This window comes from Rhinopithecus bieti, unplaced genomic scaffold (assembly GCF_001698545.2).
Source record: "Rhinopithecus bieti isolate Rb0 unplaced genomic scaffold, ASM169854v2 scaffold_13400, whole genome shotgun sequence".
Classification (NCBI taxonomy): Eukaryota; Metazoa; Chordata; class Mammalia; order Primates; family Cercopithecidae; genus Rhinopithecus; species Rhinopithecus bieti.
Window position 1 is genome coordinate 2,289,496 of NW_016807991.1, and position 110,572 is coordinate 2,400,067.

A 110,572-nucleotide genomic window follows, 5' to 3' on the forward strand; every position below is an offset into this window, starting at 1 on the left:
AGGAGTGCTGCTGTCCAGGGGAAGTGGCTTGGCAGTGTGGAGCAATCCACCTTCCCATCCCATCTTCTGGTCCTGCCTTTTTCCCTACCTGGCTATAAGAGGGGCAAATCCCCTAGCCTTTTTCTTTAACCAGTCTTATATAATTCACATACCATACAATTTGCCATTTAAAGTGTGCAATTCAGGCCAGGCGCAGTGGCTCATGCCTGTAATCCCAGCACTTTGGGAGGCCGAGGTGGGCAGATCACTTGAGGTCAGGAGTTCACGACCAGTTGGCCAACATGGCGAAACCCCATCTCTACTAAAAAATATACAAAAATTATCCGGGTGTGGAGGTGGGCACCTGTAATCCCAGATATTCCGGAGTCTGAGGCAGGAGAATCGCTTGAACCCAGGAGGCAAAGGTTGCAGTGAGCAGAGATTGCACCACTGTACTCCAGCCTGGGCAACAGAGTGAGACTCCATTTCAAAAACAAATAAATAAAAGTAAACTTTGCAATTCAAGGGCTTTTAGTTTATTTACCAAGTTGTACACACATCACCATGATCAATTTTTGAACATTTTCATTACCCCAAATAAATACCCTGCACCCCTTGGCCATCATCCCTGTACTAGTTTCCTGGGGCAGCTATAACAAATTAATCATAAACCTGGTGCCTGAAAATAACAGAAATTGGTTCTCTGTCTGTTGTGGACGCCAGAGTCTGAAATCAAGGTGTGGGCAGGGCCACGGTCCCTCCAAAGGCTCCAGGGGAGAGTCCTTCCTTGCCTCTTCCAGCTCCTGGTGGCTCCAGGCGCTGCTTCGCTTGGGGCTACATGGTTCCATTCTGTGCCTCTGTCTTCGCATGGCCTTCTCCCCTGTGCCTTTGAGGGCCAAATCTGTCTCAGCCTTTTTCTTATAAGGACACATGTCATTGGGCCCATCTTAAACCTAGCATGACCTCATCTTTAGGGTCCACCCTAAATCTTACATGTCCTCATCTTTAGAGTCCACCATAAATCTAGCATGACCTCATCTTTAGGGTCCACCCTAAGTCTAGGATGACCTCATCTTCAGGGTCTACCCCAAATCTAGGATGAACTCATTTTTAGGATCTCCCTTAAATCTAGGATGACCTCATCTTAAGACCTTTAACTTAATTATATCTGCTATGACTCTTAAAAAAATGAGTCCACCTTCACAGGTTCTACAGGTTAGAATACGGACATATGTTTTGGGGAACACAATTCCACCCACTATACTGTCCTTTTGCCCCTGTCTTCCCCAGCCCCTGGCAACCACTAATCTACATAGATTTGTCTATTCTGGACATCTTATATGAATGGAACCATATAATATGCTGTCCTTTGTGATTGGCTTTTTTCACTTAGCACAATGTTCTCAAGGTTCATCCATGTTCCAGTATTTGTCAGTATTTCATATCTTTCAATTATTGAATAATATGGATATACAACATCATATTTATCCATTCATCAGTTGATAGACATATGGGTTCTCTCTCTCTCTCTCTCTATATATATATATATATTTTTTTTTTTTTGCTATTCTGAATAATGTTGCTGTGAAAATTCATGTACAACCCCTAACCACTTTTACCATTAGCAAAATAGTGAGAATTTCATACTTGTCTTCCCCAAATCCCAGGATTAGGATGAGTATGGCAGGCAGCTTCCAGAATAGCTCTGAGTGGTCTCCCATCTCCTGGTAGTCACGCTCTTGTGTAACCCTCTTGCCTTGAGCATGGGATGGACCTACAGACTTATTTCTAATAAACAGAATATGGCAAAAATGATGGGATGTCACTACCAAGATTAGGCTGTAAAACACTGTGACTTCTGGCTTGCTCTCAACTCTCTCGCTTGCTCACTTACTTTCTGTATTGAATCAATCTGCTATGTTGTAATCTTTTCTATGGGGAAGGCCATGTAGCAAAGAACTAAGGACAGCCTCTGGCTAACAGCCAGAGGGACTAGGTCTTGCCAGCAACCACATGAGTGAGCATGAAGGTGAATCCTTCCCCAGCCAAGACTTCAGATTAGACTGAATCCCTAGCTGACATCTTGATTACAGCCTGGAGAGATGCCCTGAGCCAGAGGACCCAGCAAAGATCACCAGGATTCTTGACCTTTAGACTGTGAGAGGATATTGTATGTGTGTTGGTTTAAGCTACACTGTTTTAGGGTAATTTTTATGCAGCCTTAGATAAAGTGAAGATAGAAGAAAAGATACTCTTGGGAGACCTTAAGCTGCCAGGATGGTGGATCAGGGATGAGCTTATTGGGAACTGACACTTAGCCCAGATTAGCTGATGTTGAAAAGTCTTGGCTGCAGACATCCCAACACGAAAGTCTATTAAATGATTTGATTTTCTTCTTTGGGATGGAGGAGAAGTGCTGAGATAACCAGAGTGGAAAAATCAGATGTGATATGCCATCTTCCTCCCTCTGAAGCTACAGAGCCCTGAAGGCATGGAAGTGAAGGAAGGAGCAGTGGTTAGCTCCAAATTTGATCAAAAGCACTACAAAGACTACAATTAGGTCAAGGAACTAGAAATCTGGGCTTCCAGGAACTGCTCTTTCTAGTGTACTACATTTCCTAAAGGGCAAAGAAAGCACATTACCTGATCCAGAAGAGACTGCTTAGGTGGCTGAGAGGGTGAATACCTGAGGACAAGAAAATATTAAGGCTTAATGAAACTATCAAAGTGTTAAAACTTTATTCCAAAAATGGCTATGACCATATCACTCAGCCTGCATGGTCTTCTCACAATGTAACTTTGCCGCTTCCCCTATCAAAAAGTAAAGACAATATCTTCCCTGGAACCTAATCAGACCTTAGTGACTCCTTCAGCAAAGTATGGCAGGAATGATGCTATGTGACTTCCAAAGCTAGGTCATAACAGGTGACACAGTTTCCAGTTGCCTGTCTCTTGGGATGCTTACTCTTGGAACCCAGCTGCCATGTTGTAAGGAAGCCCAGGCCACATGGAGAAGCCATGTGTAGGTGTCCTGTCAGACAGCTCCAGCCAAGGTCCTAGCCCATAGCTGGCATTAACTACCAGACATGAAAGTGAGGAAGTCTTTCAGATGACTCCTGCCACCATAGGAATAAAACCACATGAGAGAACCCAAGTGAGAACTGACTGGCTAAGACCAGTTAACCTCAAAAATCATGAGGAATAGTAATAATTAATTATAGCTGTATTAGTCTGTTCTTGCCCTGCCACAAAGAACTACTTGAGACTGCATAATATAAAAAGAAAAGAGGTTTAATTGGCTCATGGTTCTGCAGGCTGTGCAGGAAGCATGACTGGGGAGGCCTCAGAAAACTTACAGCCATGGTGGAAGATGAAGAGGAAGAAGGCATATTTTACATGGCTGGAGCAGGAGGAAGAGAGAGAAGAAGGAGGTGCTACACATGTTTAAACAACGAGAACTCCTGAGAGCTCACTCACTATCACAAGAACAGCAAAGGGTAAGTTTGCCCCCATGATCCAGTCACCTCCCCCCAGGCCCCTCCTCCAACCCTGGGGATTACAATTCAACATGAGATTTGGGCAGGGACAAAACTCCAAAGCATATCAACAGCTGTTTCATACCACTACATTTGAGTTGGTTTGTTACATACCTACAGGCAACCCAAACCAAGTAAAAATGCTATAATCATGAAGATGATGTATACATAGACAGGTAGGTAGGTAGGTAGGTAGGTAGGTAGGTAGATAGATAGATAGATAGATAGATAGATAGATAGATAGATAGATAAACTGATAGATGGATTGATGGATCAACGGGTGCATGGATGGATAGATAGATGGATGAATGGATGCATAGATGGATGAGGAGATGTATAGGGTAACAGAGACATCAAATGAGCACTTACTATGTGCTAGACACTAGACCAAGGGATTTATTGATATTATCTCTTTTTTAATTCTCACAACAATCTTATGAAGCTGATATTCTTATTCCCACTTATAGAAACAGTGACTTAGATTTAGAGAGTTTCAACAATGTTCCTGAGGTTACAAAGCTAGCATGGAATAGGTTCTCCTGACCCCAAAGTCCATGATCTTGACATGTCTGGTGTGGAGCACAGGTAAGGGTGTGAAACTGAGGATGAAAGTAATAGAAATTCTAGGCCTAATTAACTCAGGCAGACCTTAACTACTCATGATACCAGCCTGACCTTTTCTGGATGCCTCACTTCAGGATTTTGTCTGGAGTACATGTTGCCCTTTATTCTCCTGCTGAGGACTACAGAAAAAACTATTTTTTGACATAAGAACAAGGAATCTAAGAGAGGAGTCTCCCTCCTGTGCTGTCTTTTGTCCTGAAAAGACAATGACCAAAATGGGAAGAGCTATTTTGCTGGTATTGTTGTTGTCATGATGGTGATGGTGATGATGGAGGTGGTCATGATGATGGTGAATGGTAGTGAGTGGTGGTGGAAGTAGTCGTAGTGATAATAATGATGGTGATAATGGTGATGGTGGTGATCATAGTGATGGTGGTGGTGGTGATGGTAGTGGTGATAGCTATGATGGTGATGATGGTGGTGTAGTAGTGGTGGTGGTAGTGGTGACAGTGGTGATAGTAGTGGTGGCAGTGGTGGACATGGAAGTGATGATGATGGTAATGATTTTGGTCATGATGGTGGTGATGGTAATGATGGTGGTAGTGGTGATGGTGATAGTGGTGATAGTAGTGATGGTGGTTTGTGGATGGTGACGGGTTGGTGGTGATGGTAGTGATGCATGTTGGTGGCAGTAATAATGATGGTGGTGGGTAATGATTTTGGCATGTTGATGGTGATGGTGATGGGTAATTGGTGGGTGGGTGATGGTGGTGATACTAGTAATGGTGGTAGTGCTAGTGGTGATAGTAGTGATGGAGGTGGTGGTGGTGATGATAGTGCTGGTGGTGATGATGATGGTAGTTGTGGTAATAATGGTGGTGGCGATGATGGTGATAGTAGTAATGGAGGTGGTGATGGTGGTAGTGGTGTTAGTAGAGATGATGGATGTAACAGTGGTGATGATGGTAGATGTGGTCATGGTGATGGTGGTAGTGGTAGTGGTGTTAGCAGTGATAGTGATAGTGGTGATGATGGTGATGATAATAGCAGTGCTGGAAGTGGTGGTAATGATGATGGTGGTGGTGGAAATGATTGTGGCGTTGGTGGTAGGCATGGTAGTATTGATAATGGTGTTAGTGACGATGGTGGTGGTATTAGTCAAAATCCATGGACTCTCTCTGCAGAAAAGGGAGGCCTCTGACCAGGATCATGCCAAACTCTCTCCTCTAAAGTCCAACAAAAGAAGATGGGCATGGTACATGACATCCATAGAATAGAGCTAGCTATATAAGGCCCTTCCCAACTCTTCCAACAGCCAAGAACCTCAGAGCTATTGACACTTGCCTTCTTTCCTATGTTTGTTCTAAATCTGGTTCACTGTGGCTCAAGAGCTATTACTGATCCTAATTTAAAAACCCAATGCAAATGGAGGGTCCTTGTGAGTTTAACACATCACTCCCAAACTCAGCACAGTGTCTGGCCTATAATAAGCCCTTGATACACATTTATGAATAAACAAACCCTTCAGCAAGATATATTCTACTGAGGACCAGAAATATCCATAGTTGGATTCAAAAATATTTCCTGAAGCTCTCAGGGAGGGTTATCCTAATCTAGGAGTTGGGAAGCCTGGACATACTTTAAGACAAAGATGGCTTCAGAGTCCTTCTAACCATAGAAATTTTGCCCTAATCACATTATTCAAGGATGCATAAATTGGCTGCTGACTAAACCTTTTGTGTGGCCTGGAAGAAAACAGACTTTGTGAGAACTTACTACAGTAAAAAGTAATAGCTAATGTTTCTGATGGCTTGTGATGTGTCATTTAAAAACTTTACACAAATTTACTTATTTGAACCCACAGCAACCCTATCATGCATGTGCTATCACTATCATCATCAATCATCATCATCATCATCATTTTATGGAGGAAGAACTGTAGACCAGACACAGGAAGAACAAGCAAGCTGCCCACAGTGTCACAGCTAGCTAAGCCAGAGCTGGACAAATCCCAGGCAGTCTAGGCTGCTAACCACTGTGCCACCTGGTCCCTTGCCTTCCATTGTTTCCTATGAGCCTGGCCCTGCACTCTGCACCTTTCTATGAGTTGTTGCATTCCATGATGGCTTCAGTTCTATGCAATAGGTGTGCTATCGGGGTCTTGGGAGGAAGCAGTTGGCCTACTTAGAGGTGTGATGGAAGAGAGTCTGATATGGTTTGGCTGTGTCCCCACCCAAATCTCATCTTGAATTGTAGCTCCCATAATTTCCATGTGTTGTGAGAGGGACCCAGTGAGAGATAATTGATTCATGGGGCAGTCTCCCCATACTGCTCTCGTAGTAGTGAAAAAGTCTCATGAGGTCTGATGGTTTTATAAGGGGTTTCCACTTTCACATGGCTCTCATTCTCCCTTGTCTGCCACCATGTAAGATGTGCCTTTCACCTTCCACCATGATTGTGAGGCCTCCCCAGTCATGTGGAACTGTGAGTCCATTACACCTCTTTCCTTTATAAATTACCCAGTCTTGGGTATGTCTTTATCAGCAGCATGAAAATGGACTAATACAGAGTCCCAGTGAAAGAATCATTGACAATGCTGAAACAGGCTAAGGGGATCCAAGGAATGGGGGGTCGCACCCAGGGCCCAGCCAGAGATGGAAGCCAGTATGCCCCTAGGACTGAGTGGGTAAAGGAAGAGCTTGGAGATAAAGGGGACTATAGGAGAAGGCCTTGACAGCTACTGCCAAGCCACTGCCTGGCCTGGAAGGAGCCAGGACCCAGTGTCGTCACTTCTCTCATCTTAACCTCTGAGCTCTGTTACTGCCATATCTGTGCAAGCCAGAGCTAAGGTCCTCAGAGGCCAGGATCCCAGTCAGAGCAGGTGGAGAAGGAGGGAGGGTGGTCTGCAAAGTAGATGGACACCTTCCAGCATGGCCGAGGCTAAGAAGTTGAGACTAAGAGTTTATGCAACTTGCCCAAGGACACAAACTTGGAGGTGAGAACGCCAGGTGGACTTCAGAATTCTTCCCACGGCTGCCTCTGTGGCCCGAGTCACAGCGAGGAAGGCTTTCATGTATGTACATTGGTGTAAATTATCATCAGCCAGGCTGCCAGCAGCCTCCGCAGTGTTCTTATAATGGGATTTTAATTCGCTCCCCCCATCGTCCTGCTGAGCTGAGAAGCGTTCCTGTTTGTCTACTTCTTGATAGGCTGCTGCTTCAAAGCAGAAACAGGAGGCAGTCCCTCTGGTCCACCTGCCATTCACACTCTTTGGGCCAAACCCCTTCCTCATGTCCCCCAGCAGTTTCCACAAATGCTGCCATCCCACCTGTGGCCAGAGAGGAGAAGATATACAGAGTCCACCTTTGGAAAGAGGAGAGGAGCTGGCCACAGCCCCGGGACACTGACCAGCAGCCTGGCAAGAATAGAAAGTGGCTGTTTACCCTGAGCCAGGCTTTGGAGTCTAACAGAACCTGGTTCCCAGTCTTCCCCATATTGGGTAGCACCATCAGAGTCACCCAGCTGTTCAGGAAAGAAGCTCATATGCTCACTCTTGATTCCTGTTTTTCTCACCCCTACATCCAAACATCAGCAAGTCCTTTCCAGAGAGGCAATCCCACCAGTCTGTGTCCATTCTTCTGACAGGCTGGGGTTGACTTCCGCTTCTTTGGACACTCTATTATAAGTGGAATTCCCTTTATAATGGGTGTGCTCCTGCAAATTTGGGCTTAAACTGAATTTTTGTAAATTGAACCCCAGCACGCCATTGGCTTACCCAAGCTGTCACTGAGGTTGGCTCCCCAGGGAATCCTAACACTTTAACCCTATTTCTACCACTGGAAGACTCTAGAATTTTCCAAAAGGCATTTAGTACGGACCCACTCATGTTCCTGATCACAGGTTGTTCCATGGGTTTTAACTACTGTACCACTTATTGAGCTCCTAGCAGCAGTTCCCAGGGCTGCCCTATAGGCAGCTTCTGCTGGTGTTGATGGGGATGACTGTGCTGGCCGAACTCCGTTTGACTCCCCCATCGTCCCCTGCCCCCATCGCCCTGCCAAAGCCATGCTCTCTTCTCCCCTCTGCTCTGTGCCTTGGAAGGGTGGCTTCTCCAGGCTGTGTCAGCTGGGCCCTTTTGTCTCCTGCCTTCTAATTGGGTTTGGCCTATGAGAGGCACTGGCAGGAGACCAAGAGCAGGAGGAAGGAGCGATGGGGGTACTGATTCCACCCTCTCCCTCTCTCCCTGCTGCTGTTCTGAGAGCAGCTGTTTCTACCAGGGCCATGGTTCCTGTTGGGTGGCTCCCTCTCCACGGCTCCAGGCTCTGATAGCTCCACTTATTTTCCTTGTGCCTTTGGACCTAGAGGTGGCAAAGGCTCCCCACTCTTGCTGGCCCCTGGATCCTACACCAGGGGAGCTGGTTTCCTTAACTCTTCTCACAAGTCTACAAATGCCCTCTTCATTAAACTGCCTTTGCTGGATACCCTCAAGGATACCATCTGCTTCCCTTTGGGACCCTGCCTGGCACAATGACAGTCATGACGATGATGTTGCCATGCTCTGAAGCTCAAAACCCTGACTCCCACAGCCCACCCAGGGCCCTGGGTAACTCACTTCTGGCCCCAGGGTAAGTTGGGAGGAAGACTAGATGCCTCCGAGGAGTCCAAAGATGCCGAGGTGGGGCAGGTACCCCGAGGGCAGGGCTTCTCAGCCTCAGCACGACTGGTATTCCAGGCTGGATCATTCTTTGTTGTTGGGGTGGCTGTCCTGTACATTGTAGGATATTTACCAGCATCGGTGGCCTATACCCACTTGATACCAGGAACAACCCTTCCCAGCCACGATCATCTCCAGACATTGCCAAGCATCTCCTGGCGGGGAGAATACCCCCTGGCTGAAAACCCTGACCTCCAAAATGGTGGGGCATGAGCTGAGGGCTGGCTGGGCTGGTTTGCTTCTTAGGAGACAAAGCACAGAGCAGGCAGCCCAGAAACCCAAGAATGGGGTCCTCGGCGAGGCAGAGATTCCATCGCGGCTCCTCCGTGTGCCTTTCCAGTCTCAGCAACTGAGCAGGGCCAAGGCTTGGCGAAACTCACTGGTCACCCTCAGCTCGATGCCCTGCTTGGCCCTGCTGCCTGAGCACAGGGGTCCAAAAGGCACCACTTGGCTGTCTCCTGGCCCTCCCACCACTCACCCACACTCTCCTCATCTCCCCTTACCCGCCTCAAAATGATTTTGGGAGGCAGCTGGCAGCAGGGGAGTACAGCTGCCGCTAAGTTATCCAAACGATTTATCTTAAGATTCATGCAGAATTCATTGTGTGGGGACCAGGGTGGGTTGCGCTTTAATATTCATGCAGATTTGGAAGAAATGTTAATCACGGGTTTGGGTAATTTGCACTTTTGCTTAATTCTCCTCCTCCTAGGCTCAGTTGGCTGCCCCGCTAGCCCCCTCGCTCCTCTGCTCCTGGCTCCTGCGCCCTGGAGTTCTTCCAGCCCACGGTGCAGCTGGGGTGGACTCCGAGGTTGGAGGGAGGGTGCTGACCTGCTGTCCCCGTGGTCGGGCTGGCCCCACAGCACCTCGGGGTGGGGAGGGGGAGACGGGGTGGGCAGCGACGGGAAGAGCTGCAGGAGCCTCTGGGACATCTTGACGGGAAATAGATAACCTGCTATAGCAACCAGATATGTGCAAATTAGCATTGATTATTCTCAAATTAACAGCTTGGGCATTTCAAACCCAAAACAAGGCCTCAGCTCTGCTCTGATCTTGCCCTCCCTCCCAGCTCCCAGCCCAGACTGTTTCCCCCTCTCCACAGTGACAACCATCTGGGCCTCATCAGGGTGAGAGGCAGGCTTCCTGGGGGAGGGGACCTGGGGGGTTCCACCAGACCTCATCACCTTCTTGCCCCTCACTTGGGCCTGGGGCCTGAGCACAGGGGCCTAAAACAACTGCCACCTTCTGGCTGCTCCCTCCCAGCCCTTGCACCCCTCACCCGTGCTCCCCTCCTCTGCCGTTACCACCTCCAAATGATTTTGGGAGGCAGCTGGAGGCAGGAGAGGAAGAGATTCTTCTGTAAATTTTCCCTGGTTCTGACTGCCCAGTATAGCCAACTCTACCTCCTCAGTCCTAATTTGGGGGTCCAATCCCCTGGAAATCAGGGGTTTTGAACCACGGGAGCTTTGCCCCCCAGAAATGTTTGGCAATGTCTGAAGATGATTGTGACAGGGAAGGGTAGCTCTGGCATCACGTGGGTAGAGGCCACGGAAGCTGCTAAGTATCCTACAATACAGAGGACAGCCCCGGCCACCCCAGCAACAAAGAATGATCCAGCCCAAAATACCGAAAGTGCTGCGGCTGAGAAGCCCTGCCCTCGGGGTGCCCGCCCCACCTTGGCACCCTTGCTTTTCCTCAGAGGCATCTAGTCTTCTTCCCAACTCACCTGGGGGCTAGAAGTGTTACCCAGGACCCTGGGTATGAACCCCACGTACATGGAGAAGGGAGCTTAGGACTCAAAGCCACACCCCATGAGCATGTGTCTCACGCTCTTCCAAGTAGCTGCAGAGGGCCCAGGAGCCACAGCAGAAGAACACTGGAAAAGCCCTGAGTGCCCCAGGCAGAGGATCCAGCGCTCAGAAGGGGCTGCTCTCTACACTCCCCTCTCCATTTCAAGATAAGAAAAGTAGAGTCCAGAGAGGCAAAGCCACTAGTCCAGGGGTACACAGCTCATTAGTGGCAGAGGGAGCTGAGTTCAAGTTTGCCTGAGGCCCAATCAGATGGCTGCAGCATCAGGGTCCAAGCAGTAACCAGGCACCACTCTGAGTGTCTAAAAGGGGGAAATGTATGCAGGAACTTGATTGCACAGGTGAAGGAAGAACTGAGAAGGGGATAGGGAGACATTTTGGGAACAGTGGGAAGCTGCTACCACCCCAGGCTGACAAACGGAGGAGAAGGCATCAGTGAACCCCACAGCCAGGTCCATCCTGGAAGCTGGTGGATCTATCTAAAGAGAGCAGAAGCCATGATGAAATCCAGCAATGCTGGAAAGGAGGAGGAAAAATACTCTAGCTTCTCCCTCCTGCTTGCTCCCATCTCCTGCCGGGACTCAATGCCACGGGCAGCCCCTCAAGGTGCTAAGCAGGGCAGGAGGAGCATGGAAAATGGGTCTGAGAACCAGTAGGCAACTGACCAGCACAAGAACTTCCAACCCAAATGTTGTTCCTCTCCCTCCCTCAGGCCTTGCCGGGGACTTGGGAAGAGGAGGGTGAGGAAGAAGGCCCAGGAGGAGAGGCACCACAGGACTGTCCCATGCACCGGAGTCAGTGGAGACAGCGCAGCTGAGTTGAATAGAAAGGGAGCTAGGGGCTGGGGGTGTTGAGAGTTGGCTCTCTCTCCTCCAGGCCCATCCTCCCACCCCTGCTGCGATCTGGTCAGCTTCCAACCCCAGCAGCCGGTGTTACCTGCCACTGCCTGTCAGCTTTCCCCCCACCACGCAGCTGCTTCTATCTTGGCCCAGAATAATAATCAGGGAGCCACAGACACAGAGAAAGTGTGGCAGTAGTCCAGATGGCCGCCCCTTCCCCTACCACTCCCTTGCTGTAAAGACTGGGTGTCCAAATCCCTGACGCCCACCCCCACTAGACACACATATAGGCATGTGCGGGCACAACATACCAAGGTGTCCCAGAATTAGAGTTCCCTGGGAAGGCTCTCAGACCAGACCATGTCAAAACGCAACAGAATATCTGTTAAAGCAGGGAGTGAATGAGATGCTTATTGAAGGGCGGCACTTAGAAATAGTCTCAGCCCCTTCCTCATCTAGTGGAGGAGAACTCACATAGCAGCATAGCAGACCTTTTCCAACAGGCAACCCCTGGAAAGCTGCAGGTGTACGGCAAGGAGGCCACCACCTGTTGCAGGTAAAGGGTATAAACTGTGACATGCCCTGAGAGCCCTGGGATTCAGAGGTCACTTGGATCAGATGGTCCAAAGGTCGCCCAGGATGGCTGGCCCAAGGCAGTGCCTTAACACCATACCTGGCACACAGCCGGCATTGAGGAAAACGCTTTTGTCTGCTTAAATTACTAGCCCTTCTTTGGGCTCTTTTGGGAAGACCCCTCATGTACTACATGGGCTTCAAACACAGTGGCCTGAGTGGCCCCTCCTGGTTACAGAGTGATCACGTGACATCATACATGTGACCGTGTGATGGAACTCTCACGGTGCTGCATTCCCCAGATCAGAGTGATGGGTTCAGAGATGGGCATGGAGTTCAAGCCAGCCAAGTAGTCTTGCCTGGGGCAAATCTACTGACTGTTGGAAAAAGGATGCTTTGGCAGGTTCACAGATGGCAACAAATGTACCACTAGGTGCCTGCATAGATAGGAGGGGAGGCTCTGAGTATGAGGGGGCAGGAGGTATACGAGAACCCGTATTTTCCACTCAATTGTGCTGTGAACCTAAAACTCTCTAAGAAATAAAGTCTATTAAAAGCAAAAAGGGGCCGGGTGCGGTGGCTCAAGCCTGTAATCCCAGCACTTTGGGAGGCCAAGACGGGCAGATCAAGACGTCAGGAGATTGAGACCATCCTGGCTAACACGGTGAAACCCCGTCTCTACTAAAAAAAAAATACAAAAAACTAGCCAGGCGACGTGGCGGACGCCTGTAGTCCCAGCTACTCGGGAGGCTGAGGCAGGAGAATGGCGTAAACCCGGGAGGCGGAGCTTGCAGTGAGCTGAGACCCGGCCACTGCACTCCAGCCTGGGCGGCAGAGCGAGACTCCGTTTCAAAAAAAAAAAAAAAAAAAAGCAAAAAGGTTAAGGTCTTTAAAGCAAGGGAAATAAAAAACAGAAAGATGCCAATATAGAAAAGAAAGACAGACAGGCTGTGCATGGTGGCTCACACCTGTAATCCCAGAATTTTGGGAGGCCAAAGGGAGTGGATAACTTGAGGTCAGGAGTTCGAGACCAGCCCGGCCAACATGGCTAAACCTCATCCCTATTAAAAATACAAAATTAGCTGGGCATGGTGACACATGCCTATAGTCTCAGCTACTCATGAGTCTGAGGCAAGAGAACCACATGAAACCCAGGAGGTGAAGGTTGCAGTGAGTGGAGATCACACCACTGCACTCCAGCCTGAGTGACAGAGTGAGACTCTGCCTCAAAAAAAAAAAAAAAAAGGGAAGAAATAATATAATTTAATGTTAAAATATTTCTGTGTGTGAGGTAGAGGGGCTGGGAATTGTGCTTTGCAAACTAAGAGCTATTTCCATGAAATTGTGTATTTTAGGGGGGCATTCACATACAGGAATTATTTAAATAGCTTAGCTTCTATTGAACTTCTTTTGTGTATGGGGTATGAGATGGTATGAAAGGCCATTTGTAACTATCTTTTAAGAAGTCATTTTTATTGAGTCTGAATATTATAATAATATTTTGCACTGCAGTTGCTAGTGCTGGGAGAATGAGAGCCTGCAGAGCCAGTGGTTATCCTGCCTATGCTGTGCAGGACCCTGTCATGAGAATGAATCCAAATTGAAGTTCTAGGAGAAGAGAAACAGAAAGTCCTGATGACATTGTTTGGACCCCTGGAAACACTCATGCGTAAAGTCAGCACAACTCTTGGACATTTCAGATACATGGGCCAATGAATTCCCTAATTCAAGCTGTGTTTCTGTTACTTGCAACAAAAAAGTCCCAATGAAATAAATAAATGGATAAATGAGCATATAACCCAAGACTTGAAAGACAAGAAAACAAACTTCAACTCCTGTTCCTGAGATTCAAAGTTAAAGAGGTTTACGTGAATAAAGCAAGGTAGACCAGCATGGCCATGCACAAAGCTTAATGGCTGAGAAAAACAATGAGAACTCTTTGCTTTATAAAACTACCACGTGAAAGGAAGAGTCCAGGCTGGTGACCCAGCTCAATGCAATGGCTTAAAGGTTTGTGCAGAAGAGTAGATTTTATTAGAAGGTAAGGCTCGGCCGGGCGCGGTGGCTCAAGCTTGTAATCCCAGCACTTTGGGAGGCCGAGATGGGTGGATCATGAGGTCAGGAGATCGTCCTGGCTAGACCATCCTGGCTAACACGGTGAAACCCCGTCTCCACTAAAAAAATACAAAAAACCTAGCCGGGCGATGTGGCAGGCGCCTGTAGTCCCAGCTACTCGGGAGGCTGAGGCAGGAGAATGGCGTAAACCCGGGAGGCGGAGCTTGCAGTGAGCTGAGATCCGGCCACTGCACTCCAGCCTGGGCGACAGAGCGAGACTCCATCTCAAAAAAAAAAAAAAAAAGAAGATAAGGCTCATGTCAGAAGCTCCCCAGATCAAATCATCCTATCACTTGGTTGCACATTGAAAGTTGTTGGCCAAGCATGGAAACCTGAACTATAGGGGGCTGTGACCTCGATGCTCTTGGATAGCACTGCTGTACCCTGAGTTGGGATTGAGACCATGAAGAACCTGCCATTAATTAGTCAGTGTCATTCACTGAGCTCTGTAGGCCCAGTCTCCAACAGCGACATCAGGTGGTAGTGTGAAGTAATGGCAGTGATTGACCGATGAGTCTCTGATGGAATAGGGCTGTACCCCTTAGTGCAGAGTAAGTCCCTGAGATTCTTAGACAAACCCAGTGTGAGGGAGGCCACAGGAGGAGATCCTGGACATTATGAATATTCTAGCAGACAACTGGAAAAAAGTAAGAGCTGTAATATGTTTCCCTCCCAAACTGGAAGATCAAGTCATATGTTTTCCAAAAGATGTTTAAGGCTAGAAGGTCAAGAGCTTAGAAGTCTGATTCCAGTCTGTCATTATTCCAGTGTGTGACCCTGGGTGTGTCATGTTCACTTTTATTTCTTTATTAACATCCCCTCCCCCCACACTGGAGAAAGAGAATGAGAAGAGCCAGGACTCCCCTTCCAGCGTAGCCACAGATGACGCGGACAAAGCTCTCTGAAGGTGTCACCTGCATCAGGTGGCAGTGGCTCCAGGCAAGTATCTCTCATACTACACAACAGCCTCGATGCCCTGTGGCTATAGGAAGCTTCCAGGACAGCAGAGCTAGAAGAAAGCATCCTCCTGGGGTGAGGAACGATGCACAATGTGGGATTTATATCAGGGGTGACCCTAGCATTGAGTTTAGGACAACCTCCTGCCAAGCAACTCTCACCATCCCAACCCCAGTCCCCCAGAGGCCAAAACACAGACCTGACACCCACTTCAGGGCCCCCTGCTCCGCTCCTGTGACACCTACCTCTCCCTGTGGAAAATGCAAGTAGGGGCCAGGCGCAGTGGCTCACACCTGTAATCCCAGCACTTTGGGAGGCCGAGGCGGGTGGATCACGAGGTCAAGAGATAGAGACCATCCTGGCCAACATAGTGAAACCCTGTCTCTACCAAAAATACAAAAATTAGCTGGGTGCAGTGGTGCATACCTGTAGTCCCAGCTACTCAGGAGGCTGAGGCAAGAGAATCGCCTCAGGTAGACATTGCAGTGAGCTGAGATTGTGCCACTGCACTCCAGCCTGGGTGACAGAACAAGATTCCATCTCAAAAAAAAAAAAGAAAAGAAAAGAAAAGAAAAGAAAAGAAAAGGCAAGTAGGGTAGGAACACCTGGGGGCCCCAGGATGCTGGACCACAGTGTGCAGGCAGGAGGAGAATCCTCACTGTCAGAGTCAGAGAGTCCGGGCTAGAGGGAATCTCAGCAATGTTCTCTAAGTATTTCAGGTCACAGACAAGAAAACTGAGGCCCAGCAGGGGGAGTGAGTCTAGAAAGCCTCCCAAGGGGATCATCGGCTGGGCTGGCCAAGGCTGGGGCCCAGCTCACCTGTCTCCTAACCCCACACTCCCTTCCAGCATCCCCCTCTTCCCAGTGCCATATCGTCTCACACAGGGGCTCTAGGTCTCTCAGCACAGCATGGCAAGCTCATGGCCACAGACGAGGATAGTGTGGGGCAGACAGTGGGCCTCTAAGCCCATCCCACCCCTGCCCTTGTGCCCGGGGCAGGGAGCTTCTGAGCCCACAGTAATCCCCTGAGCTTCCAAAGGCTGTGGAAGCTGCAGAAGCTCTGTCCGGAAGAGTGCAGACTTAAGGGGGATTTGGGTTGAGCAGGAAGAAAGGGAGTGGAGGGGGCTGAGGCCCAGAGATGTGCTCTGAGGAGATTGGCTGTGGATGCCAGGAGCACCGTGTGTCAAAGCTAGATCCAAGCTCAGACATAAGCCCCCTTCCCCTCCTTAGAGGGGAAATACACAGGCTGCTTTCAATGAAGGCTTTAAACGGAACGTGTCCAGGCGTTTCAATGTTCTCTTCCCAGAATAGGCCCCTCAATTCCATCTTCTCTGAGCTGGCAACTAAGGAAGGACGTCTCTAACTCTGCCTGAAAATTAGAAGTCTGCCCCTTGCAATTTGCTCTGTGAGAGACAGTCCAGTGCGGTGGATGGGCTGAAGACACCAGCTTAGATTTGGGGGTGAGGCTGCCTCAGACTGCAGCTCTGCCACTTACTGACTGGGTGAGCTTGGGAAACTACTTTATGTCTGTCTCTGAGCTCCAATTTCTTCACCTATAAAGTAGCAGGGTAGCATTGCCTACTATATTTGTTTTTCATTGCTGCTGTAACATGTTGTCGCAAATTTAATGGCTTGAAACAACACAAATTTATGATCTTACAATTCCATAGGTTAGAAGTCTGCCATGGGTCCCACAGGGCTAAAAGCAAGGCTTCAGCAGGACTGCATTCCTTCTGGAGGCTTTGGGGAAAATTCTTTCCCCTGCTTTTTCCAGCTTCTAGAGGCTGCTCACATTCCTTGGCGCATGGTCCCTTACGTCCGTCTGCCAAGCCAGCAGCATAATATCTCTCTGACCATCCTGTCGTCGTATCTCTTTCTCTGAACCCCCTCTTCCACTTTAAAGGCACACCCAAGTTATAATAATAATAATAAACTCCCCAGCCCCAAATCCTTAACTTAATTACATCTTCAAAGTCCCTTTTGCCATGTAGGGTTCCAGGGATTAGGATGTGCCTATCTTTTGGGGGAAGGGAGTATAATTCTGCCTACCACGTCTATCTTTTAGTGTTGCTGAGCGGGTTTAAGTCAAGGATTTAGCACAATGCCTGGTACACAGAAGCCGCTTGATAAAGGGCAGCTGTATTCATGGACATGGCCTCATTTTGTGATGTCTTCAAAGGGCAGCTCCACCTGCCTGTGACACACTGTGCCCCATCCCCCACACACACATCACACCCAGGCCAGCAGGCATGTAGCACCCAGGGCATGTATGACAGGCTCACTTCCCGCTGTCCCTCTGCACACAGCCTGCCTCTGGCACAGGTTTCAGATGTGGCTGTGCATTTTGCTTATGCTCAGGCATTTGCATCCTCTTGCAGTGCCACAGATGTTTGCACAGATGTTCATATGCTGACAGACACATGTGCACATACATGATCTGCCACTCAGGATCAGCAAAGTGCACACAGACATGCACACACACGTCCCATATATGCAGGTCCATATCTCCCCAGACCCCACTGACAGAGGCCCCTGCTCGGAGAGGGTACTGCCACTTTTTCTGGCCCTGAGCAGATTGAGCTGCCTCCCTGTCCCCTGCAGCCTGCACTCAGCAGCCCCTTCCATGTCTTGTCCTGGGTGTCACCACCTCCCACTCCTGCTCCCAGAGCCCCAGCTCCATTGATTGGCCTTGCAGCTCAGCAGCCGGAGATGTGCCCCAGCTGGAGGAAAACACTTGTAATTTATGGAGTGTCTGATTTTTAATCAGTTTTTTGTTCCTGTGCTGTAATTGTCCTAATTAGATATACATATTTTGATGAAGGTTTTTCCAAAATAAAAATTGTAATCGAATCTTGCTTGACATTCTTTACACCCACTCGTTCGGATCCAAACTTCCACAGCAGCAGGCTCTGGAAATCGTGCATGCAGCTCGGGCATCTCCACACGCCTCCCCCAGACCACTGCAGGAGCTGTCCTGTGGCCCTCACAGGCTGGAAGGCAGGCGCCCACTAGGCAGGGCAGTTTCCTTTTCCCTGGGCCTCCAAGCGCCCCCATCAGAATGGGGCAGCCTTTTCCTGTGGATCTGGCCCCTCCAGGGCTTCTGGGCCAAGGCTTACCCCGGGGGGAGGGCTCAGGACTGTCTAGCACTGAGGTGCCCTCTCTCTGCCCATCCTTCTGCTTCCTAGGGCTCCTCCACCAACCATGGAGAATTGATGCCATCCCACAGGCCTCAAGGGCAAAGGCTGGCTTCTGTCATCCCCCACTCTTATAAATAATAACAATTCGTGCCACTTACGGAGTATCTACCATGTGCCAGGCACAGCATTTTATATACATTAGCCCTAATCTGCATGACAACCCTCTGAGGGGATTTTTCAGAGGAAGAAGTCAAGACTTGGAGAGGGTAATTCATTTGCTCAAGGTCACATGGCAATAAACGAAAGGACTGCAGTCCTCTTTGCCGGAACACTGAGAGGCAATGGCTGCCTTCCTGGGAAGATCCAAGAGGAGCTAGTTCTCCAGCTGCTCCTCTTAGGGTGAGGATCCACAAGGCTGATCTTACCCCTGCACCCCAGCATCAATCTGCAGCTGACCCTGAATAGCCAATGATGCAAAATTCCTCCTTCTGAGCCTACAGTACAGACCACACATGAGAAGTCTGGTGTCTGTCTACATGAGTCTCTCTGGGACCTGGAACCAGAATACCTGGTTCAGGTATCAGAGTATAACCAAGAAGTCAGCCTTGAGACTGGCTGGGAGGCTGTGGACAAGAGCTGGTTCCTAGGATCTTAGATTCCAAGAAGGGCCCTCTCAGCAAACCTATCAGGAGATCCAAGCTAAGAACTTTCTGTGCTGGTTCTTAAACTGTTGACTCTTACTCCAAACCCTCCCAGTCATACTCCACAAACCATGGTTGTGCTTTGCCTGATGCGCCCAGTTAGCTCCTGCCAGTAGGCAGCACTCGGGAGACAGAAAGGCAAGAAGAGGGAGAAGGACTTGTTCCTTTCCCTTTGCTTCCTGTCCCTCTCAGCGTTGCCATGGCGATGGGTCTTCAATCTGGTGGTGGAGCTGCTTCCATTGTCAGTAGTTGGTCCTGGTTTGCAATGTGCTTGTCCTACACTTCAGAAGGTGCCTTATTGTGCCCTCTCAGAGATCCCAGCAGCAACTGGCACCTGCCCAGTCCCTGAAGAGCTCTGAGTTCCAGCTCCTAGTGGCTTCTCCACCAAGCTTCTAAATTTCAGTAATCCCAACCTCTTCCCTTGTTCCCTCAGCCCTAGGGATGGTGGCTGCTTCTTGCAGTTGCTACCTTTATGATTGCTTCGTAAGTATCACAGAACTTTTGCAGTTCTCCAATACTCCAAGTCCTTCTATTAAATTATCTTGGTTAAAATAACTGGTGTGGTTTCTGATGTTTTACTGTACTATACCCTGCATGGTGTCCAACTATAAACTGGAAAAGGTGTGTTGAGTATGTGCGAATAAGAGCAAGAGAGAAAGGAACCTAACCTAGCCATTTTATCAGGAACCAAACCTAACCTAGCCATTTTATCAGGAACTCACTCCCACAATAATACTATTAACCCATTCACAAGAGCAGTGCCCTCATGACCTAGTCACCTCATAAAGGTCCTACCTCTCAACACTATTGTATTGGGGATTGTGCTTCCAATACATGAATTTTGGGGATGTGTTCAAATTATAACATTCCACTCCTGGCCCCAAATGTATATCTTCACCCTGCAAAATACATCCATCCCATTCTAATAGTCTCCAAAGTCTTAATTCCTACTAGCATCAACTCAAACATCCAAAATCCGAAGTCTCACCTAAATTAGATGTGGGTGAGATGGAAGGCATGATTCATCCTAAAGCAAGCTGAGAGGTGCCACAGCCACACCTGTGTTGGGGAGTGTGGCCCACTGGCCCACAGAGCTGGGCAAAAAATCCAGCAGAGAACTATGCCACCTCTAGTATTCAACTGGCACACTAGGCTGAACTAATAAAGGAATAAGTGAATGAATGGGCAAAAGAATTAATAAATACAATAAAAATGATCAACCATAGAGCAGTCTGTTCCAGACCTAGACATGGCACCCCCCTTCTTACAGAGCCCAGCAGAGACTAAAATCACCAAGACAATCTGATTTGGTAATGGTTAAGATGAGAAGTTCAATTGTTCTCTGGGGTAATTTGACACAGAAAGGGGGAGTCGGAGCAACACTGAACACCAGCTGAGCCTACTGAGTGTAGTAATTAGGGTAATTCATGCTAGCAACTGGCCCCAAAATCTTGATGGTTTCATAAAACTGCTCAGTGGTTTATTTCTAACTCACATCAAGTTGAATGTAGATGTTGTTGATCAATCCATTCTTCCAGGAGACTCTCCTCCAAGTGGCGACTCAGGGATCCAGGATCCTCCCTGGATCTTGAGGCTCTGCTGTCCCTAGGATATCCTGGAAGTCCTCTGTTAGGGATTCTCTATATTGAGCTGAAAGATGAGAAAAGAAAGAAAACATGGAGAATCTCCCACCCAATGCTCAACCACCTTGGCCTGGAAGTAATATGCATCATTTCCATTCAAATTCCATTGGTGAGAACTAATCATATGGACCTACCTAGATGCAAGAGGGGCTGGAAAATATAATCCATGACTGAACAGCTATTTTCCAGAAATGGTGATACACCATGGATGTGGAACACATTTTTGTTGGTCAGCTAACTATTTCTCTTACCCTCAGGTACAGTATTAACTTGAAGCTATGACATCAAAAATATGTTAGACCTTGTCTTAGTCTGTTTTGTGTGGCTATAACAGAATATCACAGACTGGGTAATTTAGAAACAACATAAATTTATTTGACTTATGGTTCTGGAGGTTGGGAAGTCCAAGAGCATAGTGCTATCATCTGATAAGGGCTTTCTTGCCATGTCATCCCATGGCAGAAGGGGAAGGGCAAGAGAGTATGTGCGAATAAGAGCAAGAGAGAAAGGAACCTAACCTAGCCATTTTATCAGGAACCAAACCTAACCTAGCCATTTTATCAGGAACTCACTCCCACAATAATACCATTAACCCATTCACAAGAGCAGTACCCTCATGACCTAGTCACCTCATAAAGGTCCTACCTCTCAACACTATTGTATTGGGGATTGTGCTTCCAATACATGAATTTTGGGGATGTGTTCAAATTATAACATTCCACTCCTGGCCCCAAATGTATATCTTCACCCTGCAAAATACATCCATCCCATTCTAATAGTCTCCAAAGTCTTAATTCCTACTAGCATCAACTCAAACATCCAAAATCCGAAGTCTCACCTAAATTAGATGTGGGTGAGATGGAAGGCATGATTCATCCTAAAGCAAATTTCCTCCAGCTATGAGGTGTGAAATCAATACAAGTTATCTACTTCCAAAATACGGTGGTGGGACAGGCATAGGATAGACACTCTCATTCCAAAAGGGAGAAATAGGCAAGATGAAAAGAGTAATAGGCTCCAAGTAAGTCCAAAACCCAATGGGGAAAACAACATTAAGTCTTAAGTCTTCTGAATAACCTTTCTTGACTCCATGCCTTGCCTTCTGGAAACACTAGGACAAAGATTGGGCCCCACAACCATGATTTTACTGGGCTCAGTTCACTCAGCAGCTCTCATGGGTTGGAGTCTCAGACCAGCAGCATTTATTTTTTTTGAGATGGAGTCTCACTCTGTTGCCCAGGCTCGAGTGCAGTGGCGCAATTTCAGCTTACTGCAACCTCTGCCTCCAGGGTTCAAGTGATTCTCCTGCCTCAACCTCCCGAGTGGCTGGAACTACAAGTGCACACCACCACACCCAGATAATTTTTGCATTTTAGAGAGGGGTTTCACCATATTGGTCAGGCTGGTCTTGAACTCCTGACCTCGTGATCTGCCCACCTCAGCTTCCCAAAGTGCTGGGACCACACGCATGAGCCACCACGCCCAGCCACCAGCAGCTCTCTTAGTCTGATGCTGCAAGCTCAAGCTAGTAGCTCAATAGTTCTGGGGCCTCGGGAGTGGCCCCACTCTCATGGCTCCAATAGGCATTGCCCTAGGGGGGACTCTGTCATAGCTCTGACTTCACATTTCCACTTGGCATTGCCCTAGTAGGGGCTTTCTATGGTGGCTCTGCCTCTGGTGACAAGTCTGTGGCTGGAGCCCTGGACGTCCACAACATCCTTTAAAATCTAGGTAGAGAAGGTCATGCCCCCATAGCTCTTGTATTCTGTGCATGTGCAAAATTAGCACCGTGTGAATGTTGTCAAAATTCACAGCCTGTATATTCAGGAGTAGTGAGTCAGGCCACATCTGGGCCTACTTGAGCCATGCCTCGGGTGGCTGAGGAGCTCTGCGCCTGAATGTGTGGAACAGAAGCCCAGTGTGGCTCTGGGCCGTAAGCCCATGAAGGGTACCCCAGGCCCATCCCTCAAAATCATTCTGCCCTGCTAGAGTTCTCAGTCTGTGATGGGAGGAGTAGCCTCAAATATCTCTGAAATGCCTTTGGAGTCTATTTTAGTATATTTTCTGCTACTATAACAGAACACGACAGACTATGTAAATTATAAACAAAAGAAGTTTATTTGGTTCTGGAGGCTGGGAAGTCCAAAACCACGGTGCTGGCATCAGGGAATGATTATCCTGTGGTATACGGGTGGAACATAGAAGTCTGCACACAAGACAGAAAGAAATGGGCAAAACTTATACCTTTATCAGGAACCCACTCTGACAATAACTAAACCACTCCTTCAATAATAGCATTAATCTATTCATGAGGAAAAAGCCCTCTTCATTACCTAAATACCTCTTAAAGTTCCTGCCACCCAATACTGTTACATTGACAATTAAATTTCAATGTGACTTTTGGAGGAGACGTTCAAACCACAGTAGGTTCACTCTCCCATTGTCTTGGTGATTCCTTCTGTCAGTACTGATCTTCTTAGCAAATGGTCACTTAGCCACATCCTTAGTTTGCTCTCCTAAACAAGTTTTTTCATTCTTCACATGATCAGGCTGACAATTTTTAAGATCTTTTCATTCTTCTTTTCTTTTCTGCTAATTATAAATTCCATCTTCAAATCATTTATCTCCTCTTACTATAGGTGGTTAAAAGTAGACAGCTTCTTCACTATTTCGCTTAAAAATTTCTTCTGCCACATATCCCAGTTCACCATTCTTAATTTTTGCCTTCCATAAGGCCTTCAGGCATGGACATAATTCAGCCAAGTTCTTTGCAACTTTATAACAAGGATAGCTTTTACTCCAGTTCCCAATACCTTCTTTCTCATTTCCATCTCAGACTTCATCAGAATGGCCTCTACCATCCATATTTCTACCAACATTCTGATCACAACCACTTAAGTAATTTCTAAGAAGTTTCAGACTTTACCCACATTTCTTCTCTTCTTCTGAGCCCTCTGCAGAATCACTGTTACTGCTCCATTCATGGCAATCTAGAGTTTTTCCAACCAGCTTCTCTAGATGCTTCCAGCCTCTACTCATTACCCAGTTCCAAAACTCCTTACATATTTTCAAGTATTTGTTATAAAAAATAGTACCACTTCTCACTACCAATTTTCTGTCTTAGTCCATTTTGTGTTGCTATAACAGAAAACAACAGACTGGGAAATTTATAAACAATAGCAGTTTATTTGACTCATGATTCTGGAGGCCAAAAAGTTCAAGAGCATGATGCTGGCATCTCGTGAGGACCTTCTTGCTGTATCATTCCATGGTAGTTGGTGGGAGGGCAAGAGAGTGCACGTGAGCATAAGCAAGAGAGAAATGGAGACAAACATCCTTTTTATCAGGAGCCCACTCTTGTGATAATGCCATTAATTCATTTATGAGAGCAGAGCCTTCATGACCTAATTACCTCTTAAAGGTCCTATTTCTCAACAATGTCACACTGGGGATTATGTTTCCAACACATGAATTTTGAGACACACACTCAAACCATAGCAGACCTAGGCCTTTCATGGGAGAGAACACAAACTAGAGAATGTAGGCAGACATAAAGCTGTGTCCATTGAAGAGGTGAAATATATTATTTGCATTCTATTTACTGGGTAACCAGCAACATACTGGACAGAGTATAAGAAGAAGCATAAAAATTGTGTATCTTGTAATTCCAGGCTTTGAGCTGTTTTCAGTCTGACTGATGAGACAAGGTTTGTGCCAGTGAAAGTAGAGATTAATTCAAGACAGATGTGATCACCAGTCTCTGCAGGCATAAATCAAGTTTCATAACTGACTGAACTAGTATTTGAACCAACATTTCTTCCTATTTTCATCCCAGTAGCATCATCCTAATCTGGTGACCTTAAGGTCTTTAAAACATCTGGTTATTACTAGAAGAATGTTGCCTCCATCTAAAAATTGCAAAGCCAGCCCTTTGTGTAGGTTGACTATAGTGGGCATGTGCCCAGCATCATTTTCCTGATGGTTCATTCTCCCTCACCCAATGCTGAACCTTCTCCAATCTAAGGAAGTGGTAAGTCCATGATTCGATAAAAATATTGCATCTACATGACACAGTGATCGGTTAAAAGAAGACTCAAGTTGGTCCAATAAAAATCCTTCCCTAGAATTAACTTAAAGATACTAAAAGACAAAATTTATTTTCCAATTGAGGTTGATAAGCTTGGAAAATATGAATTTGGGCTACTTGTGGCCATGTTTCTCACCACAGGAGAGATCATTTTCCAGAGTGAAGCCAAACAAAAGATGGTAGGCAGAGAAGCAAGAGCTTTGGGGACTCAGTCTCGTCCCTGAAGGCAAGTTCCTACTGCTGTCCCAGAATCAATCAGCGCTCCTGGACCAATACATTCCCCATTTGCTTAAGCTGATTAAGTTGATTTCCATCACTTGCAAATAAGTGAGTTCTGACTAATATGTTGGCTTCACAGTGCCATGTCCAACGCATCTTATCTGCACATCTCTATTTTCCTGCAGAAAAACAACCATTGGACAGAATGGGCTATGAAGCTGTTCTTAAAAGCACACATTCCTGGGCTTAGCCCCAGACTTACTGATCCAGAATCTCTGGGGATGGGACCCAGGTATTTGTGTAATGCTACCAGTGATTTTGTTGCACACGCAGTGCCAAGTTTGCGGCGTGGGATCACCACATCCCATTGGCTGATTCCTGGAGTCAAACTCCCCTGGAAAATTTTGCTCTAGCCAGGTATCACATGATGAATACTAAAGGGTGCTACGGTTTTAATGTGTCCCCCAAAGTTTATGTGTTTGAAACTTAGTCCCTAATGCAACAGGGTTGGGAGGTGGGACATTTAAGAGCGGATTAGGTCATAAGGGCTCTGTCCTCATGAATGGATTAATGTTATTATCCCAGAAAAAGGTTAGTTATTGTGAGAGTGGACTTGTTATAAAAGCGAATTCATCCCCCGCTTGCTCTCTTGCTTCCTCACACTCTCTTGCCTTTTCACCTTCTGCCATGGGATGATGCAGCATAGAGGCTCTCACTAGACGCAGGCCCCATGACCTTGGACTCCCCAGCCTCCAGAACTGTAAGAAATAAATTTCTTTTCTTTCTAAATTACCCATCTGTGGTATTCTGTGATAGCAACACAAAATGGACTAAGACAGAGAGCATGACCAGGAGAAAACCAGGTCAGTGAGGGCACTCACGCTGTTCTTCCTCTGATGTGTCTTTTCAGAAATCAGGGTGTTTAACCAGGGAAACAGCAAATCCACGAGGGATGTTCCGTCTTCAACAGTGTGAAAACTGTCATGTGGAAGAATAACAGATTGACTTTGTGGTGTTCCAGAGGACAGGCCTTCAACCAAGGGCATCCTGGTGCCAGATTTCAGCTAAATAAGGGAAGAACTTTCCAGCAATTAGAGCTGCCCCATGGTAGAAGGGCTGCCACAGAAAGTAGTGAGCTGCCCAGCTCGGCCGCGTGCAGACATCAGCGGCTCACCATCTGTCAGTTGCTCTGGCTGGGGCTGTTCCACTGGACAGAAGGCTGGACGAGCTGCCTTTTTCTTGCCAGGATTCTACAATTCTAGAACATGGTCTGGGGACAGAAGAGGCCAGGCTTACCAGAGGGGCCAAGTGGCCAGAAGGGGAGAGACGTACACAAGTTTGCTGGGAAGGACTCAAGTGAGAAACCAAACTCAAGATAGACCTTGAAGAGCACACAGGTAGCATTAATTATAGCACAGGCCAGCACTGAAGTCAGGAAATTTTCTACTTTTCGTAACTTGATTTTATTTTACTATTATTATCATGACTGTGAATTACTGTTATAAAGAGGGGGGAAATCCCAGATATTTCCATTTTGGAAAAATAAAATAAAATCAATAAACTGACTGAAGCCTAATAACGAATATTCATGTCATTGAATATAAACAAGGAGAGTGAAGGAAGGGATATTGTGAATGAAGCAGCTTCCATGTCAAGAAAAGTAGAGCACTGGGGCCGGGCGCAATGGCTGTAACCCCAGCATTTTGGGAGGCCGAGGAGGGAGGACTGCTTGAGTGGGAATTCAAGACCAGCCTGGACAACACAGTAAGACCCCATCTCCACAAAAACAAATGAAAACAGAACAGCATGGTGCAGGATGCCTGCTCCCTCGGTCCTCAAGGTCAGAGTACCCAGCAGAACCTGAGTTGTGTCTTCACTCAGGGTTTCTCAACCTTTTTCACGCCCAGGCATTTGGAAACTTCTCTAAGTACGCTACTATATTTCTGCAGCAGGGAGAAGATTGGAGACCAAGTAGGGGAAGGGAGAGGGCAGAGACGCTTGAAAGGGGACATCAGACTCTCATTTTGCAGGGGAAGGAGAGGAGAAGAGCCCATGCACATAATGCCGCCCCTACAGTAGAGAGATAAGGTTGCACAGTGGGACGGGGCACAACCCCGTGGAGGCTGATAAATCACTCAGAACTCTGGAATTTGCAAGTGACAGAAACTGAACTCAACTAGCTTAAGCAAAGGGGGGATTTATTGGCTCTTGTAGCTAAGAGGATTCTGGGACAGCTCACATAATTAAAGACTGTGGGGACCAGGACTTTGGGACCAATTCTCTCTCTGTCTACAACTCCATCCATGACTCCATCCATCTGTCTCCTCTCCCACACACCCCTACCCAGTTTTCATCTGCGCTTGTCTCTGGTCGCAGACAGGCTCTCTTCCGCACTGATGAAGACGGCCACCAGACACCTCACATTCACACCTTCCCACTCCCGCATCCCCCGAGAAAAGTTCCTGCTGGCAGGATCCATGGCCCAATCTCAAAGGAAGGACTCTGATTGGCCCTGCTCTCATGCCCCGCACCCTCCTCGGACTGATCACTTTCGTATGGGGGATGGGCCCTGTGATTGGTCAGGTGTGGGTTCCATGCCTGTCCCTAGGGGCTCGGGAAGAGTGAGGGGCCTTAATAGCAACCTCTACTGGGGTCTGGGGTCAGCCCTGGGATGCATCAGGGGAGTGGGAAGGCGGTGAAGGAGGATCTTGGAGCAAAGAGGAGGGGCCGCTCACCTCCACCGGGAAAGTCCTCGTGGGCTGATGGTCACTGTAGGACTCCCTCCCTCCCACCTGCTGACCCGTGAGTCGGGCGGCTCTGCCTTCAGTGTGTGGAGGGATCTAGGCAGGACTGGCTGAGGGCAGCTCGTCCTGGCCCTCAGAGGATAATGCTTGGTGAGGTTCAGCCTCCGTATACACACACACACACACACGTATACTCACACGCATCCACACAGATGCACACTCACATACCCTCATACCCACCAGACACACCCTGACACACACAGAAATGCATACACATTCACACACAGACACACTCATACCATCACAAATGCACACTCACACACACTTGCATTTAGACACATTTGCACACACACACACATTGACATACACTGCATACACTGACACTCATACACACACAGATGCACACACACACTCTCATGCTCAGCCATAACTGACACACTCGTAGAACATCTTAGCACATTCACACAGGATACACACACCACTGACACAGCGGACACAAACAGATGCAGCCACTCACACTGACACACAACACACCCTCACAATTTTATGCAGATACATTCGTGCAGATGCAGCAATCACACATGCGACACTCACCTTCACAATTCCCACACTAACTAACACTCAGACACATTCACTCATGCTCAGCACGGCACTCACACACTGTCACAACTCACAAGTCAACACACTATAGACCACTCATACACACACCTTTCACATTCACACACACTTTCACACATTAACTCTCCACATTCACCAGCACACATGGCACACACATTCTCATACACATTCACACACACTAACACAGCACAATTCAGACACACCGCTGTCACATATGCTCACACTCACCCCTCTCACAGCAATCACACTAAGCACATACTCTAATATATGCTCAGCACAGTCTCACACATCCCCAGCACACTTGCTGAATTACACTCTCACATTTTGGCACACTACACGGCACTCTTATATATGGTCCCATTCACACACATGCACTCGCACACACACTCATGCTCACACACATTTGCACACACACACATGCTCACATTCTCACACACGCTCACACACTCTCACACTCACACACACACACTCCTCCATCCCGTAGTCCCTTTGAAGGTCAAGATGGTACCCCCCACTGCCTCCACACAGGCCTTACCGAGAGCACATGGGGGGTTTGCTCCCCTGGCTCCACAGAGGACACAGGGCCACCTGGCTGCATCTCCCCCCTGGCTGGGAAGGTCTCACACTGTCCCCTCCACTCCCCTCCAGGCAGGATCACCTTAGCCTGAGCATCCCAGTGGGAAAGATTCTGTCTTGTTTCTAAGGCCTCCAGAGGAAATGTTCGTTCCCAGGGAAGGCAAGAAGAGAGAGAAGACAATGCCTCTAAACTGCCTGGCAGCCAAGAGCACGTCCTCAATGAAGGCGTCCAAGAGCACATCCTCAACGAAGGCATCCAAGAGCACATCCTCAACAAAGGCGTCCAAGAGCACGACCTCAATGAAGGCGTCCCTGTCCCACCGCCCTGCCTGAGAATACCCAGACTGCGGTTGCAACTGTGCACCCCCAGACCACCTCTGCACCCTCTCTGAGTCCATTTCCCCACCTGCTTGGTGGAGGTCAACATGCCTGCCTCGAGGGCCACCCAGAGGACATCAGGAGAGATCAAGTGGCACCCAGCACAGAGCTGCCCACTCAGGGACGGGTCGACAAGGTCGGCTCCCTTTCCCTCCTGCAGAGGTCACAGCTGGGAGACGGTGGACTCCCACGTGAAATCAGAGGAGAGTAATCCCTGGGCAGGGTCTGCCTTGTCAGCTGCATAATCTGTCCTGGCTGAGGCAGAGAACCTCAGATCTTCAGCATCCTCAAAGCTCACTTCCCAAAGAGTCCAAAAAGGAAAGCCACTCTAACTCCCCTGAATGATTTGGAAACCCAGACATCAAAGCCTCTCACTGCCTGTGGGCATTTTCTACCCCCTCCCTATGCTCTCTTCATCCACCCTTCCCTCCCCCTACAGGCCCCTGGCCCTCCTCAGCCGACCCCTATGTCCTTCCTCTCCTCCGCTCAATCAACAAGACCTTTCCAACAGTCGTCTCTGCCATGAAGCCCCTGCAAGCCACAGCCTCTAAACCCTGGTTCCTAACCAGCTCCTCCGCATACCCCTGCCTGTCCCATTGCCTCCTAGCTGGATTTTGACTTAGGATCTAGCTCCAGGAGACCCAGGTCCTGGAGGGCACAGGTCTTGCGTAGTGGACACACTGCTACAGCCAGGCCTGGCTCAGTGGCAGGGCACATCCAGGGCCCCTTTGGGTGGCACTAAAGAGGCCACGTGAATGGTTCCCTCATTCCCCCGGGAATTTGTCTGCTCTTGGTCTCCCTCCAAAACATCCACTTCTCCTTTCAGAGGCTACCCCTTTTCTGTTAGTTGATATTTATGGGTAATAAGCCAAGCACATCAAAGCGGAGGTGAAATGCCTCTTGAAATAAATACTCTCCCCAGCAAACAGGTCAATCCATCCAGGTAGGATGGGCTTTGCTGGCAGCCAGGGAAGGGCAGGCAGGAGCCCTGGGAGCAGGAGGGAGAAGGGGCTTCCGTGAACTCTGAAGGATGAGATGAGATGGGTTGGGGGAGGGGTAGGCACGTCACCACATTTGACGCTGTCATCAAAAGTGGAAATGGAAGGCACAGCTTCTCAACCCCTCAGACTCCCATCACAGCAGAGATGAAGCAGGTCATTTTAAAGGCTGGCTCTGGAGTGGCAAAGACAGACCGTGCAGTACAGAAGCCTCTCTATCTAAGTGGGGAGGGTGAGGAGTCAAGGTCACTGAAAGTCAGCAAAGCCTCTGTCCGTGAGTGCTGGGGCTCAGAAGGTCCTAGAACATGAGGGGAGCCTGGGCCAGGCTGCAGAGGTCCAGGACATGGATGGGGCTGTGCATGTGAGCTGGGGCTCATCGGAGGTCATTAAGCCCCCTGCCTCACCTCTTAGCAGGAGCACCTCACTAAACCCATCCTCAGTTTACGGTAGCCTCTCCTGGTGTCAGTTTCTTCTCAGGGAAAGGGTCATTCAGTGGGGCATGGCAGGGCACCACTGAGCTCCATACCTAAGGGATGGAAAAATAACTCCAGCTTCTAAATCTGTCCCCTCCCATGAGGACTGTAGCCTATTTCTACTTCCAGAGGTGACCTCTCCTCTGTTACAGATCCATAAGACCTGGTCCATGCAGACAGCTTCACCCCAACACACATTCCCAGGCACAGCAGATAAAGATATTCCAGAACACACACACATACACACATGCACAGGCCTGTATGCGCACTTACACTTGTGCATATATACACATGCACACACATGCATGCACATATATACGAACACACACATGCATGCACACATGCACACACTGTCAAACTGCTCATACAGATCCAAACTCCACTTGCACAGCCACACAAAGAAACAAAACAATCCCACACTTAGTTTCTACTCTTAACTGCCAGAAAAGCTGGGGGTGCCTTTCACATGCTAGGGACAAAACCAGGAAGACAGGCGAGGCTCTTCTTCACCCATCTAAATTCCTTCTGACCATTTCTCAAAGACCCACAGCCCAGCCTTTTCATGATACTGTCCTTCACTCTTGCAGGGGACACTCATGGAGCCTGAGATTGCCAACCTCGTACCCAAAGCCCGTGAATAGAATATGGAAGGAAGGAAGGCTCTTAGACAAAGAGGTCAGGGTCAGCTTCTCCGTTTGATCTCCCCAGCTGCAAAGGGGCAGTTCAGAGCTCGCTAGGCCTGCCTGGCAGGGGAGAGGAGTGGAAAAGTGGAGAGAAGGGGTGAAAAGTGAAGCAGGCAGCAGGCGGTGGCCAGCATCCTCTGTGGCATGAACATCAGGTCATGAAATGCAATTAGGGCTGCTTGTGCCTAACCTCCCTTCCTCTGCAGCTCCCCGTGACTTGGCAGATGATTTGGAGGACGCTCCAAGCTCCATTAGTTTAGCATCATTTGACCTTGAGGGTCTGCTACTGAGCACACATCCAACTGGCTGCCTTCCATCTGCACTGGGGCAAGTGGGGACCAGGCTTCGTCACTTTGCTGAAGACGAAGCTCTTGGCTGAACCAGTCTGAGTGTCTCCATCACCATCCCAGGATACAAGTGCCTCTTGTGTGTCGAGCTGGTAAGCCCTCCTCTGCCCCCAAGCTCTATGGCACCAAGATGGCCTGCAAGCCACTCCACTCCTCCCCTACAGAGTGGACTCCTCCATAAGGGAAAGGGCTAAGCAGCTTCCAGCCTTTTGGGGAGTGGGTGTTTGATGAGAAGTATTGCATTTGTGGATGAATGAATAAATGCACAGCCCTGGAGAAGAAGCCTCTTCATGCTCATCTCCTTTATTTTCTTCTTTCCTTCTCCTCCTGAAAGTCATATCCTCTCCTGCCTGCGGGCTCAGGTGCTGTGTTCTACCTGCCTGCCACACTCCCCTCTACTGAGCAGGCTCCCGCTGCTCTGGAGGACGCACTCTAGCATTTGTTCTTTGCTTTCTTCTCATGTCGTTCCCTTTTCCTCAGGTCCACTCTGGGGAAGTGCTGAGATCAGGATTGGTGGAGGGGCCCTGCTGGTCCTTCCTCCCCACACACTCCTCACCTCACCCGCAGATGGATAGAACAGAGCCTCAGGCTGGCCTTGCAGTGTCCCGCTGTCATCCATGAGAGCCCCCAGGGCTGCTTCTTGCCCAGGATGCCAGGCTTTGCATGGGAATCTCTACCCCACCAACCCCCCTGCTTGCTTTCTGCACACCCATACCATCCTGGCTGAGTCTAACAACTGGTTGCAATGAAATGTATGATAGAAGAGGAAAGAGCCTTCCCCAAATTGTCAGACTGAGCCCTAGCCCCAGGTACAGAGAAGGGGGTAAGAGAATTTTACTCGTGGGTCTTCTCAGTCAAAACCTTCTAGCACTTGAGGCAAGAGGAGGGGAAGACAAAGAGGAAGGGATCCTCTTCTTTTCTCCCAAAACCGCGTGCTGACTTGGGCTTCCCCAGCCCCGCCTCCCAGGATAGCATCTCACCTTTCAGACCTCTCTCCCTGCTACCACCTTCCTGCCCACTTAGAAATAGGTTAACCCTGGAAAGGAGCAGATAAGTAATTCGTACTAGAGTGTGTATTACTAGAGTATGAATCACTCAACAAGAACTTGATACTCTCACCCCAGTGTGTCTTCCTGTGAGAGGGGCTGATGTTTTCGACCTGGGAAGGCAAGTGGCTTCCATCTCCCATGCCCAGTCTAGCTGGCCCCGGCTGCCTAGAGCACCCCAGGAAGACTAGGAAAAAGTCTTCTGAAGCCACCTCTGGGCTCAATGAGAAAGAGTGCTCTGATCAATTGGTGATGTCTGCCATGGACACAGGATGAGGAGAGTCCTAGTAGATTCACTCAGTATTTGACATTCCAGATTTAATTCCAAAGGACTTACGCAGTGAAATTTCAGAACTGTATGATGTGAGCCCTGCTCTAATTAGGACAATGAAGTGAGCAAAGGCTGGCTTGGCCAATCCTAGCTGTTTCTCCCACTCCCCACCCGCCGCAGTTGGCTAAACTGAAATCAGAGAGAAGGATGCACTGCTGCAGCCACTGGGCTCCCAAAACCAGTGCAAGGCACGCTGGAAAGATGGGCAACCATGGTCAGGCAAGGCTGAACTCTCTCTGGGCCAGAAAAGTGGGTATGGATGAGTGGTCATGGAAGAACCACTCTTCTCTTCTCTGTTCAAGGTCAGGGGTGGGTGAGATATGTTTCTGATTTGATTCCTCCAGCTAGAACAGTGGTTCTCCGATGTTGCTGCACATGGAATCACTTAGGAAGCTTTTTAAAAACGCAGATGCCTGGACTTCAGTCCCAGAAATGCTGGCTTAATTGGTCTTGGGTGCAGCCTGGGCTTAGAGAAATGTTAAAATCTCCCCCACGTGATTCTAATTTTTCATCCAAGGTCGAGGCCACTGGGCTGTAAGGAGTTTTGAGAAATCATTTAGGCCAGTGTTTCTGAAACTGTAATATTCATTCAAATCATCTGGGATTATGTTAAAATGAAAATTTCGATTAGACTGGGGTGAGGGCCCAAGAGTCTTCATCTGTGCCAAGCTCCCCAGTGATGCTGATACTCCTGGTTCTAGGACCACACTTTCAGCAGGAAGAATTTAGGCCACTGGTTCTCAGAGTACAGTCCCCTGACCTGGCAGCCTCAATATCACCTAGGAGCTCCTTAGAAATGCACCTTCTTGCGTTGTATCTCAACCGACTGAATTGGGAACTTGGGGGCACACTAAGCGTGGGAACCAATGGTCACTGAGAGGGGTCAGTCTCCTGTTCCCCAGGTCTGCAGGATTCCTTCAGAAGAGCCCTCTTGAATACAGATCCCTTCCTGGTCCAGCCAGATGCGTGTTTTGGGGGGTGGTGAGAACAAGTGTGAAGGAATTAATGAGTCCATATGTCAATTTCTGGCAAGGAATAAATGCACACAGTAAATGCACAAATGTCTAGTTTTCCAACCCTGAGGGAGAAGGAAAAAAAAACACCTGAAAAACACCAGCAATGGAGAGACGAAATTCAATTCCAAACTAAAAATACACATAATTTATCATTATCTAGAAGGAGATTGGGTGAAGGCCATTAGCGGGTATTTTCTGGTTGGTGCTGTTCTCAATAGCATGAGTGGCGAGCCAGAAGGGTTACTGCCCTACATTTCCCTTTGTTGCAGTTAGCAGCAGCAACTCCAGTGCACAGAAGGCCCCATGCTGCTTCCTCCCACCAGAAATGATTTCCCATTATCTAGTGGCTGGTGGGTAGAGGGCATCAGGGCTCCAAAGGTACCAGCCTCCTGAGGGGCAAAGCCACCTCTATTTCTCAGAAAAAGAACTTAAACCCAGCAGGGCTACTGCAGATAGACTACCCTGGGGGCAGGGGCCCAGGAGTGGTAGTGGGGATGGAGTACTTTTCCACAGCGGCCTGGCAGCTTGGGCTTGGTAGAGAGGAGGCAGGAGCCTCCAGGATGACTGTGGCTGTCCCCACCTGTTCACTTCCTGGGATGCAAGGAGGCTTTGCAGAAGAATGTGGGTGCATTGCACGGAAACCCATGTGGCCGGGCAGATCTGAATCGGAACTAACCTCAGAATACAGGGGAAGAGCCCAGGAGAGGAGGTGGTTGGCCAGTATTATATACACCAACATCCTTGAGCACCTGCAGCATGCCAGGCACTGGGGACACAGTAAGGAATGGGACAGAGTTCCTGCCCTCGTGTTGCACACAACCCTACAGCCACCTGGTCAAGCTGCCACAGATGTGTTCACTCATCAGTAAGGACCAGGATGCACCCTAGCTGTTGAGTGGTAAGGACACCTGTCTCCCGGAGCTGCCATGATCAAAAATGACCTTCATCCCAGTCTCCAGGATGCTGGCTGCATTTCTCTTCCTGTTCTTTCCTGCCAGTCTGGCTGCTCCCAGATCCCCATGAGGTTTCTGTCTTCATACTGCCTTGTCTGTCCATAAACCCCATTACATGAAATAGCCTGTGCGAGCCTCCGGGCCCAACAACCTAAAGAACCTCTTATCAGCTGTAGGTCAATCCCTTAAAATGCTGTTATGAAGACAAAATGAAAACCAGTGAACAAAAACAGAAGAGTTGAAGGCAGCAAGTAAATTCAGCAAATGGACCCTTTGGAGGACTGGCCATGAGGTGAATTGGATTTCAGGAAAATGACCTTTGGGAAACTGGGCTACCTCATCTCAGGCTCCATTGAGCCCCAGGTTGCTCTTGGCCTGGGGCAGGCTGCAGGGGATGCCTTGGGCAAAGTCTCTTCTGGGAAGCCAGGCAGGTGCTCTCTTCCTCACTCAGCCCCACACTCTGTGGCTTCCCAGAAAAGTCCTCATTCCAGCTGTAGATTATACCCAGGCTTGACTCACTGAAGTTCAGAAAAGACTTTGGAACCTTGAAGAATGGAAAGGGGAAGGAAGAGATGCCTGAAAGGGCAGCCTGTGAATACTGTCCCCCAGCAGCTATTTAAGATAAGCGGTGGCACCTCCTTCCCACAGCAGTAGCCCCTGGAGAAAGCTCCAGCTATCCCTAGCCCTTCTTTTCCTGCCTGATCACGCAGAACTGTCAGAGAGCTGGTTGGAGATGAGGGACACAAGCCAGGGTGTGCTCCCAGCCCACTAACAAGTCATCCCTCTCTGTGCAATAACAACCCTTGTCCTATGAATTATGTTGTTTTTTTAAAATAGCTTTTGACAAATGGGGTATGTACACACCATGGAATACTATACAGTCATAAAAAGGAATGAGATCATGTCCTTTGCAGGGACATGGTGGAAGCTGGAAACGGTTATCCTCAGCAAACGAACGCAGGAACAGAAAACCAAATACTGCATATTCTCACTTAAAAATGGGAGCTGAACAATGAGAACACATGGACACGGGATGGGGGGGTCCTGTTGGGAGTTGGGATGGGAAAAGGGAGAGCATTAGGAAAAATAGTTTAAATTAAAAAGTAGCTAATGCATGCTGGGCTTAATATCTAGGTGGTGGGTTGACAGGTGCAGCGAACCACCATGGCACACGTTTACCTATGTAACAAACCTGCACATCCTGCACAGGTACCCCACAACTAAAAATTAAAATTAATAAAGAAACAAATAAATAAATGGCTTTTGACAACTGGTACTGCTCTTCACAATTAGTCCTGAGAGTCCCCAAACTCCAGCCAGCAGTGTCCCTAATTATTGGTGAATTATTGAACACCAGTAATTCACTCTGCTTTCCTGAGCTCAGTCTTTGAGGGCAGGAGATGGCAAAGGTCTAGGAAATGACTTAAGAATCCAGAAGAAGACCCCATCTGACCCCCTGCCAAGCTCCCCAAGTCTATTGTGATCAAGTTCCTGCTCTCACCTCCTCCCTGGGACTGCTTAGTCGAGGGTCGTGGCGGCTGCCTGCTGCTGAGTAGAACAGAACCTTCCAGCCCTTTGACCCCACTCACCTGCTTTAAAAGGGAGCGGACTCAGTGTTCTCTCTCCCTCCCTGCTTCTTGCGAGGTCACGTGCTCCCATTTCCACCCCCCTGGCTGCTCCCTCTTCGTTGTCTTTTCTTTAAAAGGAAAACAAAAAAAAGGCAACCTTAATGAGGTATAACTTAAACATCATAATATTCACCACTTTAAGTGAACAATTCAACAAATTTTAATGAATGTGTCATCAAAATCGCTCCAATTTGATGGTCCTCTTCCTCTGCCTCTGGATAAGTGCTGGTCTTCATGCCACGCCTTCTGTGCCCGCGACGATACAGGTGTCCAGACCTTGCTGCTCAGTTCCAGGGACCTCAAATGTGGTATGTCACAAATTCCACTCATCAAACTGACTCCTCCTCTGCACTCCCTACCATAATGGATGGCACCGTCACCCACCCAGTGCCCAAGCAGACACCACCCAGCCACGGCCCACCATCCTTAACAGGCCTAGAGCCCATGCTCTGCTCTCGGGCCACGCTTGCCAAGGCCACCACCGTCACTCTGAGCTGGGTTCCCACAGCGCCGTCACCTGGTCTTCCCTCCTGCAGTCCTAGCCACCCATCCCCATCTCCAGGTGGCCAGCAAAGGCATCTAAGACACATATACCATCAGGCTGTGCCCTGCTTAACATCTTTTTTTTTTTTTTTTTTTTGAGACAGGGTCTCACTGTTGCCGAGGCCAGAGTGCAGTGGTGCAATCACAGCTCACTGCAGCCTCGACCTTATGGGCTCCAGTAATCCTCCTGCCTCAGCCTCCCAGGTAGCTAGGACCACAGACATGCACCACCACCACCCCTGGTTAATTTTTGTATTTTTTGTAGAGACAGGGTTAGCCATGTTGCCCAGGCTGGTCTTGAACTCCTGGGATCAAGTGATCCTCCCACCTCAGCCTCCCTAGTAGCTGAGACTACAGCTGTGTGCCACCAGGCCCAGCTAATTTTTTTTTCTTTTTTTTTTTTCTGTAGAGACAGGGTTTTCCTATGTTGCCTAGTCTGGTCTCAAACTCCTGGTCTCAAGTTATCCGCCTGTCTCAGCTTCCCAAAGGGCCGAGATTACAGGTGTGAGCCACTGCGCCCAGCCTTCCATCATTCAGTAGCTCCAATGCCTGGGGTAAGGTCCAGTCCCCATGCTGAGGCTCCGTGAGGCTCTGCTGCCAGGTGTTTGGCTGAGGTCCCCTTGTCGCCTTTGGAAATGCAACAGTTGTGGGCGGCCCCAGTCTCTGTCCCAAGAACATCAGCCCAGACCCTTGGTCAAAAAAGACTCGGAATGGATTGAGAGGAGCCGCCAGTTCTCCTCTCTGCCTCCCAGTATCCCACTGGGTCTGCCAAGTCTAATTCCGAATTGGATGAACCGACCATTGGTTTGCACATCAACTAATCCAAGCTTCAGAGACAAACAGCACAGGTTTCTGGGGCCGTCACCGCGCTGTGGCTCCCTTACCTCATCCACGCGCCGGGACAAATCGACAGCTTAGCCTCCGCCTCTTACCAGTTGCATTAAGACAGAGAGAGAGCAGCTGGCTTTGCATCTCCAATGGGTTAAAAAGGAGAAGGCAATTCCATCTATTTACAAAATAGGATTACAGTTTTGCAGAATCCTGCTGGGGCCTGGGGGGAAACTGAAAACACGTTCATTTTGTTTCATCCTTATCAGAGCCACCTGGTCTCCCTTCCCCCACACCAGCCATCTTGATTACTCAGAGACCAAGGCATGAGCAGGAGCTCCTGGTACCCCAGCCTGCAAAGGTGTCGCTGGGCCTCCTTGGTGCTCCTCAGCCATGTGGACTCCTGGCTGGGAGGCTCACGTCCTTGGTCAAAAAAGTGCCCCTCTGGAGAGACAGAGGCACCAGCAGCTTTCCCACCAGAGCAGGCCTGCCGAGACCTTGGCCCCTCCCCGAGACCTCGGCCCCTCCCCGAGACCTCGGCCCCTCCCCGAGACCTCCACAGAGCCCTGAACCTACAAGGGAGGAGGAATTGATCTTCCTCCGAGACTCTGTCTATAGGAAAAAAGAAACAGGCCAAAGAAAAGCAAGGGCAAGGGAATCAAGTTGTGAACAGTGTTCAGGCTCCTGAAATAACAAACACGTTGGTTAAATTGCAGTCTCACTGTGGAAGGACTCATCTTGATGCAAAGCCTTTCTTCCCTGCACCAGAGGGGGGAAAAAACATAGTAAACAGGAGGTGAGGGAAATCAATTCCTCATGCACGTTGCTCATTGAATGAGGGAATCTCAACCAGACTCTGTCCTTTCCTGTCTTTTATTGACTTAGCCAATTTCCCACCTCCTGAGTTGCTGGCTTTGCATGATGAGGTGGGTCAAGGTTTGGGGAGGTGAGCCGGAGGAAGTTGATGGCCCCTTGGGCTGGGCCATGGCCTTTTAACTCTATTACGTTTCTGATAGGGGGCTTTGTCTTCAGATTGGCTGCAAGAAATCACAGAAAATGAGGGACCTTAGAGAGCATCTATTTCAACCACCTTATTTTACAGATTAGGAAAATAAATCTGGGAGAGTTTAAGGTCTCACTCAAGGTTGTTTAGCCATGAGTGGCAGAGGCAGCCCATAAAGGAGCTAAATGAATGGAGAGTCCAGTGGGCAGGTACTGCCCCGGAACAGAGGGAAGCGCTTCTACAGCTCCTTGGATTTTGTTGCCTGAGGTCAAATGAAGAACTCTTAAAGGGATAATGGCTCAGTAACTCAGGCACTAAAGTAATGGAAGCGAGAGGGAAGATCGCCTCCTGACTCTAAATCTCTGGGGGACAGGGGGCGGTGGGAAGGGGAGAGAATTGATGGGGGCCTCCTCCTGTGTCCCTGAACAAACACAGAGCACTTGCTAGAAAAGTGCTTAGGAACTAATCACACCTACGAGTGGGAGGGTTGCCCTTCAGATGGTAAATCTCCCCATTACCAAGGACGCTTCCTTTACTGTGGATGCACAGGCTTCTCAGAGCATCCAAGACGCTTGGCGTCTCCCTTGCTCCTGGTGAGACCGGAAGGCAGGCTGATCCCCAGCTCTGCAGAGTGGAGCTGAGAGGAGCTGCAGCTGCCCCAGCCCTGGGAAGTCACCAGCACTTAGGGTTGCTAGGTTTAGCAGATGAAAATTAAGCATCGGCCAGGTGTGGCTCACACCTGTAATCCCAGCACTTTGGGAGGCCAAGGCAGGTAGATCACCTGACTTCAGGAGTTCGAGACCAGCCTGGCCAATATGGTGAAACCCTGCCTCTACTAAAAATACAAAATTAGCTGGGCGTGGTGGTAGGTGTTTGTAATCCCAGCTACTCTGGAGGCTGAGGCAGGAGAATCACTTGAACCCGGGAGGCAGAAGTTGCTGTGAGCCAGGATTGCACCACTGCACTCCAGCATGGGTGACAGAACAAGACTCCGTCTCAAAAAACAAAAAAATAAAATAAAATAAGAAAAGGAAGGACAGGACGGCCAGGTAAATCTGAAAAACAGCTCTAACTGCGTAACTTTTGTAACGTTTTGGTGAGAGAAAGCTAAATAAGAACATTTAGGGTGTTCCGACAGGGTCGATAAGGGTCAAAGGACAACATCAGTTAGCTCAGAAGAAATCTGTCAGCACAGAGCATATCATGTGTTGGCCGGGCGCGGTGGCTCATCCCAACACTTTGAGAGGTCAAGGTGGGAGAATCACTTGAGCCCAGTTCAAATTCAGCCTGGACAACGTAGGGATATCCCCACCTTTACAAAAATAAAAAAATGAGCCATGCCTGATGGCACTACCTGTGGTCCCAGCTACTCGAAAGGCTGAGGTGAGAGGATTGCTTGTTGAAATCAAGGGTGCAGTGAGCCGTGATCACGCCACCCCATTCCAGCCTGGGAGACAGAGCAAGACCCCGTCTCAAAAAACAAACAACAACAACAAAAAATGTGCATACACAGGGCCCCTGGCCACTCTCCCCACTCCAAACCCCAAGCAAGTGTGTGGGAAGTGCCCCGCCCCACACACAGTAATCTGTCTGCTCCTCCTGGAGTGAACTCCATATAAATGCCAGCCTGGCAGTCTGTGTGTGCTTCCCCACTGGGGTAGGGGCCCAGAAAAGAAGGGCTCTCAAAAGTGGGCTGATAACCTTCTAGACTTGTCGGTCTTTTCATCCTAGGGGGCCTTCCTGGTGGAAGCAGGCTTCAAAGAAAGGAGATTTACATACACCACAGAGCTCCAGCATCTCCTACATTTAAAAGTCCGGGACACTCTCAAAGGACCAAATAAGTTGCACTGGAATAAAAGTGTCAAACGGGAAGGCGGGGTGGGTAGGGGGCGGGTAGAGCCATGGGGCTTGGGCACTGTGGCTGGCAGGTCACTTCACCTTTCTGAAACTGGCTATGTTATTTTATAGTTACAGGATCTCGTTATGTTACCCAGGCTGGTCTCAAACGCCTGGGCTCAAGCGACCCCCTGCTTTGGCCTCCCAAAGCGCGGGGATTCCAGTGGCCGGCTTGAAACTCTCTTTCTTGTTTGTGGGATGAAGACTGCCCAGCCCACAGGTTGTTTTGAGGATCATGTGGGGTGATGGAAATAAAAATGCTTTTAAATAGCAAGCTGCCGCGGGGCACAGTGGCTCACACCCAGCACTTTGGGAGGCCGAGGCAGGTGGATCATGAGGTCAGTAGATGGAGACCATCCTGGCTAACACAGTGAAACCCCATCTCTACTGAACAAAAATAGAAAAAAATTAGCGGGGCGAGGTGGCGGGCGCCTGTAGTCCCAGCTACTCGGAGGCTGAGGCAGGAGAATGGCGTGAACGTGGGAGGCGGAGCTTGCAGTGAGCGGAGATCACGCCACTGAACTCCAACCTGGGTGACAGAGCGAGACTCTGTCTCAAAAATAAATAAATAAAAAATAGCAAGCTGCTACGGACTGGAATATAAGCTCCTAATAAAATTGGACATGACCTGACACCGAGCACCACGCTAAACATTTCACGTGCTTTGTCTCAGAGCCGCTCAGTTAATCTCATCATCACATGCCTATGGGGCAAATCCATGACTTCACTTTGCATCTGTGGAGCGCAGAGATCTCATACTGCCTGGCCTCACAGTCGGTAAATGAAAGACAGACCCTGGCCGGGCGCGGTGGCTCACGCCTGTAATCCCAGCACTCTGGGAGGCCGAGGCGGGCATATCACGAGGTCAGGAACCATCCTGGCTAACACAGTGAAACCCATCTCTACTAAAAATACAAAAAAATTAGCTGGGCATGGTGGCAGGTGCCTCGGGAGGCTGAGGCAGGAGAATGGCATGAACCCGGGAGGCGGAGCTTGCAGGGAGCCGAGACTGCGCCACTGCACCCCAGCTTGGGCAACAGAGTGAGACTCCGTCTCAAAAAAAAAAAAAAAAAAGACAGACCCTGATTCCAAATCTGGTGTTCATTCATTCCTTTTCAACAACGATTCAGCAAGTGTTTGCTGCTGTCAGCAGAGTTCAGGGTATCAGAGAGAACGCAGAGGATGGGAGATACCCACTCTTGCGCTCATAGAACTCACAGTCTATTGGAACCATAACCACAGGAGAAAGGATCCTTTTCCAAGCATTTACAAGGCACCAGGGACTGTGCCAGGTGCTTTCCATGATGTAGGAACTAATGTTATTCCCATTTTATCAATAAAGAAACCCGAAATTGAAAGAGAAGAAATGATAAGCCCGGGGTCACATGGCTACGGTGGAGCTTGGATTTGAACCCAGGTCCTGGACCCCAGAGGACTTGTTCTCCCTCACTGCTGTGCTAGATAAACAAAAAACTTTTATTATGATGATTTAAATCTCAACCTTTACTCTCAGGATAGCGTCCCCATATCTTACCATGTCAGGTTTTCAGAGTCTAAGTTTGTGAAATTTAGAAAGAAGAGGAGAATCGCTGGGTACAGAGGTGAAACAATGCTTTGTAGGAAGGATCTAACATTTTCTTTCAGGATGAGGGCAGGAGTGTATCTGAGGCTTTGGCTCAAAGACAAAGAGGTTCACTTCATGATCTACAACATTTCCACGTTGTACCACTGCGTCCCGGCTCCACAATCCCCTTGGAAGAACTTGTTCTCTCGGTCAGAGTGAACTCGCATGCTTATCTGTCAGAGGGACCTGCCATGCTCAGGGCTCAGCACCCCCAAGTTAAGGAGACAAGAGCAGCCATCTCCTGGCCCCCAAGCACCCAGAGTCACACCCGCCTCTGCTGCGACTTCACTGAGGAAGGAAAAATGGTTCGCAAGGCCTGTACATTAAGAAGCGTATAATTATGCATAATAAAAAGACACCGGCCCTTGTGTATATAAACACAGCTTTGACTGAGTGCCTTCTCCCAAACAGCCCTTCCGGCTCTCAACAGCAGCCGTGGAACATCTTAAACATATGGTGGCCATCCAGGCCGGGAGCCGGTTTTTTGGGGAAGGGGGTTACATGGAGAGCTGGTGAGCCAGGAGTCAGGACATTTACAATCAGGGCATAATCTGTGACCTGCTACCCCAAGTTGAGCTGTCCTTCTCTCTGTCCCTCCTCTGCCCCAGGCTCAATTTGCCCCCAAAGACAATAATAGGGAATTCTGCCACGTGTCTCCAGGGAGGGGGAAGAAGGAGAGCTGCTGAATGGCAGGAATATTTCCTGGTTTTGATTTGGGGGTCCTCCCATTTCTATCTGCACTGATTTCGGCACGTGTCACCTGCAAGGTGCTGAGTAGGCTAATCCTCCAGTGGATAAACCACTTCCGACAGTGTAGCAGTTCAACAGGTGATCAAAGGCACGCCCAATTTCAGTCAAGCTCCCAGCCTTGGGTTCTCCAGCCTCAAGCTTTGCCTGGCCTGCCCATCAGGGTGTGCTCTTGCTGCCAGCTGCTCCTGACCAGGGCGGTGAGTCTTCAGGCTGGTGCCAACCCGGAATTTGTGCAGTGGCCCCCAGGCTCCTGGAGACCCCATGCTGCACCATGAAAAGGCCTGTTCGCCACAGTAGCGGGCCCTGTTCCTAGCCTGCCCCACCATCGCCGCCACCTCCCCACACAATCCACCACTTCTCTGCAAAGCTGGACAGCGGAGCAAAGCTGGCTCCAAACTGGGAAGCTGGGGAGCCGGGAGAGCTGGTCTCCTGCACGTCCTCCTTGGGCCGTCACTAGCAGGCCTGTCTCAGGCAGGCATGTCCCCCAGCTACGCTGTCGCTCTATTTGGGGTGGGGGGCAGTGAGGAGGAAATGAATGCTGGAGGGGACAGTGCTTGGCCTCCTCAACCTGCATCATATGTAGTATCCTCTCCACACGCCAGACAAACGAGATGCTGGTCCCAGTTAGGTTCCACTGAAAGCAGAGTGTTGGGGTCCGCGTGTTTCCTAAACAAAGGAATGAACACACAAGACAACACAGGACAAGACATACATGGCGGCCGCACCGAACGGCACACTCTGCTTTATTTTATACGGCCGTTTGTGGAATGTTACCAAGTCACGCGGCATGTGTTGCTTCTCTGACCTTTCCTTGACTCCCAAGATCAGTAATCATTGACCAGTTCCCAGAGCCCACTGTTTACAACTGGCTCCTTTGCCCTTCCTGTTTGCAGAGAAGGACCGTCCTGCTTTGTCTGCAAGAGCAGGGCTTATCGGGAACGTCTCGTTTGCGAGCACACAGTCCTCTACAGCAGAGCCTGAAGCGAAGACTTGGATGCAAGTGGTTTATTTGGAAGATGGCCCCAGGAAGCAGGAGTGAGGGGCAGGGAGAGTGAGACTCGGAAGGGAGAAAAGCAAGGAGGGGTGCGTTCTTGGGCTTGTCACTACTGCGGACAATGGGACTCAACCCCACTGGGGCCCCTCTGCAAAGCCAGGCATGGGGTGCCCTGTAATGGTTCCTCTGGAAGACCGCAGACTAAGGCATTTTCCCGCTGCCCATCGGCTGAGGTTTGATTCTCCTGCTTTTCCACTTGCACCTGCAGTGACACTCCTTCCTGCTTTGGGGACAGCCCCAGGCAGAGACTCAGGGTACACTTGAGGTTGGGAGGTGGTTTCAGCATACATGGACTGCCCACCACAGCTATGGACAAATCAGAAGGGCCGAGGCATACAGACTCAGAGCACGGATGGGTGAGCGAATGAAACAGTGAAAGAGTAACTTTAAGACAGTTTCAGGGAGTGGAGCTTGGAGTGCAAAAGCGGCCTCTTCTCTGCCTGAGGATCACCTCTGTGTGAACCTCAGCTTGGTCTCTGAGAAGGGGATGATGCAAAGCCACAGGCGGAGCATCACAGCCACACAGCCAGGACAGCAGGGATGTGCTAAGAGGGCATGAGGCTCTGGGAGCAGGAGAAATGGCTCAGGCAGGAGCTGCAACTCTCTGGCACCATGCTAAGGAGTTAGGACTGTATTTTCTTCCCATCACAGGCACGTGGGGACATCCTCCTATGAGCAAAGCCAGGAGATTTACAGTCTGTGGCTTGGATGAGGCAGGCTACAGGTCAGGGGCAACCCCTGCCAAGGAGAGGTAATGCCCACATCCCCTCCACTCCCTCCACCCACACCTGCCCCTTGCTGTGCAGACACACCCTCATGCTGGCCATGACAATGAGACTGAGAAGTGAGTCCCTGGGAGTCAGCAAAGGTTTCTAAGGAAAATATGAAAATGATCTGATTTTAGAAAAATCAGAGAGCTAACAAGAGAGTGTCTGGGAGAAGGGAAGGGAGTCAGTGTTTCTCAGCTAGGATGGCACCAAACTCCCAGGCACTTGAAAGGTGTTGGGCATTTTTCCTTTTTGCTATGACCGGGGAGGGCACTCCTGAATCAAATGGCCATGAGAAAGGCATCCTGCGATGCACACGACAGTCCCCCCGCAGCAAACAGCGGCCCACTCAGTCCAGGGGCATCTCCCCTGGCCCCACAGTTGGTAAATGAAAGACAGACCGTGATTCCAAACACTGGTGTTCATTCATTCCTTTTTCAACAACGATTCAGCAAGTGTTTGTTGCCGTCCGTAGAGTTCAGGGTACCAGAGAGGAAGCAGGGGATGGGAGGCACCCACTCTTGCTCTCACAGAATTCACAGCCTATTGCAACCATAACCACAAGAGAAAGGATCATTTTCCAAGCATTTACAAGGTACCAGGCACCTGGCACCTGGAAAAGTCACCAGTCTTCCGGGGGCCCCTGTTACTCTCCTCATGACCCAAATGTCACAGCTCCCCCATTGAACACCCCTGAAAGAACACTTAGAAACAGCCCAGGAGAATGATACAGGGGGGTTGCTGGACTTCCCATTCAGCCAGGAAGAGGAGTGGGAGGCAGGTTAACTGAGAAAGGAAGGCAAAGCTTCTAAGCTGCGTGCCCAGCCGGCTGAGTGTTTAGGGATATGATAGAGGACAGCAGCTGAGAGGTACCTGAAATGGGGTTAGAGGGAGACAGTCTTGATGCGCAGTTGTCACAGGAAACCGTGAAGGAGCTGGTGTGAGCACTGCTGAGCTGGGCCAGGTCTCTACAGAGGCAGAAATGAGAGGTGAACAAACAGAACCGACCACTCCTTTTTGGGCCCCTCTGCAACGTGGTCACTGCAGCTCGGGCGGCACTGGACGGGTGGGCACCACAGAGCAAGGGGCTGGCAGAGAAGGGTGGGACTCCCTTGCAATTCTGACATCTCCCTTCAGCAATCCATCCAGAGAGACGTTTTTATGTAAGCAGTAGCCAGAGAGGGATTGGAGATGCTAATTCCATTTCATTAGATCCCAGCAGCTTTCGATTACAGCAGGCCGGAGGGAGGAAACAGAGCTGATGTGTTTTAAAAGCCGCAGTTTTGCGCTGTTTTAATTTAATGCTGCTGGTAAAAAGATGCTGCCTTGGAGTCGCTAATGATTCGCGTGAATTATTTTGGTTGATTTACACACCCCTTCGACTTTAAATAACAAGGGAGGAAGGAGAGCTGGGTCCCCCCGGAGCTGTGAGACTGCAGCTGGAAGAGGATGCTGCCTACTTGAGGGTTTCTTTTTTCCTCTTTTTTTCCTTCAATTGTTTCCTCCATGTGGGGCTGGGCCCTGGGCATTTATAAACAGGGCACAAACTTGGGACACCAGACACCGTCGCCCTTGGACCACTGCCTTCCAAGCCATGTCTTGCCTACCAACCTTTGCCAAAAAAAGCCAGTGGTTAGTGTATTAGAGTCAGTAAGATGTGTCAGACTTAGGACGAAGCTCTTTTTTTTTTTTTTTTTTTTTTGAGACGGAGTCTCACTCTGTCACCCAGGCTGGAGTGCAGTGGCCGGATCTCAGCTCACTGCAAGCTCCACCTCCCGGGTTCACGCCATTCTCCTATCTCAGCCTCCCGAGTAGCTGGGACTACAGGCGCCTGCCACCTCACCCGGCTAGTTTTTTGTATTTTTTTAGTAGAGACGGAGTTTCACTGTGTTAGCTAGAATGGTCTCGATCTCCTGACCTCGTGAGCCATCCGTCTCGGCCTCCCAAAGTGCTGAGATTACAGGCTTGAGCCACCACACCCGGCCCAGGACGAAGCTCTTATATGCACAAACTCTGATGCTCACATGTATGCTGAGAATTAGTGTGACTTTCCCTGTGTCCCTGAGGAAGAAAACAAAGCTCTGAGAGGTTAAGGAGCTTGCTCAAGGTTGCCTCGCTAGGAAGTGGCAGAGACAGCATCCAGACTCATGCACAGCAGGGCCCTTCGAGTTTGGTTCAGTATTGCACCTGCAGGCCTGCAGGAAATGAAAGAGCAAGGGACCCAGATTTGTCTGAATCCAGAGTCAGAACCCTTCCCATTTTTCCAGAGGTCCAGTGGTCTCCAAAGGGACTGGGCTGACCAGAAGGGCCAAGACCAAAGGCTGAAGGGAGTGGAACCCTCCCTTCCAGACCCCCCGCATCCGATAGGCATCTGAGCAGCAGTTTCACCCAGGGCCCCCAAGCAGGGGTTTGATGACGTGCCTGTCTGCCAGGAAAACAGTTTGAGGGTTGGAACAAGTGTCCAAAAGGAGCCTTCATTTATCTTGATTCCCAGCTCATCTCCATCAGGGGAAACCTCTCCTGTCTGCTGGTGCCCCTCTCCTTCTTCTTCCCTTCAAAATAAAATTAGGGGCAGCCGGTAAGAGCATTAAGTCCTTTCCAAATTTCCCTTTCTCATCCGTCATGTCCAGGCCCGAGCTTTGAGGCTGCACTGGAGAGTGAGGGTCTCTCTGCTGGAAGCAGCAAAAGGCAGACAGGGGGCTGGCAGGGAGGGAGGAACCCAGCTCAGGCAACTAGGGAGAGGCCTGGCCTCTCCATCACCAGGCGGTCAGAGCAGCTGCATCTGTGATTCAGGCCAGCGGGAGGCTTTGAGGCCGGCTGGGCCAAGGCAATCAGGAAAACCACCAGAATCAGGAGGAGAGAAATAGAGGCCCCCGGAAGCCTTGTGACTTTCCCATCAGGGAGGAGCAATCAGTGTATATGCAAAGTGCTGCAGATTGACATTACAGGCATTTCATCCAGGGTCTCAAGCCGGGAGAAACAGGTTACAAAGGTGGAAGTCCCAGGTTCAAATCCCAGCTCTGCTACTTACTAGTTCTGTGGTCTCAGGCAAGTTATTGGGCTCCCTTCAACCTCCATTTGCTGATGAAAAATGAACCCAGCAGGAAGCAGATGGCACCCACCAACAGGCTGAGCAGAAGGCCTTAGCCAAGGGACCACGAGCAGCTACATAACCTGCAGATCTGGAGCAAAGTGAAAATACAGGCCCCATGGTTAAAAAGTGTTAAGAATTTCCAGATGATGACAGCAGAGCATCAGACCAGGCACGGGCCCTTCTAAGCGCTGGGCCCAAGATGATGTCATGGGTCACAGGTCCACAAAGCTGGCCCTGGAAGGGGCTTTTTACCAAGATGTGGGCAGGGTTTAGGAAAACCACTCCTTGTGTGACAAGTGAGTGACCTGGAGAAAGCATATCTGTCCCTTCGCTGTAGAAGGCCTCAGAATGGGAACAGAGCTTTGACAGGGGTCGGAGGACTGGGGAAATTCCCACTCTCTCTGTGACCTGAATCGAGAGGCTAGTGATGCAGTCCACGGAGCTCTGCCTCCCAGCGCGGAGCAGCGGGGAAAGGGCTGAGGATGGCTATGGGGATGAGCAGCTCTCTGCCTCGCTGGGAGGACCTCATGAATGTTTGTGCATGAAGGCGTCTAGCACAAGGAGGCCCTTATGAGAGCTATTTGGCTTCTTCCTGGTACACTGATGACTTCCCCCACTCTGTTCTTGTTCCTCTGTTCTATCTTGCTTCCTCTCTTGAGGGTGGACCCACTGGGAGATGTCTTTACACTCCCTGTGGCATCTCCCAGCTGAGAACACAGCCAGTGCCTAGGTAATGGAAGTCATTGAATGAATCTGGTTGTGAGTGGGAGCCACCAGCTCAAACTCTTTCACAGTGAATCTGGTGCTGCCCTGGAATCTGCATTCCCTGGTAAAGAAGGACAAGGAGGGAGACACCGAGCAGACCAGTGCCCACCAAGCTCCAGGTCTCATCTGTCAGGTGGAAACCGAGCCCCGCAGGACACAGCAGCCACACCCCGAGAGGTAAAGAAAGGGACTAGGATCGAAGTGGGAGAACGAAAGGCAGAGCTGAAGGGGCTCCAGGTGGAGGGTGAGGCTGGTAAAAATTGGGGTGTTCCGGAAGCCAGATGTGGTCTGACTCCCTCCTGCAACCCCTCAGTGGGAGCCCCTGTGAGGGGCACAAACACTCAGCTCTGGAAAGCATGCGGTCACACTGCCAACATGTTAGCAGAGTGCCATCTGCCTGGGAACAGCCTCCTCTGTGCAGAAAGCTTGCCATGCCTCCTGGTGATGCCAGCTACAGGCTATGTGCTGGGGCAGCTGGCACCACCCTTGGACCTGCTCTCCCCTTCCAAGGAAGACAGAGACCCTGCTAAGGTGAAAGTATGAAACCAAGCACAGGGCTCCCAGATCAGAGATGTGGCTCAGTAACGTTCTAAAATTGGGTCCAACTTTGGAAGACCCAGCGTCCTCTCTGCTGGTCAGGCAAGGTCACACCGCCAGGGGCTCAGCTCCCCAGATGCCCTCGTGCAGTGCTGAGCCCTGAGCTGGGGGGGCACTTTACTTCTCCACATATCCAAGCTCTGCCTCTCCATAATCATGGTTTGGGTCCTTAAGAAGCAGTTCCTGAGTGGATTTGAGCACCAATCGTTTATTTGAGAGGTACTGGCTATGGGGGGAGCCCCAGCAGGAGAGCAGGCAAATGACCCAGAGAAGGGAAAGCAGCCAGGGAAGGGCTGTTCTAAGCCCACTGCCAAAGTAAGTACTAGGGCTGCATCCTGTGGGGAAACTGAGAAACAACACAAAACGCAGGATCTGGAACCATCCACTTCCAAACCTACATAAGGGGTAAGCTGAGATGTTTATATGTCAACTCATGATGATCTTCAGCTGAGGGCTGCTTCTGGGGGATGTTCATTCTAGGCTTTTCTGGGGTCTCCCAATGCAGGGGTTGGGGGTCCCGAGGCTCTGAGAGGCCAAAGCTGGCAGTTGAAAGTTAGCCCAACCATGCAAAAAGGGATATAGTCATAACACTTAAACAGTGTCCGCTTTACCCTCTGAGCTCCAACATGTGTTCATAGCACCCCAAAAGCATTTATTAAACCCTTCTAGTTTGTACCAAGTTTAGAAGAAGATACAAAGAAGACTCGGTTATCTCTGAGCCTAATGGTCAGATAGGCACAAGGCAAAGCCATTGCCGTGCAACCTCACAGCAAAGGCAAGCCAACGTCAGAGCACAGATGAGGGAGTGGGGAAGTGGAGAAAGCTTCCATGAAAAGAGAAACCTTTGCTCCTGATGCCTTTTAATATCACCTATATGTTAATAACTGTCAAATTTACATATCAGCCTGAACTGCTTCCCTGAATTTCAGACTTGTAGACCTGACTGCCTACTTCCTTGTGCTTGTATGTTTCATGCAGATCTATATTTGTTATCTCTTGCTAGCTAACAAATGATTCCAAAACTTAACAGCTTAAAACAACTGTCATTTATGATCTCACGTGGTTTCTGAGGGTCAAGATTCCAGGAGAGGCTCAGCAGGATGGTTCTGTTCTGGAGTCTCTCATGTGGCTGCAGTTGAGATGTTGACCAGGGCTGCAGTCATCTGAAGGCTGGACTGGGGCTGGAGGATCTGCTTCCAAGATGATGCATTCACATGGCTGCTGGCTGGAGACTTCAGGTTCTTCCCACACACCCTCTCCATAGGGCTGCTCATCATATGACAGCTGGCTTTCCTCAGAGCAAATAACCCAAGAAAGAAAGGGAGACAGAGAATGAGACAGGCAGGGGGTACAGTCTTTTACAACCTAATCTAAACACTGGCATAACATCACTTCTGTCACATTTTATTGCTCACACTGACCAACCCTGGTACAGTGTGGGAGGGGATACCAAGAGGTGTGAATACCAAGAGGTGGGGCCTAGCCAGTTGCAGTGGCTCACGCCTATAATCCCAACACTTTGGGAAGCAGAGATGGACAGATCACTTGAGCCCAGGAGTTTGAGACCAGCCTGGGCAACATGGTGAGACTGCATCTCTACAAAAAATATTTTTAAAAATTTATCTGGATATGACGGTGCATGCCTATAGTCCCAGCTACTCAGGAGGCTAAAGAGGAGGATTACTTAAGCCCAACATGTTAAGGTTGCAGTGAGCCATGATCACACCACTGCACCGCAGCCTGAGTGATGGAGTGAGACTCTGTCTCAAAAAAAAAAGGGTTATGGTCATTGGGGTCATCTTGAAGACTGGTGACCACAGGATCTTAAACTTAACATGCCCAAGATGGAACTCCTGAAGTTTCTTCCTTCGTGCACAAAGCCAGCTTCACTGTCTTCCTCATCTCAGTGAGAAATGGCAAATCCATCTTTTAGTTGCTCAAGCCAAACCCTTGGAGACATCCTTAACTCCTCTGCTTCCATCCACATACATCCACTCCTTCAGCAAATCCTGGTAACTCTCCCCTTAAAATATGTTGGAATTCTGACCATTTTCCACCACCCCCATTGCTACCAGCCTGATTTAAGGCACCGGGTTTATCATCTCTTACCTGGATTATTGCAATGGCCTCCCAAGCGGTCTCCCTGCTTCCATCTTTGAGCCCCATGCAGTCATAGCGATCCTGTTAAAATGCATTACTCCTCTGCTTAAAACCTTGCCATGAGGGCAAAAAGTCCTCACAGGGCCCTTCACCATCTGACCGCACCACCACCATCCTAATCTCACATCCTATGACTGCCCATCCTAATCTCACATCTTATGACATCCTAATCTCACCCTCCATCTGGCCACCCTGGATATTCCTGGCACACTCCAAGCACACCCCTGCCTCTGGGCCTTTGCACTTGCTGTTCCCTCTGTCCAGAAAGCAGTTCCCCCAGGCATCCACTTGGCTGGCTCCTCATTGCCTTCAAGTCTTTATGCAGTGCCTCCTGCTTGGAAGGCCTTCCCCGACCACCTATTTATAAACTTCCTATTCCCTTCCCTGCCTTTGTTTTTCTTCTTAGCATTTTTCACCACCTCCAAATCATCTATTTTATTTATCTTTCTTACTTGTCTGTCTCCCCCACAGAACGTAAGCTCCGTGAGAATCCCTGTTTTTTCACTCCTCTATTCATAGCATCTAGAATTGTGGCTGACTCATTCAGGATGCTAAAAAACATTTGTTGAATCACCAGAAGGAGGGAACATGAAGAAAGGTATTTCAGTTATCTACCACTTCAGACCTATCCACCTTAACTGGGATGCTCAAAACAACGATCATGTATTTGGCTCCTGAATCTGCAATTTGGGCAGAACCTGGGAAGACAGCTCATCTTGGCTCACATGACATGGACTGGGGCAGCTCAAAGTCAGAGGTGACCCAACCGTGGGGGCTGGAGTCATCTCAAAGCCATCATTGCTCTCTGGTGGTTGTTACTGGCTGTCCCCTGTGACCTCAGCTGGGGTCATCAGCCAGAACCCTACCCTGGCCTCTTCACGTGCTGTTGGCTTCCTCACAATATGGTGACTTCTAAGAGCACTGCCCCAAGAGGCAAGTAGGGCAAGCTTCCCATTTCTGAAGGCCTTATCCCAGAAACAAATGCAGTGTCATTTCCAACATTTTCTACCGGTGAAGTGGTCACGGAGCCTGGATTCCAGGGGAAGAGACATAGACTCCACCTTCCAATGAAGAAGCAGCAAATAACGATAGGGCCATGTTTTTAAGACCGCCACATAAAGTAAGAGAAAGAAAACCTTTCCCAGGCCCCTCCCTTGTGCCGAGCTCAGCATAGGATGTTTGCAATCATCAACACACAGGGAACAACTTGCCCGCGTGCTGTATCATAGAAAGAGGCAAGCATCTGGTGTGCTTCTGTCCTGGCCCATGAACCCAGCGCTCACTAGGAACTCTAACTTCTTTCCTCTAAATCACACTGCCTTTCAGAGATCATCTAGCTTTCTCGTTGTAATATTCCAGGAGGATAACACACTATTCCCCAGAGAAGGTATTTAGTATCAGGCCAGAGTGTGCTGAGACATTCCCAGAGGGATAAGTTATAGACTAACCCAAATGACTTTTTTTGAAGGCAGTGCCGTATCTCCAGCCCAAAGAAAAAGCTAGATCAGGATTTCTTTTATTTTTTTTTTCCTCTTTTTTTTTTTTTAGACAGAGTCTCACTCTGTCACCTAGGCTGGAGTGCAGTGGCACGATCTCAGCTCACTGCAACCTCCGCCTCCTGGGTTCAAGCAATCCTCCAACCTCAGCCTCCCAAGTAGCTGGGATTACAGGCACCCACCACCATGTCGGGCTAACTTTTGTATTTTTAGTAGAGACGGGGCTTCATCATATTGGTCAGGCTGGTCTCAAACTCCTGACCTCAGGTGATCCACCCACCTCGGCCTCCCAAAGTGCTGGGATTACAGGCGTGAGCCACCATGCCCGGCAGGTCAGGGTTTCTTCACTGGGGTTCTGTCGACATTCTGAGTCAAATCATTCTGTGTTTAGGGGCTATCCTGTGTACATTATAGGATGCTTAGTGGCACCCCCAGCCTCCGCTCTCTAGATGCCAGTAGCAAGCCCCTCAATCTTTCTGCAGCTATGACAGCTAAAATGTCTCCAGACATCAGTAACCTTCACCTTGGGGGCAAAACAACCCCCAGATGAAAACTACTGGGTTAGAATGATGCTTAAAGTATTATTTGCAGTATTTTCTCAGTTCTGGATCTGTTTGAAGTTTTCTCCCCTGGCTCACTTGTACCTCCTGATCCCTTTCATCTTCTAGACACCGTAAACCATGTACTTGACCATGTGGCCCACTTCACTGTGATTATTGGAAAACTTAGAATCAAAGTTGTTTCCGGGTATATTCCACAGGGACATGCATCTTTAGTCTTATGTCGGCTCCATTTTACATCATTTCTTCTTTGACCAAACTCTTCATTTATGCCAGTCTTCTTATATTTTATGCATTCTTTTTATCTGTCCTAAATCTTTTCTAGAAGAAAGGAGAGTACAAAGAGCTAAATAAATAACTGCAGTCAGGGTAAATATTCATGGAGATGACGTCACAGAGAGGCAGACACCTGCCTGGAGGGAAATAGGACAAACGGAGCATGAGGGCTTGGCGAGAAGGCAAAACCAGGCAGGTGGGAGCCAGATGATGTGTCTGGGCAGTGTGGGTCACCCAGAGGGGTCACCCTCCAGCGGGGAAGATTAGAGAGAAGATAGACAGAGGCTGGGGTGTCAAAACCCTTCCCCCAGGAAAGGATATTGTTTTGTTGTATTTTCTGTTCACAGGAAAGTCGGGGGAAGGGGTTGTTTGTTCACTTGTAATTTTTGTTTTAGAGACAGAGTCTTGCTCTGTCTCCCAGGTTGGAGTTCAATGGCACGATCATGGCTTACTGCAGCCTCAACATCCCAGACTCAAGCAATCCTCCCACCTCAGCCTCCCGAGCACAGCTGGGACTACAGGCATTTGCCACCACATCTGGCATTTTTTTTTTTTTTTTTTTTTTTGGTAGAGACAGGGTCTCACCATCTTCCTGCCTCAACCTCCCAAAGTGCTGGGATTACAAAGGTGTTTGCCACCATGCTGGGCCAGGAAGGTGTTTTAATCAATAGCGCTTGCCAACAATCAGACCCCACCTGCCACGTGAACAAGTCACCTTGGAAATGAATCTTCCAGCCCCAGTCCAGCTTCCTAAAGTGACGCTGCGTGGAGCAGAAATGGGCTGTCCCCACCACACCTACCCAAACTGCAGATTCTTGAGCAAAATAAATGCTTATTGTTTTCAGACACAACGTTTTAAATTGGCTTGTTGCACAGCAATAGATAACTGGAACATCTTTAAATAACTGTCAATCAACCCCTCCCAGACTCAGTTTCCTTATCTGAATTGTGAGCCTTCAAGGGTCCATGGAGTGCCTGGCATGGGGAAGGGCCTCCTCTGCCATCAGGTATTCGATATGACTGCAAAGGCAGGCAGGTACTAAGCCAAAACACAGCCATGCCTTCAGTACAGCTGACGGACAACACAGATGTGAAACTGAAAGACAGTGGAATAAGCATGCGTTCACTCAGAAATGAGGGCTGGAGCTCCTATCGTGTGCCCAGGGAAGGAGTAGAAGGAAGTACAGAACTGTGGGAAGCAGACAGCAGGGAAATCCCACACTGCTCAGTCCTGGCCCCTTTCCTCCCTCTCTTCTCTCTCCCTGGGGTTCTCCTCTCTGCCAGCCACATCTTAATTTTTGTGTATGTCCCAAGATAGTCTTTCCTATGAGTCCTCCACCTGTATATCCAACATCACCTCCTGGGTGCATCAAAGACCCTCACCCTCAACAGGTCCAGATCCAACCTTGTGCCTACCCCCACCTCCCAACATCAAGTTGATCTTCTTCTGCTCTCCCCAGGTCAGACAGTAGCTTTGTCCAGGGCCACAAGTTATCAGCTGACCACCCTGCCTCCTCCTCCTCGCCCTCCTCCCCGTATCCTAAATGTCACCGAGTCCTGATGGTTTTGCTTCCTAAATACCATTCAAACTGGTCCACTGCTCTCCATCTCACTGCCGTCCCCCACCACCATCTCCTGCATAGCCATCGCAATGGCGTCCTTAATAGCCTCCCCCACCCCCATTGCCTCTCCCCTCTCACCTGCCCACACAGCAAGAGCAAGCTTTGTAAAATACCAAATCATCTCTCTGCTTAAAACTTTCCACTGATTTCCTGGTGCACTTAGGTTAAAGGCCCATGTCCTATTACTATCTACAGTGGGTCCTGCAAGACCCAGCCCCTATGGAACCCACCCACTCCACCTCCTCTGTAACCACCTCCCACTCCCTGCACTGCTGTGTTTCAGCCGCACGGAGCACAGAACTCGCCAAACTCTCTGTGCTCCGTCCTGCCACAGGGCCTTTGCACATGCTGTTCCCTCAGCCTAATATGTACTTGACTTACCCCCTTCCAACATACACCTTTCTTTTTTTTGAGACAGAGTCTTGTTCTGTTGCCCAGGCTGGAGTGCAGTGGCACAATCTGGGTTCACTGCAACCTCAACTTCCTGGGCTCAAGCAATCCTGCCTCCCAAGTAACTAGGACCACAGGCTCACACCACCACATCCAGCTAACCAACACATACTTTTTTTTTCTTTTTTTTTTTTTTTTTTTTTTGAGATGGAGTCTTGTTCTGTCACCCAGGCTGGAGTTCAATGGCACAATCTTGGCTCACTGCAACCTCCACTTCCCAGGTTCAAGCAATTCTCGTGTCTCAGGCTCCCAAGTAGCTGGGATTACAGGTGTCTCCCAAAACGCCTGGCTAATTTTTGCATTTTTAGTAGAGATGGGGTTTCACCATGTCGACCAGGCTGGTTTCGAACTCCTGACCTCAAGTGATCCATCTGTCTCGGCCTCCAACACTTTGAAGAGGCCTTTCCTGCTCTCTCTGACCAGACCAACCCCACCGGTACCAAATGATAACCCTCTTTCCTGTCATTAATCTCCATTTAATTTTACATTCCTTTGTGTGGTTCTTTGATGAATGTCTTCCTTTTATGCTAAATTTAAGCTCTTGAAGATTATGACTGTTTTTTGGTACTGTTATAACCCAAAAAGCTAGTTCAGTGCCCTGGCTAATAGTAAGCACTCAATAAATATTTGTAGGCTGAGGACCATGGCTCACTCCTATAATCCCAACACTTTGGGAGGCTGAGGCAGGAGGATCACTTGAGTCCAGGGGTTAGAGGCCAGCCTGGGCAACATAGCAAGACCCTGTCTCTACCAGAAACATTTTTTTAATTAACTGGGTGTGGTGGTGCATGCCTGTAGTCCCAGCTACTCAGGAGGCTAAGGCAGGAGGATTGCTTGAGCACAGGAGTTTGAGGCCGCAGTGAGCTATGATTGTGCCACTGTACTCCAGCCTGAGCAACAAGGTGAGACACTGTCTCAAAATATATAAATAAATAAATATTTTAAAATAAATTTAAAAAATAAAATTAAAATTAAATGTTTTAGAAAGGGCAAAAAAAATTGTAGGGGAGATGCTGAGAGGTGAGATGGTTAGTACTCACTAGAAAACCTGGGCAGCACTTTATGAGGCAGGTGGGACTTGAGGTGACCTTAGAGGAGGAGGAGATTTTTGTGATGATGGAGGCATTTGGAAGGACATTCTAGGTGGGTGGGCCAGAATAAACCAAGAGGTGGGTATTGTGTGTGTTATCCTGTTGGATAACAGGAGGATATGGGCCAGGCTAGCAGAGAAGCAGGTTGGGAAAAGGTGGGACACCAGGTAAGCTAGCAGGGGTAGATGACCAAGGGTCTTGAAGGTGGGTGGAGGAGTTGGCATGTGAAAAGCATGGGAGATTTCAGAGCAGAGTGGTAATCCCAGGCAGGCACTCAGCAGGGCAGCGAGTAGCAAAGCCTTGCGGCAGAGCAGGTGGGGCCCAGGACTGTGGATGGCTGGAGGCAGAGAGGAGGCTGGTCAGCATCCAGGCATGCACCACCAAGGACCTGGAGGGAGGGCAGAGAGGACAGAGAGGGCAGGGTGGATAAGGAGGCATTCAGGAGAACGCCATCCCACAGCTGGGTGGTTGCTGTCTGCAAAGGACCATACAGGAAGGTCCCCCTCCACACTGGAGTGTCAAGAGCTGGTCTGTCAGACAGAAGGCAAAAGATGCCAGTGCCATTTCCCCAGCTCCGACACTGCCTGGCTCCATGCTCTGCTCTGTGCCCCCTTCCAGCTGAGTGGATCAATACCAGCCATCAGGGCTGAGCCAAGAGACGGAGGACAAGGTTAGCTGTCTGTAGGGAACGCATGGAACACCCAGAGCAGGCCTGCCTCGGTGACTTATTGCTTATTAATAATATAAATATGTAAATGTTACGAGGGCCATATTGATCCCAACATATGAGCCATCCATCATGAGAGTGCAGAACAGGGTGTTATAAATATCAAATAATAAGTCTGCAGCCCAAGACTTATCAATATAGGTGGGCTAAGGCTGGGACAGTCCCCAAGGCAATTTTATAATGACAGCAACTCCAGCAACCTCCCGCCGCCACCCCCGCCACAGTGTGTGTGGTCTGTGAAGGCGAGGAAGAGACAGAGGACCCCTCAAATGGAAAGGAAATATTCATATGCAGGGATTCTAGAGAGAAAGCCTCCCCTTTTCTCCTTTACCATGGCAGGAAAAGCTATCATCAGAGCTTCCAATATCTCCAACCTGGTGCAGAGAGGGTTCTCATCCCCATGTATCCTGAGGCAAAATAGCCTAAGGTTTAGCATGTGGGTGTGAAGTCAGGGAGACCTGGGCATGGAATCCTGCCCTGCCCACTGTTCACCAGCTTCGTAAACTTCACAAGTTTAACTGCTTGGAGCATTGGTTTACTCATCTGTAAAATGGGAATGTTGACAGCAATCGGCAAGGTTGTAAATATTAAATGGGACAATGTCTGTAACCACCAGTGTCCGTGGTAGGTATGACTACTATGGCAGAGTGGCCGGGGGCTCCTGTGCCATGAGACCAGGGACTATATTAGCCCGTTCTCACACTGCTATGAAGAAATACCCAAGACTGGGTGATTTATAAGAGGTTTAATTGATTCACAGTTCTGCATGACTGGGGAGGCCTCAGGAAACTTATAATCATGGCAGAAGGCACCTCTTCACAGGGTGGCCGGAGAGAAAACAAGTGCCAGCAGGGGAAACGCCAGACATTTATAAAACCATCAGATCTCGTGAGAACTCGCTCACTCTCATGAGAACAACATGCGGGAAACTGCCAGCATGATTCAATTACCTCTGCCTCGTCCCACCCTTGACACATAAGGATTATTACAATTCAAGGTGAGATTTGGGTGGGGACACAGAGCCAAACTGTATCAGAGGCATGACACTGAACAGCTCCAATCCAGAGTATCCCATCACTACCTCCAGAAGATGTGCCCAGTAAAGTGACATCACACTGGAGGAAGGAGCAGCCTAACCCCAGCCATACCCCAGCCAAGCCCCAGTTTGGTTTTCCCGGTGAATTTCAGATTGAATGCCCACAAAGCTCGTGAAGGCACAGGGAATGGGGCTTGGAAATCAGCCGGTCCTTACACGGTCTCTGCCTTCAGGAATTTCAAGCTACAGTGGGGGAAGGGACACGTAAAGCCTGAGGCTGAGCAAGTGCTGTTAGAGGGGTGCTCAGTGCCCCAGGGGCCTAAAGAGCAAGGTCATGTTCAGCTGAGGGGAGTTGAGAGGGGCTTCCTGGAGATGAGCCTCGAGTGGGCAACAAGAGGAGGGAGTGGATCCAAGCTCACCCACCAGCCTGGGCCCTGTGCAGAGCAGGAGCTGGGTGGGATGTTCCCGTTCTTAGCAAACCTGGGGGGAGCTCAGGCCTGTGGCTGTGAGCCTCATGCCCAAGCCTGTGGGCTACTTCATTCATCATGAATTTTTTTGCATTAATGTTGGATTTTGATTATTTTTTATATTGCGTTAAAATATTGTTTATCTTGATGACTGCATTTTTGGTGCCCCCTTAAATTTTGAGGTATCCAGCATGATGCCTCACCCTACCCCCAGCTCTGCAAGTGACTGCATTTTCTGGGCTTATTCCCTCTGCTCACCAGCTCTCGGCTTCCAGTTATCCAACCTACTTTCAGCTGGCTCCAACTCGGCCTTCCTAGTCTTCCAGACTCTGACCCCGTCTCCCCATTCTCCACCCCAGCCCCCATGGTCTCACAACCCACCGCAGTGATGATCAACCTTTGCATCTGGTGGCGGATACAGTGCAGGGAGGAGAGCTCCTGCCATCAATGCCTCCTCCCTAGGGAGCACCCGCATCAGCCCCAAGCTGCATGCTTTCTGGCACTATCTGGTTGTCTGCCCCCATCCCAGCTCCTGAGAGGTGGACACCGTCAGCCTCCTTTGTCAGGTGGGGAACCTGAGACCCAGAGAGACTGTGGGACTCGCCAAATTCACACAGCTGGTTGAGCAGTGGTGGATCTGGGATGTGGTTCTAGCAAAATGCTCTTTTCACCAGAACCCAACATTTCCCAAATTGTGATCCTTGGAACCCATATTGCATGGGCTGTATATTTGTGAGACCTGAAAGGATCGGCTTGATGGTCAGAGAAGCTTGACCTGCAGATGTGCGTGGAGGGCCATCATGAGGAAGACGCCAAAGACTCTAGGCAGTTCTGCAGTTTAAAAAAAAAAAAGAAATTGATTTTAACTCAGCATTTTCCAAACTCATTGAGCTCAAAACTCTTCTTTCGTGGAACATCTCCCTGGGCCAGTTGTGCATCTTATACAGTCATAAAACACTGACCTGTTTTTAGCGTGAGAGTTTTCCAGCAGGTCCAAATGGGTCCTGCCAGGACCCATACTTGAACCTTGACCTTGTAGGGGAGGGAAGCTTTCTTTTCTCACTCCTAGATTCATGGCTGAGACACCTGTAACAAAAGACAGCTTAATAAGAGAAGAGCATACAAATGTATTTCATGTAAGTGTTATGTGGCACAGGAGCCTTCGGAAATGAAGACCCAAAGAAACAGACAAACCTTTGTATTCCTGTACTTAGGTTTGTTGAAGAGTGGACAGTTGCACAGAAGTGAATGGGACACAGAGGGCCTGATGTTAACGGTCATAAACTAGGGGGGCTTAGCAAGGCCCGTTTGTTCAGATTCTTCTCTGTGTCCCTGGGTCTTCAGGTCTAAGGATGCTCCTTTTCTCTGGATACAGGAATCGTGCCTCTCACATTAGGGTCTTATGACCTGCTTCAGAGGAAGGGCAGAGAATTCCTTTATGGCCTGTTTCAGGGGAGAAGGGCAGGAGAACGCCAGACACACCTTCCCTCTTTTACTGTTCCTCAAGTGCCAGGTGCCATATTTCAGGGTAGTGGCTCCTAAACCCCACCAACCTCTATGCTGTACTCCATTTTCCAACTTAGCTTGTCTTGGTGGAAGAGGAAGGAAGAGGAGAGAGGGGCTCTAGAAGAAGCCCAGAATGGACTTTCAGATTTTACATTAACTATTTCTATATTGTTTGATTGTCTCACACAACACATGAATTACTTTGTGAGGAGGGAGGGAAAGAGGGGAGGAAGAAGAGAGGGGAAGGTGGGGAGTGCTGTGCCGACCCCTATCAACTCCAATGGGAATGGCACCAAGTTCAAGAGGCTGAAGAAGAGACCCGGAGCCAGCAAATGAGACATGGGGTTTTACTGGGGCTTATACAGAGGGGAGAGAGTGCAGTGGCAGCAGGCTGGGCAGAAGAATCGCAACTGTTTGCAAAAGGCATGCAGTTTCTATCGCACTTTCACTTAGCACCCTCTCGGCTCAGATGTTCCTCACAGATAAGGAATGAATCTCTGGGTTGACCACTCCGGATTCCTTAGCTCAGAACTCCAAACCTCATTCAGGTGTGTCTGCCATACAGGGTCATTCTCAGGGTGTGCTTAACATATTGCTATCAGGTGCATTGACCAAACAGGGAAGGAGAGAAGAAAAAAGGAAATAGGAGAGGAAAGAAAGGAGGGAGGGAAGAGAGGAGGAAAGAAAAGGAACAGAAGAGAAGGAGGAGGAAGGGAGAGAAGAGAAAGATACAGAGAGAAGAGAGAAGGGGGGAGAGTGAACTTGATCCTGGGGTTTGCAGCTCCAACAGGACATCCTCAAGTGAGAGGAAATCTCAGGAATGAGAGCAGGCTCAGCAGGCACAGGCATCCCCCTCCCAGGTGCCCCCTTCATCTTCCTCACTCAGTTCCCACCTCCACCCCCTCCCAACCAAACACCACCAATCACACATGAATTAAAAGCCATTTCCAGGTGAGCCCAGTGGCTCACGCCTGTAATCCCAGCACTCTGGGAGGCTAAGGCTAGTGAATCACTTGAGGCCAGGAGTTCAAGACCAGCCTGGCCAACATGGCAAAACCCCATCTCTACAAAAAATTAGCTGGGCATGGTGGTGCGTGCCAGTAGTCCCAGCTACTCAGGAGGCTGAGGCATGAGAATCGTTTGAGCCTGGGAGGCAGAGGTTGCAGTGAGCTGAGATCGTGCCACTGCACTCCAGCCTGGGTGACAGAGGGAGACTCTGCCTCAGAAGAAAGAAAAAAAAAAAAAGCCATTTCCATGACAGAGGCTTTGCATCTGCCCTGGGCCTCAGCCACACAGGCTTTCACAGTTTGCAGTCTTTTTGTTCAACTCCCCTCTCTCCCCAGCCATTCTAGGTAGGGTGGAGGGGGCAGGTCAGGGTCTTCTCCCTGCCCTCCAGGCCTGGGCGCCATTAGTATTCAGCATCTTCTCGGTAATGGTCCCTCTTCATGCTGGTTTGATTTTATTATTATGCCAACACACTTGCTTAATTCTCTGCTGTCTTTCTTCTGCACTGTTGATTTACACTGTTAGTGTTTTAATTATACAATTCAGCACTCCTTAAAACATGAAAAACTGCTCAACTTTTCAAGCAATTAAAAGGCAGCAGAGTATATCAGCAGATCCGAGACGAGATAAGTAAATCAAGCAATTAAAAAACTCGTTTGGTGAAAATGTAGCAACCCACCCAAAATGAGCAAGGCCGGTGGGCCCTTCGGACCAGAACTTCGCAGAGCAGCGCCTCCTCCATCTCACCTTCCTACCCGGGAACATGGCGCCTTCTGCCTTACTCTCCCTCTTACTCTCCCTGGGTTGAACGTGAGGCCTCGCTGACCTCAGCCCAGCCTGGCTGAGAGGGCCTGCGTGGGATGACCTCAGGACTTGGGCGACCACAGACTCAGGTTTTAACCTGGTCGCCGAGCAGCTCACGAACTTGGCCGCATTCCTCCTTTCTCTCGGCCTGTTTCCCATCAGCAAATGGGACTGCACCGTGACGTTTTGTGTGGGGGTGAGTAAAATATACATAACAAAACTTACCATCGTAAGGGAGAAAAAAATATCTTTTCCTCACCATCCTAGGTTCACAGCCGAAGCCCCAGTAACAAGACAGATTAACAAGAGGAAAGCGTAGAAAGCATACACGTTGATTTAATGTTTTACATGACACAGGAGACTTCATAAGGAAATGAAGATCCAAAAAAACAAATAAACCTATGTATTTTTTATGCTAGGTTTGATAAAGAAGTGAATAGTTGTGGAGAAGTATGATCAGATGAAAAAGTGCGATCTAGACCAGGCACGGTGGCTCACACCTATAATCCTAGCACTTTGGGAGGCCAAGATGGGCAGATTTCCTGAGTTCAGGAGCTCGAGACCAGCCTGGCCAACACGGCGAAATCCCGTTTCTACTAAAAATACAAAAATTAGCCGGGTGTGGTGGCGGGTGCCTGCAATCCCAGCTACTCGGGAGGCTGAGGCACGAGAATTGCTTGAACCTGGGAGGCGGAGGTTGCAGTGAGCCGAAATTGCACTACTGTACTCCAGCCTGGGCGACAGCGAGACTCTGTCTCCAAAAATATATATGATCTAAAGGTCATACACTGGGGGCACCTAGCAAAGCCTGCTTGTTCAGATTCTTCTCTGCATCCCTGGGTCTTTGGAGATAAGGACGTTCCTTTCCTCTGGGTACATCTCACATGAGGGTCTTATGACCCACTTCAGGGTAAGGTCTCGGAGAAGGTGAGAGAGACCTTCCCGTTTCTGCTGTTTCCTCAAATGCCAAGGTGCATATCTGGGTGTAGTGTGCCTGAACGCCTTATCATCTTTCCCATTTTTAAGTGTACAGGGCAGTGGTATTACATTCATATGGTTCATTCACATTTGTATGGTAGAGTCATACCATTGCCTAATTGCCATCACCATCCATCTCCAGAACGCTTTTCATCTTGCAGAACTGAAACTCTACACCCATTGAACACTCCTCATTCCCCTTCTCCTGTATCCCTGGTTTCTAAGCTGGTTTCCATGGAGCCCCGGGGTTTCATCTCAGGCCCCTAGAGGGCTGCTAAGAGCAGAAGCAGGTAGCAGGGAGATGAGTAAGCAAAGCTCCATTTTAATCTGTTTAAGCTATTAGCCTTCTGGATTTGATTGCATTTGAGTATAAGGCTCTGAAGATTATTTTTTGAAGTCAGAAAATGACTTTATGAGACCATCCGAAAGACCTGGATTGGGAAGGACTGACTGAGAGGCTTGAGTTTTTTCTGAAGGAAAGTTCTGCCCACGAGCAAGGAGGATGCGATCTGCTGCTCCGGGTCTAGGGCAGGACAAAATACACTCCCCCTAAATGAGCTGGGCTCACCCCAGGAATCCAGGCTCCTCCCAGGCCTTAACCAGTTCCCTCCCTCACGAACTCTTGGCATCGTGACTTCAGGCTCCAGGGGACCCAGAGAACCAGGGACTCTCCGTTGCACTGAAAGTGAGGGTGAGGAGGGTGGGGACAGGGTGGGAGCAGGGACAGGAGGTGTACAGCCCACTTGTCCATCACACAGAGAGCTGGAAAGACCAGTGGTGCTACCCAGTGCCCACTCGCTGGCCAGGCTGTCTGGGAGGAGGGTATTGACCCAGGCAAGAAGGGAGGCAAGGTGGCAGGTGCTCTGGAGTGGGCACTGAAGAAGATGGAGGGGCCGAGAAACAGCTTCAACCTGCAGCATATGGCTCAGGGCAGAACCTCCCTGAGTGAACACACTTCCCCATCCTTCATCAGCCGCTGTCAGGAGGATTATAAATGCGGAGAGTTGGTATCCAGAATCTTAACCATGTTGGTCACAGCAGGAAGAGGCAAGGCCAGTGCCCCTGAGCTCTTGGCTCTGGGACCCGGGTTCAGGTTTCCTACAAGAGAACAAGCACACCCTGGAGTGTGCCTGGATCCAGCCCTCCTAGAAACTCTCCCCGTTCAGGGGAAGAGGTACAGGACACCTTATCAAGGAAGCAGAGGCCTTCTCTGACATTTCCTTTTCAACCTGGTACCTTCTCTTTAATGACACCGAAGGGACCAGGCAATCAGAATCTGGAAACGGTATCCTTTTAAGACGTGGCTATTTGCTGGTGGTGTCTCTCTCCACCGGGTCTTATTCAGCAGACAGGGCCTCCTAGCCACCAACGACAGCAGGAAGTAGTCATGGGTCACTATCCAAATGAGGTGGGGGACAGGGGCATAGACAGGTCCTGTCTTTATGATCTCTTCCATTCCCCAGCTCCAACCCTGTCCACACACTGAGCCAGATCTTCCTGGGTCACCTGCCGGGCCACAGCTCACCCTGGTTCCAGTCACATGTCTGCCCTTGGACACTCAAGCCAGCCCCTCCCCTGGGTTCTGTTCACAAACCCTCCCAACCGGTCCTGCAGTCTCTTCAAGGTTACTCCCCCTGAGCAATTTCTGTTCCAAACACTTTCTACCGGCTGTTCTTTGTAATTCCAGAACCTCCATTAATCATTCTTAAGCTCCTTGAATACAATATTTTCTCTAAGAACTGAAATTTCTTCACAACTCTGTACCTTCCTGCCATCTCCAATTAACCACACTCATCAGTCATTAACATAAAGCCTTACCATATCTATAACTTCTGTATACCTTGATTAATCTGGCTTGGATTTTTCTCCCAATTGCACCTAATAGGCTGAGGAATGACCAGGATGTAAGGGAGTGTGCACCTCACCCAGCCTCAGCATTAAAATGTTAGAGCAGAAATAAAGTCCCAATGTTGTTAAATCCAACTCTTTCTTTTTGCACATAAAGAAACTGGGCCTTGGAGAGGCGAGGTAGTATCCCTCCTCCTCCCACCAGCCACCGCAGGTAGCGTCGCCCCTAGCGTGCCTCCTGCATACTAGTTCCCAGAAATGCTCTGCAAAAAGTAAAGGGAAGGGGTGGTATATAGAGACCAGGGTACCTGCAGTCAAGTAAATTCAAGAAGGTGTGAATACTATGTCATTCCCTTGTACATTCATGTTAAAGGCTTTTGAGAAGTCTTACAGTAAAGAAGCCTGTTATCTTTATTTAACCCAAAATTTGTTTAAGCATTAGCTCTTTTTTTCCTCTATGCCACCTATATTATTTATATATTGCTATATTTAAAAATTACCCCCGGCTGGGTGCGGTGGCTCACATCTGTAATCCTAGCACTTTTGGAGGCCAAAGCAGGTGGACTACTTGAGGTCAGGAGCTCAAAACCAGCCTGGCCAACATGGTAAAACCACGTCTCTACTAAAAATACCAAAAAACGGCCGGGCGTGGTGGCTCAAGCCTGTAATCCCAGCACTTTGGGAGGCCGAGACGGGCGGATCACGAGGTCAGGAGATCGAGACCATCCTGGCTAACACGGTGAAACTCCATCTCTACTAAAAAAAAAAATACAAAAAAAACTAGCTGGGCGCGGTGGCGGGCGCCTGTAGTCCCAGCTACTCGGAAGGCTGAGGCAGGAGAATGGCGTAAACCCGGGAGGAGGAGCTTGCAGTGAGCTGAGATCTGGCCACTGCACCCCAGCCTGGGCGACAGAGCGAGACTCCGTCTCAAAAAAAAAAAAATACCAAAAAACAAAAATTAGCCAGGGGTGGTGGTGTACGCCTGTAATCCCAGCTACTCAGGAGGCTGAGGCAGGACAATAGCTAGGACCCGGGAGGCAGAGGTTGCAGTAAGCCAAGATCATACCACTGTACTCCAGCCTGGGTAACAGAGCAAGATTCCATCTCAAAAATATAACAAAAAATAAATAAAATAAATAAATAAATAAAAATTATCCCCAAAGCTAAGTAGCTTAAAAGAACAGACATTGCTATCTCACATAGTTTCTGAGGATCAGGAATCTATAAGTGATTTAGCTGGGTGGTTCTGGCTTGGGGTATCTCATGAGGCTGCGGTCAAAATGTTGGCAGGGGCCGCAGTAAGCCAAAGGCTTGACTAGGACCGGAGGGTCTGCTTCCAAAGCCAAAGGCTTGACTAGGGCTGGAGGGTCTGCTTCCACGAGGACTCAGTCACTCACATGGAACTGATTGTTCACAGAAAGCCTCAGTGCCTTGCCATGTGGGCTCTCCATAGGACTGTATAAGTAAACTCACGGCATCTCAGCTGGCATCTCCCAGATGGAGCCAGAAGAGAGAGAGAAGCTTTAGTGTCTTTTATGACATCATTGGAAGTCACACACCATCATTTCCACAATGTCCTATTGGTTACACAGGTCAGTCGTACTTGGTGTGGGAGAGACGACAAGAGGGTGTGAATACCAGGAGGTGAGAATCATTGGCCGCCCTCTTGGAGGCCAACTACCACACCAGCTATTAACTCTACACATCTAGAGAACCCCTAACCCAGAACCTACTTTATGGGGATTAAAATACAACCAAAAAAGGTATGAATGTCCCAGATCCTTGACCTGATATGACAAAGATCAAATGCTACTGGTGTCTCACCTGGCTCCACTTTCTAAGGACCAACAATTGCCTTCATTGCTTGGCTTTCTCTGGTTCCACCCTTCCATGAGGCTCTGCTCTTCCTCCCTGCTGGTCCAGGCAGACACCAGGGCCTGGTGCCTCTACTGAGCAATGGTCTCTGGGCTCCAAGGCAAGGCCCAGATGCCAACCTTCTCTCCACCTCAAGTCAGCTCCCAGCCTCGGATAAGGCAAGACTGGCTCCCCTTTTTGATGTGGGAAGCCCCTACTGAATTGAGTTCCTGATTCCAGTGTGAAAGCAGCTATAATAAGAACAAGAATTGCTGACACTTATTAAGTGCTTATGGTATGCCAGGCACTGTTATGGCCACTAGTATGTGCTATATTATTTAATCCTCACAATATATACCCATTTGATAGATAACAAAATCCAGGCTCTGGCCAGCCAACAAATATGGCCAACAGCACATAGCTGAAAGTGGCATGACTGAGATTAAACTGGGACTGTCTGATTCCAGATCCGAGGTTGCTGACTATTCAGCTATGTTACCTCCAGCTACCAGGTTACCCATAAAGCAGAGGTGACTCAAATATTTGAGGCTGTGTCATGGGAGACTCTCTTCTTACTCAGGTAACCTTCTCCTCCCACTGCACCAGGAGTTTCAGTGACCCCACACACACCTGCCCATCTCCTCTAGGAGAATGCTTTTAAAGACCAAAATGCCATATTCAAATAATATTTACAGACAGTCCTCCAACAACAACAACAGAAAGGTTGTTTCCTCATGTGCTCCCTTAAAAAGAATTTTGAGAGATATATTTCTTAAAAGATAGGTAATTGTTTAAAGTAAAAATATTAGCATTGTAAGTTGGGGCATATTATATGCGTAGTTGTAAAATACCTAATAACAGTAGCACAAAGGAGTAAATAGAATTTTCCTGTACTAAGATTTTTATATTTCATGTTTAGTGTTACAATATTAATTCTAAGTATACTGTGATAGGTTAAGGATGCACAGAACAACCACCAAAAATAGACAAAGAAATGTAGATAAAAAGCCAATTGAGTTCTTAAAATTAAATTTTTTTTTTAATCAAGAAGGCAGGAAAACAACAAAACACAGGTGAGACAAGACAACCAGAAAACAAAATAGTAGGTGTGGCTAATAGACTTTAAGATGGTCCCCAAAAATCCCCACCTTCTGGAATTTACACCCTTGTGTAAGATACTCCCTGGAATGTAGGCAAGACTTATGACTTGCTTCTAACCAATAGAATACAGAAAGATGACAGGATGCCCCTTCCATGACATCCATTGTATTACCAGGTTCTCTCCTTTGTTGACTTTGCTGATACAAACTTCTATGTTGTGAGCATTCCTCACAGGGCAGGGAACTGAGGGTAGTCTCTGGCTAACAACCAACAAGAAACTGAAACTCTCATTACTAACAGCCAGAGATTAACCAAATCCTACCAGCAACCTCATGACCTTGGAAATAAACCCTTCCCAGTCAAGCCTTCAGATCAGACTCTAGCCCTTAACAAGACCTTGATTGTGGCCTTGTGAGACATCCTGAAGCAGCTAAGCTATGCCCAGATTCCTGACTCACAAAGACTGTGAGATAATAAATATGTGCTATTTAAGCAAGTACATTTATGGTACTCTGTTATAAAGCAATAGATAACTATCACAACAGAACAGTAGACCTACATCAGATCATACCAATAATTACATTAAGTATAAATGGACTAAAAACTCAAAATAAGAGGGAAGAGTATCAGATTGGGTTACTTACTATTTAAAATAAAAGGGGTGTATTTTAAATTACACACTTAGGTTAAAAGTGAAAGTATGAAAAAAGATATATCGTGCAAACAATAAACATCAGAACGGTGATGTCTCTATAATACTATGAGATAAAGCAAACTTCAAGATGAAGAAGATTACCAGAGACAGAATGGAACATTCCATAATGATAAAAGGATAAGTCCATCAAAAAGACATAGCAGTCCCAAAATGTATGTATCTACTAACAGAGTTTCAAAATATATGGAAGGAAACTAACAAAACTATATAAAGAAATTGACAAATTTGCAATCATAATTGGAAATTTTAACATTTCTCTCTTAATACTTGATAGGACAACTAGGAAAAAATCAAAGGACATAGAAGATGTGAATAGCACTATCAATCAACTTGGCCAAATCAATGTTGATAGAACATTATATCCAACAATTGCAGAGCATACATTCTTTCCAAATTATCACAGAATATTCACCAAGATGACCCTATTCTGCAACATTAGTCTTGATAAACTTGAAACATTCAAATATTACAGCATACTTCTCTATAGAAGGAAAATAAGAAAACATGTTGAATTGAATGATAATGAAAATATATGAAAATCTATGAGAAAAACTCTCTTTCCACTCATGGAGATGTAACTGCTACAAGAATTGCCCTCTTATTGTAATCAACCAGAAAACTGGAGAAAATATAAAAAACAGCTGTTTTCAGATACTGGACTATGGACAGAACATAACAGTGATCCCTTAAATAAAAGAACAAGGTAAGGCCCAGCTTACAGCTAAGAGGATTTCCAAGCCTCAGCAAAGCAAAGAGAACTCAAACAGAGCAAAGGGTCTGGCTAAGATAAGAAAAGAAATATTGGAGTTTGTGGAATCTGAGGGGCCGAAATTGGGGGCATAACACTGGGCAGAAAGGAGACACAAAAAGAGAGAGCATGCAGAAGATGTCCAAAAGAGTCACTGCAAATCTTTAGCTAAGCATTGATCTGCATGTATGGGGAGTAAAATTCCATGAGTCAGGGGAAGGAACCACTTGAAAGCAGTGGATTCAACCATTCCTAAAGCTCACACAGGTCTGGGAATGTTTACCAAGCTTGTTTTCCCACGAACCAGAGTGGCAGGACTTCATAACACACAGGATCTCGTAGAGTCCTCAGAAGGGTATTGATTTAGTAGTGGGGATAAATTAGCTCTAGACTAAGTGATGTTCTGTAAAAGCCTGAACAAAGACTAAGAGCAAGCCTCAAAGGGATCAAACTGATTCCCAAGTTAATTTAATTGTATGCCAGAACAAAATCCAAAACATTTTAAAGAAATACATAAAATCCAGTACAAATTCACAATGTTCAACATTTAATCAAAAATAGCAAGTCACGAAAAGATGTAGAAAAATGTAACCTATGATGAAGAGAAAACAGAGCAAGAAATTACAGAAATAATGGCATTAAGACATTTAAAAATGATGACAAATACTTTAATAGGCTAGAGTGGCAGTCCCCAACCTTTTTGGTACTAGAGACTGGTTTTATGGAAGACAGTTTTTCCATGGACAGTGTAGGGGATGATTTCAGGATGATTCCAGTGCATTACATTTATTGTACACTTTATTTCTATTATATTACATTATAATATTTAAGGAAATAATTATACAACTCATCATGATGTAGAATCAGTGGGATCCCTGAGCTTGTTTTCCTGCAACTAGATGGTTCCATCTTGGTGTGATGGGAGACAGTGATAGATCATCAGGCATTAGATTCTCATAGGGAGTGTGCAACCTAGATCCCTCCCATGCACAGTTCACAATAGGGTTCATGCTCCTATGAGAACCTAATGCTGCCACTGAGGAGGTGGAGTTCGGGTGGTAACGTGAGCAATGGTAAGCAGCTGTAAATACAGATAAAGCTTCACTAGCTGGCCCACTGCTTACCTCCTGCTGTGCAGCCCCATTCCTAACAGTCCACAGACCAGTACCAGTCTGTGCCTCAGGGGTTGGGGACCCCTGGGCTAGAGACTATAAAAGAAAACAAGAACATGATGAATAGAGAAATAAAATATTTGTAAAATCCCCAAAATATCTTTTAGACACACAAAAAAATGCAATATCCAAAAGAAAAAGTAAAAATGTATTTGAGGGGACTAACAGCAGATTAGATACTGCAGAAGATCACTGATCTTGAAAGTGGAGCAATAGATCCTATCTAAAATTGAGCACAGATAGAAAAAGAATAGAAAAAAAGAGAACAACCAGAAAATAAGTGACCTGCAGGACAGCATTAATGTTCTAACCTATGTGTAATTAAAACTCTAAAAAATATATATTTGCAGATGTAATAATTGGCCAGGTGTCGTGGCTCATGCCTGTAATCCCAACACTTTGGGAGGTTGAGGTGGGTGGGTCACTTGAGGTCAGGAGTTCAAGACCAGCCTGGCCAACATGGTGAAACTCTGTCTCTACTGAAAATGTAAAAAATTATCCGAGCACAGTGGTGCATGCCTGTAATCCCAGGTACTCAGGAGGCTGAGGTGGGAGAATTGCTCGAACCCAGGAGGCCTCTGTGAGCTAAGATCACACCACTGCACTCTAGCCTGGGTGACAGAGAGAAACGCCATCTCAAAAAAAAAAAAAAAAAAAAAAGAGAGAGAGCAAGAGAGAGAGAATAATGAAATTGTTTACAAATTGGATGAAAATGATAAACCCACAGATCCAGAAGCTCACTAAACCCCAAACAAAATAAACATTAAAACACACACATACACACACACACACACACACATACCAAGGCACATAATCAAATTGCTTAAAAGTTGTGCTAACAAGCCGCAGGGGAAAAGACACATTTTGAAGAGGATTAAAGATAAGAATGACAGCAGACTCTTCAACAATTGTGCAAACCAGAAGACAGTGGAATGACATCTTTAAAGTAGGGAAAGAAAATAACTGTCAAACTCGTAATCTTTAGTTAGTGAAAATATCTTTCAAAAGTAAAAGTAAAACAAAGACTTTTTCAGACATACAGAAGTTGAGAGAATTCCTCACCAGCAGTTCTGAACTTTAAGAAATGTAACAGGAAGATATTCAGGGAGAAGGAAAAGGATATCAGATGGAAATCTGAATCTACACAAAGGAAGAATGTCAGAAATGGTTAATATGTGTGTATTTATAATATCCATTTTTCAATCTCTTCAAAAGATAACTTGCTGCTTAAATCCACATAATAGTTCCACTTCTGGCCAAGATAGAGTAACAGAAAATGGATTTACTCTAAAATGCTAAATGGTATGACTGCTTTGGAAAGTTAAGAGGCCAGCCGGGCACGGTGGCTAATGGATGTAATCCCAGCACTTTGGGAGGCCAAGATGGGCAGATCACCTGAGGTCAGGAGTTCGAGACTAGCCTGACCAGCACAGTGAAACCCCGTCTCTACTAAAAACACAAAATTAGCCAGGCATGATGGTGCATGCCTGTAATCTCAGCTACTCAGGAGGCTGAGGCAGGAGAATTGCTGTAACCCAGGAGGCAGAGGTTGCAGTGAGCCAAGCTTGTGCCATTGCACTTCAGCCTGGGCAACAAGAACAAAACTCTGTCTCAAAAAAAAGAGAGAGAGGTCAAACACATGCTTACCATATGACCCAGTGATTCTAATATCTTTTTCTACCAGATATAAAAGCATATGTCCACACAAAGACTTATACATGAATATCTGTAAGAGGTTTATTTATAATAGCCTCAAATTAGAAACAACCAAAATGCCCATCAACAAGAGAATGGATAAACCATTTGTGGTGCAAAATGAGATTCTACACAGCAATAAAACGAACAAAATACTGATATATACAATAACATGGGTAAATCCAAAAGCCTTATTTGTAGTGAAAGAAGCCAGATACAGAAGACTACAAGCTGCATAATTTGTTTATATGAAATTCTAGAAAAGGCAAAACTGTAGTGACAGAAAAACCAGTGGTTGGCATAGCAGTTGGAGTGGATTGACTAAAACAGCCACAAGGGAACTTTTTGGGGCGATGAGAATATTTTACACTTTGGATGTTGTGGTGGACCCATGAGTAACAACATTAGTCAAAACCCAGTGAATCATAGACTGAAAATGGGTGAATTTTGTTGTATATAATTTATACTTCAATAAAGTCATTTTTCAAAAACTGTGGGATGTCACTAAAACAGTGATTGTTGAGAGATTTGTACTTTTAAATGCCTTTATTAGAAAAGAAGAAAGCTTTAAAAATCAAATATCTAGGTTTCTACTTTCAGAAGCTAGAAAAAGAAGAGAAAATTGAAACCAAGTAAGCAAAAGAAAGTAAATAAGAGAGACTGGCCATGGTGGCTCATGCCTGTAATCTTAGCACTTTGAGAAGCTGAGGTGGATGGATCACCTGAGGTCAAGAGTTTGCCTGACCAACATGGTGAAACCCAGTCTGTACTAAAAATGCAAAATTAGTTGGGCCTGGTGGTGCATGCCTGTAATCCCAACTCCTTGGGAGACTGAGGCACAAGAATCACTTTGCATGAGAATCAAAGGTTGCAGTGAGCCATTGCGTTCCAGCCTGGGCAACACAGCAAGACTCCATCTCAAAAAAAAGAAAAAGATAAGAACAGTGATAAATGAAACAGAAAACAGACAAACCATAAAGAAATTTAACAAAGCTCAAAACATTCTTCCTTTAAAAGACTGATATAATTAATAAATTCCTTTTAATAAAAGAAAATAAGAGAAAGTTTAATTTACCAGTGAGTGAAAGAAGGGACAAATCCTACAAAAACTCAGAGGATAATAAAACAATAGTATAAACAACATTATGCCAAAATATTTATCAACTTATGTGAAAAGAACAAGTTCTTTGGAAAACACAAATTGCCAAAGCTGACTCAAGAAAAAAATAGAAAATGCAGATAGCTATATACCTATCTAAGTAATTAAAATCCTAATTGAAAAAAAAAACTTCCAGCAAAGAAAATGCTAGGCCCAGATAGCTTGACTGGTAATAGTATTAAACACTTAAAAAAGAAATAATACATAAAACTTACATAAAGCTTTTTTAGAAAACAGAGGGTAAGGGAGTACTCCCAATTCATTTTGTGGTACTCTGTACCAGAAACCTGGAAAATAATATTACAGACTAATATCCCTTATGAGCATAGCTTTAAAAAAGAAACTCTTAACAAAATTAGCAAATCAAATCCAGCAATATATAAAATGTATAGCACATTTCATGCATATGAATGTATAAACTCAACCAAGTAGAGTTTATCTCAGGAATGCAAGGCTGGCTCAACGCTGCAATTTCCCAGGAATGTAATTCAGTATATTAATGAATTAAAGGAGAATAAGCACAAGATTGCAAAAGATTCAGAAAAAACAAACTAAGAATTGAAGGATAAATTATTCAAGCAAGTAAAGGGCATGTATGACAAAGCTATAGTTAATATCATACTTAATGGTGAAAGACTGAATGCTTTTCTCATAAGACTGGGAAAAATGCAAAGATTTCTGCTCTTATCACTTCTACTTAAAATTAAACTGGAGCTCTAACCAGAGCAATAAGATAAGGAAAAGAAATTAAAAGTATACTTATTGGGAGAGAAGTGAACTCTCTTTTCACACGACATGATTGATTACATTAAAAAAAAACTAATCTACTAAAGAAAAGATCTACTAGAACTAAAACATTAATTTAACAAAACTGAAGGACAAAGGCCAAAATTAATTTTTTATATACGTTATCAGCAAACAATTAAAATAAAATAGCAATAAATCCTATTAACAATGACATCCAAAAATGTAAAATATTTAGTAATAAATCTAGCAAAACATTTGCAAGGCATCTACATTAGTAATTACAAATGCAAATGAAAAAAATCTAAAAAGACCTAAATAAATGAAGCAATATATCATGTTCATAGATTGGAAGGCTCTGTATTTTAAGATGTAATTCCTTCTCAAATTGATCCATAGATTCAACATCCCTATCACAATCCCAGCAGGCATTTTGTAGGAAATAATGTGATTCTAAAATTTATCAGTTGGCTTTTAATGAGTCTTAACTCAGACTAAAATGTAAAGTCTCTATATCAGCACAGTGTATGCTCTTTCGGCCCTTCTTCCCCTCCCATTTTTTTTTTTATTTTAATCAAGTTATGGTTTAAATGAGGAATAATCAATATATCTAATTATTTTCTCTTTGCATAAAGTAAACTTGTGAACTAGAGCTCAGGAGCACTTCACTAGGAGGGTGGAAAGCCTCATTAACTGCACCAAGGAGGAAGATGGCTGCATGGACTGATAGGAAACCTCACAGCAGCCATTGGGCAAGCCCTGGACAGAGCTGCTTTTAAGGCACATTATTCCCTTGTTGGTGCTGAGAATAAACAGGGAATGGTGCTACATACAGTTTTTTCAAAATAAAAGGAAATCTATATGAAATACAAAGGACTTAGAATGGCCAAAACAATTTTGAAAAAAGGGAGGAAGTTGGAGGACTCATACTACCTGATATTAAAACTTGCTATAAAGCTACAAGACAGTATGTTATTGGTGTAAGGATAGACAAATAAATCAATGCAGTAGAATAGTGAGTCCAGAAATAGACTCACACATGTCAATTGATTTTTTAGAGGCACCAAGGCAATTTAAGGGAAAAATATCTTCAACAGTGCTAGAATGACTGGGTATTCATATAGAAAAAAATAAAATGTGACTTCCAACCTTATACCACAAATAAAATTAGTTTGAGAAGAATCGTAGACCTTAACATAAAATAGAAAAGTATTAATGTGGTTTGTCTGTGTCCTCACCCAAATCTCATCTTGAATATAGTTCCCATAACCCTCATGTGTTGTGGGAGGGACCCAGTGGAAGGTAATTGAATCATGGAGGCAGTTACCTCCATGCTGTTTTCATGATAATGAGTAAATTCTCACAAGATCTGATGGTTTATAAGGGGTTTTCCCCACTTCACTCTGCACTACTCCTTGCTGCTGCCATGTGAAGAAGGACATGTTTGCTTCCCCTTTTGTCATGATTGTAAGTTTCCTGAGGCCTCCCTGGCCCTGAATAACTGTGAGTCAATTAAACCTCCTTCTTTTATAAATTATCCAGTCTCGGGTGTGTCCTTATAGCAATGTGAGAACCAACCGATACAACCATAAAGCAAAATCGGAAGGACTAACAAGTGTTGACAAGACCAAAATGGACCAGATGGAACTCCATCCGTTGCTGGTGGAGAGTGAAGTGGTATAACCACTTTGGAAAACTATTAAACTTTTACCTATCCTATGGCCCAGCAATTGCACTTCCAGATATTGTCTTAGTCCATTCAAGTGGCTCTAACAAAATACCATAAACTGGGTAGCTTATAAACAGAAATTTATTTCTCACAATTCTGGAGACTGGGATTCCCAGATCAAGGCACTGGCAGATTGTATCACTGGCTTCTTGGCCACAGACAGCACCTTGTTGCTGTCTCCTCACATGGGTCTCTCTCGGGCCTCTTTTGTAAGGGGATGGGTATCATGAGGGCACCCTAATGATCTAGTCATCCCCCAAAGGCTCTATCTCCAAATACTAGGAGGTACTCCTAACACTAGGCCCTAACTCCTAATACCTTAGGAATTAGGATTTCAACATGTGAATTTGGAGGGTATGCAAACATTTAAACCACAGCTGTATTTACTCAAGAGAAAGGAAAATAAATGTCCATAAGAAATACCTGCACAAGAAAATTCACAGCAACATCATTTACAAAAGCCACAAACCAAAAACGATCCAAATATCTATCAACAGAAGAAGAGATCATATATTAGTATATATTAATATAGAGAGAAAATACATATACTAACATGTACTAAGTAAACATATATGTGTATTATATGTACGTACGTATGTATGTATGTATGTACTTTTTTTTTGAGATGGAGTCTTGCTCTGTCACCCAGACTGGAGTGCGATAGCACAACTCAGCTCACTGCAACCTCCACCTCCCAGGTTCGAATGATTCTTCTGCCACAGCCTCCCGAGTAGATGGGACTACAGGCACCCGCCATCATGCCCAGCTAATTTTTGTATTTTTGTAGAGATGGGGTTTCACCATGTTGACCAGGCTGGTCTCGAACTCCTGACCTCAGGTCATCTGCCCACTTTGGCCTCCCAAAGTGCTGGGATTACAGGTGTGAGCCACTGTGCTCCGGCCTGTACTTCATTAATTTTATGTGTATTGATACAATAGAATACTACTTAGGAATTAAAAGTATCAAACTACTGATAGGTACAAACTTGCATGAGTCTCACAGATACTGTGTTGAGCAAAAGAAGAAAGACATAAGATAGTACTTGCTGCACTCTTCCATTTATATGAGGTTCCAGAACAGGCAAGCCTCATCAACAGTAATAGAAATCAGAGCTGTGATTGCCTCTGGAAAGAGTGGGACTGACGGGGAAAAGGCATAGGGAATTTTTATACTTTGATTGGAGAGGGGTTCGGTTGCATGGGTATTTCCATTGTCAGAATTCATCAAACTGTACACTTAAGATCTGTGCATTTCCATTTTTTGTTAATTTTACCTTTAAAAATGCAACGAAAGCACAAGTTTAGAAAGAACCAGGCCAGGTGCCATAGCTTACGACTGTAATCCCAGCACTTTGGGAGGCCAAGGCAGGCAGATCGCTTGAGCCCAGGAGTTGGAGACCAGAATGGGCCATATGGTGAAACCCCATCTCTACAAAAAAGTACAAAAATTAACCAGGCATGACGGTAACATGTGCCTGTAGTTCCAGCTACTCAGGAGGCTGAGGTGGGAGAATCACCTAAGCCCAGAAGCAGAGGCTGCAGTGAGCCGAGACTGCACCATTGCACTCCAACCCAGGCGACAGAGTAAGACCCTGTCACCAAAAAAAAAAAAAACAGAACACCCACAATGGGAAACCTAATGGTTTTGCCTGGCTTGCCTGCCTTGTAAGATCTGGCCCTACCTAGACACGACCCTATATCTGGCAGAGCTCACTCCTTTACTCACCTTGCTCTTGCCTCCCCAGCTTTTCTTTCAGTTCCACAAGCACATCAAGCTCATACCCCTGGGAACCTTTGTGTTCCCCGGCACCCACCCCCCACACCACCATTTCCAGAGTTCTTTCCCAGATTCTTGCAGGATTGTGTTCTTAAGAGAGGCTCCATGGATCAAGTTTCACTGCAGAAAAGGGACGGCAGGCGAAACAGTGAAAATGGAGGTGAGTTCAGAAAGAGACCATTTCCAAAGCTGAGGCCAGAGTGTAGGGAGCCCACTAGACGGAATGCAGTGCCTGGTGCTCGTGTCCCTGGGCCTGAAAGGGGCGGGGGAGGAGAAGGGGAAGTCCTTTCCAGAAAGGGTTGATCTGTCAGGATGAGAGCCAGGAAATAAAACCCAGCTTCACTCTCCTTCCTCCTTCCTGTCCCTGACAGTGCTCCCCATGGGCAAACTGAATCGGAACTCAGAGGGCAAGGGAGCCCTCTGCTTTAGGCCAGCCCCTGGACACAGAGTGGAGAAGGATGGAGAAGAAATTTAGGGGCCAAACATAATGTTCAATGTAGACACTGCCCCTGGCTTCCCATCTACACAGCCATCTGCCCCGTTCCCTTCTTAATTTCTTCATGGTACTTACCGCTACCTGAACTCATCTGACTTTCTTATTTGGTGGCTTGCTGGTTACCAAACACCCCTCCTCTAGAATATAAACCCCAAGAATCTGGGGACTTTCCTATCTATTAAGGTATCCCTAGTGCCTAGAACAGTGCCTTGTACTTAAAACAGATGCACAGTGTGCCATAAATCCTTTGAGAAAATGAACAGATGGGTACATTACTGCCTCCCCAGCAGGCTGCCAGACACAAACTAGCACATTCTCTCCAGCCTTTTTTTTTTTTTTTTTTTGTAATTAACACACTTTTTTTACAGCAGTTTTAAGTTTGTTTAAAAAAAAAAAAATGATTGGAAAGTACAAATTTTCCCAATCTCCTTCCTGCCCCCACCATTTCCCCTGCTATTTATACCTTGTATTAGCATGGAATACTTGTTACAATTGATGGACCGATATTGATACACTATGATTAACTAATGGCCATATTTTACATGAGGGTTTGCTCTGTGTTACACTGGTTTGACAAATGTAGAATGACATGTGTCCATCATTGCCATAACATACAGAATAGTTCCACTCCCCTAAAAAAAACTCTGTCCTCCACCTATCTATCCCTCTGCCCTCCCCATGAGCCCCTGGCAACCACTGATCTTGTAACTATCTTCATTGTTTTATCTTGTCCAGAATGGCATATAGTGAGAACCACACAGTCTCTCCATCATTTTGACCCCTATGGCACTACAGATCTTCCACAAACATTTACCAAATACATAAATGAGTGGATGAAAGGACTCAGAGATGCCCACATTCTGTGGGGTTTGGAGCATCCCATGGAGCAGTGAGCCCTGGCCCCTTCTCCTATTTGGGGTCGAAACCTTCATTCCATTCCCTTGTTTGCCCTCCCCTTCCCCAGCCTCACTCGACGTCTTCATCCCCTTTAAATTATACAAAGATTTCCGTGTATGAAAGCTAATTTAGGCACCATAACAGAGACTGTATTTAACGTAAATGGAAGAAGCGGAGGCAGAAGGATTTATGGAAATAATAACCTGCCTGTAATAACATGGAGTGGGTCACCTGCTTAAGAAACAGTGGATTAAGGAGAAAGAAATTTACCTCCCAAAAGAACGAATGTCACTGGAAAACTGCCACAGCGCCAAGTCTTGGATGATCTTATTAAATCCCATAGATCTTATTATGTTTCCTACCAGGAGAGGCTACTTCTTTCCCTGGCTCATAAGAAGGGCCAAAGTGAGGCCTAAAGTAGAAAAGGGGAAGGGGAGGGAAAAGGGCCATTCCCAGAAAGGCCCGGAGTCAGCGCCTACCGGGCCAAGGGCCCTGTGTGCAGAGCCCAGCACGGGCCACATGCTCTGGGCATGACGTAGAGCCCTGGGGTTGGGCGGAGTCTCGCTCTGTCGCCCGGATTGGAGTGCAGTGGCCGGATCTCAGCTCACTGCAAGCTCCGCCCCCCGGGTTTACGCCATTCTCCTGCCTCAGCCTCCCGAGGAGCTGGGACTACAGGCGCCCGCCACCTCACCCGGCTAGTTTTTTTTTTTATTTTATTTTAGTAGAGACGGGGTTTCACCGTGTTAGCCAGGATGGTCTCGATCTCCTGACCTCGTGATCCGCCTGTCTCGGCCTCCCAAAGTGCTGGGATTACAGGCTTGAGCCACCGCGCCCGGCCGGGCAGGGGATTCTTGATGCAGGAGGATGGGGGGTAGAGAAGGATCTAGGAAGCAGGAAGCTGCCCATGCATGACAGATGGCTCTGACATCACAGATCCCACCCTGTGCAGGCGTGGGTAACAGGGAGGTCCCTAGCCATATTTCAGACAGCTGGGGTGCAACAGATGCCACCCCCGAGATGGTGGTTGGAAGTAACAGGAGGCTTTGGTTACATGGGGAAGCTCCTCATTTAGAGAAATCTGGGTTCAAATCCGAGCCCCATTCCTCACTGTCTGTGTGATCTTGAGTAAATCGTAAAATTAGCATCACCTATCCCAGCACTGAGTCGATTCTCGCTCTGTCCATTCTCCTTGGGAAATTAGCCCTGGGACCAGGATGGCCCTGCCCAGGAGGAAAGAAGCCTCCTGGTGGCTGGCCAGATTCAGACTTAGATGCCTTCCAGTAAGATTAGGAGCCGTGTAACTGCCCCCTAACCTCATCAAGAACCCTTGTTCGCAGGAGAAACATCAGCCCCCCAGGGCTTGCCATCATCCCCAGCATGGAGCAGCAGTGGGGACACACAACCCTGTGGCCTGTGAGTTTAACCTCTGCAGCCGGTGCCCCAGCCTGAGCCTCTCCCCGCTCCTGCCCTCCCCACCTCCTTTCTGCATAAAGGTTTGTTAGGAAGTGGCTGAGCTGTAGAGGGCCATTAAGGCCACAGACAGAGATTACACACGAAAGGATTACGGCTGCTTCCATAGTGCACTGCAGCTATTTGAATGCATTTGCATGAACTTATAAGTCTCAATGCACTTATTGTGGGGTGTCCTCATATTGGTGAGGGGGAGTTGGGGGAAATGGAGGGGAGGGAGACCATGCCAGGGAATGAAGGCAAAGCCACCTGGGCCAGGAAGAGGGGGTGGCTTCCAAAAATCCCAAGAAGCCATTGTAGAACTCCTTAGAGGACTGTCTCCATATGAGGTCTCAAATCAAGATGGACAGGACATAGACTCATCTCCCTGCAGGAAACCTGTTCCTGAGTTCCTCTCGCAATGAGGAGGGCTTGGGCGCTGAGAAACAGGAAGCGTCATTTGCCTGGTGCAAGTCAAAGATGGGCCACCCACAGGGCTTGCATAGGGAACCATGGCTCACCTCCTCCAAGGCTCTGCTGCAATCCCACCTCCACAGCAAGTCCTCCCCTGACCATATTATTAATTCTGCAACCTACTCCCCATCCTGTCCCTTCCCCATCATCCTATTCCTTTTACTCTCTGCTCTACTTTTTTCTTTCAATATCACTGTGGCCTTCTAACGTACCACATGGCTTCCTAAGTTATTATGATCATCGTTAGGTTGAGCTCCACACTAGAACGTAAGCCCCAAGAGGGCAGCAATGGTTGTCGGTTGTGTTTGCTGATACATCCCAAATGACTAGATCCGTTTCTGGAACATAGCGGATGCTCAATAAGTGCTTCTTGAGTGAAAGCATAGATCAAGCTCTCAAGAAAAAAGTAGCCAGGCACCGTGGCTTGTGCCTGTAATCCCAGCACTCTAGGAGGCCAAGGCAGGAGGATCTCTTGAGCCTAGGAGCTTGAGACCAGCTGGGTAACAAAGTGAGACCCCGTCTCCACAAAAAATAAACAAAATTTGCCAGGCATGGTGGTGCTCACTTGTAGTCCGAGCTACTCGGGGCCTGGAATGGGAGGATCGATTGAGCCTGGGAGGTTGAGACTGTAGTGAGCCATGATTACACCACTGCACTCCAGCCTGAGTGACAGAGCCAGACCCTGTCTCAGAAAACAAAACGAACGAACGAAGAAAGAGAGAGAGAGACAGGAAGGAAGGAAGGAAGGAAGGAAGGAAGGAAGGAAGGAAGGAAGGAAGGAAGGAAAGAGAAACTAACAGAAGGAAGGAAGGAAGGAAGGGAGGGAGGGAGGGAGGGAGGAAGGAGGAAGGAAGGAAGGAAGGAAGAAGGAAGGAAGTGGACTGTTGTCCCACCTCATTTATTCCCACTCTGCATGTTGTTCCCCGGCCTCCCTGGGAATCTCTGTCCATGTGTACAGTAACCCAAACATAAACCCTATCCCCAGCCTAAACAGCATGAGGAAAACCTTCTGAAAGTTGATGGGAACACTTAAGACAAACCCAGCATTTTGCTCAGAGGCCAGCTGTGGGGCTGCCCCACACTCAGAGGCCCACTCTGGGCCCCTGCACTTCTGGGATAAAATGGGCAAAGGGATGGCCCTGCTGGGAGCCAGGCAGCCCAGCCACTGCTCCCTGGCTGCGCTCCACTGACAAGGTCCTCAGCTTCCCCTCCTGCGGGGTTCCTCATCATCCCAGAAATGTTTGCATTTGCAGGTTGCAATTAACATTAGCCTTGGAAGATCTCCATTTTGTGGGAGCCTCTTAATGAAGTCATTGTTCTTGGCACCCCCCCACAACCTCATCCCAGCACCCACACACACTCACACTGGGTTCTATTTGGGCTATCGGGCAATGATGGGCCTGAAGTTACTCAGGGATTGAGGTGGCCTCCAGGGTCTGGGCAGCTTCTTCAGACCCAAAAGGTCTTCTACCCCATAATATGGGCCCCATCACCCAGGAGGTGCTTCAGAGACCATTGGTCTGAGAACTAACGAGAAATTAGGAATCAGAAAGAGAAAATCCACCTTCCCTCCCCCAGGCAAGGCCCCTGCCTGGGAAAGCCAGGCAGAAGCAGGGGCATTGAGGGAGACGGAGGGCTGGCCGGGAGTCTGCACATGCAGAAACAAGGCGGGAGTGCCTGAGACTGAGAAATACAGCAGCCTCTTAGAGCAGCAGGCGTCCCAACGAAATGACTTCTTTTAATCTAAATTTGATGAGACCAGGCTGCCTTTCGCCAAAGAGAGAGGGAAGTGGGTGTACCCCTTGCTCCCTGGCCTTGAGTCCTCCCTCCCCGCCACCTCCCCACCTCCCCTGCAGAACCTGTCTCGCCTTCTCAGGCCACTTCCTCCTCTTTCATGCCACCAGGAATGTCCCAGCTGCAGCACACACATTCCTCGGTGACCAGGGTGTAATTCTTATTGACCCGATGCTTTTGTTATCACTGTCCCGCCAGAGCTCCCAGAGTTCCCCAAGGGAGTGACCAAAAGGCCTGGTTTGTCCAAGACTGAGTGGATTTCCAGAATGCAGGTCTTTCTGTGCTTAAACCAGGAAAATCCTGGCAAGCCAGGGTGGTGGGTCACCCTATTTCAAAGAAAGTTTCAAGGGGCTTATGGGAGACCCTTCCCCAAACAGCTGGATGCCATCCTGAAGGCCAGAACACCTATTGTGGCACGAGGGCTCCACCTGCCCAGGTAGGAATCTGGGTCTTATGACTTGTCGCTATACCCCGTCTGCTTCACTTCAATGCTAGCAGCACTTTCAAACAATTAATCAGACATGAATCCTGAAGGCTGGGAGGCCAAGGCAGGCAGATCATGAGGTCAGGCGTTTGAGACCAGCCTGGCCAATATGGTGAAACTCCGTCTCTAATAAAAATACAAAAAAAAAAAATTTAGCTCGGCGTGGTGGGACTACACCTGTAGTCCCAGCTACTTGGGAGGCTGAAGCAGGAGAATTGCTTGAACCCAGGAGGCGGAGGTTGCAGTGAGCTGAGATCATGCCACTGCACTCCAGCCTGGGTGACAGAGCGAGGCTCTGTCTCGGAAAAAAAAAAAAAAAAAAACTCCTGAAGCCAAGGCATCCTGACTTTTCTTCTTGCTGCCTGCCCCTGACATCCATGCCCTGCCTGTCCCATGCACTCCCCATCTCTCATCTGTGCCCACCTCTGTCCACCCTGCAGCGCCACTGTCTTGATCACCTGGGCTGGGTGAAACAGGGCTAACTGATTGGGACAGCCCAGCCCAGCCCAGTTGCCAATGTATCAGGAATACACTGGGTGTTACGGGTTGAATTATGTCCCCAGAAAAGACATGTTGGGCTCCTAAACCCCAGTACCTATGAATGTGACCTTATTTGGAAACAGGGTCTCTGCAGATGCAATCAAGTGAAGATGGGGTCATCAGGCTGGGCCCTAATCTAATATGACCAGTGCCCTTAGCCAAAGAGGAAAATTTGGACACAGAGAGAAGACAGCCATGTGACAATGGAGGCAGAGATTGGAACGATACATTATACATGCATCCTTATGGAGCCAGGGAGTGCCACAGGTGACCAGAAAAGACCAGAAGCTAGGAAGGGGCAGGAGAGCACCCTGCACTGCACATTTTGGAGGAAGCACAACCCTGCCGACACCTTGATTTCAGACTAGCCTGCAGAGCTGTGAGACCAGGCATTTCTGTGCTTGAGGCCACCCAGTTGCAGATCTCGGTTCCAGCAGCAACAGGAAACTCATACACCAGGCCAACATAGTGGATCAGACTGAGAAACCACAAGCAAAGTGGAAATCAAAAGAGGGAGTGGAAGCGAAGTGGATCACCCTGGCTCCGGGGCTGCACAGGGTCCCCGCTGGAGCTGGGGAAAATGATAGAGCTCCAGCCATCAAGCCACATGGCCGGGACTTTCACTGTTCCCATGCTCAACCAGGTCAGAGTGCTGCCTTGCTCCATCCGTAGCCGTGCCTTGTGCAATGTCAAAGTGGCCAGGCCGTGGGCCACCTCCTGACCCCACTGAGCCCAGCTCCAGGGACTCAGGCCGTGCCAAGTCCTCTCTGCCTCCTCTCACTCCAAATGGAAGAGACAGGTAAGGTCAGGCTGCAGGTATTTCATCCCCTGCTGAGTCCCCAGGAGAATACCAACCAGGACTCAGAACTGGCCTGGCACCTGGAAACCACAGCCCCACTTTATTTCTGTGTTCCTCCTGGAGACGCCCTGAAATATAGGTGTCTGAGCCTGCCAGGCTCTCCCCAAGGCAGAGCCTGAGATGAGGACATTTGTAGTAGGGGTGTCCTATCTGGGAGGCAACCCCAGAGCAGTAATGAAAGAACAAGAGGGTGACATAGGGACAGAAGAAAGTCAACGCAGAAGTGCTGTTGAGGCCATTACCGTGAGCAGCAGGAACTCCTTCCTCCAGGACCTCTGAAGAATGAATGGCACATAATGCTACCCAGAACTGTGCCCTGTAGGACTAGGGGAGGGGGCAATAACCCACTGCCCCCACACTGCCTGGCTGCAGATGCTCATAGAACAGACAAGCGCCCTAGAAGCTCCCACCAGCACCCTCCAGGTTGGAGGAGCCCAGGGGCAGAGATGGGAAATGTATGCCCTTGCTTGAGGCAAGGTGGCATCAGTGTGGATGCAGTGGGAGCCTGCAGGGCACCGTCTCCTGGCTGGCCTGGATCAGAGGTGGGGTGGAGCAGATGCAGGTCAGGCAGCAGACTGCCTGCTCAGTAGATAAATCTCTCTGCAGACCTTTGAGGAATGACTCATCACTTATACCCAGGTGTGGAATTTGTCTTCCCCTTGCAGGTCTAGGTTAAGAAAAAAAGAGAGAGGGTGACACATGATTGAGAGCTTTTGATGTTAGGTTTCCCTGTGTTACCAGCCCAAGACACCCTCCAGTGACAGGGAGGCCTGCTCGGGGACAGAGCACAGTGTAATCAGGGATCGTGTTCTGCTTCAGAAGTGGCCTGGAGCAGAGATCCCAGCAGCCAGGGTGGCTGGCAGGAGAGAAGCAAGCCAGACATCCCTGCTCCCCTCTGCCTGCCTGTCCTTCTGAGTCCAGAAGCCAGCACAGGCTGTCCCCAGCCTGAAAATAGGCTGGGCTCCAAAAAGTGTTTTGAAACATCTGCTGTTTGGAGCTGGAAAGCACCTTCTCATTGAATGAGACTGTGCACAGCTCCTCAGGCCCCAGCCCAACTCACAGGAAACCCACTGAGCGTGGGCCACCAAAACACTGTGCAATCAACGGGGTCAGCATGTCATAGGGTCCCCTTGGAAAGCACAATCATGGTCACAACTTGGGGAGCTAGGAGCACAGAGTCCCCTAGGCAGCGAGGTCAGGGGATCCTCCCCCTCCCATCCTCTCAACTGCTGGGCAGTGGCACGGGGCAGTTTCCAAGCTCCAAACTTCTGATGGCAATCTTATAGCCAGAGCAAGGACTCCAGCAAACAGGGCCGGGATGAAGCTGGTGGAATTTGAGGGGCTTCTGAAGCTCAGATTCATCTTCAGGAGCTAAGGAGGCACAGGGGAAGGCCCAGGAGAAGGTAGCACGGTACCTTCTTTCTGGCTGTGTCCTAGGTTGAAGAGAGTAGCCTCTGCCCAAAGATTAGATGGAAGTCACCACAAGTCACTGACGCCTGTAGCTAAGGCTGACTCCCGGCCTCCTGGATTTTCCCCCGCTGCTCAGACCACAGCTCCTAGAAGCTCCTCCTTCAACGTCTATGGGCTCCACTGGGACTCAATCTCCAACTCCCAGCTCACTTCTCCAAGGACCCAATATAGCCTCCATCTTCTGAACGAGCCAGCTGAGGCCCAGCATCACCCAGGAGGCAAGTGCCAGAATCTAGACGAGGACACAGAACCGCTCACCCCCAGCCAGCCCACCTACTCACCAGGAAGGCTCAAGAAAAGCTCCTGTTTCTCGGGTGATGAAGGCCGCTCAGCCCCTGCCTGGGGATGGGAGCCTGGAGCGTTATCTTTTGGGAAATTACAGGTATCACTTTATCTTTCCAGGGGAAAAAATAACCATGGAAAACGCCTGCAATTACAGCTCATCACCGCTGACTGTGTAACTGCAGCCTAAGTGCCTGGTAATCAGAAGACCTCAGACAATGAGAATTTACCTTTATTTAGCACCTTTCCAACCCTCCACCTCAAACCCTCTCGCGTGGTGTGGCAGCAGGAACCTGGTTTTCCAAACACTCGATACAGCCTTTCCACAGTCTTTCCATACAAAGATCGGGCCACTGACCCTTGGCTATCCACGGAAATGTCAACTTCTTTTCTTTCCCCAGAGGTCCGGCTGTTACTGGCCTCCTGGCCCCTCTCAGTCCCTTGCTCTCGTCCGAATTTAGTCTTTTATTCAACCACATTTGTGGAGTGTCACCTCTATAGCAGCCATGGAGAGAGGAGCAAGCAACATAACAGTAAACAAGCCAGGCAAGGCCCTGCCCTCATGGGGATTACATTCCACTCTGGGAGATAGAGAGTACACAGGGCTACCTGTGAGTACAAGAACTGTAGCACATCGCCAGAACTATGAAAAAAACTTAAAGGGGACGGGTACAGTGGCTCATGCCTGTAATCCCAGCACTTTGGGAGGCCGAGGCGGGTGGATCACCTGAGGTCAGGAGTTCAAGACCAGCCTGACCAACATGGTGAAACCCTGTGTCTACAAAAATACAAAACTTAGCTGGGCATGATGGCGGGTGCCTGTAGTCCCAGCTACTCAGGAGGGATAGGCAGGAGACTCACTTGAACCCAGGAGGTGAAGGTTGCAGTGAGCCAAGATTGTGACATTGTGCTCCAGCCTAGGTGACAGAGCAAGAGTCTGTCTCAAAAAAAAAGAAAGAAAGAAGGAAAGAAGGAAAGAAAGAGAAGAAAGAGAAGAAAGAAAGAGAAAGAAAGAAAAGAAAAAACATACAGGTGATGGGGTTTTAACCAAAGGGACGAAATGATATGATTTGTATTTGGAAAACATCATTCCAGTTGCCAGGTAAAGAATGGATGTGCAGGCCGGGCGTGGTGGCTCACGCCTGTAATTCCAGCACTTTGGGAGGCTGAGGCGGGAGGATCGCTTGAACCCAGGAGGTGGAGGTTGCAGTGAGCCAAGATCGTGCCACTGCATTCCAGCCTGGGCAACAGAGCGAGACTGTTGCATCCTCTCAGGAGGACAAAGTCAAACCACATGCCACATCGGAGGCCTCTGCTCACATCACATCTAACAGAAGTCCACCGCAAAGTCAAACGGCCAGATAACGACAATGGGGTAGGGAAATATACCACGCAAGGTCACATGACAAAAGGAATGCACAAAGACTCAGGAATAATGCAGCATTATCCGTCTCAAAAAAAAACGAATGGATGGGCAACAGACAACATGGAGAACATGGGGGCGGGGCAACCAGCAGAGGCTGCTGCGGGGACCTGGGAGGTGATAGGAAATGGTAGGAAGGCTATTTACCCGTTTGCATTTTGGGGAAGAGCCCACAAGCTGGATTAGTGATAACGGAGGTGTGAGGATGTAGAGAGGATGGAGCAGATGCTCCCGAGGTCTGGCTGAGCAGCTGGGGGGACAGGGAGGCCATCTGCCAAGGAGGACAAGGTTGCTAAAGGCATGTACAGGAGAGCAGTGCTGGTCCACAACCTGTTTGCTGCCCAATCCATCCCTTATGCTGCCCTTGCCCTTCCCTGTGTCTCGAGGGGGTGCTGACCTCAGCATTTCCCAGGCTCCTGTGTCAGCTGGGTGCAGCCAGTGGCAGACACTGGCAGGGGATTGAAGGGCAGGAGGAGCAGAGTTGGGCCATCTCCCTCCCTCTCTGCTTCAAGCAGAGTCCAGGAAGCAGCGGTTATCTCCTCTGAGGCTCCAGGTCCCAGGAGGCAGCTCCCCTGGCTGTGGCTCCCACTGGGTCTCCCCAGCCCCTGAGGTTAAGGACCCACCTCTCTTCCTTGTTCCTCCATCCACACATAGTTAAACTTCGTGCCTTTGCTAACCTCTAGGTTTCTTCATCATTCCTTGTTTGGTTTCTCAGTTTTTCCGTTATCTGTGTAACCAAATTCCTATAAAAAATTCCCTCCGCTTTAAAAATTTAGAGTGTTGTGTGTAATCCTGATTGGACCTTGACTGGTACATGAAATGCCTAGATGAGGTGGGAGGTGCAAAGCTGGTCCGTGTGGACCTTGAAATTGTAATCTTATATTGATCCTGCCTCCTAGAATTCCAAGTACCAGTCTCCAATAAGCAGAGTTAACCACAACTCCCTTTGGAACATAAAACCACAGGTTCCAGAGGCTGAAAAACACCTTAAAGATGCCCTAGCCTTAACTCTTACCCAATGCTGGATGCCCTTTGTAATGCCTTACCAGATGATCTTAAGCCTGGGCTAATCACCCTCGGTGACAATGTATTAGTTAGCTATTGCAATTATAATGCTGTGTAACAAACCATCCCAAAACTCAGTGGCTTAAAATAACAAGTAATTTATTTTCTTGCTCATAGGTCTGTGGGTGGCTCAGGTGTTTCTCCTTCAAGCTGAGGGCTTGGTTCCAACTGGGTTCAAGTCTGCTCCATGTGTCTACACGTTCTCTGGAGACCAGAATCTACCTGAACACTCTTCTGACAGATCACGGGCTTTCAGGAGGACAAACCAAACCACACGCACATTGGAGGCCTCTGCTCACATCACATCTAACAGAATTCCACTGCAAGTCACACGGCCAAGAGTAACGCCAATGGGGTAGGGAAATATACCACACAAGATCACGTGATGAAAGGAATGCACGAAGACTCAGGAATGATAACACAACCAGTAAGAGGTTTCTTCTGTCCAGATTTTGAGCTGGAATCTGCCTGTCTGTGTGTGACAGTTAGTATAGGTTGGTGCATCATCAAAAGTGATGGCAAAGACCCCAATTCCTTTTGCACCAACATATATTAAGCGTCAACATGATTGGATTGAAGGACACCTAGATAACTGGTAAAGTATTGTTTCTGGATGTGTCTGTAAGGGTATTGCCAGAGGAGACTGACATTTGAGTCAGTGCACTGGGAGAGGAAGACCCACCCTCAATGTGGGTGGGCACCGTCCAATTCAGCAGGCAGAAGGAAGTGGGATCACCTTGCTTGCTGAATCTTCTAGTTTTCATCTTTCTCCCATGCTGGATGCTTCCTTCTGCTCCTCCTGCCTTTGGACCCCAGAATCCAACTTCTTCCGCCTTTGGACTCTGGGACTTACACCAGTGGCTTGCCAGGGACTCTCAGGCCTTCGACCACAGACTGAAGGCTGCACTGTTGGCATCCCTGCTTTTGTGCTTTTGAGGCTTTGGGACTCGGACTGAGCCAATACCGGCTTCTTTCTTCCCCAGCTTGCAGACGGCCTATGGTGGGACTTCACCTTGTGATCATGTGAGACAGTTCACCCTGGTAAACTCCCTTTCATATAGACATAGATTCCATTAGTTCTGTCCCTCTGGGGAGCCCTCTAATACATGATGTTAAGCCAAGTTTTCTGTATCCCCGTTCTTCCACGTGATATACTAAACAACCTCCCACAGTCCGAAGCCCACTTTTAATCTTCTTCCTCATGAACCTCCCTGATTCCTTCAAAGCCCTGATTTTCAGACCTGTCATCCTGTTTGCTCCCCTCTGAATATGATCCCATTTTATTTTGATTACACTTCATGCATAATGTCCACAACTGACTGCACTTGGTATTTTCTTACCATGACAGATTCCTTGTCCCTGTGGCAAGGGCCCCATCACTAGTGGAAGCTGAACCCATATAAGCAAGAGAAGACAGCTTCCCCCAAAGCACTGCCTCCGGAAGGCTCTCTTGGTTATGCCACCCACACAGATGATCCCTCCTCTTATGCTGAACCCCACAGTCCTCATGCATCGCTAGGCCTGTGCTGGTTGACAAACTGCTTCTGGTCCTCAGCCTTGGGTCCATGGACAGGCATCATAGCTCTATTTGGGCCATGAGAACCTAGAAGACAGGGTCTTTTTTGGGACCACAGTACCTGGTACTAGGCTCTGGGAGCCCCTAAGTCTATGTTTGATGATTGATCAAGTAGTCATGACTGAGGGGCTCAAGTAGCTTTACCCATAGGCACTCAACTATTATTTAAGGGATCAGGTCTTAGCTCTTCCTAAAGCAGCAACCACCAGAATGCAAAGCTGGGTGTGAGATCTCAGCACCAGCGCTAGTAAACATCTCAACTCCTCTAGACTGTAGAGATGTTTACAGGAGCTGTCTGCACTGATTTAGGCTGGTCAGCTGGAGGGAGTCTCTCTCTCTCTCTCTCTCTCTCTCTCTCTCTCTCACAGACACACACACATACACACACACACACAGACTCACAGCTAAGAACCCAACAGGATTTTTGAAGGCCTAAGCAAAGCTGACAACTGATCTATAGCCTCCTTCCTTCAGCTGGAAGGAATCTCATATCCAGGGAGGGAAGATGCCACTGTAGCTGAGAAATAGAATAGGGAGTGCTTCATCAGGAGAAGGATGGAATAGCAGGCACTAGAATTAAAGGAGGACTTTTCCCCGTAATGTTAGTGGAACCCTTGGCCGGACAGCTTCTCCAGTATGTTAGTCAGGATAGAATAGGATGAGCTGCAGTAACAAATGTCCCCAATACCCTAGTCCTTTAGCACAGATAAGAGTTTGTCTCTTAGACTACATAGGCATCACAGATCAGCAAGGGGCTCAGCTTGTCATGATCTCTCAGGAAGCCAAGCTGGCAAGGGCATTATTTCAACATGTGCTCCCCCTGCCCACAGTGCTCCCCCTGCACACAGCAGTGGGAAAGAGGTGTCACAGACCAGGTACCACTCTGAAAGTTGCTGCCCAGAAGTGAAACATGTGTGTTCATATTTTCTTGATTACAGTGAGTAGCATAGTGATTGCCAACTTTAAAAGAGGCGGGCCAATGTAATCCTTCACATGCACAGACGGCAAAGAGCACAAAAGACCACCATGCCTAATGTCAAGGTGGGAGCCTCAGCCCAGGGGCAGGACGTCCACAGGGCAGAGCTGCCCAGGGCCCAGTTCCCCCCTGGTGGGCCTCTTCTTTGCTCTCTCTTGCTCACTCCTTCTCCCTCTCCTTCTTGCTGTCTTTTTCCATGTATTCATTCATTTAACAAATACTGACTGTGCTCTCATATGGCAGAATATGGGGCAACCCAGTGAACACAGCAGATTCATCCCTGATCTTGTGAGCTCTTGTCCATCAGAGGACACCAGCAACCAAGCAAATCCCATGTCCACCGTTTCTCAAGCCAAACCTCATGTCTTCCTTGATCCCTCTCTTCCTAACTGCCCACATCTAATTCATGAGTAAGTCCCATCCACTCCACTCCAAAATCATGCTGAATGTGACTCCCTCTCCACCATGGATGACCCCTGTCCCATCACCTCTCTCCTGGACCCCTAGAGACCCCTGGCTGGTCTCCCCATCCCACTCTTCCCACCTGGAGTCTATTCTCCACACAGCAGTAAAAGCGACCTTTAAAAAGCCAATGTCACCAGGTGCAGTGGCTCATGCCTGTAATCCCAACACTGTGAGAGGCTGAGGCAGGATAATCACTTGAGCCCAGGAGTTCGAGACCAGCCTGGGCAACATGGCAAAACCTCGTATCTACAAAAAAATACAAAAATTAGCCTGGCATGTTGGTGCCTACATGTAGTCCCAGCTACTTGGGGGACTGAGGGGGGTGGATCACTTAAGCCTGGGCCGGGGGGGGGGGGGTCAAGGCTCCAGTGAGACAAGATGGCAAGCCAATGTGAGTGGAAGGCAAATGTAAAATAGGTGAACAAACATAAACTAAACACAAATTGTGTTAGGCATTATGTGGGCGACAAGTGAGGTGCTGAGCTAATGAAACTCACAGGGACAGCCTGGAGACAGGCGGTCAGGGAAGGTGTTTCCAGCACCTGCCATGCCACCCCGGCCTCACCTCCTACCCGGTCATCTGCTGCAGCTCCCAGTCCCGCACAGAGCAGCCTCTCGCAGGTGCCATAGGGCAGTGCCTGGCCTCAGCCTACACGGTGACTCCGAGGCCCTCTGTCACTGTGGAAGGAAACACCTGAGAGCTCTCGCTCCTGTGCAATCCCGGAGAGTGGTCGACTTCCTGTCCTTGGAGGCACCGCTGACCAATGGACCAATGGGAACAGGAGCCCATGCATAGATGCTTTTCCCTTTCATCCTCGGGGGGAGGACTGAGATGCACACCATACAACCCCATGGGGTGGAGCGCCAGTGTCTGTTCCTACAGCTGCCTCCAATTTTGTTTTTTCCTCCTTCCCTGCTTCACTCTCTTCGTCCTTGCTCCCACTTCCAAGAATCATATTCCCAAATAAATAACATGCTGGTAAACCCTCATCTCAGGGGAACCAAGGCTGAGGCAGAGGCCTCCTTGAGCAAGTGACGGCTGGACTGAGCTGCAGGGGCTGAGAGGAGAGGAAGGGAAGACCACTCCTAGCAGCCGGGATGAGTGGGAGCAGATATCCAAGGGGTCCCAGGGGCTCATGTGTATGGGGAATAAAGAAGGGGCAGCCAGAGTGGCCTGAAGGTAGGGAGGGAACAGGCATCAGCCCTTGAAGGACCTTCTGAACAAGGCCAGAGAGCTGGGACTTCCTCCAAGGGCAGCCGGAAGCCATCAAAGGGTTGAATCAGGAGAATTCACACTGCTCAATATGGCTTTGAAAATGGCAGCTGCTTGTGTTCCTTCCATCTAGTCTCTGCGTGTCTAACATCCTCCCCTTTTTCTTTCCTAACCTGGCTCTCCTCCACCTTTCATTCTCTCTACCTTCCATGCTTACCTGACCCTCTCCCACTCCTTGCACCCACTCACTTCTGGGGCCGCTCCCTGGACCTCTCCAGCCCTCACATCCCGTTAAGGACACCATGAAGAATGAGGCAATAAGGCAGGGGAGTATCGCAGTGGGGACTGTATTTTCTAAGCCCATCCAGGACAGAGGTCTGAGAAATCTTGGTGCACTCGCAGGAGTGTAGGGGCAATGTTTGAAATTGGAGCTGTCGTGAGAGTTCTGAGATGTACGTTTGCCGTGACTGCATGGTGAATCCAAATTGCAGGAGTCAGACAAAGAAGAAATCGCTGTCCCCAGGATGGGGGGAAGAATTCGGGGATGGGCAGTGGGAGGTATTGAGCTTTGTAGCCAACACACCTGGCTTCTCTCCAACATCCACCACCGCTTGCCGAATGGCCACGGGCAAGTTACTTAATCTCTCCAAAATTCAACTCACTGTTTAGAAAAATGGCGCCATAATACAGAATTCATTAGGACTCTCGGTCACAAGTAATGGGAAACACACACAAACTACCTTAAAATGAGGAGGGGAACTTGCTCCCATAGACCACCAGGAGTCTTCCAGAGAGAACAAGACAGGGGCTTGTTTCTCCTCCTCTCCTTGTCTTTCCAGCCAGCATCTTCTACTTCCCAGCCAGGTTGGGGAAAGCCAACAAACTGAAAGAAAGCCTGGGTTACAGCCCAGGCAACAGAGTGAGACCTCGTATCTACAAAACATAAAAATTAAAAAAAAAAAATCAGCTGAGCATGGTGGTGCGCACCTGTAGTCCCAGCTACTTAGGAGGCTGAGAGGAGTGGAATGCTTGAACCCTGGAGTTCCAGGCTGCAGTGAGCCATGATTGCACCAATGCACTCCAGAGGGAGACCCTATTTCAAAAAAAGAAAAAGCCTGGGTTTAGATGTTAAGATTTGGCTTCCTGGCCAGGCACAGTGGTTCACACCTATAATTCCAGCACTTTGGGAGGCCAAGGCAGGCAGATCACCTGAGGTCAGGAGTTCAAGACAAACTTGGCCAACATGACAAAACCTCATCTCTACCAAAAATACAAAAAAATTAGCCAGGCATGGTGGTGCATGCCTGTAGTCCCAGCTACTCCGGAAGCTGAGGCAGGAGAATTGCTTGAACCTGGGAGGCGAAGGTTGCAGTGAGCCAGGATGGTGCCACTGTATTCCAGCCTGGGCAACAGAGCAAGACTGTCTCAAAAACAAACAAACAAGCCAGGTGCTGTGGCTCACATCTGTAATCCCAACACTTTGGGAGGCCAAGGCGGGCGGATCACCTGGTCAGGAGTTTGAGATCAGCCTGGCCAACATGGTGAAACCCCATCTCCACTAAAAATACAGACATTAGCCGTGCGTAGTGGTGTGCACCTGTAGTCTCAGATACTTGGGAGGCTGAGGCAGGAAAATCACTGGAACCTGAGAGGCAGAGGTTGCAGTGAGCCGAGACCATGCCATTGCACTCCACAGGCAACAAGAGCAAAACTCTGTCTCAAACAAAAAAACCAAAAACAAAACAAACGAACAAACAAAAAGAGTTGGCTTATTTTGAGAGACATCAGTCTGTGTGTGTGTGTGTGTGTGTGTGTGTATCTGTCTTCTGTCCCAATTCCAAATTCCTAGTAGTATCTGGCCCAGTGGGTCAAGACACACGTGCAGGCCAATCAGCTGTGCTAAGGCACCATAATCTAGGGAGAGAAGTCTGAGTGACTTAGATTAGCCTGGACCAAGCACCGGTAGTCATGGGTGAGGTTGTGATGTGCCAACCTGACTGTCAGAACCCCACCCTGGAACGTGTATGTATATGTGTGTGAGAGAGAGAGACAGTGAGTGTGAGAGTGTGTGAGTGTGTGTGGGTGTGGGTGTGGGTGTGGGTGTTGGGTGAAGAAGAGACATCCTTCCCAGAAAAGCAAGGGAGGCTGTGGCTTGGCAGTTGACAAATAGGGAACACCACAAAAACGTAGTCCTTGAAATGGGATCATGTTGGTGAAGTGCCCACAGCAACAGCTGCAATAAATGGTTCCCGTGACTGTAAGCTGACCCCTGCAGTGCTATTTATCTCCTCCTCCAGCAAAACTTCCTTAGAGCTGCCCAGGGCCACAGTCTTCACTTCTTTATCTCTCGTTCCCTGCTTACTGCTCCACGTGGACTAAAACCACATCTCTGTGGTTACACTCATCCAAGTTCCCAAGTTCCCATCCTCCTACTGATCACCAAAGTCTGTTCTTCTCCTGTGTTATTTCTCAACAGCATTCAGCATGATTGCCCACTCTGTCCTTCCTGAAGTGCGTCCTTCTCTTGGTCGTTGGGATCCTCCTCCCAGTTTTCCTCCACCTCCACTGGCCTGTTTCTCTGTGCTGGCATGCCTCAAGGCTCAGCCCTTGGCCCTGTGCTTCTCTAGCCGGTAACTCTCCAAGAGTCTCATCCACTTCCATGACTTTGTCATCTATGGCCAATGACCTTCACGTCTCCATTCCAGCCCTCACTTCTCCCCAGATCTCCAAACACCTCTATCCAACTGCCTGCATCTCATGCTGTCTTCACATGGGTGTTGTAAACTCAGCAGAGTGAGTTGAGCCCCCTCCACCCTGCCTTTCCCGTGCCATGGAAATAGCATTCAGTGGCATAGGAGTTGTCCTAGCTTCCTCTCTTTCCCTAACCCCCTACCCCCAATCCATCAGCAAGTCCTGCAGACTCTGCTCATCTGTCACAGGCTAAATTCTTCCACTTCTCTCCAGCCATCTCCACTGCTATCAAGCGGCCACCACCTCTTGCCTGCACTACCCCAGTAGTCTCCTAACTGGTTTCCTCACTTTCTCTGCTGTCCCCCACAATCCATTCTCTGTTCAAACACCAAAGCAATGATTTCAAATGTGTAAGCCCAATTATGTCATGTCCTCGCTTAAATGCCTTTCTTTAACACTCAGAACAGCACGCTGACTCCTTAGGATCTGCCGCTGCCCCCCGCCCTCCCAGGTGCTCTGCACACCATCCCCCTCCCACATTCTGCTTCAGGCTTGCTGGACAGCTTCTGTTTCTCTAACACTCCAAGTTTATTCCCGCCTTTGCACCCACCCACTCTGCCTAGACAGCTTCTCCCCCTCCACACCTTTCACCAAACACTAAAGTCCCATCTTCATGTGACCAGCTCCTCTAATCTTCCAGCTCTTAACTGAAAAGTCGTTCCCTCCAGTGGGCCTTCCCCGACTGGTCTATCTAAAGAAACCACTCAGGGCTGGGCATTGCGGCCCATGCCTATAATCCCAACACTTTGGAAGGCCAAGGCAGGAGGATTGCTTGAGCCCGGGAGTTTAAAACCAGCTGGGCAACATGATGAGACCCCATCACTTAAAAAAAAAAAAAAAAAAGGTTTTCTTAATAATCTGGGTGTGGTGGCAAACGCCTGCATACTTCCAGCAACTTGGGAGAAGTGAGAGGATTGCTTGAGTCCTAGAGGGTGAGGTTGCGGTGAGCCAGAATTGCACCACTGCACTCCAGCCTGGGTGACAGAGCAAGACCCTGTCTCAACAAAAAGAAAAGAAAAGGTAGCTGCTTAGTGGATCTGTATTCATCACCTATTGATTTCTCTGCATAGAAATCAGACTTTTCAGCCAGGCTCACGCCTGTAATCCCAACACTTTGGGAGGCCGAGGCAGGCAGATCACTAGGTCAGGAGATCGAGACCATCCTGGCTAACGCGGTGAAACTCTGTCTCTCCTAAAAATACAAAAATTAGCCAGGCGTGGTGGTGGGTGCCTGTAGTCCCAGCTACTCGAGAGACTGTGGCAGGAGAATCATTTGAACCCAGGAGGCGGAAGTTGCAGTGAGCTGAGATCAGGCCACTGCACTCTAGCCTGGGCAACAAAATGAGACACCTTCTCAAAAAAAGAAAAGAAAAGAAAGAAAGAAATCAGTATTTTTCAAATGTATTTATTGGTTTATGCATCTGTCCTTTTCTAACGTATTTATTTCTTTATGGTCTATCATTCACCAAAATAGAATCTCCATGAGAGTAAGGACCTCATTTATTCTTCCGTCCCCTGTGCCCAAAACAGTGCCTGTCACATAGTTAGCACTTAACAAAATAGAAGAAAATTATAAATAGTAAAGGGGCAAAAAGGGTAATAAACCAAACATTATTTAAAAAAAAAAAAAGGGTCACTTGTGGATGAAGAAATGCAACAAATATCTGGAAAGGGAAAAGTGATGGAAGTGTGTGGATGGAGGACGGAGGAAGCTGCCTTCGGAATATGCTCCGGGGAGGCTGGGTTGAGTCAGCCACTGAATTTGCATAAAGAACGCTAGAGAGATTGGGGCTTGCAGTTGTCAAATACAACCTGTGGTGGGAGGGAAAACGGGGAGGTGGTGCTAAAAACACAGGGGTTAATTGAAACTCTGTGGAACAAATTTGTCATTCACCACCCTCCAACCCCACTCCCACCTAACAGAGCAATAGGAAACACAGCAAAAATCAGAAAGGACTCCTGGCTAAATCAACGAAACTGCTAGTAGAGAATGGGAGGCCAGCGCAGTGGCTCACGCCTGTAATCCCAGCCCTTTGAGAGGCCAAGACGGGAGGATCACTTGAGCTCAGTAGTCTAAGACCAGCCTCAGTAACAAAGGGAGACCCCCTCAGGAGGCTGAGGCTGGAGGATGACTGGAGCCCAGGAGTTCAAGCCTGCAGTGAGCTGTGATTTTTCCACTGCACTCCAACTCAGGTGGCAGAGCAAAACCCTGTCTCAAAATAAGAGAGAGAGAGAATAGAGCAGCTGTTATGGCTGCTGGTGTTCTATAGTAAAATTCATCTCGTTCTGCCATTTTTGCCTCCCCGCAACCTAGCTTCACAGCCACCACCCTAGCCAGTCCTCATAAAGCAAAGCCAGAGAGTAAAGTAAGCCTTGCACATGAGCCCAGAGGTCCGAGGCAGCATCTCCACGTAGGGAAGGTACTCAATGGGAAAATAAAACCACATATAAAAATCAGGAGCCAGGCGCGGTGGCTCACGCCTGTAATCCCAGCACTTTGGGAGGCGGAGGCGGGTGGATCACGAGGTCAGGAGATCGAGACCATGGTGAAACCTCGTCTGTACCAAAAATACAAAAAACTTAGCCGGGCGCGGTGGCGGGCACCTGTAGTCCCAGCTACTCAGGAGGCTGAGGCAGGAGAATGGCATGAACCTGGGAGGCGGAGCTTGCAGTGAGCCGAGATCGCGCCACTGTACTCCAGCCTGGGCGACAGAGTGAGACTCCGTCTCAAAAAAAAAAAAAAAAAAAAAAAAAAAAAAAAAAAAAAACAGGAAACCCACGCCAACCTCCTAGAATAATTACCCCCATCCTTCATTCTTAAATAGAAACAGACAAATGAGATTCACTAGACATGTGACAAATGAAAGAGAAACTCTAAGATTAAAAAAGAAAATGAACAGCAATCCAAATGTATCATCAAAGAAATGTGGAAGCCGATTACGTCCAAAAAACAGAACAGATTGCAATGAAAAAAGGAATTATCAGAGAACAAGAAAAAGTTCTTAGAATTTAAATCATATGGTTGTTACCATAAAGGCCACATACGGCAAGCCCACAGCTAACATCATACTCAATTGCAGAAAGCCGAAAGCTCTTTCCTCTAAGATCTGGAATAAGACAAGGATGCCCAGTGTCACCACTTCTATTCAACAGAGTACTAGGAGCCCTAACCCGAGCAATTAGGCAATAAAACGAAATAAAATACATCCAAATAGAAAGAAGTAAAATTGTCTCTGTTTGCTGATAGCATAGTCTTATAAATAGAAAATCCTAAAGACTCCATCAAAAAACTGTTAGAACTGATAAAGGAAGTCAGTAAAGTTGCAGGATACAAAATCAACTTACAAAAATCAATAGCATTTCTATACACTGCTAGCAAACTATCTGCAAAAGAAATTAAGAAAACAACCCCATTTTTTTTTTTATACTTCAAGTTCTAGGGTACATGTGCATAACGTGCAGGTTTGTTACATATGTATACTTGTGCCATGTTGGTGTGCTGCACCCATCAACTCGTCAGCACCCACCAATTCGTCATTTATATCAGGTATAACTCCCAATGCAATCCCTCCCCCCTCTCCCCTCCCCATGATAGGCCCCAGTGTGTGATGTTCCCCTTCCCGAGTCCAAGTGATCTCATGGTTCAGTTCCCACCTATGAGTGAGAACATGCGGTGTTTGGTTTTCTGTTCTTGTGATAGTTTGCTAAGAATGATGGTTTCCAGCTACATCCATGTCCCTACAAAGGATGCAAACTCATCCTTTTTTATGGCTGCATAGTATTCCATGGTGTATATGTGCCACATTTTCTTAATCCAGTCTGTCACTGATGGACATTTGGAACAACCCCATTTTTGATAGCATCAAAAAAACATGGGAGTTAATTGAACCATGCTGAAAACAATAAAACATTAGTGAAAGAAATTGAAGATAACACAAATAAATGGAAAGATATCCCATGTTCGTGAGTTGAATTAATATTGTTAAAATGTCTGTAATACCCAAAGGTATTTCAGATTCAATGCAATCCCCATCAAAGCTTCAATGTCATTTTTCAAAGAAATAGAAAAAACAATCCTAAAAATTTGTTCAGAACAACAAAGGGGGTAAATATTATGTTAAGTGTTCGTACCCCCAACACACACACACGCACACACACACACAAAAAACAAATAAATAAAGTCAATAAGAGGAAATTTGGAGACGTGATGGATATATCTATGACCTTGATAGTGGGAATAGTTTCACTGGTATATACTAATCCCCAAACCAATCAAGCTGTATACATTAAATATGTACAGCTTTGGCCGGGCCCGGTGGCTCAAGCCTGTAATCCCAGCACTTTGGGAGGCCGAGACGGGCGGATCACGAGGTCAGGAGATCAAGACCACCCTGGCTAACATGGTGAAACCCCGTCTCTACTAAAAATACAAAAAAACTAGCCGGGCGACCTGGCGGGCGCCTGTAGTCCCAGCTACTAGGGAGGCTGAGGCAGGAGAATGGCGTGAACCCGGGAGGCGGAGCTTGCAGTGAGCTGAGATCCGGCCACTGCACTCCAGCCTGGGCGACAGAGCGAGACTCCGTCTCAAAAAATAAAAAAAATAAAATAAAATATGTACAGCTTTTGTATGTCAATCATACCCCAATAAAGCGGCTTTAAAACAAGAAACAATATAGTTGTTGAAATACAAATACATTAGAAAGGTTAGAAGGTAAAGTTGAGAGAATTTCCAAAATGTTATAAGAAAGAGAAAACCTACATAGGCAGAAAGAAAGAAAAGATAAGAGACATAGCACATCAATCCAGGAGGTCCAACATCTGACTAATAGACCCTATAGAAAGAGAGCAGAGAAAAAAACGGACATAAATAAACGACAAAATAAAAGCAGAAGAAGGTTTTCCATTATTTAAGGAAGAAAGAAGCTTTCGGAATATAATATTGGGAAACATTAGTTCATCAAACAAAAAGACCCTGAAAGTCTCCAGGGAGGAGAAGAAATTACCTACAAAGGAATTAGACACCACCTGTGGTTGCTCATCAGCAGTACTGGATCCAAAAGCAAAATGAGGCCTTCAACATTCCCAGGGAAAATTTGTTTTGAAACTAGAAATCTATGCCTACCCAAACTAACAATGAAGGAAAAATAAAGTCTCAGACATCCAAAACGCAGAAAACTACCTCCTCTGCATCATTTCCAAAGAAATTACCAGAAAACGTACTCTAACAATATGAACAAGATACCAAGAAAGAGAAAAGGTTGGATTCAAGAAAAGGCAGAACTCTCACTAAAAAGGAAATCCCAGGATAATGGCTGGTTGGAACCAAATGTCAGTGTACTCTAAAGACAAATTCTTCAAGAAGAGCACAATAAATTTCAAATGAGGCCAGGCGCAGTGGCTCATGCCTGTACTCCCAGCACTTGGAGAGGCCGACGCGGGGAGATCACTCGAGGCCAGGGGTTCGAGACCAGCCTAGCCAACATGGTGAAACCCCATCTCTACTAAAAATACAAAAATTAGCCAGGCATGGTGGCACATGCCTGTAATCCCACCTACGTGGGAAGATGAGGCAAGAGAATCGTTTGAACCTAGGAGATGGAGGTTGCAAGATAGCTGAGATCGCACCACTGCACTCCAGACACTCTGTCTCAAAATAAAGAAACAAAAAATTAAATAAATAAATAAATAAATAAATAAATTCTGAGTGATAGGTAGACTTAATAAGAAATTGGAAGATATTTGTGAAATGATGAGTAAGATAATTTTGCTTCCTCCAAAAAGAATAAAAATATACACTTAAAGCCAGGCACAGTGACTCATGCCTGTAATTCCAGCACTTTGGGAGGCCGAGGCAGGCAGATCACCTGAGGTCAGGAGTTCCAGACCAGCCTGGCCAACATGGTGAAACCCCGTCTCTACTAAAAATACAAAAAATTACTCAGCATGGTGGCACGCGCCTATAATCCCAGCTACTCGGGAGGCTGAGACAGGAGAATCGCTTAAACCTGGGAGGCAGAAGTTGCAGTGAGCCAAGAGCGTGCCACTGCACTCCAGCCTAGGCAACAGAGTGAGACTCTGTCTCAAAAATAATAATCATAAATAAATATATACAATAAAAATAATTAAAACATATATATATATACACTTTAAAATGCCATGAAAAATTTGTACCAAACAATCATGATCTGAATCATGAAGCAAATTAAAATGTGGCATGATTTTGAACAAGTGATGGAGAATACAAAAATATTTGATTTTGCATAAGGGTTATGATATGAGATTGAGAGAGGAAAAAAACATAATCTCTTTATACCATACTACTGGTTCATTGCAGAAAACAATACTTATATCATCACAAAATGTAAAGGCTGTTGACTGGATTTCAACTTTTAAAATCATTGTACAGATAAAACATGAATGACATAAATGTGGTTAAAAAACAGACTTTCAATGTCGCCAATTTTGACAATGTGAAAGATAAGGATGCAGAAGCTGGAAAGTTACCAGGGGTGGGGAGAAGAGGAGAAAGAACAGGAGATGTAATCATGTCCTCGTGTTACAGAGTGGGCACACAGAATTACTGGCTCACATTAAGGGAGTAAGAATTGGACTTTTTAGGCCGGACATGGTCGCTCACGTCTGTAATCCCAGCATTTTGGGAGGCTGAGGCGGGTGGATCACCTGAGGTCAGGAGTTCGAGACCAGCCTGACCAATTTGGTGAAACTCCCATCTCCACTAAAAATACAAAAATTAGCCAGGCATGGTGGCAGGTGCCTATAATCCCAGCTACTCAGGAGGCTGAGACAGGAGAATTGCTTGAACCTAAGAGGTGGAGGTTGCAGTGAGCTGAGATCGTATCACTGCCCTCCATCCTAGGTGACAGATGGAGACTCCATCTCGGGAAAAAAAAAGAAAAAGAATTGGACTTTTTTTTTGAGACCAGGTTTCACTCTGTTGCCCAAGCTGGAGTACAGTGGTGTGATCATGGTTCACTGCAACCTTGACCTCCTGAGCATAACTGATCCTCCTGCCTCAACCTCCTGAGCAGCTGGGACTACAGGCACATGCCACCACACACCTAACTTTTTGCTTTTTGTAGAGATGGGGTCTTGCTGTGTGGACCAGGCTGGTCTCAACTCCTGGGCCCAAATGATCCTCCCACCTCATGCTCTCAAATTGCTGGGATTACAGATGTGAGCCACCAACAGAATTGGATATTTTAAATATATTAATTAAAATTGATAAGGTAACCAGTAGAAGACATAATTACCAAAATAGGACATAGATGGGGGAAGTAAGCAAAGTCTTCATATCTCACAGTAGGGAACCAATATGGGCCTAAAGTTAACAAATCAAGAAATGGAAGTTTAACAATATTAGAGGCCACCAAAGACCCCACACACACACACACACACGACAGTGGTTGCCTCTGAAGGACAGAACTACACCTATGGAATCGTGGGGAGTTCTTTATGATCAGCTGACTGAAAAGGAAATAAATCAGATCTAATTTACAGATGGTTCTGCATGGTGTATTGGCATCAACCAGAAGAAGACTGCTATTAACACATTACCACTGCAATCGAGAGCATTTCTTAAAGGCAGTAGTTAAGGGAAATCCTCCCACTAGACAGAAGTTCAAGCATTATCTTTGGTTGTCTACTTGGGCTGAACGGAAAGATGACCAAAAGTATGGATCTATACTAACTCATGGGCTGTGGTTAATGGCTGGACTAGATACTCAGGGACTTGGAAATAACAAGATTGGAAGATGAAGACAAGGAGCTCTGGGAAGGAGGAATATGGATGGACTTCTTGGAGTAGGCACAGAGGACAAATACGTTTGTGTGCCATCTGAATACTCACCAAAGTCTAGCCACAGTAGAGGAGGTTTTCAGCAAGATGACACATTTTGTGGCTATCTATTTGCATTTTTCCCCAGGCCCCTTGATGGTTGTACAATAGGAAAGTATACAGAACAGTCACAGTGGCAATAGCAAAGTCTATGTGTGGGCTTAGTAATAAGAACTCTTCTCACAAAATCCACCTGGCTGCCACCTCTGCTGAATGCCCAAACTGACAACAGCAGAGACAAACGCTGAGCTGGTCTCTAGTATCATTCTGCAGGGGGATTAGCCAGACATGTGGTAACAGGTTGATTATACGGAAAGGGGCAGCAATTTGCCCTCCCTAGAATAATATGTATTCAGGATATAGATGTACCTTCCCTGCTGACCAAGTTTCTGCCAGTACTACCATCCATGACCTCATAGGATGCTTTATCCTGTGAGGATAAGGATATCCACCATCATGGTATTCCACGGATATGGTTTGGCTGTGTCCCTGCCCGAATCTCATCTTGAATTCCCGTGTGTTGTGGGAGAGACCTGGTGGGAGGTAATTGGATCATGGGGGCAGGTCTTTCCCATGCTGTTCTCATGATAGTGAATAAGTCTTACGAGATCTGATGGTTGTAAAAAGGGGAGTTTCCCCGCATGAGCTCTTTTCTCTTGTCTGCTGCCATGTAAGACATGCCTTTCACCTTCCACCATGATTGTGAGGCAGCCCCAACACATGGAACTGTAAGTCCATTAAGGCTTTTTTTCTTCCAAGTCTCAGGTATGTCTTTATCAGCAGCATGAAAACGGACTAATACACCCACATGACAATGTTTCTGATCAAGAAACTCACTTCGTAGAAGTAAAGTGGGGCTGGGGGAGGTGGCTCATGCCTGCAATCCCAGCACTTTGGGAGACCAAGGCGGGAAGATCTCTTGAGCCCAGGGGTTTGAGACCAGCCTGGGCAACATAGTGAGACCCCACCTCTACAAAAAAAAATACAAACAAAAATTAGCCAGGTTTGGTGGCATATGCACCTGTAATCCCAGCTACTCAGGAGGCTGAATTAGGAGGGTTGCTTGAGCCCAGAGAGGTCAAGGCTGCAGTGAGCCATGATCATGCCACTGCATCCCAGCCTGGGCAGCAGAGCAAGGGCCCTATCTCAAAAGAATTTTTTAAAAAAGTAAAGCAATGGGCTCATGCCCCTGGAAATCAATGGTCCTCCCACGCACCCCATCACCTAAAAGCAGCTGGTCTGACAGAACAAGCAAACGGCCTACTGAAAACTCAGTTTGCCAGCTGGACAATAACATTCCAAAAGATTGGTCTGTTTTACAGGATGCAGCATGTGCTGTGAATTGATGTCCAATCTATAGCCATGTTTTTCCCAGACCAGAATACACAGGCCAGGGAAACAAGGAGTAGAAGTGGAAGTGACTCCTCTTACTATTTTTTTAAAAATACTTCTCGTAGAGAAGGAATCTCACTATGCTGCCCAGGCTGGTCTCAAACTCCTGGCCTCAAGTGATCCTCCCGCGTCAGCCTCTCAAAGTGCTGGGATTACAGGCCTGAGCCACCACACCTGGCCACCTCTCACTGTCACACCTAACAACTCCCACAGAATGTTTGTTTCCCCTCTTTAACTTTGAACTCTACTGGTTTGGAGGTTTTAGGAATCAAGGGAGGAATGTTTCCACCAGAGACCCAGTGATGGTTCCACTGAACTGGACATCAAGGCTGACACCTGGACATTTTATAGGCACTTTATGCTGCTGAATAAACAGGCAGAGAAGAGAATGACTTTCCTGGTTACCAAAGAGAAACTAGATAGCTACTATATAAAGGAGACAAGGAACCCAGGAAGTTCTCTGGTGACCCGTGTAGTACTTCCTTGTCTTAGGGAAGAATAATGGATGTGGAACGGGCAATGAGAGAAGGAAGTTAATACCAACATGACCTCATAAAAACAAGAACATAGAAAGCAGGAATATGTTCTTCCTTGCCTGTTGTGTATGTGTACATGTTTGCACTGGCACATATTAACTAATGTATCTTCTGTCTCCTTTGCCGTTTTTATTTTATGTAAAGATTATTAGCAGTGGTTAACTTCACAATTTCATCTGTAAGTTACGAGATATTCAGACGGGACCATGACTAGCTTTTAGGGGTGATCAACGTCATCCAGAAAAGAATACCATGTCTGTCACTCAGAGGAGGATATAATAGCTCTTGGGATTTTATGTCTCCTCTCTTTGAGAACAATGTGAGTGTCTTTGTACAAAAAATAATTGCAGGTTACAAGGTAAAGGTGTATGTTTGTTGTCATCATTAGGTGGTGTTCAATACATGTAAATGGATGCTGAGTAGCCAAAGGGGTGGAGGACTGTTATCAAGCTATCATCTCTCAACTCTAAGCTCACCCTTCTATTTATTTATTTATTCATTCCGTTATTTTTATTTATTTTTCTGTATCGAGATGGAGTCTTGCTCTGTCACTCAGGCTGGAATGAAGTGGCACAATCTCAGACACTGCAACCTCTGCCTCCCGGGTTCAAGTGATTCTCCTGCCTCAGCCTCCAGAGTACCTGGGACCACAGGTGCCCGCCACCACACCTGGCTAATTTTTGTATTTTTAGTAGAGGTGGGGTGTTGCCATGTTGACCAGGCTGGTTTCAAACTCCTGACGTCAGGTGATCTGCCTGCCTCAGCCTCCCAAAATGCTGGGATTACAGGTGTGAGCCACCACGCCCAGCCCGAGCTCACCCTTCTAAACTCTACTTTTTGGTGCTAACATTAGGGCTCTGCACATAACATCTCTCCTTTGTCAACTGGCTCCTTGTTGGGTTCTGCCTGTAGGAGGACTAGAGAGAAACCAAAGGCTGGAGGAGAGAAAAGATGCATGCTCTTTCTGCTAGTTTATTCTTCTTGTCCCTGTCTCTCCAGCAACAGATCTCCCCCAAGCAGCAGCAGTGCATTCCAATAGCCAGTTTTTTACTGCACAATCTCATCATGCTCCTTCAGAGATAGCAGCACCAGTCAGCCAGGCTGCAGCATCTGAGGTCTAAACCCAGCTCCATGGGGCCACTTCTTCAAGCTTGTAGAGTCAGATAACCACGACATCTCCCATTTGTTCTGCCCGTCCTAGGGATGATGGCTTCTTTCTGTAGTTCCTTTAACCATGCCACTTCAACATTCTCTTTGGGCTTTTTCCAATACCTGTTTAGCCAATTATCTATATTAAATTCTCTCTGTTAAGGTAACTGGTGTGGTTTCTATTTTCCTGACTGAACTCTGACTGATACAAGCAGGCAACTGCAACTGTTTATTATAGGCCTGCTACACAATTGCAATTCGTTTAAATTCTGCACGTATACTACTTTTTGTTACTCTTTTCCAATTCTTCAATGTAACTGCAAGGAGAGTGCAGTTACAGAGTAGTGCCAGGCCATTTAGAAGAACCTCCTCAGCCTGGCACGGTGGCTCACACCTGTAATCCCAGCACTTTGGGAGGCCGAGGTGGGCAGATCACGAGGTCAGGAGATCGAGACCGTCCCTGCTAACACAGTGAAACCGCATCTCTACTAAAAAAATATACAAAAAAAAAAATCAGCCGGGCGTGGTGGCGGGCGCTTGTAGTCTCAGCTACTCGGGAGGCTGAGGCAGGAGAATGGTGTGAACCCGGGAGGCGGAGCTTGCAGTGGGCTGACATTGTGCCACTGCGCTCTGCCTGAGCAACAGAGCGAGACTCCGTCTCAAAAAAAAAAAAAGAAGAAGAAGAACAAGAGCCTCCTCTACACCGGGTTGGTCATGGAAGACTTCCTGGAGGAAGTGACATCTAAACAAAATTTGAGAAACTCATCGAAATTAACTAGGCAAAGAGTGTGGGATAGTGAGCCAGGCATGGGGAATAAATAACAAGTGCAAAGGGAAGGAGATAGTAAGGCCTCATTAAGTTCAAAGAAGAGTCCGGCTGGAGCATTGCCGGCGCAGTGTCAAGATGGGAGGCTGGGGAGGAGAGAGGTAATCAGATCAGAAAGGACCTCTGCAACCTTAGTGAAGAGTTGGGACATTTTCCCAGGGACTGTGAAGATCTTCGAGAGTTTCAGCAGGGAAAAGGCATGACTGTATGGCCGGCAGCAGTCACCCAATGTCCTTGTGCCCACCTTGACCATGCTGGCCCTTGCTCTCAGCCAAGTCACATCATCTCCAGCACTTGTCCAAACTCCAAATCTCCCCCTCTTCCCAGGCAGGCGCCTCCTCAGAACACATCTGTACTGAGTTTCCCCTCAGAAACCTTGTTAGGGCACTAGTTAGTGTGATAAACTAATTCACGGTGAAGTGTTAGCAAATGAAAATGGTTTATCCCTCCTCGGGGTATTTTCATTTTAAGGAGACTGGGTTGACAAATATTTACTGAATAGTCTATTACATGCAAGAAACTATGTAAAACTCCTAGGGGGAGTCATGGCTTGACCTAAATAAATCAGTCTCTAACGATAGAATCCTAGGCTCACAGGGAAGCATTGCAGACAGCAGACAGCCTTTCTTATCTCTGCTTAAGCCACATTAGCATCTCTCTTGATCTGCCCTCCATCCCGACCCCTACTCCTCCCCTCCAATGGGGGTGAGCAGAGGCCGTGGCCCCCGGTGTTTAACTGTGACTTCCCTGAGCAGTGTTAACATTGCTGGGACTGCACTGGGGGCTCAGGAGTCAAACTTTGCCCCATGTTTTGGAATCCCCAGGTCTTCCCCATGGGAAGCCAGAAGGAGCTGTACTGGGGGAGCTCCATCTCCTGTCCTTGGCCACGCTCTGCCCCCACCTCCACCCAGACACACTTACCGAGGGCCTCCTGCACACCTGGCCCCGCGCCAGGAATAAGGGCCAGGGAGCAGGGGGCAAGGACGGGAAACAGCACAGAAGTCCCACACCTGCCCTTCAGTTCAGCGCGCGATGGATTCTCCCTTGAATAGTGGAGCCTCAGGCCGGGCACAATGGCTCATGCCTGCAATCCCAGCATTTTGGGAGACTGAGGTTGGTGCATCACCTGAGGTCAGGAGTTCGAGACCAGCCTGGCCAACGTGGTGAAACCCTGTCTCTACTAAAAATTAAAAAAAAAAAAAATGTTAGCTGGATATGGTGGTGGGCACCTGTAATCCCAGCTACTCGGGAGGCTGAGGCAGGAGAATCACTTGAACCCGGAGGCAGAGGTTGCAGTGAACCAAGATAGCACCATGGCACTCTAGCCTGGGCAATAAGAGCAATACTCTATCTAAAATAATAATAATAATAATAATAATAATAATAATAATGGAACCTCCTCACCTGGTTGATTCTCCTCTTCTCTTTCTATGTACGTGTCTCTCTCTCGCTCGCTGCCTTCTGAGTTAACAAACTGAAACAGAAAGGAGGATGAGAGGCAGGAAGGAAGGAGGAATGCTGGAAAGGGACGAACAGAGCTTTTCCAGCTGCTGATCCCCCAAGTCCTCCCTCTCATCCCCTCTCTCATTGTCAGGCCCCACTCCTCCCAAGCTGGATTCTCCAGAATCACCCTCATCCCCTCTGGCCCCTCCCCACTTACCGGTCTGCAACGCCCTTCTTGGACAGCACAGGTGAGACACATCCCGAATAAAGACGCTGAATGAGGAAGTGGAAGCTGGAACCCTGGGGCTTTCATCAGATTCACTGCAGTGTCCAGAGAAGCTTACCTGTGCCTTAGCTAAGTTCCCAGGACTCACTATTCCCATCTATAAGACGGGCATAGCCCAGGTCCTGTTACCCTCTAGGACCATCTAGACCATCCCTCTCTGTCAGCCCTGCCCAGGCTCCCCCTTCTATCCATTAAGAAACACTGACATCTAGTGGTTGCATGGGGGACCTGCAGTGCAGACCCGGCTTCCAAGGACAGGGCCCACAGATGCAGAAGCCTCTGACAGCCATAAAAACCCTGGAAGAAAATCTAGGTAGTACCATTCAGGACATAGGCATGGGCAAGGACTTCGTGTCTAAAACACCAAAAGCAACGGCAGCAAAAGCCAAAACTGACAAATGAGATCTAATTAAACTAAAGAGCTTCTGCACAGCAAAAGAAACTACCATCAGAGTGAACAGGCAACCTACAGAATGGGAGAAAATTTTTGCAATCTACTCATCTGACAAAGGGCTAACATCCAGAATCTACAAAGAACTCAAACAAATATACAAGAAAAAAAAACAACNC

General features: G+C 47.9%; 1 long non-coding RNA gene across 8 annotated transcripts; it reads right to left on the reverse strand.

The window, feature by feature from the left end:
• Nucleotides 1–2,622: 2,622 nt before the first annotated feature.
• On the reverse strand, nucleotides 2,623–67,098 carry LOC108537313 (uncharacterized). Of its 8 annotated transcripts, none has more exons than XR_001887756.1 (9): nucleotides 67,005–67,098; nucleotides 60,429–60,552; nucleotides 60,206–60,297; nucleotides 53,882–54,118; nucleotides 50,641–50,869; nucleotides 48,157–48,307; nucleotides 36,622–36,728; nucleotides 20,416–20,570; nucleotides 2,623–2,665 (listed from the first exon to the last, which is right to left on the reverse strand). It is a non-coding gene; the product is annotated as an uncharacterized LOC108537313 (long non-coding RNA). The 8 variants fall into 8 exon arrangements; XR_001887755.1 differs by lacking the exons at nucleotides 2,623–2,665; nucleotides 20,416–20,570; nucleotides 36,622–36,728 and adding exons at nucleotides 45,536–45,668; nucleotides 45,999–46,093; nucleotides 51,691–51,762; XR_001887754.1 differs by lacking the exons at nucleotides 2,623–2,665; nucleotides 20,416–20,570; nucleotides 36,622–36,728 and adding exons at nucleotides 45,536–45,668; nucleotides 45,999–46,093; nucleotides 51,691–51,762 and having other exon boundaries at nucleotides 50,641–50,874.
• Nucleotides 67,099–110,572: the final 43,474 nt, after the last annotated feature.